General features: G+C 40.4%; 7 protein-coding genes and 1 pseudogene across 9 annotated transcripts; 4 read left to right on the top strand and 4 right to left on the bottom strand.

Annotated features, from left to right (window-relative positions):
* The first annotated feature begins 33,313 nt into the window (after positions 1–33,313).
* LOC139452847 (trace amine-associated receptor 5-like) lies at positions 33,314–34,811 on the top strand. Its single transcript, XM_071234481.1, has one exon. The coding sequence runs from the start codon at positions 33,632–33,634 to the stop codon at positions 34,748–34,750; it is 1,119 nt and encodes a 372-aa protein (XP_071090582.1). The 5' UTR covers positions 33,314–33,631; the 3' UTR covers positions 34,751–34,811.
* A 4,333-nt stretch (positions 34,812–39,144) lies between these two features.
* Positions 39,145–46,475, top strand: LOC139451836 (uncharacterized; annotated as a pseudogene).
* A 2,006-nt stretch (positions 46,476–48,481) lies between these two features.
* LOC139451835 (probable basic-leucine zipper transcription factor S) lies at positions 48,482–49,237 on the bottom strand. The gene is made up of 2 exons (XM_071233135.1): positions 49,197–49,237; positions 48,482–49,022 (listed from the first exon to the last, which is right to left on the bottom strand). The coding sequence occupies exons 1-2, from the start codon at positions 49,235–49,237 to the stop codon at positions 48,482–48,484; spliced, it is 582 nt and encodes a 193-aa protein (XP_071089236.1).
* Positions 49,238–49,462: 225 nt separating this feature from the next.
* LOC139452070 (alpha-(1,3)-fucosyltransferase C-like) lies at positions 49,463–51,176 on the bottom strand. Its single transcript, XM_071233380.1, has 2 exons — positions 50,040–51,176; positions 49,463–49,504 (listed from the first exon to the last, which is right to left on the bottom strand). The coding sequence occupies exons 1-2, from the start codon at positions 51,174–51,176 to the stop codon at positions 49,463–49,465; spliced, it is 1,179 nt and encodes a 392-aa protein (XP_071089481.1).
* Positions 51,177–58,263: 7,087 nt separating this feature from the next.
* LOC139452329 (pseudouridylate synthase 1 homolog) lies at positions 58,264–80,840 on the top strand. 2 transcript variants are annotated; one of them, XM_071233765.1, is made up of 18 exons: positions 58,264–58,394; positions 59,346–59,456; positions 60,625–60,720; positions 61,710–61,801; positions 62,680–62,773; positions 63,856–63,926; positions 64,693–64,760; positions 66,681–66,781; positions 67,303–67,330; positions 69,715–69,793; positions 70,278–70,323; positions 71,441–71,534; positions 72,263–72,333; positions 74,587–74,631; positions 76,190–76,264; positions 77,057–77,127; positions 78,186–78,297; positions 79,199–80,840. In XM_071233765.1, the coding sequence occupies exons 2-18, from the start codon at positions 59,373–59,375 to the stop codon at positions 79,493–79,495; spliced, it is 1,524 nt and encodes a 507-aa protein (XP_071089866.1). In that variant the 5' UTR covers positions 58,264–58,394; positions 59,346–59,372; the 3' UTR covers positions 79,496–80,840. The 2 variants fall into 2 exon arrangements, with proteins under 2 accessions (XP_071089866.1, XP_071089865.1); XM_071233764.1 differs by having other exon boundaries at positions 61,707–61,801.
* Positions 80,841–82,137: 1,297 nt separating this feature from the next.
* LOC139452057 (C-terminal-binding protein-like) lies at positions 82,138–119,305 on the bottom strand. Of its 2 annotated transcripts, none has more exons than XM_071233357.1 (11): positions 119,033–119,305; positions 101,783–101,890; positions 97,365–97,527; positions 96,359–96,516; positions 92,336–92,480; positions 90,333–90,539; positions 89,520–89,618; positions 88,720–88,857; positions 86,225–86,353; positions 85,458–85,637; positions 82,138–84,496 (listed from the first exon to the last, which is right to left on the bottom strand). In XM_071233357.1, exons 3-11 carry the CDS (start codon positions 97,420–97,422, stop codon positions 84,264–84,266), a joined length of 1,347 nt encoding a protein of 448 aa, XP_071089458.1. In that variant the 5' UTR covers positions 97,423–97,527; positions 101,783–101,890; positions 119,033–119,305; the 3' UTR covers positions 82,138–84,263. The 2 variants fall into 2 exon arrangements, with proteins under 2 accessions (XP_071089458.1, XP_071089459.1); XM_071233358.1 differs by having other exon boundaries at positions 88,732–88,857.
* Positions 119,306–119,503: 198 nt separating this feature from the next.
* On the top strand, positions 119,504–138,540 carry LOC139452473 (E3 ubiquitin-protein transferase MAEA-like). The gene is made up of 9 exons (XM_071233964.1): positions 119,504–119,542; positions 121,184–121,369; positions 124,610–124,813; positions 125,215–125,337; positions 126,451–126,527; positions 129,127–129,235; positions 129,488–129,621; positions 132,740–132,935; positions 134,548–138,540. The coding sequence occupies exons 1-9, from the start codon at positions 119,504–119,506 to the stop codon at positions 134,647–134,649; spliced, it is 1,170 nt and encodes a 389-aa protein (XP_071090065.1). The 3' UTR covers positions 134,650–138,540.
* A 2,301-nt stretch (positions 138,541–140,841) lies between these two features.
* Positions 140,842–141,540, bottom strand: LOC139452645 (gem-associated protein 6-like). Its single transcript, XM_071234182.1, has one exon. The coding sequence runs from the start codon at positions 141,378–141,380 to the stop codon at positions 140,859–140,861; it is 522 nt and encodes a 173-aa protein (XP_071090283.1). The 5' UTR covers positions 141,381–141,540; the 3' UTR covers positions 140,842–140,858.
* Positions 141,541–144,179: the final 2,639 nt, after the last annotated feature.

Below are 144,179 nucleotides of genomic sequence, written 5' to 3'. Positions count from 1 at the left end.
CTTCGCAGGCATTCGTCATCACTCGCCCCTTCCCGTAACCTGTAGGAAGACTCGTCCCCCCTACCGATGGATGTCATGTGCGAAAATACGACAAACCAATCAGAATGCGCGTATGACTTCAAGTTCTTCGGTCAAAGAATCCCTCAAGAATATTTTTGTACTTTCTATATGTCTTGCATCTAAAAATATACCAAAGATACAGTTAAATGTGCATTCGTGACCAACTCGTGTTATTCTCGGACAAGCCGAATGGCGACTGGTGCCCCTCTCGTGGCCATTTTTGCGACCGGGTTCCGTCTTAGCGCAAACGGGCATCCCTAAAACAATTGTCAACTCGTTGCGTAATCGTCCACACATTTTCCCAATATATTATATATATTTCAGATGTAATTTAAAGCACATCGGGACGTGCGGAATTATACAGTATGATTGAACACATTTAACTGTGTCTTTGGTATATTTAAAGATGCAAGACATATGTAAAATCAAAAATTATTTCCGAGGGATTCTTTGACGAAGAATTTGAAATCATTCGCGCATTCTGATTAGTTTGTCGTATTTTCGCATATAACATTCATCGATAGGGGGGCGAGTCTTCTTGTAGGTTACGGAAAGGGGCGAGTGGTGACGAATGCACGAAATGGTCATGAATGGAGTCGCTATTCGGCTTGTCCAGAAATAACACGAATTGGTCATGAATGGAGTCGCTATTCGGCTTGTCCAGGAATAACACGAGTTGGTCATGAATGGAGTCGCTATTCGGCTTGTCCAGGAATAACACGAATTGGTCATGAATGGAGTCGCTATTCGGCTTGTCCAGGAATAACACGAATTGGTCATGAATGGAGTCGCTATTCGGCTTGTCCAGGAATAACACGAGCTGGTCATGAATGGAGTCGCTATTCGGCTTGTCCAGGAATAACACGAATTGGTCATGAATGGAGTCGCTATTCGGCTTGTCCCGGAATAACACGAGTTGGTCATGAATGGAGTCGCTATTCGGCTTGTCCAGGAATAACACGATTTGGTCATGAATGGAGTCGCTATTCGGCTTGTCCCGGAATAACACGAGTTGGTCATGAATGGTTCCCAGGAGGAGAGTAGCAGACGAACCTACGCGCGGGCGTACAACACGTCTAATACACAAACTACCAGCTACATGTATTTACCTGTTGGGCAAATGTATCAGGTTTATCATTGTTGTCTCGTATTTTGTTCTTACATTGCATCAAATGTACATTAGGAAGTTTGAAAAGCAGTGGGTATGCACGATTCTCACAATAAGGCGACGTTTTCTGTAGAATCCATCACTAAAACTGATAAACATAGCTTATATCATACCTAGACCCTTGTGTACACTAATGATTACTTTGAACGGTTATCCCTTTAGCACAATGCAAATGGCAACTCTGTGTCTATGAAAGTGACAATTCGCTATTTATTCTCTGGTAGGATCATGTCGAATTCCGTCTTACGGGGCTGAGTGTTTGTTTGGCTTGTCAGAATGTAGCAGGATGCTATTCTCAGTATCTTGGGATTGTTCTTTCAAGGAATGTTAAACATGCAATTGTTTAGGGAAAATCGTAATACAAATAATTGAACAATCCAAACAAAGCAGTAAAGGTGTGTCCCTTGAAACTTCTGCTGGCGTTTTGCAACTTATGTTATTATTGTACGCAGACGATAGTGTAATATTTTCGGAAAATCCTATTGTCTTACAAAATAGTCTGAAAGTCTTCGTAAAATACTGTGAAGAATGGAAACGGAAGGTTAATCTAAAGAAAACAAAGATAGTAATCTTTGGTTCTGGCACCTCCTAAAGAAGGAAACTTTAAATTTGGAAATAAAATAACCGAAATAACAGACTGTTATACATATTTAGGAATTGCTTACAATAAAACAGATCTTTGACACAAGCCGTCAAAAGGTTAAGAGAACAATCTTTAGAAGCCTCGTTTGATCTATTATCCAAAGCCAGAAATGTGTGTCTCCCCACAGAATGTTTACTGATAGCTTTTGACCAATGTATGGTTGCGAGCTGCAGGCTTTCAGTGACCTCACTTGCGTTGAAAGAGTTCATAAAATGTTTCTAAAGTATATACTCCATTTAAGAAAAAGTACTTCATCATACATATTGTATGGTGAGACTGGTAGAACCACTTTAACAGAATCAAGAAGAGAATGGTTGCATTCTGGTACAAAACTGTATCCTGTACGCATAATAACAAGCTTACCGTAATGATCTATACCACACTTTACCAGATGTACATCACAAACAATTACCATTCTAAATGGATCAAGTGCATCAAGGATATATTGGATTGTTGTGGTTTAAGCTTTGTATGGTTAAATCAAAGTGTTGGCAACAGACAGTGGTTGTTGTCCAATGTAGAAAGTAGCAGTTTGTACAGGGATGACACAACGACCAAACTATGACATCAAGATGACATATATATATATATATATATATATATATATATATATATATATATATATATATATATATATATATATATATATATATATATATATATATATATGTATGTATATATGCACGATTATATACAGATGGGTTAGCAAGCGGTCCCTTCAAGACAAGGTATAACAACCACACAAAATCATTCAGAATTGAGAAATATGAAAAAGAGACAGAACTCTCCAAGCACATCTGGAAGTTAAAAAGAAACAAAAACCACTACAAAATCAAATGGGACATAATCAAGAAATCAAACACCAACAAAAGAGACTCAGGGAGTTGCAAAATGATGTAAGGAAAGTGTATCCAAGTCTGTATTTATGCTCTACTTTGTATTGAGCACTCTCTTCTGCAATTGGGTCATACTTGTGTGTATATATATAAACAATATAAACTTGTTACCAGTATTCCAGCTATATGCTATAAACTAACTGCGAACAGGAGCTCCCATAGTAGGAACTGCATGTTCCCACTGAGAAAGAGAAGATCGATTCTCTCATTTGATACGTAGAAAGCCAAAAGTGATGTAGGCTTCAGACGTTGTATATCTTGGTTAAAACAAACGAGCACGGGGATAGTGCTGACAAGCAGTTAATCATGATCAGGACGAACCTGTGATTCGAACCCACACTCATCGGATAATGGCTGTGCATCATCGCAACTGTGCCCAGCGAATTGCGCCAAATTAGACAGCTTGGCAAAACGTGCCCTTAGGACCCCATCGATAAAACGTCCTCTTCCGTATTGCATTGATAATTAACAGAAATTGATTATTTCCTAATTAACACCTGGTCTATTCATGGGTTGGTTAGGGGCACGGGTAGCCCAGTCGTCTAAAGCGCCGCGACTCGCTGTGCAGAGTTGCGTCCCTTTGGCACGCCAGAAACCTATGATTGTGGGTTCTAATCCTGGTTCGCCCCGATTATGTTTCTAGGTTTGTCAGCATCATACCCGTGCTCGTGGGTTTCACCAAAGTGGTAAACGTCTGAGACCTGCATCACTTCGGGCTTACCTCCCACATTAAGCTGACACGCCGTGATATGACTGGAATAATGTTAAAAGCGGCGTTAAACCCAACTCACTCACTCATGGGCTACTTTGTTTTTCAAGCCACTTGGGGAAAAAATACACCAGGTATGTGTGTGTAGGGGCGCAGAACAGACCAGAGGCAGCCTTGAGCCGACTTGCAATTAATATGATTAAACAAGCCCGTGTTTCTCGGTGTGTGAGTGTGTTTGGCTCATCGTTATCTTAATGAGTTACCTTCACTCATATAGTGACTTTGACGGACATCGTACATGTCATTCACACATTCCGGCCAGGAATCGAAGTCAGGCCGACTTATAAGCGACCTTATTAACGGCGCCTGGTGGGTGCGTGAGTGAACGGGATTTACGCCGAGGGCAGAAATGTTTTTTTCTCAACATCGATACTCGAACTCGGAACTTCACCGTGAGTTCATAGTTATATGTCACTTGGCAACCCAACATCCTAGTTATATTGTCTACATCCCAAGTTTACGTTGTGTAGCGGTGGGGTTTACATGGCCACAAAGAGAAGGGTATTGTATGTGTTTTTGCACTATATCACGCTGGGCAAATAATCATTGACCTAAATCGGAAAAGTAAATATAGTTAAGTACTGCTTCTCGGCTCAGTTCAATCCCATAAGTCATCTCGGCCAGCCTACACTAGTTTCAATCATTCACGTGACAAACACATTTCACAGCACAACCTGACAGCAGTCGTGGCCATTTCCAAACCCCTTGACAAACCAGGTGATCGAATCGTCCGACCTCTACAGGAAGGCGATGAGTACCAAACTAATACCCAACTCCTGCATGTAAAATACTTAAATACTTTTCAAACCCGAAACCCGTATAAGTCAACCTTGGCTGACCAATGTCATCTTAACCTATTTACGTCACGCAGTTGACTAATTTTAGCTAATGTTTACCTATTTATGTCATACGGTTGACCAATGTTAGCTCACCTCAACCTATTTACGTCATACGGTTGACCAGTGTTAGCTCATCTAAACCTATTTACGTCATACGGTTGACAAATGTCAGCACATCTTAACCTATTCACGTCATACGGTTGACCAGTGTCAGCACATCTAAACCTATTTACGTCATACGGTTGACCAATGTTAGCTCATGTTAACCTATTGACGTCATACGGTTTACCAGCTTCAGCACATCTTAACCTATTTACGTCATACGGTTGACCAGTGTTAGCTCATGTTAACCTATTTACGTCATACGGTTGACCAATGTTAGCTCATGTTAGCCTATTTACGTCATTCGGTTGACAAATATCAGCACATCTTTACAGATCTACGTCATACGGTTGACCAAAGTTGCCCAAACTTACTGAACCCCTGGGGTGCCGTACTCTGATTAGCAGCCTTCAAGTGACTTAATCGTTAACTTATAAATTAGTTTAATTAAATTGCATTGATTCAGTCATGGTTAAAAACATTTTAGTGAATATAATTAACTTGGTACTGATGTATTCTGATATGCACCAGGAAAGGTTAACTTTCAATTAATGATAAAAATACTTTAGAATCAATAATGCAACTTAAAAAGTGATTTTGCCTCCCTGTTTGATGTTCTACGCGTTACTTTGAACATTCTTGTCGGTGTACATGCATTCAATAGAACAAAATATTTTTTATGCGTTTTATTTCGGGAACTGCCCAAAGTTACCCTTGATTAACACTGGTTAACTCAGGTTGAATCTAGTAAACGCTGGTTGCCAGAATTGTGGTTATCCCGGTTCACTCAGGCTATTCAAGTTTTAATTACGGAACGCACGTAGTGTTTTTCGATCTCAAAGTTTCATGCACGACTCCTTGCAGCGTATGTATATGCTATATGAGTCGTTGAGGAGCATGGGTGGGGGGTTTCGTCTGAATTGTGTCTCGAGCGGAAATTAATGCAACATCATCACAATTACTGCCGATGACTGGCACAACTCCTGCAGTTTTATTGCTGAAGCAGCCATCGAAAGACAATCGCATACAGCTCCAATTAGCAATAATAGCTGAGTCAACCCAATAAAGTCATATTGCCGGAAATGATCACTCCTACCGGATGTTATGTAGTCATTGTCTCGACACTCGATAGAACATCGTTGGTTGGAGATCCTGAACCAGTTCTGGCAAATACAATTTGGTTCGTTTTCAGTGAGTTAGTAGATGCTGAACGCCACAGTCAGCAATATTGAATGATCGAGTTTGTACCAGACGAACCAGTGACTGATATTATGAGCAACGGCCCAGAATAGTTTGCAATTGGTGGCGTGTTTGTTTTTTTAGTGTACACGTGCTGTTATAATGACCTTGAATTTGTCAAGGGATCAGCACAGTGTCTCAAGTCTTACCTAGAAGTTTCTCACACTAGACATCATTGGCCTAATAAAACATCAAATTGCGCAGCGCACGAAAAACACCGGTAACCCGTTTTAACTTATGCTAAATTATAAGGGGATTCCCTTCAGTAGGCCTGGCAAAAAGTATTTAGGTACACTATAAAACGATCCGCTCATGCTTAACTAAAGTTTTATGAGGCTTTATCTTAAATTTTGTTTTAAAAATATGAACATGTGTGACCTGTAGTGTATTTACAGAGTACTAGATCATTTTTGTCTTTAAACAATATATCACGTGACTAACCACGAGTCCGGGTTGTCCTGTGTTACCAGGGCTTCAGCAACCCATGCTCGCCGTAAGGGGCGACTAACGGGATCAAGTGGTCAGGCTCGCTAACTTCGTTGATGCATGTCATCGTATCTCAGTTGTGTGGATCGATGCTCATGATGTCTATCACTGGATTGTCTGGTCCTGACTCGATTATTTACAGACCGCGGTAATACAGTTGAAATATTCCTGAGTGCGGCGGTAAACAACAAACAAACAAACAAATGTTGGTCCCCAATAACATATGCTTGTTGTAAGGATATGTTAGTCAAGGTCTGCTCTGACCGATGGCCTGTTCTTGTTTTCTAATTGAGTTCAGTTTACACTTTCATTCACTCACTCTACCTTGTGGGGGCTTGAAGTAGACCGTGGAGCCAATCTGAATCAGAACAGGCTCCACAATTGTAACGCGTTACCACAGGGACCAACAGAAAGTACGCAGTCTTTTGAAGACGTTTGTGAAATGGCTTGGTAATCTAGCGAGAATATTTTGGGCTTTGAGGCGATTGGTACTTTTACGGGATAGACGAAATTTCTCGCGTGGAGACTTGTGCTGCAAGGCTTACTTTAGTTTTCAGAAAGAATCTTACCGAAAATAGATCTTCATTTGTCCCTTATAGCCTCTGGGCTCAAGTTCAAACAAGTAACAATCATATTTATTACCAGGATTTATTTGAATTATTGTTTTGGAAATCTGACACAAAACTAATTCTGGAATCAACTATTATCTATTTTAAATCTACATTTTACTCGCAGGCAACTATAAATGGTAATAGAGGCGCTGTGAAGAATTGCGGATGGGACTGATTTTGATCCTTGGTACGTCAGAACCATACTGGTGCTCCTGGGTGATACGACCTGCGTCACTTCCGGTGTCTCTCCTCTATTCAGCGGACACACTTTGATATAACTGGAGACTACCTCCGTGGTCTAGATCGTCGGCTAGGAGAGCGGAATGTCGGTGCCGTGGTTCGATTCCAAAAGACGTCATAAGATGGTACTGGTTGTTACCCATGTCTAGTGCTCGGCAAACGGACAAAACAAGAATTGATCAGTATACAGTGTATGAATGGGGAATCAATGTTAAAATGCGTCAGGAATGGCTAGCACTATGCAACCGGCATTAGCGCGGACTCGTACAAGCAACACACACGCACGCACGCACGCACGCACGCACACGCGTTCATGTTGACAGTGTTTTGGCGACACCCTTGTTTTAGTGTTCGTGCTGTGGACAAGAATCTTGCTCGATAGCCATTGCGATATTCCCAGGTCGAAATCTGAAACCACTTCCAAAGCAAGAATGGGCCAGAGCAAACATAACCTTCTTCTGGGAAATCCCCAGTGACAATGTACATGGACTCACATCTGTCGCCATGGAAACGTGCAACTCGCGAACTTTTGGTAACATGAACCCGTGTGCAGATTTCACCTGAACACAACCCCAGTTTGACACGCAAGACATGCACCTAGCAATCAATGGCTGGCCGAACATGGGCCCCACGGGAAATTGGACTGGATCTGCTATCTTCACAATTATTTAACACTTCTGTTAAGATCCCATCCTGTTCGGATACAACTGATACCCATTACTGAAACCTGAAGCCACTCATCTACTTACTCAAATGACCAGAAGGACTCGGGCAGAGTGTCTGTTTTTACAGCCAGCACTACCACGGCGCTCTGCAAACAGCCCAGTCTGGATCAATAAAATAGTGAGTGAAAGCATGAGCGACGATCTACTGCGTGTGCGTATGCGCGTGGGTGTGCGTGTGCGTGTGCGTGTGCGTGTGCGTGTGCGTGTGCGCATAATGAACTGGTATTACAATATCATAACTATAACCATAATTTTAATGATATATAATATGACACTACCAATGAACAAGAATTGACAAATAACAAAGTGCACCTCTCTTTCTCCAAAAGGCTGCATCTGAGCTTGAATCCTTACATGGAGTCCTTTTTTTATATATAGTGGAACACCGTTAATGCAGACGATAACGCTCCACGTGGAATCGCCCGGATATCATACAAAATGGCTGCTAGGAGGCGATGAAACACAACAGCCAATCATAATCAGAGATGAATAATCATGATCAGGGTTATTGATTCTAAAGTATCATATCAATATCTGAATTTCATTCACGCTTGTCAAAATACATATACTATCAATGTATACTATCAATGACATAGGCCTAAGAAACGTCACCTCAAATATTTTTTCAACCAAAGTCTAAATACTTAAACGCAATTTAGTCCTATCACTGACATGCGCAAAATGCACGAGCTAGGTGTGAAAATGACCTTATTGCCCAGAAAAAGACATAACCCTTGTATAAATACCAATATGCAAATCTGGTATAAAACGGGCGCAAAAATGTTCTTTACCATTGGCTCATACAGTTGCCAAAAGTGGTCATGCCTCGATTAACATTGGAACAGAGAGAAAGGGCAATGGGAATGTTGGAGATGAGAGGCCCAGGCCCATGTTGCTGGGGTAAGGGGCTGTTCGAGAAGGACGATACTGAGCTGTAGTCGGCCGGTTTAGGCAACCAGGTCAGACAGGCATAGACAGGCCTAGGAGCGGTAGACCCAGAGTTACCTCCTCTTAGGAAGACCGCCATATACGGCTGCTTCACCTTAGCAACAGACACCTCACAGTAACGTCATGGGGAGGACATGCTCTTGGTCATCCCATCAGCAGGGAGACCGTGTCCAGACGACTTCGTCACCATGGTCTGAGAGCCTACCGACCGTTCAAGGGCATGACGATGGCAGGGTACGTGTTTATCGGCGGCCAGGGGTACGGACGGCACGTTGTTGCGTGCAGGAAATTGAACCATTCGGTGGTGGCAGCGTGATGGTCGGGTGGATTTGTGGAGACATGAAGACGGATCTGGTTGTTATTGATGGCAATCGTACCGCTGCACGCTACATCAATGAAGTGTTAACGCCAGCTCTACTGCCATTTCTTCAACGTCACCCGAAAACGTTATTCCAGCAAGATAACGCTACGCCTCATACAGCCCGCATTACCAGAACATTTTTCCACGCCAACAACGTGAACCTTCTTCCTTGGCCGGCAGGATCTCCTGACATGTCTCCAGTAGAACATCTGTGGGACCACCTGGGACGACAGATTAGGCAACGTCAGCCATGTCCAGAAACAAGAGTGGCGTTAGCACAGGCATTACAGGTAGAATGGCGTCTGATCCCTGAGCACGCCATTAGACGACTAACTTTCTCTGCTCGGTGTCGTGTCAGAGCCTGTATAGAAGCTGGGGAAGGACACACCCGATATAGACTGGATAGTTGTTTTAACTAACATTTTGAAAGTGGCAGCTCATTTTTATTGGTGGTCGAATATTCTTTAACCTTCTACACAAAACGTGTCGATAAAATGAGATTCTTGGATTTGTCAGTGTTTATGCAAACATGTTGTAAATTTACCGTGTTTTAAAATACACTGTCACTGTTAAAAAATGTAGCTTTGTAAATATACGAGGTGACGTTTCTTATGTCCTTGAGTTTAGTTAATTATATCAATTTTATTAATTGTTTGTATTCATGACTGAATCACTAAATGAAGCCAATAAGCCTTCACGATGACGTCATCTAGAGTACCGTTCCCGAGGGGTTCAGTATACACGGGCAACTTTGTTTAACCGTATGATGTATATAGGTTAACATGTGTTATTTAGTTTTTAATCGGACGCAGACACTGTGGATTGGATTTCACAGCTGATACAACTATAAGATTTTGAAGACAGTTTGCGGGTACTATGTAAGTACTTTCTCAAGCAGTAGTTGGGTAAAGTTATTGCAGTTTTTTCCTGCTAATTATCGCTTTCAAGTAGAGATCGGGCAATGGACATGGATGTGTAATTTTTTGGTCTAATCCAATTTGCAAGTGTTTACTTTCTTTTGCCCGGCACTTTTATTAAGTTTTGTGAAAGACGTAACAGAACCAGATTTTTCATATGTTTCATAGCAGTCATCCACGCACATTAGGTAAGATAAACGAGCTGTGTAGCATTATTATCTGAAACTAAAAGACTTCTTTGTAAGTCTCCCTGTTTTTTATTATCATTATTTACTTTCATGTTTGTTTGTGTGTTTGTTGTTTAAGGACGCATTCTATTTAAATGTATTGCTTTCCTGTCGCCAAGCTCTGTCACATGCTCTTAGGGCGCTGAGTCGCCACGCCGAAGGCCCGGTTTGGATTCTCTACATGGGTACAATGACCCCCGTCGTGATATTGCTGGAATATTGCTAAAAGCGGCGTAAAACCACACTCACTCACATGCTGTGTCGATGCTTGGAGACGGCATGAGAGCAAATAAGTAAGGCCGAACACAGGAGTAACTCGGGTTAAAGAGTGAGCGAATGTTGTTTTACGCTACAATTAGCAATGTTCAAGCTGCACCACGACCGCCTGTAAATATATATAAGCCCAAGCCTGCAACAGTAATCGCGTAAAAAACGTGATCGCATAAGAATGTTTGTAAAAAGATTATTTTGCAACAAAATATGACGATTAATAGCCATGCACATTGTCATCAGTCCCCAGTAGTCGCCCCTTAGAACAACCATTGGCGTCGGGGATCCACGGGGTGCCAGTGTAACCTATACCAGAGGTCACATTGACATGCCCACACATCAAGAACGCTGCCACCCTCATGCCCACGGTGACCTTCACTCGGTGTTTTTCACACTTGCTATCAGCTCTTTAAGGAGATTAATCTGTGAGGGTTCAAATGGGAGAGAAATATGGTTAGTAATCGGGTCAAATTTCCAAAAAGTATTTATGTCTGGTATGCTGGAGTACATCAATGGCGATGACGTAAGATATAAACGCCCAAGGCCCATCCAGCGGAAGTGTTGACAGCTGCGATAGAGGAGGGTATAGGGAAATGTGTTACGGGGTAACACGTGACCAAGGGGAAATTTTACTTGAACATGTAGATTACATTTTATTTTTAGTGAAAACAGGAAAATTCAATTTTCCTTCAATGTTCTCTCGTCTGTCTCTTGTTAAAATATTCACCTTCTAAATTAAAGGCGTTATTTTATTGTTTTTATTTTGTCCTTTACAAAATGTTCCCCTGAACCAAAGGATCGATGATCGATATAAGAATGAAAAGAAGCCTATAACAATGTTTTCAATATCGGTCTTTTCTGTATATAGTTTGTGTAGTTCAATCAAAAAAAGGAAATGTAGAATATGTTTTTATTGTTAATAGTGGCAAGTTTTAGAACTGTAAAATTTAGGGCGAGCTTGGTCCAATAAAGCGTGTACCCATATTTGCACAAAACTCATAACGAAAGTTTTAATATGTATGAATTCCTAATTTTATATATAACAGAGAGACAAATGACAAAATAAATAAACATGTTTATGCTTCCATCAACATTTGAAGTTATAATTAAAGGGAGCAGGGAGCTTTAGTTTACAGATGTGTTTGGATACGATGACATGCATTCAACCAACTCGACTCTTACGACTAGCATACGTTGTTGGGGACCTATATTCGTATCCATATATCGTATACACCGGTCTTAGTTTAAAGGGGGACACGGGTGGCCCAGGCGTCCAAGGCGCCGCGATTCGCTGTGCAGAGTTGCGTCCCTTGGGCACGCCAGAAACCTATGATTGTGGGTTCTAATCCTGGTTCGCCCCGATTATGTTTCTAGGTTTGTCAGCACCATACCCGTGCTCGTGGGTTTCACCGAAGTGGTAAACATCTGAGACCTGCATCACTTCGGGCTTACCTCCCACATTAAGCTGACACGCCGTGATATAACTGGAATAATGTTAAAAGCGGCGTTAAACCCAACTCACTCACTCACTCACTCTCCTAGTTTAAACAGATGGCGCTTGACAATAATTAGGACATCTGCCAAAACATATTCAAAACTACGAGTAACTCATTTCTTTCGACCAAGCGAAAAATGATATATAAAACACACACACAAAACTAACAGGTTTCAAAATCAACCAAACGGATTAACTGCATGTGTTTGTAGTAAACAAATGATTAAGTTACACCTCATCTTTCGACCTAGGTTTTAGGATGTTTTCATAACTGTTGTTGTTAACAGATCCGTCTTGAAGAAATACGACTGGCGTTAGATTTGTGATTTTATTCACACCTGTAAAATATTGGGTCAGTTTTAACAAAAGTAGAAGGCAACTAATAATAAAGCCGAACCACCCTTTCAACAGTTGTTTCCTACTTTGGCTGCCATCAGATGACGACTCACGCTCTTCCCTGTCGATGTTATTGGAAAACGGGCCAGACAGCTATTTAATTCATATCAGGAAGTTCGTGTTCTCTTGCAACCTAAACTGAAAAGTAGGATACTGCCAGAACAGAGATGTCTAGCCCGTGATATCCAAACGTTTACAGTTAAGATTAGAATTTATCAACCGCACACACAAAAAACATGTTATCAGAAAAAACCCTTTAAAACCTCGTGTACGCTGATACGTCGTGATTTAACTTGAAAGCTTCCGAAAATGGCTAAATTATTATATATTGTAGCGCTGGTCATCAATCACTCGCTAATTCACATGAAAGGGAGTTTGTTCAATATAGTACAAACACACAACTGACGTTTACAGATCTACGTAAAAAATGTTGCCGCCCTTGCGTGTTCGTTTCATCTCATATGTCACACACGCTGTGACTGTCGGCCGCGCGGTTTTATCAGCAACAAACACGCCGTGTGGCCTTATTCTACACGACGGTTTACATGTGATCATATCTGCTCAGATTAAAGTCCTTCTGGGGATGTTTTTCAAATAACAGGTGGATTGATCATTTATAAGTTTGATGAATTACTAAAATGTAATTAACGCTTGTGACAACTTCTCTATTGCTACAGATAGCGTCGTTTTGATGGGTTTCTAACATCGATGTAAAGCAAGCAATCCAATTATGATAATTTATGCTTTACTTCGCGGATCTGTTCAACTGGTTAACTTAAGATAAACGCTAACATCATCACATGTGCTTGAGTACGTAACCTGCGGAAATTTCTTTTCGATCTTCGGCGGTTTTTTCCTTATTTAGAAAATAATATACTCATCATTGAAAAGTCTAGACGGTTTCCGGGTTTCAAATGCAATTTGGCAACGTGTTTCGAGCCGGCAAATCCTTGTTTTAGCCCCTTAATGCCGAGCCGCAGGCAAGGTAACAACAAGTATCATCTTTTAACATCTTTTGGTATGACGCAGCCGGAATCGAACCCCAAACCACTAGACAATAGAGGCCGTCTCAAGGATTGTAGGGATATACTTGTTTAAACTGACATGTTTTAACTTGGCAGTGCTCATCGAACCATTGAATTAATTGCTGAATACTGTCAATGGTGTAATCATGGTTTTACCTATTTAGGAGGGCATGAAACATAGACTGTATCTAAACATTGTTATACCAGATTTCAAGGATACTCTAATCTATGTCATATATGCAGTTTACAAGCTAGAAAATACATGAAAACGATGACCATATTTACACATCGTTGTATAGAATATATATTTTTACCAACAGTCTAATGTTTAAGGGGTCGATGGAGTAGGCTAGTGGTAGCCTAGTGGTTACAGCGTTCGCTCGTCACGCCGAAGGCGCGGGTTCGTTTCTCACATGGTTACAATATGTGAAGCCCATTTCTGGTGTCCCCCGCCGTGATATTTCTGGAATGTTCCTGAAAGCGGCGTAAAACCATGCTTACTCATTCACTCACTCAATGGTTATGGTATTGTTCAAGGAGCACTACCTGTTGAAACACTGATGTTGTGGGTTCAAGCCCAAATTACCTCCAAAAACTGTTTCGCTTTCTGAAATGATTAACACAAAGCCTCCATTAAGCTGACATTGATCACGTGAAAAAAGCACATGGGGCACACAGGGGAAGAGACTCATGGTGACACAGTCGAGAGACATGATCAATTTAGACTGTACCCAGATGATACTAGTATTATTGTAGCTTGAAATATATGCATAATCGAGCAAAGCTACGTTTTGATTGTTTGTTTGTTGTTTAACGCCGCACTCAGCAATATTCCAGCTATATGACGGCGGTCTGTAAATAATCGAGTCTGGACCGATGACATGCATTCACCAAGTCAGCGAGCCCAGAGACCATATAATATTATATGGTCTCTGGCGAGCCTGACCACCCGATCCCGTTAGTCGCCGCAAAGCTACGTGATATATTATAAGGTAATATTACTATTGATTCATTTTTGATAATTTAGATTGCTTCAATCAACGTGTAGACAGAGACAAACTGTCTATTTTCCAAAATTTGGGGAAACAGCTGACTCTTCAGTTTGTAGAGATATGTTTGGTGTTCACGGTGCGCACTTGCCAGCAATGAATGCATTGGCGCCAAGTTGAAGGTCACCCCCTGTACTTCCGTTTAGGGTTACGGCTGGTCAGCTCATATAATTCTAAATGAATTAACGTGAGAAACCTGACAGAGTAGTCTGCTGCTACTAGATTTTATTGTGCATTGCCGTGTCGTGTCAATAAACGACTAAAGAACTGTTGTAAATGCTGACATATATGCTGCGCGTATCTTTCGAAAAACCAGTTCAGTCCCTTTGGCGCTTTAGTGGAGTCGTGTATTGACTCGGATAGACACGACCGTGGTCTTCAATGTGTAAAAATATATATGAAATTATCATTGAAGTAGACTTGCTTAATTAAACGACGCTGGTAAACCAGTTTCATTGACATGTTCCATTTTATACTGGGTGTGTAGGCGGTGGACGCAACCGCTTGTGTTGCAGTGTTATTAATGGCCCGTTGAGACGCATCACCGACAGACAAGTGGCCTCTCCAGACATGGCCATTAAGGCAGGCCTGATACTACGGTAATGTTGTCAGGAGCTTATCAGTGGATTGAGGATGTCGAGTTTCGGCACCAGATTTACTTATACACGTGATCCCTGGTGGTTGGCGGGCCTTTCTGTTATCATTATATGTATGTAGTATGTGTGGTGAGATTCAGGGACCGTTCATCTATCACAGGGTGTATGTAGTATGTGTGGTGAGATTCAGGGACCGTTCATCTATCACAGGGTGTATGTAGTATGTGTGGTGAGATTCAGGGACCGTTCATCTATCACAGGGTGTATGTAGTATGTGTGGTGAGATTCGGGGACCGTTCATCTATCACAGGGTGTATGTAGTATGTGTGGTGAGATACAGGGACCGTTCATCTATCACAGGGTGTATGTAGTATGCGTGGTGGGATTCAAGGGGCGATCATTTATTACTGCATGGGTGTTTGTAGTATGTGTGGTGAGATTCAGGGACCGTTCATCTATCACAGGGTGTATGTAGTATGTGTGGTGAGATTCAAGGGGCGATCATTTATCACTGCATGGGTGTATGTAGTATGAGTGGTGAGATTCAAGGGGCGCTCATTTATCACTGGGTGTATGTAGGATGTGTGGTGAGATTTAGGGACCGTTCATTTATCACTGCATTGGTGTATGTAGTATGTGTGGTGAGATTCAAGGGGCGCTCATTTATCACTGGGTGTATGTAGTATGTGTGGTGAGATTTAGGGACCGTTCATTTATCACTGCATTGGTGTATGTAGTATGCGTGGTGAGATTCAAGGGGCGCTCATTTATCACTGGGCGTATGTAGTATGTGTGGTGAGATTCAGGGACCGTTCATTTATCACAGGGTGTATGTAGTATGTGTGGTGATATTCAGAGACCGCTCATTTATAACTGCATTGGTGTATGTAGTATGCGTGGTGAGATTCAAGGGGCGATCATTTATCACTGCATTGGTGCTTGTAGTATGCGTGGTGAGATTCAAGGGGCGCTCATTTATCACTGGGTGTATGTAGTCTGCGTGGTGATATTTAGGGACCGATAATTTAACACTGGGAGTTTGTACCATATGGGATGAGATTCAGGGGCCGATAATGTATCACTGGTTGTTTATCAGTATGTGTGTGTGTATAGTATATGTGGCGAGATTCAGGGGCCGATCATTTATCAGTAGGTGTGTAAGTGTGCGGTTAGATTCAGGTATCGATCATTATCAGGGGCGGTCGGGTAGCCTAGTGTTTAAAGCGTTCGCTTGTCACGCCGAAGACCCGGGTTCGATTCCCGACATGGGTACAATGAGTGAAGTCCATTTCTGGTGTTCCCCGCCGTGATATTGCCGAAATATTGTTAAAAGCGACGTAAAACAATACCCACCCACTCACTCATTATCATTAGGTGTATGTAGAATTTGTTGTGAGATTCAGGGACCGTTCATTATCGTTAGGTGTATGTAGTATGTGTGGTGAGATTCGGGGACCGTTCATTATCAATAGGTGTCCGTAGCATATGAAAGGTTCAGGGGTCTATCATTTATCGAAATAGATGTCCCTTTTGTGTGGGTGTGAATGAGGTTAAAGCAACACTCGTAATATATTCCCACAGTGAGCTTCACTCACTCACTCACTCACTCACTCTCGCTTCGTGTGACAAACGAACGCTGCAACCACTTTGCTATCTACCGTCTCCACACTATAGAAATCCTTACTCCAAAAGCACAATATTTCCGCGTATATAACTTCATGCGCTCATTCCACAGAGAGCAAAGGTGACGGCGCTCTACAACCGTCTCGTTCTCCGGCTGTATTGATTTGCTCGCTACAGTTCGCTCAGGAGGAAGGGTACCGGCTCGTCCCGGGGAACTGTTGTTCCCAATCAGCTGGACATGGTGTGTACGCCATTCGTAATTAGCCCAACCTGATAAGGAAGACGCCACGTGCAACACTACACCTGTAACTGAAGGTAAGACATATATCGCTCGTTACTGGTTTATCTAATTTGTGAGTTGATTCACGTGTTTGTTTGTTGTTAGGGTTACAGGAAATTATGTACGTAGACACAGAACTTCTTCTGATTTGTTTGATTGCAGGTAAGACAGATGTATTTCTCTATGTCTGACGTGTGTATATTTCTGATGAGTTTATTCAGGTGTTATGTTTACTGTTATTTCAATCATGTACATATCCACAATGGAACGTGTGACTTGTCGACTGCAGCTGTCAACTTCATTTCTCGTACTGGCTTGTGAAAATAATGTGTTTCGTACTAGCTTGTGAATACTAGATGTTTCGTACTGGCTTGTGTATATTAGGTGTTTAGTACTGGCATGTGTATACTAGGTGTTTAGTACTGGCTTGTGTATACTAGATGTTTAGTACTGGCATGTGTATACGAGGTGTTTAGTACTGGCTTGTGTATACTAGGTGTTTAGTACTGGCTTGTGTATACTAGGTGTTTAGTACTGGCTTGTGTATACTAGGTGTTTAGTACTGACATGTGTATACTAGGTGTTTAGTACTGGCATGTGTATACTAGGTGCCACGTACTGGCTTGTGTATACTAGGTGTTTAGTACTGGCTTGTGTATACTAGATGTTTCGTACTGGCTTGTGTATATTAGGTGTTTAGTACTGGCTTGTGTATACTAGATGTTTCGTACTGGCTTGTGTATACTAGGTGTTTAGTACTGGCATGTGTATACTAGGTGTTTAGTACTTGCATGTGTATATTAGGTGTTTAGTACTGGCTTGTGTATACTAGATGTTTCGTACTGGCTTGTGTATATTAGGTGTTTAGTACTGGCATGTGTATACTAGATGTTTCGTACTGGCTTGTGTATACTAGGTGTTTAGTACTGGCATGTGTATACTAGGTGTTTAGTACTGGCTTGTGTATACTAAGTGTTTAGTACTGGCTTGTGTATACTAGGTGTTTAGTACTGGCTTGTGTATACTAGATGTTTCGTACTGGCTTGTGTATACTAGGTGTTTAGTACTGGCTTGTGTATACTAGGTGTTTAGTACTGTCATGTGTATACTAGGTGTTTAGTACTGGCATGTGTATACTAGGTGTTTAGTACTGGCTTGTGTATACTAGATGTTTCGTACTGGCTTGTGTATACTAGGTGTTTAGTACTGGCTTGTATATACTAGGTGTTTAGTACTGGCTTGTGTATACTAGGTGTTTAGTACTGGCTTGTGTATACTAGGTGTTTAGTACTGGCTTGTGTATACTAGGTGCTTAGTACTGGCTTGTGTATACTAGATGTTTAGTACTGGCTTGTGTATACTAGGTGTTTAGTACTGGCATGTGTATACTTGGTGTTTAGTACTGGCTTGTGTATACTAGGTGTTTAGTACTGGCTTGTGTATACTAGGTGTTTAGTACTGGCTTGTGTATACTAGCTGTTTAGTACTGGCATGTGTATACTAGGTGTTTAGTACTGGCATGTGTATACTTGGTGTTTAGTACTGGCTTGTGTATACTAGGTGTCACGTACTGGCTTGTGTGTTCTCGGTGTCTCGTACTGGCTTGTGTGTTCTCGGTGTCTCGTACTGGCTTGTGTGTTCTAGGTGCCTCGTACTGGCTTGTGTGTTCTCGGTGTCTCGTACTGGCTTGTGTGTTCTCGGTGTCTCGTACTGGCTTGTGTGTTCTCGGTGTCTCGTACAGGCTTGTGTGTACTCGGTGTCTTGTACTGGCTTGTGTATCGTGGTGTCTCGTGCTGGCTTGTGTGTACTCGGTGCCTCGTACTGGCTTGTGTATCGTGGTGTCTCGTGCTGGCTTGTGTGTACTCGGTGCCTCGTACTGGCTTGTGTATCGTGGTGTCTCGTACTGGCTTGTGTGTACTCGGTGTCTCGTACTGGCTTGTGTGTACTCGGTGTATGGTCCTGGCTTGTGTGTACTCGGTGTATCGTACTGGCTTGTGTATCACGGTGTCTCGTACTGGCATGTGTATCATTATGTCTCGTACTGGCATGTGTATACCCAGTGTGTCGTACTGGCTTGTGTGTACTCGGTGTCTCGTACTGGCTTGTGTGTACAAGGTGTATCGTACTGGCTTGTGTGTGCTAGGTGTCTCGTACTGGCTTGTGTAACACGGTGTCTCGTACTGGCTTGTGTATCATTGTGTCTCGTACTGGCTTGTGTGTACTCGGTGTATCGTACTAGCTTGTGTATACTAGGTGTCTCGTATTTGCTTGTGTATCACGGTGTCTCGTACTGGCATGTGTATCATTGTGTCTCGTACTGGCATGTGTATACCCGGTGTGTCGTACTGGCTTGTGTGTACTCGGTGTATCGTACTGGCGTGTGTGTACTCGGTGTATCGTACTGGCTTTTGTGTACACGGTGTCTCGTACTGGCTTGTGTATCACGGTGTATCGTACTGGCTTGTGTGTACTAGGTGTTTCGTGCTGGCGTGTGTATACTCAGTGTCTTGTACTGGTTTGTGATTCAAGGTGTATCGTATTGGCTTGTGTGTACTCGGTGTGTAGTACTGGCTTGTGTGTACATGGTGTCTCGTACTGGCTTGTGTGTAATCGTTGTCTCGTACTGGCTTGTTTGTACACGTTGTATTGTACTAACTTGTGTATACTAGGTGTCTCGTACTGGCTTGTGTATCCCGGTGTCTCATACTAGCCCGTGTGTACTCGATGTATCGTACTGAGGTGTGCATACTAGGTGTATCGTACTGAGTGATGTGTACTCGGTGTCTCGTACTGGCTTGTGTGTACCCGGTGTCTCGTACTGGCTTGTTTATATTTTGGAAGAGTCTATTCAGGTGTTTCTCTTGTTTGGTTGGCATGAAAATATTTACGCACAAATTTACGCATGGTTTGATTAAGTGCAAGGGGGGCTTCTTAGTACGTGCACCCGCCATTCCGGACGAGCTGTTAGGGAGGTTTATATCGATTGACGTCACTTAATACCAAAGACTCATTTATCCGGAAATTTGTTTAACGGATAATTTCACTTGGGGCGGTAATTGCAAGAATATCGTGGGGTCCACTGTTTCATTGTGCTGTTGCACAACAAGTACAAAGCCAAATGTTACAAAGAATCTCAGGCACGGCTGCCATCCGTACGCTCCGTTGAGACTCGAGGGTAAAACAGGCCCCCAGTATTCTATGCATGATCTAAGATGGAATGGGTGGTCCGGCTCGGCTAATTGGGTGATTGCTTGCTATCGTTCCCCGACGGCGTGGAACGATGCTCATAATATCAACCACTGGATATAACGGGGCCTAGAACAACAAAAGCAAACCCCAAACAAAGCCAAACCTCGAATTTGGACATTTCATAACGGGATAAGGATGTGGTGTATGGTTGCTACTTTTCAACAGCATGAATCGATCGTTTGGTAATACCGAACCAATGGTAAGGAGATTTACACATCGATAGACACTTCTTCCCCTGTAATACATTAAACCTTGTTTAAGCGGACGTCTCGTTAAACGGAACTCACCGATAGACACTTCTTCCCCTGTAATACATTAAACCTTGTTTAAGCGGACGTCTCGATAAACGAGACTCACCGATAGACACTTCCTCCCCTGTAATACATTAAACCTTGTTTAAGCGGACGTATCGATAAACAAGACTCACCGATAGACACTTCCTACCCTGTAATACATTAAACCTTGTTTAAGCGGACACCTCGATAAACAAGACTCACCGATAGACATTTCCTTCCCTGTAATACATTAAACCTTGTTTAAGCGGACATCTCGATAGACGAGACTGTATCATTCGGTCTAAATTATTATTAAAAGACCTGTCACATCTGCATCTTCTATATTTGCGTATGCGTAACAAGGCGCTGAAACAGTCACTTATTATTAATGATTCTAGGAAACTTTTATAAAGGTGACATTCAGATTTTCAAGAAGCAAATGGCAACAGCGTAAATCACACGGCTGAGGAGGTTTCGAAAATGAAATTCAATCAATATTTTCCCCACGAGGCTTGACAGTTCACCGTTCGGAATGACGTCAGTTGATTTCAGATTAACGATGAGGACATTGTGACGTCATTGGATTGATCTGTAGCCTGTCTGTATATTGCATATATACATATCTTATCATTGAACTCCAATAACTCCAATTAGCCAAACCTCATTAATGTTGACTTTGTAAATGTTGGTGCCTGACTGTCTGATAGTGATTGAAAATAAGACCACGAGGTTGTTGATTAGGGAGGGACTGTTTGATACAAAGGGGCTTGTCTCTGGCTTATAGAACGGATCAATTAATTTGTTCCAGAAAAACACTGGAAATGCTCATTTTGCCTTGGGGGTTGGGGGGGTGGGGGGGGTGGGTGGTGTTAACAGAACAATATTCACTGGATCTCCCGAAGAGACTTCAGGATATTCACTTGTCTAAGTCATATGACGCCATCTACACGTAAGGATATACACGTGCGACTCATATGTCGTCATGTTAAACGTCAGGAAAAACACGTGTCTGAGTCGTATTAAACGAAAGGATATGCACGTGTCCGTGTTATATGTCGCCATGTTTGTTTGTTTGTTGTTGGACGCTGCTCTCAGCAATATTCCAGCTATATGACAGCGGTCTGTAAATAATAGAGTCAGACAATCCAGTGATTTATATCATGAGCATCGAGCCACGCAAATGGGATACGATAACATGTATCAACCAAGTCAGCGTGCCTGACCACCCCATCTCGTTTGTCGCCTCTTACGACAAGCATAGTCGCCTTTTACGGCAAGCATGGGCTAAAGACCTATTCTATCTCGGATCGTCACAATGTAGAGGTTAGGATTTATCATATTCTTCAATGTGAAAGACTGAGTTTTCTGAAGTTGGGAAAAATGATATTTTCATTGCAGTGACCATAATACTTGATATTTCATTGCAGTGAACATAATACCTGATATTTCACTGAAGTGAACATAACGCCTTAACGGAACTATTGTCATATTAGAGTAACCTCCCCGCAAATAATCTCCCTTTATTATAAGTGTAGTCAGTACACAAACTGTTGACATCATTTTTACTTTAGTTCCACATTGACAAGGTAAAATAATGACAAACGGTCAGTTATATCGGATCTTAATTGCCGTTTGTTATTATTCGTTATAAACAGTCAAATTCTCATTTAACTCGTCAATAGAGACTTCTCGTGTCGCAAAGCGCCATTTTTGTTATTTTTCCAGCGTGTATTCTTTCGCTTCGAAAAGCGGTCTCATGTCTGTCTCGTGTCGTTCTAAATCGTACGTTGACAGTCAGTACCGCGTGACATTTAGGTTGTTCGTTGAAGATTAGACACATCGGAAATATTTATCAGCTCGTGGAAGTCTCAACGTCATAGCGGGCACCGGTAATGTGACGTCATATTGCTGACCTTCAAACAACAGTAGGAATACGTCTGCGCGTGCCTTGTGACGTATTTTATTCCTTCGGGTATCTCCAGTATAAGACCAGTCGTACTTTCTCTTTTGTGACACAATTTAATAAAAAAACAAAGATTAAAATATAATTTAGTGTTGCTGATAACTATGTGGATCCATTGAGGGTTTTTAAAGACGTAGAAGCAAATGTCAATGATTGCTATTTTCTTGTTAAATTTATTTGCTTATGACGTCAGTCTATATTGTCTATATACATCGAGAAAGGTCGTATGACTCATCGTAGAAAAGTGGGATAAATATTTGATCAACATGTATTTAAAGGACATCCTGTGTACACATCTTTACGTGTTTCTAGTTATCGTAGGAACTGTGAAGATCCGGGGTGGAATAAGTCTTCAGCAACCCATGCTTAAGGTGACTATGCTTGTCGCAAGAGGCGACTCATGGGATCGGGTGGTCAGGCTCGCTGACTTGGTTGATGCATATCATCGATCCCAATTGCGTGGATCGATGTTCATGATGTCTATCACGGGATTATCTGGTTCAGACTCGATTATTTACAGACCGCTGTCATGTAGCTGGAATAATGCTGAATGCGGCGTTAAACAACAAACAAACAACAACAATTTTAAGCCGTATTATGGCGATCATTTTAGTTGTCCCTGGAACGCGGAAACCAGTAAGCATCAAACACAACATTGAATACGAAATTACCCCAGCGAACCAGGCTGGAGTACGATCTCCCCTTCTGCTTACCATTTCAGTCGATGACGGGTACGGAGTGGGGGCCTGGCCTACTGTCAAATGGACCGCCTCCGTGGTCTAGTGGTAGAGCGTCCGCCAAATTTCACCTCACCTCACCTCACCTCACCTCACCTCACCTCACCTCACCTACCGTTAAATGCTGAGGGGACCTTTTAGTATTCTTTTGGGGAGGGGAGGTGAGATGTTTGCTTTGGTCACTACTTCAAGACAAATATTTATTTTATGAGAATAGAGGAACCAAAACGAATGCTATTCATAGTTTGCAGGGAACACTTGTTTTGGTTAAATCTGAAACAAAATAGTTGTTCCAACATTCCCGTGAACAATGATTTGTATATTTGTATATAATGTCGATACCTACTTACTACGATGATAGGTTTATATATACATTCGAACCTCGTTGTCTCGAGGGAAAAAGTACGAGTTATCCGAACATCCAGTTCGACAGACCCGAGAATAAATTATTATAAATATAGAAGGAATTAGCAGGGACCGGTAGGTGAGTTCGACACAACCGGGAATTCGACACACCCAAGTTCTACTCAATAGGTTCATTTATTTTTCATAGTTATTTCAGTGGTGAATAATTCTCTCACGACGCTTTGTGTGGTATATACGCAATTTCTTTCACCTACGCTGTGTGACAATAGTATATGAACTATATATAAACATTAGCTGGTCTGCAGTATGAATTGCATGTAGAATATAATATTTACATCCTGCTTATGTTAAGACGTTATTAAACTCTCAGATAAACATGTTTCAAGTCCGAGTTTAATCCCAACAATCGTGATTATTACAGGACCTTGCATATTAAAACGGCTTTACTGCATTTTTCTCATGAAAATGTCATTTCTTAACGTGAAAACAAACTCTTAATTGTGGTCCCTTGTGACGAGAAGTCAATAGCGTGGTGAGTGAGTGAGTGAGTGAAAACTCCCGACAACCCATCTTATCCAGATAAGTATTTTGCTATTTTGTTTAGGCTTATGCTTGCGTTCGTGTTGGATAATTATAGAAATGTCAAGTGTCTAGCGAAACGAAATTGTCCATTAATATTAATGTAGAAAGTATCGAATATTATGTGAACTTTGTTTTGCGTGCGCTCGTACCTATATTAAATATCGAAGATACGCAACTATAATACACCGACTATGCCTTTTGAAAATAGATGCATCAAGTATGTAGCCACATGGCCATTTTCACTGTAAAATATACTTCATGGCTCTCCGCAAACACACACACACACACACACACACACACACACACACACACACACAAACACACACACACAAACACACATATATATATATGTGTGTGTATATATTTTTATATATGTATATATATTCATGAGTGATGGAGGGGGCTCACAGATAGATCTCGTTTCACCCTTGTCTCACGTTCAACTAGATGCAGCATTTGCCGAGTGTGTGCGTGGATATCTCTCCCAGGGAAACTGTGGAGTTGTAGGGCGCCTTATGATTCATGAGACTTGGTAAACCAATTATCAAAATGCACAAAAAGAGGATATGTTAAAAGTAATTCGGGCAAGTGAATCAAATAAAAAGTCATTTCAAGGATATGTTAGGATTAAAAAAGATGTTCTAAATTGAGAATTCAAAGGGCTAATGGCCACATCGCCTACTGACCTTACTGAGTGTTTATTACTCGTTAGCATTTAAACTCAGTAAACAAAGTAATTGAGATGACCAAGTATGATGTTGTGAAAATGTTGCGATGTCATTGCGCCCTCTAGAACGTGATGTATCTTTAACATGAGCATTTTATGTACATACCGATCAAAAATTGTTTTAACGTAATTTCAAAAAGTGTTACTTCAGCGTTTCCATAAGTTCATATAAAGCTCAACCAGATGAATTGTTGTTTACGTTAGCCAATACTGCCAACTCCACTGGAGTGAGTGAGAGCTGGTTTACGCCGCAGTCAGCAGTATTTCAGCTATACAAAGACTGCCTGTTAATAATCGACGCAGGGTGCTGTATTCAATGTTCAACTATATACATGAGTGAGTATGGTCTGACGCAGCTTTTAGCAATAATCCCCCATATCTCAGTGGATACATGTGTGGAATTGAACCCAGGCCTCCGGCGTGTCGAGCGAACGCATTAACCACTACCCTGCCTCACCGCCTCCTCACTGAATCAACTGGCATGCGTTGATTGGTCCATCGAGGAGCCTCATCCATCATTCATGGTTATGTATACACGTTGTCCTGCACGTTTGTGGAGAACCATGGCGCATTCTTTACATCCAGAAAGTACCGATGGTTCTACATAATATATATTATACTGGTCGACTCCACGCCGACCAGTACTTGTTTTATTCCCTTAATACCGAGCGCCAGGCAAAATAACAACAAGTACCATCTCTTGACGTATTTTGGCATGACGCGGCCAGGGGGTCGAACCACCGATCTTCCGTTCTCCAGGCAAACGCTCTATCCACTGCACCACGTTATAGTCTGTTATAAGATGAAAAGTGATGGCCCAAACTAGATCCCTGATACATACATGACTCCTAGGGTGACCAAGAGCCCCCTTTTCCCTATAAATGGATAATTTTGAAAACTCTTTAGTTAAAATCAGAGGATAGACATTTTTTCTCACAACTGGATTGCTATCCGTCAAAGCATAAAGGCCCTATTTGTCAGTTAACTTGTTCCTGATGATAAAATTAACTCCTACACACACAAAAAAACGGAAACAGATTCAGCAGATGCTTTAGTTGCTGTAACCGTTTACCGTTATGTCGAACGGAGATGAAATCGTTTACTGTTATCTTGAATAAGGATTAAACCGTTTTCCGTTATCTTGAATAAGGGTGAAATGTCATGCCGTTCATAGACAAAGAAAGTATGTGATCTAAAGTAGCTTCGTTGCACAGGAATGAAAGAGAGCAGTGAAAGGTCGTGTCTCTCTCTAACATGTGAAAGACCAGGGATGCACATCTAAGAGAAATGCCATACTCTACACTCAACAACGCTGCGCAGTTTAGTTGACGTTGGGGATGATGAACGACTCCACGGTATTGATTAGATCTTCTACAATCTAACTCTCTCTCAACTTTTGCTTTAATGGCATCTCACGTTAACTTGGCTAATTTGTCAATTCCGAAAAGAACTCAACAACATTCAGAAAAAAAACAATAACCGCACGTTCCCTTTGTGGCTAACAAAAATAATAACACGTGCCCTAAACACTTTGTAAACAATGTAGATAGAAAACAGTCGTTAGCAGAGTGGTTAATGCGTTAGCTCGTTACGCCGAAGGCCTTAGTTCGATTCCCCACATGGGTACAATGTGAGAAGCCCATTGCAGGTATCCGCGCCGTGATATTGCTAAGCTGTAACGTGTTTCACTCAAGGGCTATACCATGAGGTGAGGTGAAATGGGGTTTAACGTCGCGTCAAGATTATTGCATTTATATAGCGACGTGCATGTACGTGTGTGTGTTTATGTGGCTGCTTGTACTAGTCAGGACTGATGCCGATTTACAGTGCGAGCTCACTGAGATACCATGCAGCAGTTTAACATGAATACCCCACTCAGACACAGTATACTGACTCCGAGCCGACCAGTCCTTGTTTTAGCCCCTTAATGCCGAGCGCCAGACAGGGTAACAACAAGTACCATCTTTAAACGTCTTTTGGTATGACGCGGTCGGGGATCGAACCGCGGACCTTCCGCTCTCCGGGCGGACGCTCTACCACTAGACCACGGAGGCTGTCCGGCTATACCATGAGGAGAGTGGGGTAGCTGAAAGGTTAACAGTTGGCTCGTCATGCCAAACACTCGGGTTTTATTTACATCCAGCGTGAAAGTGCGATGTTCCCATCAAAATTTCCTAGTCGAAGGGTTAAACAAAATGAAACTCAGTCGTTTTAGAAAGCTGACAAGCTCTACGCCGTGAGGAATCTTATCGGAGTAAAAGATCTGATTTCAATGCGGTTGAAGCCCTTCACATACAGATTGCCCTTTTATGTGTGATGAATCTATTCAGACAGACGGTTATCTTTTGTTTAACTGCCGATATCCTCTTACCGTACAGGACAATAAACGTCCACTTTTGAACCGTGTTCCCTTATCAATGAGAACTAAAATATCAATATGAAAATAAAATAAGTTTTTTTGTGGCTCTGTGTACAACGGGATCATAATAACAAGCAATTTATGTGAACGACAGCCCCTAGAAATATATATTAAATTTTATAAAAAAGATAACTTTATTTCTGGGACTAAATGTCGACATGTCGGTGCTGATACGTGCCTCCTAAGCAGGACAGTCTCTCTGTGGCCGTGCTCGAGTCGACCTCTATGAAACATTTAGTATTTACATGTTACTATGGCGACTACTCTGTTTATTGCATTACACCGAACAATATTTCTTTCGTGAAATAAACATTGTTCTCGAATAAAGAACATATCGCCCGAATACAACTTGCATCTCAAGTGGATGTGCCCATTTGGGTTCGTTAGAGTGAATGTGAGTGAGTATGGTTTTACGCCGCTTTTAGCAATATTCCAGCAATATCAAGGCGGGGGACACCAGAAATGGGCTTCACACATTGTACCCATGTCGGGAATCGAACCCGGGTCTTCGGCGTGACGAGCGAACGCTTTAACCACTAGGCTACCCGACCGCCCCGGGTTCGGTAGAAGCTACACGATAATGAAAATGAATTAGCTCTACTGGGTTTATAGCATTGCTTGCAGAACATAGACTAATACTTAGTCTATGAAAGCGTTTCTTTCAGATAATTGTAATTCATATTTTTCAAAAGAACCTTTCCTGCTCTGTTGTTAATGTGGAATCAAGGAAACTAGAGACTTACTTCAGTAAAATACATGATAGTTCCACAGTCATGGCACAGGACCAGCGTGGACATTACGCCGAACAATATATATTTCGCGGAGTATCTCCCGAATACAACCGTTATCTCAAGTCGATATGCCCAATTCGGTTCGGTAGAACTAAGAATAAGATACATGTTTATGAAAAATGAATTAGCTCCAAGGTAAACGGATTTTGCTGTATCTGTTTCAGATATGGAAAGGGCGAACCAGACATGTTGGTAACACTGACCCAATCAGTTGGGTTGAGTTTACTTAAACTTAACACGATATCGATAAATCAGGAAACGGCTTTCATCAATGTTTAATGATGGCCCCAATTGCAATCGACTTGGTTTTGTTTTAGTTTTACGATAACCTGGGGTTTGTAGTCTAGGAAATGACTGGTCGCACCCAGAAAATGAAGTGGACCTACGAGCATTTTATCGTTTTCTTTCTTTTTGCCTACCACTGTCTTGTCTCTCTTTTGAGTCTTTTCTCTTACGAGCGTTTTAAGACTATTACGTATACGATCCAGATAACCTTTGAGCAGTGTGTTATTGTATGCTAGACATGATGTCTTTGCTCCATACACAATCACAAATAACAAAATGTAGCCCCAACCAAGTATATGTTATAAGTGGTAATGGATGCTTCTTTCTCTACCTCTCTCCTCTATCTCTCCCTCCTCTCTCTCTATCTCTCTCTACCTCTACCCTCTCTCTCTCGACTTCTCTCACCCTTTCCTCTCTCTTTTTATCTCTCTACCTCTTTCCCCTTCTCTAACTCTACCTCTCCATCTATCTCCCCTCTCTTTATCTCTCTCTCCGCTCTCTCTACCTCTCCCACCCCACCCCACCCTCTCTCTCTACCTCTCCCCTCTCTCTATCTACCTCTCTCCCCCTCTCTCTCTACCTCTCTCCTCTATCTCTGCCTCCTCTCTCACTATCTCTGTCTATCTCTCTAACCCCTCTCTGACTATCTCTCTCTACATTTGCCCCCTCTCTATCTACCTCTCCCCTCTCTCTATCTACCTCTCTCCTCTATCTATCTACCTCTCCCTCTACCTCTCCCCTCTCTCTATCTACCTCTCTCCTCTATCTCTGCCTCCTCTCTCACTATCTCTCTCCTCTCTCTCTACCTCTCCCCTCTCTGCCTCTACCTCTCCCTCCTCTACCTCTCCCTTCTCTCTGTGTGTATCTCTCACTATCTCTCTCTTCTCTCTCTCTCTACCTCTCCCCTCTCTGTCTCTACCTCTCCCTTCTCTCTGTGTGTATCTCTCACTATCTCTCTGCTCTCCCTCCTCAACCTCTCCCTTCTCTCTGTGCGTATCTCTCACTATCTCTCTCATCTCTCTCTCTACCTATCCACCCTCTACCTCTCCCTTATTTCTCACTGTGTATCTCTCACTATATCTCCTCTCTCTACCTCTCCCTCCTCTATCTCTCCCTTCTCTCTCTCTCTCTTCATCTCATTATCTCTCTCCCTTTTCCTCTTTCTATTGCTCTCTCTCTCTCTCTCTCTCTCTCTCTCTCTCTCTCTTCTCTCTGTGTGTATCTCCCTCTCTACCTATCTCTCCTCTCCCCCTCTTCTCTCTCTCTCTAGTCTCTCTAAGTCTCGCTAGATGCATGTACATATAAAGTCTCTCTCTTCATGGCAGTAGCTATATAGCCTAACTGAATAACATAAACGCAGTGTGATCGCACTGCGCCCACAATCAATATGCACTGTTACATAAGATTGGCTGTTCTCGTTATTGAATTACCTCCTCTGGAATCGATATTGCAACTGTTTCTAGAACAGTCGATTTTTATCGGTAAACCGAGCCAGGTCAGGACATTTAATAGATTCAAAGCGATTTAAACAGTTAGACAATGTAATCTGAAGTATCAAGCACGGTTTCTGTTTTGCTTCATACACAGAGACCAGCGATCGTATCGATCAGATATCTTTATTGTTTATGTTAGATCTTTCTTAGTAAGGAGTAAAACGCAGACATGCCGAAATTAATAGTTGAGTACGATGTTGTCAAATTGTTTGTGTTTAGTGTTTATATTTTCAAATATTTCTATTACAGATTATGAACTGAGAAAAGCAACCCTTATGGAACCAACTGCTAATGCTCTCATGAAACTAATCGAAAACTGTCTGCGCGGACCTCAGAGGAAACAACCGTTAAGAGGCCAATGGCGCGGACGTCAATGAAAGCAATCTGCGCAGAGCTGACCTGAACATGTTGCCGTTGATAAAGTAAAACCGAAGATGTTATGCTTATATTTATCAATATTTATTCTGACTCTATTGTCCCTGTGGAATATCAAGGAACCATATGAAGGTATTCTTCATGTTTAACAGAACTGGATTGTATAAACAGCTCGTTTCTCCAATATTTGATTATTGTTTTGGAAGGTACCATTCCACTGATGTGACACCAAATGACACGGAACAGAAGCAATAACCTAATTTGTCTTGTTGATTAGCCTTATTTCAAGTTTATCAAGACAATACAAGGTCGTTATAAGTGCCTCATATGGAAATACTCAAACAGGCTATGATTAGCAATCAGTTCTAATGGCTGCAGTGATAACTATGTTTAAAACAACTGGAATTGACAAATCATATGTGGAAACCAATATCTTCTTTCTGAATTTGTAAACAGCTAATGGTTTACATGTATTCAGGAAATGTCCAGATCTTCGACACTTCAGATAGAGAAAAACTACATGAAACGGCAATATCAATTCTACTTGCCAAATAATTTTGGATTCGAAAGGCGGAAAGGACCCAGTTTAAGTGTACGTTCGAAGAATGGTAATGACTGACTGGTATGCTGAAACCATCTGTGGTACTACGTATGCAATCAATTCAAGTTTAACATCTAAGCAGATAGGAGTGTGAAATGAGAACGGAATAGATTTCTCGATAGTATCGATCGAACAACGTGTTATATGATACTACAGATTATGGATTAATCGATAAAAGCGGACTCGGGATTTCCGGTTCCAAAGTGAACCCGTCAATGACAATCTCTAATTTGGGAGAATTATGCAATTGATCCGATTCCTTCGTTGTTAACAGAAAAAGTAGTTTAGAATCACTTTGTTCCATTAACGATATTTCCGAAAGAAAGTTCTTCATCATTAACGGTCAATCTATCTCAGCGCTTCTAATATAATCGATTTCATCCTTCTAATCAGGGTGTTGGGTAATTCAGAAATGACAGTGACAATGCGTTAGTTCGGGATGAGATACCTGCGATTTCATCCGTGAAATGGATTCTTTTGATTCGAGATGTAAACATGTGTCGATTTAGACACCTTGAGTGTCTTGGCCTCTGGCATTGTTAACATGTCAGATATTTTACAACCTCAATCCAAACATCGATATACATACAAATGACGGGGAATAAACAACAACGGAACACGTGAAAAACACGCTCATGTGATGGACATTTCAATGTGTTATCTCTACCTCAAACCACCACATAGTTTGAGCTCCTCATCCATAGCCAAAAGCTACTACATCTAACCAGGACGTAAATGCTGATTACATGGTGTGCGTTATGATGGATGGGTTATTTCCCGATTTCCCTAATTAGAGCATATCATATGCAGTATGAAAGAGTATGCTGGGGAGTTAGTGTTTATAATTTGTATATCATTAATAATTAAGACGCGGCACCGTTTACCGTATACTTACAACCTGCTCGGGAGTTTTGAAGCAATTCTTACGAATGTCATTTCTAGGCATGCAAGGAAAATGTGAACGTTGTGAAAAGACCCAGCATTTTGACACTGACACATTCAGGATTCATTACCGTTGGGGTATTCTGGATTAACGCGATCGCAAGAAGTTGAAAGACCAGTTCAATATAATATGAGCTTGTGGTCTCCAAAGAAAAAAGTTGAATTTGTTCGGAGGATTGTTTCCAGAAGGAATAACAGCCAATGTCTGCATTAAGAGAATAATCTGCGATTCGGGCTCTGTGCGTTTCTTCTGTCATTACATTGGAATTGCATCACCAGTCCATCAAAAGTGTTCAAAGGTGATCAAAAGTGATCAAAAGTGTTCCAAAGGGATCTCACTGAGCAGGATTACGTGGAACAGTGGAACTTTACTACATTTTTTTCATGTGGAATAATTCAGCATTTTGTGAGACGAAGGACGTCAAGAGAGTTTACAATAGAATAACATCTAGAGGCTTTTAAGTGGAAATTTATCCCCAGTTATTTTGTGAATATCTTATAAAGTGAAAGTAAACCAACAGCTATTGAAGGAGAAGGAAATCAGTTCATTTAGTGAAAGCTTATCACCAGCTTTTAAAGCAACTAAACGTACAATATCTTGCTTTCAAAGAAAAGCTAAATCTTCTGCTTTGAAAGTGGGACTATTTGAATAATGACAATAATTTTACAGGTTCTCAAGTGCAATTGAAAATGTGTTGCTGGCATGCTGTTTATATATGGAGCCTGACACCTCAATCCATCACCTTGCTGCAACCAGGATATGTCTCAAACATTCCTCTTGAATAACAGTACCACCAATAACACTCAAAGTGGGGAATATGATCACCGTTAGTGCATATTAAAAATATATCACCCATTTCTCTACGTCATAGCTGACCTGAATAGTATCAACCATGCACTGAAAGTTGAGCTCGGAAACCAATACTGATAACGGACTATTGTTGGAACATTCCCGTATGAGCAATCTTATCCATCGACCATTTCTCACCTCAAAAGCACTGACCAGTCAGTTTGATTACAGCTGATCCACACGTGGTAAACCCTAACGGGATAACAGTACAGCATCTTGTGTGGGATATACTATATGGAGGTATCCAAATAGCCATTGAGCATTCGTGAGCGCAGCTGGACAGCAATTGGAAGCACGTGTGTGGTGCCATTAACAGTGTGTATGGTGTAATAAGTCTATTTCCGTGTACTCCTGGAAAGGATGTTAAATGTTATGAAGTGTCAGCTTTGGACATGTGATAACCGGGTTATCTTTGAGTTGATCTGATGTGTTTCGTACGATTTCCCGGCAACCATACCATATATTGTTCTCTTGCACTTGTGAGGACGTAACCATCAGCTTTGAACATGCATTTTATTGCTGATTGTGTGCTATTGGATCATTTACTTGGAGAAAATATTACAACGTGCAGTGATTTCTTGGAGCGTAAATAGTCACCAAGTGATTCAGAAGGAAAGACAGCGACACCTGGTGGCGACAGATGGTCGTCAAGGAAGGTAGGTCACTTTAAGTGATCAAAAGACTAATCGAAAATTGTGTTTGTTGTGCTAACAGTCCCTATGATTGATTGCTTCAACGAAGGACATTTGCCTGAAGAGATATGACGTCAGTTGTTAACGTCAATTCCTGTGGATTTGTAACGATTCTACTCGCGCTAATACAATACTCCGATTAATTAGAAGGACTCTTTCGTTGACGGCATATCTTCATATCTGGATTTATCAGATGCGCCGTCATGTTGTGAGGGTGTGATCACGTTTTCTGTGACGTCACAAAAACAAACTCTGATGTCTTTGTTGCCCTAGGGTAAAGTCTAATCAGGAAGTAGTGTGCCAGAGCTTCATTTTCCGAATGTTTTCCATATCGTATTCACAAACACATCAACATGTGATTTCACTAATAATCAACATGAACAATAGTTTAGACTTAGGGAACAAATCGGGAACTATTTCGGACGACGCATGTGCAAGAATTCTCTTGGAGGGCCCTCCTCCAGCAACGAGATTCCAGCTTGAAGCGAGGATAGTTATATGCACATTGATGGTTCTAATTACGCTGGTTGCCATCTTGGATAACAGCCTCGTTATCATGATCGTCTGCTTCAACAGGTCGCGTAGAACAAAAACAAATATTTTGGTTTTCTCCCTTGCGGTCGCAGACCTTTTAATAGCGCTTGGACCAATGCCGCTTAGCACATACTTAATGTATACAAGCCTTACGTGGCACATTGGCGACTTCGTGTGTTTATTGTTGAATTCGTTTGATGTCTACCTGTGTACATTATCAATATTCCACGTGTCATTCATGGCGATAGACCGATGTTTAAGTGTAAGTTACCCATTCTTCTACGAACGAGTTGGAAAGAAAAGCGTCATATTAATGCTAATGACGTCATGGATCGCTCCCATCGGCTTTTCCTTCCTACCAATCATGAGTGAGCTTTATCGAATCGGATTGGAGGACTGGTACGCATGCGCATTGCCCTTAGGCTCAACCATGGGTCACTGTACTTTTTTCGCCAACAAAACATATTCACTTGCAACTTTCATGACATTTGTAATTTGCCTCATTATAATCATGGTGTGTTATCTCAAGATTTTCTACGAGGCTAGAAAACAAGCTGTTCAGATCAGAACTCTGTCGGTGAGCGACAACGGCACCAGCGGAAAGAGTGTTAAGCAGGAACTGAAAGCTGCCAAAACCATTGGAATCATCCTGGTAGCGTTCAGCGTATGTTGGCTCCCGTCGGAAATTGTCACCGTGGCCAATCCATTCCTGGGCTACAAAATATCAGACAAGGTGTATGGACTGGTCGTGTGGCTAGGCTATGTCAATTCAATGCTGAATCCTTTAATATATTACTTCTCGAACCGATCGTACAAGGAGTCTGCAAAAATGTTGTTGTTAAGACTACGGGCTCGACATATACCTAGTGACGCGTTGTCCATGGCGAATATAAGACACAGATAACATGTATATCATAAGACGCCGCAATTCGTTGAACCGAGTTGGGTCCCTGGGCACGCCAGAATCCTATGATCGTTGGTTCGAATCCCCGTTCGTCCCGAATATGTTTCTAGGTTTGTCAGCACCAAGTCCGTGCCTGTGGGTTTTAACAAAGTGGTAAACGCTTAAGACCTGCATCACTGCGGGCTATCCTCTCACATCAAGCTGACACGCCGTGGTATTACTGAAATACTGTTCAAAGCAGCGTTAAACCTAACTCACTCACTCACTCACTCACTCACTCACTCACTCGGATCTTGCAGGAGGACTGTGTGTCACATCATTTGCCCATTTTCAGGCATTTCTATCGTTTTTAAGCATTTGTCATTTGATATTCTGAAAAAACCCAAAGAATTTCCTAAAACTGAAAGAAAATATGTTTTCCTCAGGTGTTTGTCGCAACCATAAATGTATATTGAACATGTTGGATGTCTTGAAAATATTATATTAAATCTAATACATATATATATATATATGTACCTTTGAGTCATGTATCATTGATGTCTGAGTCCAGCCCAACAACCTTGACTGTATATATTTGAAATAAGAGTATGATAATTCGTTCAGATAACGCAGTGGTGGCAAACATACTTGTCTTAAATTTGCGGGCGTCTGCGATTATTTAATGCTGGCTAATTTATTTGGAACGGGGTAGCCCCGTTCTCTCGTCACGCCGAAGCCCCAGGTACAATGTGTGAAGGCCATTTCTGGTGTCCCCCGTCGTGATATTGCAGGAATATTGCGTAAAAAATACTCACTCTCTCATTTGGAACAGAGGGAGACAGTCGGAATTTTAAATGTTACAATTCTCGGCAAAAAGCTCGAGGGAAACCAAACGTACATCCACGAAAGAGCAATCTCCAATGAAAGGATAGGATTCTATTCCGGATAATACTTCAGAATTCCGGATTGATTCCACTTCCGTAACAGATTCGAGTGATTTCTCCGACTGTAACCATGTTATGTTATCTCATTTCTCTATAAGTTTACATAATGATCCATAGTTGCGTCAGTTTTACTTGCACAAAATGCACCCTCAAAATGAAATAGTGATTTCAAACGTTCTTTTACTTATTTATATCAATTCGCAATCAAGAAGTAAAACGTCTGTTCCACGCTGCAACTTTATCTCAAAATGATTGAAATTACAACGGGCAACAATTTGAAAAATGGAATTGATAAACAAAAGTTACAAACGTTAACGAAACGCTACTAGCCTGAAAAGAGTCGCCGAACATTTCAAACATAAGGTCCAAAACACATCTGTGATACCCGTATCAAACACATTACGACCGAATAACCATTTGGTTTCTTTTTCTTTTTGGCCACAATCCTACATGGTTGTAAACTTTCTTTTGCCCGCAGTTTATTGGAATGAAACTTCCGGAGAACCATATGGACTCGATTTACGATTGAATAACACTACTTAGACAAACCCTTCTTTAGGACACGGCGGTTGGTTAGCACGATGGTGTTTGCCAGACTTCCCAATGATGGTCGGGGTTCAGTTCCCCTTCTTCTTCCAGCTCGGCATGAGGTGGGTGGCCCGATGGATGCGAGTACCGGTTAATTGTAGGTTGAAATACTAGATACTCCCCGATAATGAACATTGGATTGTTTGAGTATGTATCTCAGAATTATTATGTCCGTGTGTGTCTGTGTACGTGGGACTCAATCACTGGGTTGTCTGGTCCAGACTCGTTTATATACCGACTACCGTCATATAGCTGGAATATTGTTGAGTGCGGCGTTAAACAACAAACAAAAAACAAACATGGAAGAGAATCTCTATTTGTCAATTGATCAAGGGCGATAGCTGAAACCAACTTTACAGAACTCTCCTGTTACCGACACACAAGACCACACCTAGATACATTGGGTAATTAACTTCTGTCTGAAACATGCAATACTGTCCCGTGTGTGTTGAAGCAGGTATTCGTGACTTTTCCGAATCATTCCGGTGCAACACGAATGATCTCGCAGCATTCGTCATCACTCGTCTCTTTCCGTAACCTACAAAAATCTATCGTCGCCACTCCCATCATTCCGTAACCTTCTAGAAAACGTCACATGATAGGAGTGACACACGAAGGCGGCGTGTCCCGGAATGGCACGAGTTGGTTACGAATGCTTCTTGCAGGTTACGAACAGATACGAGTGGTGACGAATGGAAGCAGTGAGATATAGGCTGGGCGTTGTGAACAGTGCTCTCGGAATCACCATCTGTGAGTGAGTATGCTTTTACGCCGCTAATAGCAATATTCCATCCACATCACGGCAGGGGACAGCAAGAATAGACTTCTCACATTGTACCCAAACCCAGGCGTGCGGCGTAAGGAACGAATGATATAACCATTGACTGCCTCCGTGGTGTGGTGGATAGAGCGTCGGCCCGGAGAACGGAAGGTCGGTGGTTCGATCACCTGGAGGCGTCATACCAAAATAAGTTAAAGTATGGTCTAAATACCAAAATAAGTTAAAGTATGGTACTTGTTGTTACCCTGCCTGACACTTCGGGGATAAAGGGGATAAAACAAGGACTGGTCGGCTCTGCTAAATATCAGTGGGATAGCACAATAAAACCGGCATTAGTCCGGACACACACACACACACACACACACACACACACACACACACACACACACACACACAAACAAACAAACACACACGTAGTTATATAAGTGCAATGATCACCAACGCGACCTATTTAACCATTGGTCTAGCTCGTGCTCGGGAGTAGAATAATTAGTAGACCTTCAGCACCTTAAAAGGTGCCCTATGGGGTTGCTGTTGGGTGGGTGAAGCTGGCTGGCTACGCAAACAGGGCAAATACATTAGACATTCCCAACACACCAGCTCATGAGAGTCTTAAAACGCTTCCTACGGGTTAAATCTTAAATATTTTATAGCTATCCTTGTAACTACTACTACTACTACTACTACTACTACTACTACTACTACTAATAATAATAATAATGATGATTCTGTACTGCTGGACGGTACAGAATTGAGTGTCAACCAAACTAAGTGCCATATCAAATCGGCCCAGACTCAGTTTTTCAAAGAGAGGCTGTCTGAACGACCACTGCATCGAGTTTATGTGCATTGTGTTGAGAAGTCAAGCAACCATGCAGAGTCCTTCGCTTGGATGAAGTCAGCCGGTCCGAAAAGTGAAACAGAAGGCGTTCTGTTGGCTGCTCAGGACCAGTCACTTCCCACTCGAAACCGTCAATGTGTTATTTTGCATTATAATGTAAACACGAAATGTAGATTGTGCAATGAATTAAATGAGACTGTCCAACACATTGTCAGTGGATGCCCAGCTTTAGCAAAAACACAGTATCATTTTATTACCGTCTACGCAATGCTTGTGGTTTTGAAACAGAGGTCCGTCCATGGTACGACCAAGAAAATGTAGAGGGCGTCATGGAAAATGATAAATACAAAATTCTTTGGAATAGGCCAATATACAGCCTCAGATCTATCCAGGCCAACAAACCTGATCTTCTCCTTTTTGATAAGCCCAATGAAATCATTTATATCATTGAATTTTCTGTCTCTTTTGACACTAATGTGATTGATAAGATTCAGGAAAAACATGGCAAATATGCAGACCTCGCTTTCGAAACGTCAGACTTTGCATCTCAAGTGACAGGTTGTCCGACTCCAAATTGTTCTCGGTGCCTTAGGTTTGGAACCCGGGTTTGCAGCCAGGAGGGGCGGTCGGGTAGCCTTGTGGTTTAACTGTTCGTCACGCCGAAGACCCGGGTTCGATTGCCAACATGGGAACAATGTGTAAAGACCATTTCTGGTGTCCCCGGTCGTGATACTGCTGGAATATTGCTAAAAGCGGCGTAAAAGACTACTCACTCACTGTTTCCAGGAATACAGCCCTTCTGACATCCGGGTGGTAATGCAGAAGGTTGCAGTGAGTGTTGGGTGAGTCTTCACATTCTCCGAAAAGTTCTAGGTGGGTTTGACTTGGCAGCGCCTTCTGGGAGAAGTCCCATTCGCTGTCTGGGCTGCAGTCCACACAAGCCAATTAGAGGTCGATGCTCAAATGACAAAATGGCTGTGGAATCCTACCTTTCATGTGAATGAATATTTCCTTCACATGTTAATACCCTTCCCTGTTCTACCTAATCAATCTCTGTTCACCTTGTGTGAAATAGGACCAATCATTTTAGCAGTTAATTATATAGATGATGCGAAAAAGTATTCTTACCAGTCAGGTTGCTTTACGCTTTCAACAGCCAATCAATATTGAATCAAGTTATTTCAAGATATGACTGTCCATTCAACCGCCTTTCACCAGAAAAACCAGTTCTGAAAACTTTTGTGTGTGCGAACGTGTCATCATGGCAACAATTATGACAGGTAGGCTCGTACTGTTTTATTTCAAGTTTTCTCCATTCAGTCAACACTACGCTACTGTCATTCATATCGATGACAAGGAAGTTAACTGTGCTGAACAATATTAAATGTACAGCAAAGCGGTGATAATTGGAGACTGGGACACAGCCGAGCGGATTTTAAAATCTTCATCACCCACAGAGCAGAAACGATTGGGTAAACATGTAAATCAGTTTAACCAATGGAAGTGGGACAGTGTATGCTGTGATGTGGTGTGAAAAGTATCTCTGGCCAAATATCGTCAGTCTGCTCACTTAAAAGACATTCTGATTTACTCTTTTCCTAGAATTCTCGTAGTTGCTAGTCCTTATGATAAACTTTAGGGCGTTAGACTATCTCTTCATGACCTGAGCATTGTATTTCCGTCAAAAATGGTGAGGAGAGAATTTATTAGAGAAAATATTAACGGAAGTCAGGGAACAATTTTATTCTATTTCAAAAAGTGTGACAGATGACAGAGCCACTATCTACACATGGAGCTATGTAATGCGAGCAGCTGATCTCCTCAATAACAGGGGTTGTACAACCCCCCATGGTTTAAAGACAGACACCAACGTGTGCAAGCTGCGATAACCAGATTTCACTATGATGTGAAAGCAACCAAGCGGGTTATTGTCAAGCAAAATACGCTACAGAAGGTTTTGATGGATGAAGTTGAAGCTGTTTGTGCGATGAAGTTGAAGCTGTTTGTGCGATGAAGTTGAGGCTGTTTGTGCGATGAAGTTGAAGCTGTTTGTGCGATGAAGTATACTGAATCCTTGCTGGCATCATGAAACGTAAAATCATGAAATGTCTCAGTGTTGAATTATGCTTTGGTTGGTTGTTTGACGGAGGAGAACAAGCTCACACATGTCGCAATTTGTCTGAACAAGACAAAGTCAGACATGCCATTATCGTTTCCTAAAATAACGACAATGGAATGGAAAGTATACGTTCCGGAAGTTTATCCAGTATTTTGAAAATCGAACGAGGAAGACATTCCAACCTATACTAAAGAAAGGTCATCGTAGATCAAACATAATACCCGTCGTAGCGTGCCCTCTTCAAAGCAGTACTCCCAAGGTAGACGTGACATCATACAATAGTGGTAAGAGCCGAGGCTGCTCAGAAGAGAACTATGGAGACAAAATTGTCACAACTAAGACAGTACGACGAGCTAGCAATTTTAAAGCTATCCAGTTCGCGAACATCCCAGCAGTCGGTAAACGGGGCACGTTTGTTGATCCATAACGTCTGTGCTGACTGAGAAAGACGTTAGGGGAACGTTACCATCGAGTTAAGACGTATTTAAGATGCCACCTTATCTCAAATATCCAAGATATTCAATAAACTGTTAGCATAGAGACCAGGGGTTTTGTCATTTACTTAAAAAGTAAAAATTATTTAATCTGCTTGCACATGCTAATGTTGTCTAATGACGACTGTGAGGTAAGCTGTGAGGGGAATCACCTTAAGACATGGGTGACAAGTCCACCTGTCTGTCACGGAATGTGTTTGCAACTAGTGTACGCCCAAAACTAAAAAGACACGCAAATGTATACAGAAAGGAAATACCATGGAGAAGACCCAACAAAGACAAGTGTAGTCAACCCGAGGACAACCTCGGGAACTTGTGTTTTGCGAATGTCTAAGGTATTGGCCCATGTGTTTGCTTAGCGAGCCAAACAACGAATGCGAGGGTGAACGAGTAGAGTTTTACGCCGTTTGAACAATATTCCAGCAATACCACGGCAGGGGACGCCAAAAAGGGCTTCATACATCGTCTGTATGATCGGAGTGGAATCTGGGTCTTCAGTGTGACGAGCGAATGCTTTAACCTCTGGGTGTCCCAAAACGCCCACAGTAGTTTCAAGCGATACTCTTATTTACAAATATAACTTTTTTTCGCGTCCAGTTTTAGAATCTGGACATATTTCGAATTCTACACTCCGGAGAGAAAGAAACGAACGTAAAATGTCTATGGCGACTATAATAAATCTTGATAAGAGCATTCTCAAATGTAAACAAAAAGCAAATAGCTTATGCCTATGACAAACAACGTACAGTTTGCACTATCGGAAGGTTCTAAGATCCTAAGGTCCTGTGTAGTCCCCTTTTATTTATACATTTGAAACAAATTAAAATAAGAGGTATCTACTCACCAGTGGGACATTAAATTTCAAAACGCAGTAGCTTTATCTCCGCTACAGAAATCACTTTACGTTTAACAATGACATGGCACCTCTGTTGGTGATTGAGTGAGTATGGTTTATGCCGCTTTAAACAATATTCCAGCAATATCAGGGTGGGGAACACCCAAAAATGGATTTCACACACTGTACCCCCATGTCGGTATCGAACCTGGGCATTCGACGTGACGAGCGAACGCTTTAACCACTAGGCTACCCGACCTACCCCCCCCCCCCCCCCCCCCCCCCGCCCCCCGCTGTTAGAGAGAGACGAGTAATATTTGACTGCAATAGTTCAGTCATATAGCGACGTTAACATGTACATATTTGTTTCCATGCCAAAGGTAAAACATCTGTGAAAAAAACAGAGGATTAAGACTTTCTGTTTGTTGATATTTCTCCTGAAATGCGGGACGTTTTATGTACCTTTCAAACACAAGGATGCATAGCAAACGAGCCCTCAGATACCTTTACAAATTAAACATATGTGTCAAACATCACATTTTGTTTCACTCAGCTTTTTGAGGTCACATCATAATCAACTTCATTCACTACCACAGTTAATCGTGGACGGGACTCTGTACTTTACTAAGAAAGTGTTATCCCAAATATAACATTTGTTACATTTGACCATTTTCTAAATGGCATTCAGACAGCGGCAGCCTTTCGCTATACAAACAGTGCTTTTTCTAACCCCTATTTAGTTAAGACAGCGGCAGTTTTTCACTACACAAACAGTGCTTTTCTAACCCCTATTTAGTTCAGACAGCGGCAGCCTTTCGCTATACAAACAGTGCTTTCACTAACCCCTATCTAGTTCAGACAGCAGCAGCCTTTCGCTATACAAACAGTGCTTTTCTAACCCCTATTTAGTTCAGACAGCGGCAGCCTTTCGCTATACAAACAGTGTTTTTTCTAACCCCTATTTAGTTATGACAGCGGCAGTTTTTCGCTATACAAACACTGCTTTTTCTAACCCCTATTTAGTTCAGACAGCGGCAGCCTTTCCCTATACAAACAGTGCTTTTTCTAACCCCTATTTAGTTATGACAGCGGCAGTTTTTCGCTACACAAACAGTGCTTTCACTAACCCCTATTTAGTTCAGACAGCGGCAGCCTTTCGCTATACAAACAGTGCTTTTTCTAACCCCTATTTAGTTCAGACAGCGGCAGTTTTTCGCTCCACAAACAGTGCTTTCACTAACCCCTATTTAGTTCAGACAGCGGCAGTTTTTCGCTATACAAACAGTGCTTTTCTAACCCCTATTTAGTTCAGACCGCGGCAGCCTTTCGCTATACAAACAGTGTTTTTTCTAACCCCTATTTAGTTCAGACAGCGGCAGCCTTTCGCTATACAAACACTGCTTTTTCTAACCCCTATTTAGTTCAGACAGCGGCAGCCTTTCCCTATACAAACAGTGCTTTTTCTAACCCCTATTTAGTTCAGACAGCGGCAGCCTTTCGCTATACAAACAGTGCTTTTTCTAACCCCTATTTAGTTCAGACAGCGGCAGTATTTCGCTACACAAACAGTGCTTTTCTAACCCCTATTTAGTTCAGACAGCGGCAGCCTTTCGCTATACAAACAGTGCTTTTTCTAACCCCTATTTAGTTCAGACAGCGGCAGTTTTTCGCTACACAAACAGTGTTTTTTCTAACCCCTATTTAGTTCAGACAGCGGCAGTTTTTCGCTATACAAACAGTGCTTTTATAACCCCTATTTAGTTCAGACAGCGGCAGCCTTTCGCTATATAAACAGTGCTTTTTCTAACCCCTATTTGATTAAGACAGCGGCAGCCTTTCGCTATATAAACAGTGCTTTCACTAACCCCGATCTAGTTCAGACAGCGGCAGTTTTTCGCTATACAATTAGTGCTTTTCCAACCCATATTTAGTTCAGACAACGGCAGCCTTTCGCTATACAAACAGTGCTTTTTCTAACCCCTATTTAGTTCAGACAGCGGCAGTTTTTCGCTACACAAACAGTGTTTTTTCTAACCCCTATTTAGTTCAGACAGCGGCAGTTTTTCGCTATACAAACAGTGCTTTTATAACCCCTATTTAGTTCAGACAGCGGCAGCCTTTCGCTAAAAAACAGTGCTTTTTCTAACCCCTATTTGATTAAGACAGCGGCAGCCTTTCGCTATATAAACAGTGCTTTCACTAACCCCGATCTAGTTCAGACAGCGGCAGTTTTTCGCTATACAATTAGTGCTTTTCCAACCCATATTTAGTTCAGACAGCGGCAGCCTTTCGCTATACAAACAGTGCCTTTTCTAACCCCTATTTAGTTCAGACACCGGCAGCCTTTCGCTATACAAACAGTGCTTTTTCTAACACCTATTTACTTAAGACAGCGGCAGTCTTTCGCTATACAAACCCTGCAACCTTGAATTATAATCCTGAATTTTATTGCTATGGTATAAACTAGTGTATTGACGATGGTTTGATCTCTTTTCTCTTCTCTTTTCATAGTTGACATGGCTAAGAGAAAGCTTTGCGCAACCTGTGATGAATCGTTTTCTGCTGCCAATTACAGCAGACATATCAAACTGTGTACAACCAACCTCGATAAAGAGCCTGAAAATGAAAAACCCAAACGTACGAAGAAGAATTCTCTGCTGTTGAGGAAGTAGATGAAGAAATTGATGAAGAGGAAGAAGTCTACCTTGACGAAGAAGAGATCAAAGACCTTCTTCGGAGCTTTCAACCACGAGAGGCAAAATGTCCACAAGCAGCAGATGATCCTAGTAACAACACGACTTTTTTAAGACTGCTTGTATTTTGGTCGTGTTTATTTCTCTGTCTTTGGCAGTCAGTATATTACATATCGACGAGTGCTATAACTGTCCTTCTCCGGTTCATTCATGGACTGCTCACCGTTGCTGCCACGCATTATGAAGCCCTTTCAGTAGTCCTTCCTCTGTTCCCTACCAGCGGTTATCTATTGCAAAAGCTTTTGAAGTTTGACAAGAATAACTTTGTACATTATGTTGTCTGCCCGTCTTGCAATATTATTTATGCATATGCAGACTGTGTTATGGTCTTTGAAGGCCAGAAAAAAAAGAACGAAGAGTCTCATTCCATATAAATCTTATTATTACAAGCCATTAAGAGATTCCATTCGTGACCTAATATCACGATCTGGCTTTGTAGCCAAATGTGAACTATGGCGATCTCGAAGTTCGTCACCTGACACGTTGTCAGATGTCTACGATGGTCAGATTTGGAAGAACTTTAGTGAGAATTTCCTCACCACAAGAGATAATTATGGCCTAATGCTGAACCTTGACTGGTTTCAACACTTTAAACATGTGAAATATTCTGTTGGTGTATTATATATGGTCGTTTTAAACCTGCCACGCGAAGAACGTTTCAAACGTGAAAACATTATTCTGGTCGGTGTTATTCCCCATATGAAGAAAGAGCCGCCCACAAATACATTTGTTCAACCACTAGTTGATGAACTCATTGACGCTTGGAGCGCTGGGTTTACTTGCCAAGGTAGAACAGTTCGTTTGGCCTTAATGTGTGTAGGTTGTGATGTACCTGCGTGTCGAAAACTTTGTGGATTTCTCGGGCATGCTGCTATCAAAGGTTGTTCGCGGTGTTCTAAAACCTTTCCTGGTGATTTCGGAAAACGTGACTACAGTGGTTTTAATAGGGACGAGTGGCAACCTAGGACACACGAGAACCACATTGCCCAAGTTAGACAGATATCTTCCAGTACAACAAAATCAGAACGTGAGAGGCTAGAACGTTTGTATGGCACACGGTATTCAGTTCTATCTGAGCTATCATATTTTGACATCATCCGCATGTCGGTGATCGATCCCATGCATAATCTTTTTATGGGAACTGCGAAACACATGTTGCATGTATGGAAAGAAAATGGCGTATTAGCTGATAAGGACTTTGAATTAATTCAGACCAAAATCGATGTTGCAGAATGCCCAAGTGATATTGGCAGAATGCCACGTGAAATTGCATCTGGGTTTGCAGGTTTTACGGCTGACCAATTCAAGAACTGGACTCTCCTCTTTTCTATATACGCTTTGAAAGGCATTATACCTGATGAAGACTTGGAATGTTGGCGTTACTTTGTGCTAGCTTGTCGATATCTGTGTTGTCGTGTAGTTACGAAAAGGGATGTCAAGATTGCAGATGCATTTCTGTTGCGCTTCTGTACCTCTGTTGAACTCCTTTATGGAAAAGAAAAGATCACGCCGAACATGCATCTGCATGGCCACATGATAGAATGTATCTTTGACTTTGGACCAGTCTATTCATTTTGGCTATTCAGCTTTGAACGCTGCAATGGAATGATGGGGAACATTCCCACAAACAATAAGAATATTGAACTTCAGCTTAATCGGCGATTTGTATGCCACTCTCATCTGCTTGGCTTGACACTTTCAGACGATTTCCAGCTTGCTGAAACACTTCAACCAGTATTTGCTGAGCTTGTTTCTGGTTCAAAGGTTGGAACGCTAGGCACAACCAACAACGCTGTTACAAACCTATGGAGATTGTCCTCGCGTCTTTTAGATTCTGGACCGTGTTGGTCTGACATTCAAAAGTATTCCTTCAATAAATACAAACTGCGTGGTATCACGATTGAAGAAGGCATTTATCTCAAACAAATGTATTTAAAATTGTATACTTCCTCTCAAATTTCCATGATGCCGTCATACAAAGACTTGAAAACTGTTCACCTAGGACACACGCTGTTTGGTTCAGCACGGGCATCAATCTCTTCGTCCAATATACTAGCGTATTGGTCAGACAATTATGGCAACATTGACTGGAGTATATCTCCACGACCCGGCAAAGTGCTCCGCTACATCCACCACAGCGTAGAACTCTCAGGGGAGCTCAAACCACATCTACTTGCTGAAGTGAGATGGTACCGGGAACTTCCCGATGAATTGAAGTACCACTGTGGTAAACCAGTCGAAGCCTGGCATCCGACAATGCATATTGACAATGGTCCAGCATCGTTCATGCCAATTCAACGTATCAAGTGCAAATTCGTAAAGTTACTCGGAAAATGTAAAAAGAAAGATGTGATGTTTGTGTTGCCAAGAGACAGATATGTAATGGTTTAAATGCAATGTCTCTTAAATGCTCTTTAATTGTACATTATAAATTGCTTAATCCGAAAATGTGATATTTTTAGATTGTATATATTCATATTTTCCGGTTTAATTATATATCCATTTTACCGTCAATGTTTAAAACTACTTTCAACTACTTGTATGTATAGATCATAAACAGCTGGCGTACGCATTTTATATTGATCAAACTGTTATTAAGATCTGTACAAATGTTCTATTTCTTATGTAAAACATAACGAAATACAAATTATTTCATAACATCATATAGTTGTCATAATGAAAATAGTATTAAAGCATTATTGTCACATGCAATAATAATACCGTTCGGTATCATTAGTAAACTTTGCAAGAGGTGAAGAAATTCAATGAAGCAGTGGTAAAATCTAACCATATATACAAAATTGTATAGTTTTGGAAATACCAAGTATACAAAATTGTATATTTTGGAAATACCAAATATGCAAAATTGTATATTTTGTATATTTTGTATATTTTGTATATATGAGTATTTTTTCTTGTGTGTGTGTTCATATACAGTTAATTGATTTACCCGCAACACCAACTGCCTGTCGCTATAGTCCATTAAGATGTATATTGAATGGCTGCTACATTCAGATGATCTGTTCCTGCTGATGTCATGTTTCAGTGCCTCAGTTGTTGAGTCTGTTTCAGCTGAATGGCCTTTCCTGCGAGCTGTATTATTCTTGCAGATCGTGTGACATCATCACTTACAACATGGAATTTGTCTAAACAAATATAATAGTCAAAGTCAAAGATATTTATTGCATGTAAGGCTTCCGGCCCTTATACAAAAGAGTTACAAATAAATAGTTTACATATTTGGATATATACTCAATTTAACAATTTGTTTCTGAGGGAAATTGCATGTTTAACATATATAGCCAGTTTTATTTAGACAGCATCATCTTTTGAAGAAAGAAGAGAAATAAAAGCAGGTACTGGATAAGCGTCCTGGTATAAACTTGTTTCTTAGATCACAAAAATAAGGACATACAAAAGCATAATGAATTTCATTTTCTATAGCTGAAAGACATCTTGGGCACAGCCTCTTCGACTTTTCAGTGGACATTTTTCTTCCTTCATTTATCATGAGATCTAACAATCCGAGCCTAAATTGAATAAATGGACGTCGAGGGTTCTTGGTGTTAATGTAGATAAGTATGTTTCTGGTTGAATGAGACTCTTAAAGTTCTATACAAGTCTAGAACTGTTTTTGAACTGTTTTCTAGAGTGGAATGCCATTCCTGATAAAACATATTTTATAGATTGTTCACGAAATTGTTTCAAAAAGAGTTTAACATCACCAACTGCTTAGTTTATCCATACAAATCGTAGCTATGTGAAAACAAAAGGATTCTAATATGCAATGCCCATGTCGTCTAAAGGTACAAGCATATGATAAACAAGTTCGGGGATTCGGCGTTCATGCATTCCAGGAATATTAAACCAGTATTTCAAGCATCTAATTTGGGAGTTGATATATAACTAGTATCTGCCACACTCGCCACAGACCATACAATTGGGTGTTGATGGACCAACGGATAGGATTTTTTTTACAGGCTAAAAGATGTAGCTTTCCGAGACTATCGTATCGCTGAAATCCCCATACTTCTGATCCATATAACAAGATTGGTTGGATTTGGGCATGAAATAATTCAAAAAATATATTCGGTGTAAAAGCTCCTACTTTCTGCGAGACAGACATTACATTGATTAAGGCCTTCTTCGCACATGATACATGTATATACGTACTGGTGAGCCAACGTTGAAACCAGTGGTTGCGAGACGAACTGGGAACCTGTCTCTTCGTAGATGACAAAGGTTAATGCTTTATTGACATTTACCCTGTAGGACGACTTATGCAAATATAACAGACAGAGTAGTACCGACTCTGTAGGAATCAGAATATTGATGGTGGAGTTGATGTTGATTTAGGTTTTGATGATGATGATGATGATGATTATTATGATGTTGAATTAGGTTTTTGAATTGACAGTGGCGTTGATGGTATGATGGACGGTGGCGTTGATGACGGTGTTGGTGTTGATGATGTTAATGAGGATGATGTTGATGAATGTGTTGGTGTTGATGAGGTCGATGATGTTGATGAGTGTGTTGGTGTTGATGAGGTAGATGATGTTGATGAGTGGGTTGGTGTTGGTGAGTGTTATGATGTTGATGAGTGTGTTGGTGTTGATGAGGTCGATGATGTTGATGAGTGTGATGATGTTGATGAGTGGGTTGGTGTTGATGAGGTCATTGATGTTGATGAGGTCGTTGATGTTGATGAGTGTGTTGGTGTTGATGATGTTGATGCGTGTGTTGGTGTTGATGAGGTAGATGATGTTGATGAGTGTGTTGTTGTTGATGATGTTAATGAGGTCGTTGATATTGATGAGTGTGTTGGTGTTGATGAGGTCGATGATGTTGATGAGTGTGATGATGTTGATGAGTGTGTTGGTGTTGATGAGGTCGTTGATGTTGATGAGGTCGTTGATGTTGATGAGTGTGTTGGTGCTGATGATATTGATGAGTGTTTTGTTTGTTTGATGCGTAACGCCGCACTTAGCAGTATTCCAGCTATATGACGGCGGTCTGTAAAATAATCGTGTCTGGACCAGACAATCTAGTGATTGACATCATGAGCTTCGATCAACCAAGTCAGCGAGCCTGACCACCCGCAAGGGTTACTCAAGATCTATTCTACTCCGGACCTTCACGGGTCTGCTCATGGGTCTGTTGGTGTTGATGATGTTGATGAGTGTGTGTTGTTGTTGTCGATAAAAATGTTGGTTTTGATGAAACAATTCTAGTTAAGAATAAATAGATCAAAGTACATATGTTTTGTTGTCGAAACTCGTGGACAAAGTTATCACTGTGTAGCGTAATCAGTACGAATGTCCCCCTGGAGACCGCTATTGCACCGTTTGTCCGAGGGTCCTCCCTCGGGGCACCGGCTATACGCCCAGCAGTCTGAACGGGTTGAACAACCTGAAATACTGAAGTCAACCCATATTTAAATGTTGGTGCATCACTATCAAATATAATATATCACTATTTACATTAACTTATTAACTTCATTTTATGCACATATTCTAAGGGCTAGGTGACTTCATTGTCTTTGTGCTCTTGCTTGTGTTTGAACTCACTTATAAAAAGATGAGGTGAGGTGAGATGGGTTGGGTTTAACGTCGCGTCCAAGATGATTGCACTTACATAGCGACGTGCATACACGTGTGTGTGTGTGTGGCTGCCTTTACTAATACGAACTGATGCCGATTTATAGTGCTAGCACACTGAGATACCATGCAGCAGTTTAACATGAATACCCCACTCAGACACAGTATACTGACTCCGAGCCGACCAGTCCTTGTTTTAGCCCCTTAATGCCGAGCGTCAGACAGGGTGACAACAAGTACCATCTTTTAACGTCTTTTGGTATGACGCGGCCGAGGATCGAACCCCGGACCTTCCGTTCTACCACTAGACCACGGAGGCGGTCTATATAAAGAAGAAAAGAGGCTCGGTACTTACTGAAAACTCCTGACACTGTGGAAGGTCATTTGTCGCCCACCCGTGCAGGTTGCTGTACACTTGGGACGGTGTAGTCCGATCATGCAGAGCTCCACACAGGGAACAAAAATAGGACTCCAAATCAAAACAGTGCTCGTTAAACTCCTGATTGCACGGGGGCAGTTCATACTCCCTCATCCAATCAAAATAACTGTTGTATAACGTTCTGTTCGCAGCGACCTTGATCATATATGTCGCTAGTGCTGATAGGTTAGTGAAATCTCTGACGTTGATATATGAGCGCGGAAGTACCAAGGACTCGTAATCAGCGCCACCATAAACAATAGGGATCTGTCGCCTCCTCAGCGCCAACCAATACTTCTCCGTCACGTAATCTCGACAGTGGCTGTTCTCAAATGAAAGTACAAACTTGTATTCCGTTAACTTCTTAAAACACTCTTTATCAGACTTATCACACACCAATTCCCCACATCGACCATACGTATCCACATCGACATGTTTCTTCAGTTCATGCACAACCTTGTATCGATGAACTGGATCATCGCAATTACTAGCTGCCCAAAACGCCATTTTGGATTTTTCTGCGAATATATCTATTGACAGTTCTTTGTCTCTTCGAGGCCTTTTCAGAGCATACCCATATACCATGGGTACAGTTGAATCCGTCCTGTACCAGGTTGTCCAATTGAAAAGACCATTAAACTGTTTGAGACTTTGTCGTATGTTTGGTAAAGCTTCCATATTGAAAATCACCCAGATCTGACCCGTCCGTCTAATCGAAGGCAGCTCATCAATGTCCCCTGAGTGAAATAGCAGCACATCGCTTGTGACGAGGCGTGTTCGATCAGTTGTCAGTTCACATCTGTTTGGGTAATACTTTGGACAGCTGGGTATGTTTAAATTTGGCAGTGTCCATGTGTTGTTATTGAAAAGTGAAGTCCAAAGAAGTATGGTTTTATGCGAGGCGTTTGGAACTTTTTCCGAGTTGAAAATATGAATATATTCGTTGTCAGTTATTTCTGACACTGAAAATATTTCCAGAAATACAACGAATGTGATTAGGCACGCGCCACATACTCTCAGGCGGGTGTTTAGAGTTATTCTTGAATATCTTATTATCCTTTTCATATCGCTCATTTAGTGACGACACACTGTCATAAGTGATTTGGACTTTTACGTCATAACTTTCGCTCATAATCCCGCTGCCCTGAAAAAATAAAACAGAATATCATATTTCACAGTTGCAAGATTTCTAAACACGGGGAATGCAATAGATTATCGTTTTGTAAAAGGCGGACCTACATCGATCAGAAGGGCTAGCAGTGCCGTTTTGTCCTTCGTATTCCCATCAACAAATTTCTCTATGAATTTTATCTCAAGACCAGACAAATACACGGACTAGAACTTGGGTTTAAGGGTTAGCGATCCAATCAAGGGACCATGCAAGAGGCATCCGGACCTCAGCCGCAGCTTTGAGTCGCGTGCCCTAACCGTGCCTGGATCCGCTGGTCGTAGGTTCAAATCAAATTTTATCGTGTCCGCTTCATGAACCACCTCGTTGGTTTAACCAAACTGGTGCGATATTTATGTATAGGTAAAAGATTATTTTCTTGCTGGTTTCTGCACGACAAAAGAATTTATTCTTGGGGAAACTTCTACAATCTCGTTAAGATTACATATTTCACTCCTCCACAGGGAGTCTTAGTACCATTCGTCACCACTCGACCTTTTCCGTAACCTGCAAATAGAGCCACCCACTCTTGTCCCGCAATATCACGATTTGCTGACGAACGTCTCGGAGTGAGCAAGGCATTCAAATCAGCATATCTGATATCTGTATCTCGAGAACGAAGTCAAACGACAAGTTCCGAAAGTAGAGATAGCGGCACCATTATGTTGTTGTGGATATTTCATACATTCTGACCCGTGCGATCGAAGGTACATTTGTGCCTTTGTGGCTTTCATTTGTACAAATCGAAATTTCCGAATCGATGGGATAAATAAACGAAGCCGACTCGTATTAGAAAGCTGCAAAGAATCCACGCATGATAGCTCACTCAGGGTTTACCTCACGCGGCCGTCTACAGGGATGTCCCCAGATATTCACGCAAAGAGGTACCACATCGAAGTCAAAATCCGAATTTAATGAGATTAAAACTCTGACGTCATGTTCGAGGTTCAATCGAACAGTAACGACGCTGACGGGCTGACGGAATTCACTGGACTTCGGACTCAAGTCCACTTCTGTATCAAGTGACTCGGTCAAATAACGGTATCTCACGTGCCAATACCCAGACTGAGACGCGGGGGCAACACTGACACTGACTGCTCACGGTATGACATTGATGGGCCTGTTTACCTTGCGTGATGTATGGACTATTTGACTAGCCATTACAGTTGTAGATATATTGTCGACAGGTTGTAATTGAACGTTTGCCAGTGCTTTTTGCGCTATCGTTCTCGTACACGAGACCGACCATTTGATATTCTGTGGGGGTGGGGATGGGGATATAGGGGTGGGGGTGGGGGGTGGCAGGGATTTTTAATCGAGATGAGAAATTTGTTCAGCTTAGGCTACAATACCAGATATTTTTCTTTTTAAAACTATCACACCTTGCAACAATGTATTTTTTGTGGCAGTCAATTTCTTTTGTTTTCAACAGTCATAAGCATATTTTTTTGTTTGGTGGTCGGTCCCAAACACCATCCTTATGCACGTTGGTTTCAGCAAAGTGTAGATATCGTACACCGGATCGTTGCTATGTATGGCTCAAATATTGATTATTTATTCTATATTAATCCGCATTACTTGGGGCTTTACTCACACACGAAGCAGACATACCGTGTTGGACTGGTCAACCGACACTGGAGCCAGTGCAGTCTCTCAGTTAATTGACCACCATGAGCTTCTGCCATTGAACGGTCCAATGTTCGGCGACAGACTCGCCCGGATACCGGGGTTTCCGGTATAACAGGGTCCTACGTTATGAAGGTTTTTTATCTTCCCGAGCCAAGGAAGTTAACTGACTGTAAAAGTCCAGTTTCTACTTGGCTTTTAAAATCAGCTAATTCCCTTACCTCGGGAAGATGGAAACATTGTTTTAACGCACCCTTATAGCATTTCTCGATAGCTTGGATCAAATTGAAAAATGTTTTCCATCCCAATATAATTCTTGAAATGATTATATTGTATCATTAACATTAGTGAATAAAATTTCTTTGATTGCCCAACCGTTCATCTCAGAAACATCTGCTTCATCGTATCACCATCTAAGTCTTTTACTATAAACGACGTGTTTCACAACAACGACAACTACGACAAAAATCATTAGGAAGTGTTGTACATACCTTGGTTTAAAAGTCAATTGACATCGCCGTTGGTGGACACCTTATTCTTGAAATCGTTTAAAGAGAATCACACTGACGGTGTGACGGCGTCTTTCGTCCACATAACATGTTTATAATCAGGCAACGAAATACACACATCATGCTTTCTCTTATGGAGACGTAAGTGTGTGCAAACCTCGAGTCCTTTCAATACCGCGACCCAGATTAAACAGTCAATGACCAGTCGCGATCATGGGCGGGGTCAGCGGAGCACTCAATGGAGGAAATAGGGGAAGCTTTATAATCACCATGTGGTTTCGAAACACCTGTAAAGGTCGTCGTCATGGCGAGGGGTTGCGAAATATGTATTTGCATACGGATATTGCCGATACGTTGTTAAAGGGGTGTTATAAGTATGGTGTTGGTGGTGGTGTTTATTGTTATGCTTTATAAGGACGAACTGTCTCAATAGTTAAATACGGTTTCACATGTCATCGGGTACATGTCAACATATTTCACCGATATACCTTTAGAAGTTGGACATGTTTTCAACGTTGAAACACGACCACCAATAACACACTGTTTTCTGTTATTTATATTCCTCTAGCACCCGTATTAAAGAAATCACAAAATTCCCACCACACCCGATCCCCACCCCCGTGTGAAAAACTGATATATCCTTGCATTGTACCACGAGAGTCCAAGAGGCAGGCTGTCAGAGCGTGTGTACCGTACAGTGCCCCCACACGACAACAGCTGTGTTCGACAAAAGCGCAAGCCCGTAGGCCCGTGGCAGGTAGATGTCGCTTCGGGCTCGTAATTTCAAATTTGTGTGGCGGCTTATGGCCTGCAGAAACAATGTGGACTTATTTGTCACAATAAGCTGCATTTTTTAAAAAATGAGGGACAGAAGAGTTTGGTTAGGGCCTGCAGCTTATAAAGTCTGTGGGACCCCATGGCAGCCAGGCAATTGTTTTTATTTCAAACACTGGACAATAGACTGCAATCCACAAACCTTGATGCGAAAGTCCACATTTTTCAGTCACTCATCGGCGGTTTAAGAAAAACAAAATCGGGATCGCGGGTATCTGATTCAAACTTTGTTGCCATGCAATGAAACCTTTATAATGATTAATTATATGTTTAATATATAATTACATCGATTATAACTCTGGTTTGCCTCAGTCATAAATTCACTAAGTGCTATGACTTGAGTATATTTCTTTATTGACATACAGACAGAGCTGAACCAATTCATCAATATATTTAAAAATCGTTTCATTTGTTTTATTTTAGTAACTGGCTGACTCTCTCACTAAATGAAACAAAGACTGACTAAATCTCGATACAGTGGCCCAGTCGTCTAAGGCGCCGCGATTCGCTGTGCAGAATTGTGATCTTTAGACACGCCTTTTGGGTTCGAATCCCGTATGTTTCTAGGTTTGTCAGCACTATACCCGTGTTCGTGGGTTTCACCGAAGCGCTAATGGTCTGAGACCTGCATCACTTCGGGCTTTCCTCCCACATTAAGCTGACACGCCGTGATATAACTGGATTACTGTTAAAGGCGGCGTTAAACCCAACTCACTCACTCATGGGAGTGGGTGGAGTTGTCTAAAAACAAATGTCCCAGAAAAGTCTTGAAAATGTCTAATTCTCCAGACAACACCCCCACCCCCACCCCCACTCCGCCGAATATCAAATGGTAGGTCCCTGAGACGTGTGGTTGTGTGTACAGATGCCTTGTGATGCTAAATATGCCGCCCTTAGAATGAGCTCGCAGTGGCTACCCTCAATGTAATGTACTTGTCCAGTCATGTGTCCGTAGTGTCCACACACGACCCTTCGTCCCGCCCAAACCTAGCGTGTTTGACACTCTCCTAGTGATCTTCAGGTTACTTCGTCGTGTCAACGTGTAAACATCACGTGTGGTCTACACACCCGGGATCTATTTAGCTTCCGATTGATTGAAATTTGGACCCGTTTCTTCTTCATCACATGCACAAGATGTTTTCTCCTGTTGCCTGTGCGATTTGATTCATATCCTGAGGAAGGCGTATTCTTCCACCCTGTAACCTGTTAACTCCTGGCTTGGTGAAGCTCACGGGCATTAGCGTGGCTCTTGCAGAGCACGGTGAATATAGGCGACATAATATTGTTCAAAGCAGTGTTTTACACCCAGCTCACTCACTCACTCACTAAAACACCCCAGTACCGTTCTCCGACTCAGGAGGCACTGAGTTGCGCCCCTTAGCCATGCCAGAATCTGGCAGGTCATTTCCGCACTCGGACTCAAGAGGCACGGGTGACACACACTTGCCTCCCTTTGTACTACCAGGATCCTGCAACGTATTCTCCAACCTCAACTCTACCCGCAAGATCCCATCTGACAACCTGATCTTTTTTATGTAGCTATGGCATGTTTTGTTTGTTTGTATATTTGTATGTATATTGTTTAATGCCGCACTCAACGATATTCCAGCTATATGACGGCGGTCTGTAAATAATCGAGCCTAGACCAGACAATCTAGTGATTGACATCATGAGCATCGATCTACGCAATTGGGATACGATGACATGCATTAACCAAGTCCGTGTGCCTGACCACCCGATCCCTTAAGTCGCCTCTTACGACAAGCATGGGTTGCTGAAGACCTATTTTAAACCGGATCTTCACGGGGCTGTGGCATGTAATGGATCTTGAACATGTTCACAAGTGGTCCATATGTCAAATGAATGTACACACAAGTATCTAGAAATTGTTGACTCTCTCCTTGATCAACGCCGCTCTCTAGAGTAGATGTACACGTGAAGGTCTGGGGTAGAATATAAGTCTTCAGCAATCCATGCCTGCCGTAAATGGCGACTATGCTTGTCGTGAGAGGGTAACGGGATTGGGTGGGCAGGCTCGCTGACTTGGGTGATGCATATCACCGTATCCCAATTGCTACTCCAGAGTAGATGTGTAATAAAGAATAAACGATCTTAAGAAGAGATGGTGGGCTCTGTTATCAGTGATAAGCTGTGTGACGACTCTCTCAGAAAACTCTCATCGTCGTGTCAAAGAATACATGTATGTCTGAACCGTTACAGCAAAAGCTGCGTGACCTTGACCTGTTATCAAGAGATCAACAAGCTGTACTCGTTATTATTGTTCGCTTCCTTTGCGTTAACTCGTCACGCCGAAGACCCGGGTTCGATTCCCGACATGGTTACAATGTGTGAAGCCCATTTCTGGTGTCCCCCGCCGTGATATTGCTGGAATATTGCTAAAAGCGGCGTAAAACCGAACTCACTCACTCGTTTCCTTTGTATTCTTATTCAGTTTTGTATTTTTAAACTCACTGCGTACCTACCCACAAGCGTGCGACTGGTCGTCAAGAACATTCTCAAGCACGCCTAACAGCCCCTTCAACCCGAACATTGCCTGGTTATCAGTGCAATCCGTTGCCCTTATCTCGACCGCACGACATGTCAATATCACGGGACAGTTAGTCAGTGAATGTTATCAGCTTCGCGGCTGCCTGTAAACAATCGAGTCTTGACCAAGAAAACCGTTTTTTTACCGTGATTATATATCAACTACAATGATTACTACATTGTTAGTTACTTTTAAATTCTTCATAAAACTGCAGCTGTGCTGTTGATTGTAGTATGTACCAATCTCATTATATAGATCTCTTAATCCTGGACATAGCCCTTAGTTTTAATGAGATGTTAATAGTCCTAGTTTCGTTATCGGTAATATGGTTGTTTTCACTTTTGGGGGAATTGTTGATATTTTTTGGAGCGTTTAAAGAATAAATATAGAAACATAATTGTTCCCAAACTTGTATGCATTCGGAAACCCAGGTCGATGAAAAATATATTTCAGTATTTTTATATGAATACTTCTCAAGCGTCCAGTTTCCAGGAGGCAAGGCAGTAAACAGACGATAAACGTCCAGTTTCCAGGAGGCAAGGCAGTCAACAGACGATAAACGCCCAGTTTCCAGGAGGCAAAACACACCTTACTTGTCTGGAAACTCACATTTTATCATTTATTTCTCTCTATCGGTTGGTGATTATCATAACTGCTTAGAGACAAAACGTGTGTATTTGGCCAAGAGTTACTAATTACAAGGCCTAGAACCAGTCCGACAGTAGGAGCCGTGTCGTGGAGGATAGTCCCCCTTTAAAACTAAGAAATGTCAGAAATTCATAATCGATTTTGTGTTAGTTAATACAAGTTAATCGATAGTCCCTTTGGTACGAAATTAGTCAGCCGCTGGGAATGTTCACTTATATTTATACATGCACATGCGATAACTTTTAACTCAAAAGGCCATAGTCCATAGTCAATTGATTGTGATCTAGACACACCCGTTTACTGTCGTTGGAAGACCCTGCTTTACTGATAAAAAACATCATATGCCTCGCATTGTAGAAACAACATAAAGTGCCTTTTTCTTGACGACAATATAATTAGTTATTATTATTTTTGTTGTTGTTGTTGTGTTGGTGTTTTTATTATTATTGTTGTTGTTGTTGATGGTGGTGTTTTTATTATTATTGTTGTTGTTGGTGGTGAGGGTGGAGTTTTTTATATTATTATTATCATTATTATTATTCTCATTATTATCATTAGTAGTATACAACAAATAATGGTGCTCCTTTATAAATAAAAACATACCGATCTCAAACCATTCCCTGGAAATAAAATAATTGCTCCCGGTAAGTATATTTTTAACGAAGGTCATAAATATTTGTATTGTTAAGATCATCACGTTCTATATTTATGAATGATGAATATAGTGAGACGAATTAAAATCGACAATTTGGTTTCAAATAGTTTCAGTTTCCGATTTTACAATGTACCGAATATTTGCAAAGGGCAGATAACTCCCAAGATCCAACATGGCGACATGCAGTGTACACATGGCTGTGTAAATAATACTTTCGGTAACTCAACGCGAAGTTTTCAACTTATTGGAACTGATTTCAAGCAGTAGTGTCAGTGAGTGTTACAATACAAGTGCCCAACACAAGGTTTGTTAATTTTTGTAAATGCCAATTTATGTTTAGTGACGTTCAAAATATTTTAAAGCATAGACTCTTGCTAAAAGTAAAACATTAACTGTGAACATTTCATCATGCTGCGTCAGCCCGCTTGTGCTTCACCGACGGTAGCCTCGAAATCGTATGCTATGTACTACTCTGCTTATATTATCTGATACGTCCCGATCGCTGTGATACGCAACACAGTTGGTAACCTCCTATTAGAGATTCTGTTAAAGGGTCCATCAAAACACTTAACTCCTACACATTTACCATTCGTTTACTGGTAAGCGACCAGTTAACAGAGGACTAATTATCATCCAACCCTGGTATAGTGCGCACATGATTGAGCTCGTTTTACTTTTGCTTGTTTTCAAATCTGTACTGGAGTACACAATGTAATCTTGTAATTACACTGTGTAGTTATAACAAGTGTTCATTGTATATCTGGACTGATGTTTGTAACGTATTTCATAATTTTATTAAAAATTCCTTTTAATATTGTTATAATAAATATTGGCGAAATTGTGTGTGAAGAGATTGGAAGATCACACAACTCACCATTAGCATCAACAGCAATCACAGGCAGATTACCGCTATCAGCTGCACCGAAGTGCTATGCTTAGGGTTATTGTTTTTTTAGATATATTTAGTTAAAGCTGCAACTAAAATAACATGATACTGGAATATTGTACTGACCAAGTTTCTTATCACCCGTTCGTTTACCAGAATTCACTGAAGGGGTATGGTGTAATTTGTTTCTGCACATAATATTCGAAAAACATTTTTTTATCGGTAATATCATGTATAAGGAATTTAAAAAAATGGTTTATTCTAGCCGTTGGAAAGCATAATGCATATTTTTTATTCCTAATATGTTCCTTATCTCTTTGTCTTATAATGTCAGAATTATGTGATAATATCATTTATATGATTTGACAGGAGGGGCTTCAGGAAAAGCAGATACGGATGCTTCGACGTCTCTCAGCTTCTCTAGCTAGAATTATCAAGAAGACAACAAATATGGCAGAGGCACTGGACCTTAGTAAACATGTGGGTATCCCAGTATATTATTATGTATAAGATACACAAAGAACATTGAAGAATGAAGCATGGTTAATTTCATGATAAAACATTGTTCTATCATGACATCATTTCTGGAGATACAAACATACATGACGTAAATGGGATGACGTTATTTTTAAGAGGGAAATGTCTTAGTTGTTCCCCATAGATGTAGCTGGGCAACGCAGATAAATGCAATGGCCGAATGGTCGCATTCAAATATGGGCAAGATATCATGGCAATCTGTATTGGAGAAACAACAACAGCTAATCGCTGTGACAATTGTGAGACTATCCGGGAGATACTAAACTTATCTTCCTTGTTTATAAGATGGACTTATCGTTCATTGCCGGGATCAAATTGTTTTCATGGAGTCAATATTTAGATATGGGTAAGAATCTTGGACTTTTTCTAACACCCTTGAAGAAACTGTACATCATGTACATGCTGTTGATATCTCATGTATAAAATAAACGAATAGACTCTTGTTTGTTGTTTATCGTACAATAAAATACTGTCGGGAGAATAAACCAACTTGGCGCTGTCCCCTCATGGTTTATTCTTCCTCCAGTCTTTTCTTGGACAATAAACAATGAGCAAGAGTCGTTTATTTCTTAAATACATTATGATTTGTATAAAACTTGACAGTCAGTCATTTTATCGTGTAGATTGTCATAAATTAATGTTCTTATCATTCCCTCCATGATGGACAATAAGAGGGAAACTTGAAGTGATTCAGTGCCAGTATTCCTGTGTCACAGAGTAATGCCACAGGGCAGCACATGGTACTGTGCACAGGTCACAACTCAGGTGAAGTTAGGCAACGATGGTCGCAGAGAGTCCTTGGATGGCTGACCATGTTCGGCTGCTTGGCTCCTGAGAGTTTCGAGGACTATGGTCCTGACTTTGTTCAAAATGTGCCTCTTTTCACCCAGCAGTGAATGGGTACCCAGGAGGATGAGATGGCAATGTGGTTGTTAACGTCGTACCGCCTCACGGGCAGCATGGTACTTCCTAGGGAGCTGAGAATAATGGTTGAGTGCTCACTGATCCAGTGACCGGGGTAATAATAATGTACTTAGTGAATGGAATTTGACGCTTACACTCCTCTACAGTATTCAGCCCATCATGACACATGTCCACTACTATTTCCCAGGCTTCCCCAGAGCTAGGTATGGAGAAGAGGCCGTTGGAGAAGGACGAGAAAGATGCCCCTGACGAACAACCTGCACAGAAGAAAGTCAAACAAGAGGTTTGTTTAGCTCAGTCATCTCCCCGAGGCAAGGGGGTTAACAGTTTCCACCCTTGCAGAACTAGGCTGCAATTATGGAGTAATATTTTGGCTGGACTAACAAGTCTATGCATAGTCCAATCAAAATCCTGTAACAGACTTCGGTTGATTGCAGGATTTGCAAAGCATGTGTACCGTAAACTTAAGAGTCAACAGATATTTTCCAAATCTTTTCATGTTTTTAATCACCTGTTTTGGTGCACTTTGCAAAGTAAAACTCATTTTATTACAATATAGATCTTGATTATCGATCAGATCTTCTTCACTGGGCACCTACATTTTGTTTGAAGCAATGCAAGAGGTATGAGAGGTGGAATCTGATTGGTCTATAGGAGGGACATAAATCGTAATAGCCACTGGAGGCACTATGAGTATGATCAAACCCTATTTCAGCAAAGGCAGAAACTTTTACAGTCAGTTAACTTCCTTGCCTTGGGAAGATGAGCTCAGTGGGTGTTTAATATTCTAAATATAATACTTTAGGGTCAGTTCATTATATCAAGTAAGGTTTTAATCCTAGTTACCCTGTCAGCATTAAGGGGATAAAACATGGACTGGTCGACATGGAATCAGTGTCCGGAGTAGGGTGTCCATGATACATAGCAGCATGGTATTTCAGCACCTTAACATGTTAAACAAAGGCTTGTTTGTTAGTATTTTTTTTATTGTATTACAAAATAAGATAATATCTCTGCACTGCAATTATGCTAAAATATTCACTGTGCTTATATGGCAGGTTTTTAACAGGTCATTGAATTGTCAGTGGAAAAAGGGATTTTCATGAAATGTCTGTGCCTTTGACAGGCATTTCTTAGAAGTAGACAGTTTGGCCCTCGCTCTATGAAGGTTCAAACTCCAATGAACTCACACAAAGGGAAAGTAAGTTCTTGAATAATGAAGTTGTTATCCGTAAACTGTTGTCCACTTTGACCCCTGTGGTGTTTCAGCAGCAGGTTGCCCCCATGCAGGGTCGGGCAGACAGGAAGAGGAAGGTGGCCATCTTGCTGGCCTACTGTGGTAAAGGATACTATGGCATTCAAAGGTATGAACTGGCCCGATAATAGTTACCATGGTTACGTTTGAAATGAGTTAAAACACTACTGTGGAAGCCCTAACAGTGAAAATTGCTGGATGTCATGTTGTGTGTGGTAATCTGCTCATGATATCAACCACTGGATTTTTACTAATATGACCCTGATTTGACTATTTACCATGTTTACAGACTACTGAAATAGGTCGAATATTGCTGACTGTGGCATAAGGCAACATTCACCCACTCATCCTTTTTAACTTAAGTTATAATCCTTGGTCAGCAGTCAGGCTCGCTAACTTGGTTGATTGTGTGTCATCATACCCTAATGACATGAATTGTTGTTCACTATATCAGTGTCTGGAATGTCTGATCCAGACTCGGTTATTTACAGACCACGTCATATATCTCAAATATTGCTGAGTGTAGCATTAAACAAAGACCAGATAAACAGTGTCACAGCAGACATATAGTAATTGTGTGAATAACTTTGGCTTTACCCTGAACTATTATGATATACATGGCATATAAACTCTTATTAATATTGCAGGGTCAAGTTTGGTGTAGACATCCTCATTTTGTTAATTCAAGGACTGGGGCGGTCAGGTAGCCTAGTGGTTAAAGCGTTCGCTCATCACGCCGAATCCCGGGGTTCGATTCCTGACATGGGTACAATGTGTGAAGCCCATTTCTGGTGTCCCCCGCCGTGATATTGCTGGAATATTGCTAAAAGCGATGTAAAAGGTTACTCACTCACTCACTGTTGCCAGGACATGACTAAATGACATAACTACAAGCATTGTGTTACATTTTCTATCCTTTCTGCATTCCCACAGAGACAATATGACAGTTAAGTTCCAGATCTAACTATCTCTATCATGTTTTAACAGAAACAAAGGATTTGACACCATCGAGGAGGAATTGCTGAAAGCGCTACTCAAGAACGAGCTCATTCCACAGGAACATTTTGACTGTCCTCAGAAGGTGAGGTGGACGTCCGTGGCAGTATAGGGGAGATTACTCCAGTATCCCTGTAGGGTTTTAGGGGCAACCTAGGGGAGACCACTCTTGCCTCACTGTTTGGTTTCAGGGCAAACTAGGGGAGATCACTCCTGTATCTCCTTAAGGTAACCCTACTAGTGTTTCAGGGCAGACAGTTGTAATCCATTCCTTTCTTCCAGTTTGGTTTCAGGGCAGACTATGGTTGCCTACACCAGTCTACTAATGTGTCACGGCCAAAATATGGACGTCCACTCCAGTCTCCACAGTGGGATTTCAGAACTAACTAGGGGAAACCACTCTTGTCTCGCAGTTTGATTTCAGGTCAGACAAACAAAGATCACTCCTGTCTCCCTATAGGGTTTCAGGGCAGACAGTGGGAAACCATTCCATCCTTCATATTTGGTTTCTGGGCACACTAGGGGAGACTACTCCTGTCTCTCTGTGGTGTATCAGGGCCATAATATGGACGCCAACACCTGTCTCCCAGTGTGGTTTGAGAGCGAACTAGCGTAGTACTAATCTTATCTCAGTGGGGTTTATGGTAGAATAGGGAGAGACTGTGCCAATCTCCTCATTAGTTTTCAAGGCTAGATAAGGGAGACAACTCCTGTCTCCCTGAGGGGTTCCGGAGCAGAATAGTGTAGGTCCTTCCTGTCTCCCTGTCTTTTAGAAACTTAGGGACATGAGTCTCTTTTTATCTGAAAAAAGTAGATAATAAATTATGTATTGGAGTCAATAACAAGGGTCCTTTGACAACAGTTTTAGTGTGTTTCACTTCTGTTACTGTTCCCCATGGCATCCTGGGTTAGATTATCTTCCCTGTAACCTGTGCATGCCATAAGTGATCAAATGGTCTGTGGTGGTCAGACTCTGTGACTTGGTTGATTGTGTGTCATAGTACCCCGACAGAATGAGTCATTGCTCATGATATTGACCATTGGTTAATTCAGGCTCAACTATTTACAGTCCGTTGTGATAAAGCTGGAATATTGCTGACTGCAGCGTTAAGCAACAAATAAACCATTAATGATGTTGTTTTGATTCGTCCCCTGTCTGTCTTACAGATGTCCTTCCAGCGAGCAGCCCGAACTGACAAGGGTGTCTCAGCCGTGGGAAATGTGGTGTCACTGAAGATATGTAGCTCGACTTTCATTCCCAATGTTCCTTGCATTCAGTGAAAACTGTGCCTTGAGCCAAGCTTGTCATATGTAGGTCCTTGTGATATTATTGCAAAAGTCCGATCTGAGGACACTTCCCCTAAGAGGTCATGTTGGTGAACCCTGAGTTTACCTTTGACCGTCCTATCTCAATGAAGGATGCACAGGTTCTTGAGCCAATCAGCTTCTAAATATACTGGCTTCATTTTTGTACCTCCTCAACGTGGATTGGCTGGTCAGAGAGATCACCTGACTCGACCTCCAGTGGAGGTGCCCTCAAATCTTCACGCATAGAGGTATCGCAAAATTGGAATCAAAACCTGTGTCTTTGGCGGAGAAGCAAACGGTTTAACCACTGGGCTACCATGACAAGCCCTGAGTTACAGGATCTTGGTTTATGTGTATTCCAATATTAGCAAGACATTTGTAGCTGTACACTAAGCCTGATTCCAATTCTGTTTGGGTTTTATGTTCCAGGCGGACCCAGGTTAGAATGGGTCTGCAGCACTTTATGGCTTGTCATGATAGGCAACTACATGGGCTTTGGTGGTCAGACTCGGTAACTTGGTTGACGTGTCATCGTACCCGACGCTCATTATATCACCCACTGGTTTGTCTGGTCATGTGATATACCTGGGTTATGGCTGACTGCAGTGCACAACAAACAAACAAACACAGTTTAACAATTAATTTCTGTTATATTTTCAAGATGATATGTTGACCTTGGTATTTTCTTTTTCACATGTTGCTCAATCAGGACACTTTAGTGGACAACATCAATGCAAGCTTGCCACCACAAATCAGAGTTATTGGTGAGTGAGACAGTCAGGAGTTGGACAAACCACAGTCTGGTTTACACATATACAAGTAGTGTGTAAGCTTGACCTGCAGATAATGGTTTACACAAACACAAGTAGTGTATAAGCATGACCTGCAGATAATGGTTTACACATACACAAGTAGTGTGTAAGCTTGACCTGCAGATAATGGTTTACACATATACAAATAGTGTATAAGCATGACCTGCAGATAATGGTTTACACATATACAAGTAGTGTATAAGCATGACCTGCAGATTATGGTTTACACATATACAAGTAGTGTATAAGCATGACCTGCAGATAATGGTTTACACATACACAAGTAGTGTATAAACATGACCTGCAGATTATGGTTTACACATATACAAGTAGTGTATAAGCATGACCTGCAGATTATGGTTTACACATATACAAGTAGTGTATAAGCATGACCTGCAGATTATGGTTTACACATACACAAATAGTGTATAAACATGACCTGCAGATTATGGTTTACACATACACAAGTAGTGTATAAGCATGACCTGCAGATAATGGTTTACACATACACAAGTAGTGTATAAGCATGACCTGCAGATTATGGTTTACACATATACAAGTAGTGTATAAGCATGACCTGCAGATTATGGTTTACACATATACAAGTAGTGTATAAGCATGACCTGCAGATAATGGTTTACACATACACAAGTAGTGTATAAGCATGACCTGCAGATAATGGTTTACACATACACAAGTAGTGTATAAGCATGACCTGCAGCTTATGGTTTACACATATACAAGTAGTGTATAAGCATGACCTGCAGATAATGGTTTACACATACACAAGTAGTGTATAAGCATGACCTGCAGATAATGGTTTACACATACACAAGTAGTGTATAAGCATGACCTGCAGATAATGTATCTCAACATTACATGGCAAGTTGTTTCTGTAAACATGGTTCATTGATATGTTTGTGAAATCTTTTGGTTGATAGGGAAATAAAAACAAAAATAAACATGAAATTTCAGATTTTCTTTCCCACAATTTTTCAAGTCATGAATATGTTGAGCAGTGCGTTTAAAGTCAGTTTGTCTTATTGTAACCATATTGAATGCAAATATATTTTGGGTACCCAGTAGATGTTTATGTTTTCAGGTTATTTTTTTCACTTTATATTTTTTAAGGGTTGGAAGATCGTAAGCCAATTTAAAGTCAGGTCTTAATATGAAAATGTATTGGTACTTTTCCATAGCACCAGGTGTGAGACCATCTCATTAAAATCAGATCTCAGTTCTCGCTATCGCTAAACATAGATCTGGGACATCCAATTACGGGTCACGTCAGAACGACCTTTCATCCAACCAATCAGAGAGTCGCTCACCAGATCATGAAAGTGACAGTCAGAATGTGTTTTCTAATCATGCAACTTCGAAATATTTAACAGAGGGTATTCTGAACGACAGTTACGGGTTTTATGATTATATCCATACAATCTAGACCATCTATATGCCATTCCAGAATGTTATCAATATCTTGTCAGTCATTTCATTGGTCGGTCAAAGTTCACGAAAGGTCGTTCTGACGTGACCCGTAATGGGATGTCCTCAGATCTTTGTTTTGCGGTAGCGAGGAACTAAGATCTGATTTTACTGAGATTGGGTGTGAGACAGAATGATGTCACGCTGGCATGACATCATGATAGGAGGAATGATGGTAAATGCTTATATGATGGTTGAATTGCTTTAAAAAAACAAAGGCAAAACAGGCAATAATGCCCCGTAAGCATGGATTGTTGCTCTTTGCTTTCAGTGACTGGTTGCCTGGTCCAAACTTGAATATTTTTATGCTCCCATGACAGCTGAAATATTGGTGACTACATCAATAAACAGAATTCACTCTCTCAGTGAATGTTTAAATATTTTCAGCCTACAGGAGAGCGACGAAAGCCTTCAACAGTAAGAACCAGTGTGGTGGCCGAACATACGCCTACATGACGCCAACGTACGCTTTTGCGCCGCTCAAGAAGGTGGGTTGTAATGATGGCAGCTCACTGCCAAGTGACTGGGACTGGTCATTGATTATGTGACACAGTTCTATGTTTTGTCACGATGATAAAGATTTAGGGGGATGAAAAATGTTACAGGTATTTTCAAGAGTCCAATACTGTACCAGACACACTCATCATTCTAATCACTGTCATATGTTACCATGACAACTCTGTAATTAGCTAAAACATTACACTACTTACAACCCAGAGGACAACATTCAATATGTGTAAAACAGTTATCTCCCTTATATTAGGATCTATTCTATCTGAAATAGGAAATGGATGTGCCAACAGACTCCAAACTGTGTATTAGGTCAATATGGCAGTAGTAACCATGGCAACATCATATCTTAACATCCAGATCCAAGAATCTGTGATAATGGTATGAATAGCAATACACTTTGATAATGTCAAGTAATCAATTCTGTTTTAAATCTATTAATCTAGAAATAATCTTGATAATAAAAGAAAGTCTGTAATGATATTTCTGTATTTTTCAGTTCATAACAGCAGAATATAGAATCACAGGTAAGACAAGACATGCATCATAAGAAGTGAGTTGTGTGTCCAGGCATCATGCCTGAAGAATAGGTGGCCAGTACCAATGCTTGACATTGAGTCATACAAACAGTAACATGGGATTGTTCTAATGTGTGATCTCACTCAGTGTCGCTGTACCCCGGGTAGAACCAATCTCATTTACCAGTTAATCAGATCTTGGACTTGGGCTTTAAAAAATGAAAGCATTGGTTCTTAGGCAATGACTTTTGAAAATATAGTGAGGGAGGGTGGTGGTTTTTGGTTTTTGTTGCAATCTAGTATGTAACCAAATAAACAGTTGTGTACCATCAAACTGGGAAAGGGCCTCCCTACGTAAACAAGCAAGCAAACTCCTATTGCCGCCATTACCTTAACACAAGATGTGCAGTAAAGCAGTGCGCATGTAAAGGGAAGTAACTGCGTGCTATATTGGATCGCATTGTTTTTAAGTATTAGGATTTTGTTTAAATTTTTTTTTTAAAGGAAATAAAAATGAAACATACGGCAGAATTTCTGATAATGCAGGTGGTGCCTAAGAATCATGACTATTATTATTTTTTGCCTTGGATACGATACCTCTCTGTGTGAAGATCTGAGGACACATTCGTAGGTGGTTGCCTCAGTGGAAATTTCAAGTCAGTCATCAGTGTTGACTCTAAATTCTCAGTACGAGTGAGCGATGCATTTAGACCAAGATGTCTGATTTCTGTATCTTGAAACACGAACTGGAACTACTAGTCCTGTATTCAGATATTAAGGCCATACCATTATATTGTGGGTTCTTTATACACAGACGCTACAGCATGGCATGGCATCTACATGTGACCCGTAATGGCATGTCCTCAGGTCTTTGTTTAGCCATAGCAGGAGCTAAGATTTCATTTTGATGAGATTGGCGTTTGCCTAGTTTTGGAGTGGGCGATAGCTTCCCAGTTGTCCAAGGGGATACGACTTCGTATGCAGAGTTATGGCCCTTTAGCCGCAATGCGAGGCCACAACCAGGCTGTTGCTGTGATTCAATTGAGTGAGTGAGTGAGTTTGGTTTTACGCCGCTTTTAGCAATATTCCAGCAATATCACAGCGGGGGGACACCAGAAATGGGCTTCATACATTGTACCCATGTCGGGAATCGAACCCGGGTCTTCGGCGTGACGAGCGAACGCTTTAACCACTAGGCTACCCGACCGCCCCTCTGTGATTCAATGAATGATGATGCATGACCTTATGAAAACCCTCCCTCCATCTGATTTTAATGAGTTTGGGCCATAGGTTTGTGTGTAACGTTTAGCATACCGGAAGCAGCATATAAATCATAAGTTGAAGTGGTGCTTTGGTTGAAATGTAATGTACTGTCCGACATGATTGCTTCACCAAACATTAGACACGCTGAGTAGTAAAAGACTATAACATTGGCATTGGTGTGAAGTAATTTGACTTGAAATGTAGAAACATTGGGAGAGTAATGATCACACTTCAGATCGTGTGAGGTGAAATTGGGTTTAATCTTGTGTTCAAGGTTTTTTCACACTTGTGTGTGGCTGTTTATACTAGTCTGGACTGGTTTTATAGTGCTAGCCCACTGAGATACCATGCTGCAGTTGTATGTCATGGATACCCCAGTCATGCTTGTTATACTATCTGGGGGCACGGGTTGTCCAGTCATCTCATTTCGCTGTGCAGAGTTGCGTCCCTTGGGCACGCCAGAAACCTATGATTGTTGGTTCGAATCCCGGTTCGGCCCGATTATGTTTCTAGGTTTGTCAGCACCATGCCCGTGCTCGTGGGTTTCACCGAAGTGGTAAACGTCGGAGACCTGCATCACTTCGATATAACTGGAATACTGTTAAAAGCAGCGTTAACCCAACTCACTCACTCACTCACTGTTATACTATCTCTGAGGACTGATCAGTCATTGTTTGTGCTATCTTGGTAAATCTAGCACACCACACACTTGTCAATAAAAATCTTTAAAACTTTATTGGCAAGTGTTTATAAATTTGATATCAAAAGACAAGAAGGTGGGATTCTTTTCATTATCCAAAATCAACGTTTGCTATTTTGCGACAGTAATAACCTGTGTCTTGAGTGAAGAAGGTACAGCTGAACAGCTTCAGTGACAGAGAGATTAGTGATGTCATTCGATTGTGATGTCATGGTCACTGATGACATCACAATCGCCTGAAAAGCATTGATACACACTTTTATTGTTGTGATATCTCTTAGGAGATGTTGCTTGATCTCATCCAAGCGATATCTCCCGTGTAGAGGTCAGTTTTGGATGATAAATACATACAGAACTCAAATACTGTTCAAACCAAGGTCACTTACTTTAGACAGAGGAAAATGGTTGATTCACTAATTGTTTGTTTCAGAGGATATTATCACAGAGGTCAACAGAATTCTTGCTATGTACAAGGGAACTCACAACTTCCACAACTTCACCTCCGGCATGTAAGTCTGTAAGCTGTGTACCAAAACATATTAATTTGTCCCCAGCGAGTTGTGAGAGGGGACTATCAGGATCCCATGGGGATTCTGAGCTAAGCTAGCAGTCCCCAGCAACCTATCCTGGTTGTAAGATCATTATATCAGTCCCTGGATAATCTGGCATAGACATAATTAGCAGGCCTCGGTCTAGTAGCTGGAATATATCTGAGTATAGCATTGAACAACAAGCAAATATACAACCGAAGAAACAGCTTCCTAAGAGGAGCTTAGATAATTTCTCAGTTGTTTTCTATTTTGACCAGACAAACATGTTTTCTCAATATGCCAAGAGCCAGGAGAATTATTTTTGTTAAAATTGATTTAATGTTAATTTACTATCAAACAGTATTTTCATACATCTACCTGTATAAATCTTTTTGAATTGTGCAAAATTTAGTGTTCCAGCTTTGTCATCACATTTCATAAATTGTTATGTAATTTGTTCCAGAAAACCTGATGATCCTAGCGCCAAGAGATATATCATTAGTTTTGAGGTACTAGTATCGTTCCTTACTGTACTTACGTAGAGGGGAATGTCCGAATAACTCTCCATTCCTAAAAAATAATGGAGCAGAGGCGCCGCAGGAATGGAGAGTTATGAGGATATTCCCCCTGTTTTTACTCATTCCTACTTTTACACTTTGACAAAATATTCTGTTGTGGAAAATATTTGAAAAATAAACCAGAACTCTTTGTAGATTGTATTTATACTGCGTGAGTCAACTTGCGTGATGCACGAGGAATAAGTTCTCTGGCGCTTTTGCACGTGCACCAAGCTCCGTCACGAGCTGACATTTACAATGTATGGTACACGGCTCTTCATAATTTCGTTGTGTCCTGAACTAGTATTTATCAATTGCTTGTCAATTCATGCTGACGGGAATAATAGGAAATATAGAGTCCCGAACAAGGATATATATATTACCTGATTTGTTTTTCTCGTCAAAGGTTTATCTAATTGCAATAAATATAACCTGTAGGTAACCTGCTCTAACACGGAATATATACTACCTTTTAAGCATTATGCAAAATGATGAAAATATTTAATAGTTAAATTTCACACATACCTTCATGTGCCGCCGTAGCTGAGGTTGATAATAACACATCCTCAAATCCAACAATACAGGTTTGAACCCAGCTGGCGACACGTTTTTACAGAAAAAAATGAAAATATTATCTTTTTCAATAAAGGTTAAAAAATAGTCCCATCTATTCCAAGTGGAAATTAATTCAAATGTTGGGAGTGGGTAAAGTGTAGACTGTTCCTTATGTGGGTACAACATGTGAAGCCCTTTCTGTAGTCCCCTGCTGTGATATTGAGGGAATGTTGCTGAGAGTGGGGTAAAACCAGAAGCACTCTGTCTACATTTAACTTAGATAAAATGCTAGATCCCAAATTGCCCGATGTGCTATGGATGTGTTTATATTTTTGTAAGAACCAATCTCGCATGTAAACAAGCAAACTAAATTAAATTTGATGCAAGTACGTTTTGTGAAGGGATACGTGAATGTTGCATGGATTCCTGATTAGAACCCCCTTTACTACCTTACTAATGAAACGTATCAGGTGTGCAGTGTCACCATGATTAGTATTCTTCTCTCACCTTCCAGTGTGGCCAGCCGTTTGTAACAGATGGCACCGAGTTTGTTGTCCTGAGGGTCAAAGGGCAGAGCTTCATGCTTCATCATATACGGAAGATGATCGGTGAGTAGACCGTGATCACATTGACACACGTAGGCCGTGATTACATCCACTTGAGTAGACCATGATCACATTGACTGGAGCAGATCGTTATCACATTGACAGGAGTAGACACTGATCACATTGACTGGAGTAGACCGTGATCACATCCGCTTCAGTAGACCGTGATCACATCCACTTGAGTAGATCGTGATCACATTCAGTTTAGTTGACAGTGATCACATTGACTGGAGTAGACCGTGATCACATCAACTGGAGTAGACTGTGATCACATCGACTTCAGTAGACCATGATCACATCCGTTTGAGTAAACCATGATCACATTGACTGGAGTAGACCATGATCACATTCAGTTAATTATACACTGATCACATCCACTTTTCACTTAGTTGGTGTTATTATGGGACATGTATATCATTTATCAATGGTTACAGCTAAAAACTGTTTGGTTTGGTTGTCTTCTTTTCCCAAACCACTAACATGTAAAAATGTGTTGCCTCCCCTAGATGTACCAGGATCCTGTGATCGTGGTTTTGATTCACAGATTTTCCCTCGCTATGATTCTTGATTGGTCAGCACAATACCAAACTCACAAGTTTCACCCAAGTGGTAAAGAGATACTACCAGTGTCGTGTCCGACTTTTTCCCACATTTAACTGACATGCAGTGATATAACTGATATACCATTTGAAAGCAGAGTTAACAAAAACTCACTCACTCACTCACTTCAGGACTGATGATAGCCATTGTGAAAGGCTACTGTGGCGAGGAGGTGATGGAGAAAGCATGGCAGCCGGACAAGGTGGGTCAACATGGCGATCTGTGGCACTCGTATTGCTCCAGGGACTCTAGCCAATGGTCACTCACATTTCACCAAAATACTAGCCAAAAGTCACTTATATTTTACCACAGATACCAGCCAATAGTTAGCATCAGCCATAAAATAACTCACATAAGATATTTCTTTAATGTAGAATTCCAGTTAAGACTAAGTGTTCAGTACCTAAAATATGTCATGTGAATAATACACTTAGTTTATAGCTTAGGCTAAAGAAAAGGAAAGAATTGGTTCTCAGACAATGGCTTTTGAAAAAATATAGTGCAGGTGGGCAGTGTTTGTTTTTTTTCTTAGTTGTTCAAACTAGTATGTAACCTGGGAAAGAGCCTCCCTACATAAATGTTTTCCTTGATGAGTAAATTATGGGATTACAGTATTTGACTGCCATTGGATTTGGAATATTCAAGGATTTTTATTTTTGTTTTAAAAAAAAATGGAAATAAAAACGAAACGTGCAGTGAACTATATGATGATGGGGATGGTGCCTAAGAACCAGGACTATAATATTTTTAGCCTTATTGCTGACATTGTTGTGCTGTGACTGCAGTAGAGTTAGTTAGACCATGTCTGGTGGTGTGACTGCAGTAGACTTAGTTAGACCATGTCTGGTGGTGTGACTGCAGTAGAGTTAGTTCGACCATGTCTGGTGGTGTGACTGCAGTAGACTTAGTTAGACCATGTCTGGTGATGTGACTGCAGTAGAGTTAGTTTGACCATGTCTGGTGGTGTGACTGCAGTAGAGTTAGTTTGACCATGTCTGGTGGTGTGACTGCAGTAGAGTTAGTTTGACCATGTCTGGTGGTGTGACTGCAGTAGAGTTAGTTTGACCATGTCTGGTGGTGTGACTGCAGTAGACTTAGTTAGACCATGTCTGGTGGTGTGACTGCAGTAGAGTTAGTTTGACCATGTCTGGTGGTGTGACTGCAGTAGACTTAGTTAGACCATGTCTGGTGATGTGACTGCAATAGAGTTAGTTTGACCATGTCTGGTGGTGTGACTGCAATAGAGTTAGTTTGACCATGTCTGGTGGTGTGACTGCAGTAGAGTTAGTTAGACCATGTCTGGTGGTGTGACTGCAGTAGAGTTAGTTAGACCATGTCTGGTGGTGTGACTGCAGTAGAGTTAGTTAGACCATGTCTGGTGGTGTGACTGCAGTAGAGTTAGTTAGACCATGTCTGGTGGTGTGACTGCAGTAGAGTTAGTTTGACCATGTCTGGTGGTGTGACTGCAGTAGAGTTAGTTAGACCATGTCTGGTGGTGTGACTGCAGTAGAGTTAGTTTGACCATGTCTGGTGGTGTGACTGCAGTAGAGTTAGTTAGACCATGTCTGGTGGTGTGACTGCAGTAGAGTTAGTTAGACCATGTCTGGTGGTGTGACTGCAGTAGACTTAGTTAGACCATGTCTGGTGGTGTGACTGCAGTAGAGTTAGTTTGACCATGTCTGGTGGTGTGACTGCAGTAGAGTTAGTTAGACCATGTCTGGTGGTGTGACTGCAGTAGAGTTAGTTAGACCATGTCTGGTGGTGTGACTGCAGTAGAGTTAGTTTGACCATGTCTGGTGGTGTGACTGCAGTAGAGTTAGTTAGACCATGTCTGGTGGTGTGACTGCAGTAGAGTTAGTTAGACCATGTCTGGTGGTGTGACTGCAATAGAGTTAGTTAGACCATGTCTGGTGATGTGACTGCAGTAGACTTAGTTCGACCATGTCTGGTGGTGTGACTGCAGTAGAGTTAGTTAGACCATGTCTGGTGGTGTGACTGCAATAGAGTTAGTTAGACCATGTCTGGTGGTGTGACTGCAGTAGAGTTAGTTCGACCATGTCTGGTGGTGTGACTGCAGTAGAGTTAGTTAGACCATGTCTGGTGGTGTGACTGCAGTAGAGTTAGTTAGACCATGTCTGGTGGTGTGACTGCAGTAGAGTTAGTTAGACCATGTCTGGTGGTGTGACTGCAGTAGAGTTAGTTAGACCATGTCTGGTGGTGTGACTGCAGTAGACTTAGTTTGACCATGTCTGGTGGTGTGACTGCAGTAGAGTTAGTTTGACCATGTCTGGTGGTGTGACTGCAATAGAGTTAGTTTGACCATGTCTGGTGCTGTGACTGCAATAGAGTTAGTTAGACCATATCTGGTGGTGTGACTGCAATAGAGTTAGTTTGACCATGTCTGGTGGTGTGACTGCAATAGAGTTAGTTTGACCATGTCTGGTGGTGCTTTCAGGTTGATGTACCGAAGGCCCCGGGAGTTGGTCTCATGCTGGAGCAGGTATGTTTTTACAGGATATGTCGACTCCAAAACATTGATAAGTTGAAAAACATAAGAAACACTATATATTTTATTCCAGCTATTGTGCAAGCCTATGAGTTGATCACAAATAACTTGGCAATGACCCCATGGCAGTACATCAATTACAGGTGAAGATATGGGTTAGAATTGGTCTTCAGGGATTGGGTGGTCAGACTCACTGACTTGCTTGATGCACGTCATCATATTCCAATTATGTAGATTGATGCTCATGATATCAATCCCTCGATTGTCTGGTCCAGACAGGATTATTTATGGACTGCCATGATATAGCTGGAATATTGCTAAGTGCTGGATTAAACAAACAAACATGCTTGTTAAAGTATTCGTAGATGTAATAAGAGTGAAAACAACTCCGAATCATTTAGTTTTACTTCGTTTTGATACCAAATACACCAGTCGTGAAGAGACACATGGTTATCAATTTAAGAAGCCAGTGGGTATTAGAAAGCTCCAGGCCCTTGAAGATCTGGGGTAGAATAGGTCTTCAGCAACCCCTGTTTGCCATAAAAGGCAACTAAGCTTATCGTAAGAGGCGACTAACGGGATCGGGTGGTCAGGCTCGCTGACTTGGTTGATGCATGTCATTGCATCCGAATTGTGTGGATGCTCATGATGTCAATCACTTGACTGTCTGGTCCATGCTCGATTATTTACAGACCGCAGAGTTAAACAACAAACAAACAAACACCAGTTAGGTCAACTTTCAACTTTCAAAGCAATCTGCTGAATCCCCCCTAAAAAATGTGAAATGTCTTCTGATAAAGATGTTTCCCCAAACAATCCGTAAACCTAGAAAATATATTTCTTGCCAAATCTATTGGAAGTCTTGTACGAATCCATTTGAGCTGCTCGTTACTGCCTCCATGGTGTAGTGGATCAAGCATCTGGCCGGAGAGCAGGTCAGTAGATTGATCACCCTTTAAAAGAAGATACTTGTTCCTGGGATAAAACAAGGACTGGTTGGCTCGGAGTCAGTTATACTGTACCTGAGTGGGGTATTCATGTTAGACTGCGGCATGGTATCTCAGTGGGCTAGCATTATAAAACTAGCACTAGTTTATCTATCATATGAGTGAAATAGTCTTGAACACAGCAATAAACATCATAAAGCTCATTTCACTTTGCCTCTTTTGGGGGGGGGGTGGGGGTGGGGGTGGGGGTGGGGGGCATGGGTGGCCCAGTCGTCTAAGGCGCCGCGATTCGCTGTGCAGAGTTGCGTCCCTTGGGCACGCCGGAAACCTATGATTGTGGGTTCGAATCCCGGTTCGCCCCATTTATGTTTCTAGGTTTGTCAGCACCATACCCGTGCTCGTGGGTTTCACCGAAGTGGTAAACGTCTGAGACCTGCATCACTTCGGGCTTTCCTCCCACATTAAGCTGGCACACCATGATATAAGTGGAATACTCTTAAAAGCGGCGTTAAACCCAACTCACTCACTCACTCTTTTAGGGCAGTTTGGATGCTCCTTGTCACTTGTCTCATCTGCATAATCAAATTTGATCCTTTCTCTAATAGCTCCATTATGACGGCTACAACAAGAGGTTTGGCAAAGATGGAATGCACGAAGCGCTGGACTGGTCAGAATACGAGGTACAGTAACACCACTGGGAAGGCAAAAGGTGTGATAGTGTGGGTGACCTCACCATTTAGCCAAGTGTGAGTTAGGCGTGCAGAGTTACCTCCCATGGTCATATCAGACCAGTGTGGCCCTGATAATGAGCCATTCTTAGCACAGTGATCTCTGCAACCTCCCGGAATCCCAGATTTCCCCTCATTTTGATTCTTGGTATGTCGGCACCATGCCCGTACGTGCGGGTTTCACCCAAGAGGTAACATCTACAGCTTGACTCTCATCAGGCTTTCCTCCCACATTAAGCTGACTCACCACGATATAACTGGAATACTGTTCAAAGCGGCATTTAACCCAACTCACTCACTCTGAAAGTGATATGTTGTAGAGTGATATGTTCAGCAAAACAGAGGACCAGTGAAGATCCGGGTAGAGAAGATGTCTTCAGCAACCCATGCTTGCCGTAAGAGGCGACTATGCTTATCATAAGAGGCGACTAACAGGATTGGGTTGTCAGTCTCGCTGACTTGGTTGATGCATGTCATTGCATGGATTGATGCGCATGATGTCAATCACTGAATGTTTTGGTCCAGACTCAATTATTTACAGACTGCTGCGTTAAACAACAAACAAACAAAAAGGGATAAGCTGAGTGAGTACATAGGTGGATCTAGAAAAACAAATATAGTATGCTGTAGGCAGTAAAATTATCTGTTAGAGGATTTTGATATTTTGGACCCCTTTTTAAAATGCTGGATCCGCCCTTAGAGTAGGTTGTGTCTTGATTGATCTAAACTGTTTTTCTTCCACAGGACGTGCTGGAAAATTTCAAAAAGGAGCATATTCTCTCCCACATAGTCAAGTCTGAGAAAGAGGAAAGTGTGTATCCTTTGTAAGTTCTGTGGTCAGGCTTCACCATGAGGCGCAGGAATCTCCTCTAAAGGCATCATCAGTACTTCAAGAGTCTGAATACCATCCCTCCGTCGCCTGTGAATACGTATGGCTGCAGTAGTACTTCACGGGTCTGAATACCGTCCCTCGGTCACCTGTGGATACATATGGCTGCAGTAGTACTTCACAGGTCTGAATACCGTCCCTCCGTCACCTGTGAATACGTACGGCTGCAGTAGTACTTCAAGGGTCTGAATACCGTCCCTCCGTCACCTGTGAATACGTACGGCTGCAGTAGTACTTCAAGGGTCTGAATACTGTCCCTCCGTCACCTGTGAATGTGTACGGCTGCAGTAGTACTTCAAGGGTCTGAATACCGTCCCTCCGTCGCCTGTGAATACGTGTGGCTGCAGTAGTACTTCAAGGGTCTGATTACTGTCCCTCCGTCACCTGTGAATACATATGGCTGCAGTAGTACTTCACGGGTCTGAATACTGTCCCTCCGTCACCTGTGAATACGTATGGCTGCAGTAGTACTGTCCCTCCGTCACCTGTGAATACGTACGGCTGCAGTAGTACTTCAAGGGTCTGAATACCCCCCCTCCGTCACCTGTGAATACGTACGGCTGCAGTAGTACTTCATGGGTCTGAATACCGCCCCTCCGTCACCTGTGAATACGTATTACTGATTTCAAAATCAGGGCCTGCAACGAGCTAGCCTTTGATATATTTCATCATATCAGGAGTCTGTTATATATGCAACTTCGCTAAAAACAATGTTTCCCTGAGTTCAAGACAGTGGGTGGGCAGTACATGATTTCAGTTGTAATCAAGAAGGCATGCAGCATGTGTAGGATGTGAGTGGCTTTTATGAGATTTAAAACCCTCATTTGACAGATATCTCCAGACTATTTATAGCGTCATTTGCACTTTGTGTTGACCTTGACCTCCACAATTAGCCATATCTCGAGTCACCCCGGCCCAGATAGTTCAACTATTTTTTTATATGCTTTGTAGCTTTACCCAAACCTTGTTGACCTTGACCTCTAGTATGTTGAAGTGGCTCGGGACGATGCACTTCCACAAGTTTGACATAAAGGAAGAGGAAGTGCCTCGGTGGAAAATGTTCAAAATCTATGGTGATCTTTCAAAGGAAAAAGGGGTGAGTGGGTAACATAAACCTGGCATTGATGCACATTGATTAGGTCAAGGTGATCAGTTCACCTATTACAAATAATGCATGGATGAATCAGCAAACAAATCATGATCGTCTGTCTGTCATCTTCGCACACAATAAATGGTTAAAATGTTGAAGATATGTGGTGTAATGCATGATAGAGACAATCCCGTAAGTATTTTCAGATAGTTCGCCTTTGCAAGTAGGGTTCCATCTTCCCGAGGCAACGAAGGTATCTGACTGTAAAAGTCCAGTTTCCACCCTTGCCGAACTAGGCCTGAATTTCTGGGTTCGATCGTAGCGCCACCAGTGTTATGTCCTTTCTATGTCCCTCCTGTTGACCAATCAGATTCCACCTCATATCACTTGAATTTGCTTCAAACAAAATGGTGGTGCCCAGTCAAGACGATATGATCGATAATCAAGATTTATATTGTAATAAAACGGGTCTTACTAAGCGAAATGCATCAACTCACATGAGCACCTTGACTAATCACATGAACAAATTTGAAAAATATCTTTTTGACGCCAAGTTGACGATTTACATGCTTTGCAAATCCTACTATCAACCAAAACCTGCATGGCAGTTTACAAATCGGATGTTGATTGCGTTATGCGATTTTGAATGGACTATGCAGACTTGTTATCAAAATATAACTCCATTATTCCAGCCTAGTTCAGCAGTGGTGGAAACTGGACTTTTATAGTCAGTTCTGCCTTGGGAAGATGGTAGGGTTCATTTGTAATATACACACCTGCCAGTTGTGCGTGATACTGTTGCCCTAAGATGCAATTTTTTTAAGAACATTGAGGTGAGTACGACAGCCTTACGTGTTAGTCTAGTAAAACACTCTTGCCTGCAGTTATCTAAGTTCTATGTCTAAAGGGCAAGAAAAAAGATGGTACCGAAGACTCGTCCGATTCCGCAGACTTGACCGACAGTGGAACAACATTGAACAAGGACAACACAGTAGCAGCTGGGGATGCTACAGTCGTCACGGAGGACAAATCAGAGATGATCATGTCAGGTGAAACCAAAACTCAGGATCCAAAATCAGAGGAGACAACATCAGATGCCAAAGGTGAGGAGTCAGGTGTCAAATCTGGTACAGTGACAGACTCCAACTCCAAGAACTGTGGTGAAAAAGTAGACACCAGTCCAGGCAGCGTCGTCCAGAGCTGATGATTCAAGCCGCGGGGAAAGAAGCAGGCTTGGGGTTGAATATGCATCATTGAGGTCATGTTAATAAGGGGTGGTCAGGTAGCCTAGTGGTTATAGCGTGCGCTCCTCGAGCTGAAGACCCGGGTTTGATTCCCGACATGGGTACAATGTGTGAAGCCCATTTCTGGTGTACCCCGCCGTGATATTGCTGGAATATTGCTAAAAGCGGCGTTAAACCACACTCACTCACGTTAATTAGAGGGCAGAATGTGAGCACCATCCTCGATTATCCAGGGATATATCTTCATTCTATGATGATTAATACCCTAGATCCATTTGCCATCAAGTCTTCTGAAAATGACATCAATCTCTCATCACTAACTTCTCTTGGGAGTGTTATTTGATTGGATGGCTGTTTTGGACGTCTTGTTATTCACATCATGCTTAAGGCAGAACTATGGATCTAGGGTATATGCAGTAGAGATATAATATCCATGCATCAAGGATGCTTGAACCAACTCCCACTTACACGGCTTTATATACTCACCACTAAAAGAAACACGAACTATACCAAAATGTATGTTTAGATGTTTCCAATGTGTACCACTTGATGACAAAACTAATCTCTTGAAAATGAGCTGTTCTTCATATATATACCAACTTGTATGGTATTCATGTTTCTTTTGGCGGTGAGTATAGAAAGTACCGTTTAGGTCAAAAGAAGTTATTTGCAATAAATGAACTTTTTAATCGCTTCATATTTATTACACCCCATGAAACATTTGGTGGCTGTTTGTGTTAAGATACCTTAATATAACAAAATTTCAAGATATGATTTAATTATATTTCATCTTGTCAGCTAAATGTATGAATCTTCTAAAAATACCATACCGTATTCGACATAATAAGCGCCCAGTGATATTTGCCACTATATTGGCTAGTGAACAATCCCAATTAGCACCCCTTCCGATTGATCAATGTACACAAGACTTATTTATTCGTGTATTATACTCGTACTGGTATGTTATATGGGCGATTAAATTCTGGAAAATATATCTCGTGTAAAATATGCACCGACTTTTCTTTTGTATCATTTCGGGCTGTCAGCTTAAACCACAAAATTTTACAATCTTTCAACTTTACCAAAATTATATTCTAATAAGAGCACCCTGGGCGCTTAATATGTTGAATACGGTACATCCTTTTTCAAACTTTTTTTTTTTAAATTAAGAATTATTTCCCCGCCAAGTGCAACTATTTGGAGGATGTATATCATGTGGATGGATATGAGAAGCTGAAGTATTTGTGCAATGAGGGACCATGGAGTCCAACATTATCTGTATATATGTCATTGTAATAAAACATCCTAAAGAGAGCGCCATGTGTTTGAAAACAGCTTCCAGACTCAGCTCCAACATCTTGTAGGATGTGGGAAACTCCAGCAATGACAGGGGAATCTGACGAGGGGGTAGTCGACCACTCGCACAGCCGGGTACCTTCACGTACCCGTGTAGGATGTGGGAAACTCCAGCAATGACGGGGGAATCTGACGAGGGGGTAGTCGACCACTCGCACAGCCGGGTACCTTCACGTACCCGTGTAGGATGTGGGAAACTCCAGCAATGACAGGGGAATCTGACGAGGGGGTAGTCGACCACTCGCACAGCCGGGTACCTTCACGTACCCATGTAGGATGTGGGAAACTCCAGCAATGACGGGGGAATCTGACGAGGGGGTAGTCGACCACTCGCACAGCCAGGTACCTTCACGTACCCGTGTAGGATGTGGGAAACTCCAGCAATGACAGGGGAATCTGACGAGGGGGTAGTCGACCACTCGCACAGCCGGGTACCTTCACGTACCTGTGTAGACGGATGGCACCTACTCATTGATCCACCAAGCACGAGGGTTGGATCCCACCCTCTTAATGCAGGATCTAATAGTACCATGTTCTCAGATTTAGAAGTTAGTTTCATAAACAGACCAGAGGTTACCTAAAACTAGCCAGATCAGTTTATAGCAAAACTGTCTAAAATATAACTTTTTGTAAATTGATACGTATGGATGTGCCTACCCATGTGAGTGAACCATAACACCCCTAAAGACCTATCTGTTTGTTTCGGAAGATTGTTCTAAGCATGACATACATATTTCCATTTGAAGACCGCACACATTTATTCCTACCAGAAGAATGTCTGAAGATATCATGTCTCAGCTGAGTTTGTACCTTACCCATTGTGTTAGGATACGGGACACAGAGCCATCTTTATCCCCACCTACAATATTTCAACAGTATGTCACACCTCAATCCATTTGCAACACACTGCCTAAAAAACGCAATTTGAATGCCATTCTTGGAGACTATTTCTTTCACAAGACACAGCCCACAATCATTTCTAATTTGTAAGGGGCATTTCTTGGCACACAAAGGCAGCCTGCCTAGTCACTCAGAGATCAACAAAGAAATAGACCAATTTGTAGAAAATTTTATTGTCTTTATTCATAAAATTATATTGGAAGATCAGATCAGATATACTGGCATTTTCCGAATTTTATCTACATTTGTTTCTAGTCTACAGCTACTGAGATAGGTCTATAAGCTTAATGAATCGTAGACAATGCAATTAAGCATTATACTGACATGGGACAACAAACTCTCGAGAAAAAAAACACAGCTTTATTTTCCTAAGTTATTTGCATTTGCTGGAAGCTGTTGGACAATCCAAATTCAACCAACAAAATGCATACAAATTTCAAAAAATAATTTCCCCATTTTGATGCAGGAGTTTCAAAATTCATTAACTGCATTAAAAAAATACTAACACTTTGTAAAAAATTCTCATACTTCAATTTAATTTCCATTTATTTTTTTTCTAATGTAAACATAAAATACATGGACACAGGCACGTGTTGATCAGGAAATATGAACGGTTCAATCCTAGGGTTTCCGAAAATACTACAAGGAATTAGAGGAACTAAAAATATGCCAATGGAATTAATTCTTCAAGAAAATGTGTCCCAGGTTTAAAGTAAGACAAGCACATACAGCCGCTACGAGGGGTGGCCGCCAGGAGCAGCGCCCTCTATGCATAGTCCTCATCTTCCATGAATACTTACAAAACATTATCAAACATTTCAATTTCAACAAAACATATCAAGCACCGACCGCAGTTACTGTTTTGAAAGTTGTATAAAAGAAAACATGCATGTCGGTTGTATTAAAGATGACGAGAGAGAAAAACAGTGTCTATCCATGTAGACATCCAGTAGAACTGCACACAAAGTAATTGGTCAATAAGGATGAGGATGAATCGAATGCACCATTGCCTGAGCGTCTCCACGTTATCATCCCAACCGCTTTTACATCGTGTTGAGCGTCCACCTTATTCCTACACCACATCCCGGCACAAACCTCTCTCAGAGCAGAATGATCTAAGTACATCAAGTGAATGTAGGTCCTTCGAGTGGGGAAGTGTCGCCACAAAGCAATCAATGCTGATTGTCAGAAAGCTTTTTGGATTAAAAGCCATGTGGGAAATCGCCAGTGCTAATGGATGAACATAATTATGATTGAATAATGAAATACATTGCAAAATGCAGTAATAATGTTTCTTTCTCACAGATGCTAAAATCTCTCCCATTATGAAGTGAAGAAATGCAACAAATGAAGTTACGTCTGTCAAAAATACTGCCTTCCTCTGTTTCAAATCTGTAAGAAAGCTTGGTAATGACCATATATCAAAAAATAATTGTATTCAAGTGAACAAGTTCATTTGCAGAAGTTCATCTGAATCCATCTTTGATCCGACCTCCACAAAGATGAAATCACCTTTGATATATGCAAAGTTACTACTACACCTGCGTCGACACTACACACGTTCAGGTAGGTGGAAATTTGGGTGAACATACGAGAAGTGCAAAGTTGCTATCTTTGGCTTAAAAACTTTCTTTGACAAAATGCGAGTAAAAATTCATGATGATGAAATCCTGAACACCTACCCACCATCATGGCGTCCTCATTACACAGACAAGATACATAAGTAGTGACCATGCTACACCTCAATTGTAATATCTTAAAATACAAAATCTAGCCATCCTTGAAGGAAGGTGTTTGCTGTCGATATTACTTATGTATAATGTCTGACCTAAGCTGCTTTGCACATGAAATGACACCTAGAAGCCAACTGGCTTGAAACCTTGGAGGCCACGATCATGAAAATATTCCATGTCCAATACACTCAACACAATTTTTCGGACGTGATTCTTGACGACAATACGAAGCTTCACACTCTGGTCTTCTAGACAGGTCGTTTCCAAACCTTTGAAGCAACTACACACAAATCCTACATGATTTTATCAATTAGATTTTAAAATCAGTTAAGTTGTCAAATTGCCTTTTGTTTAAACAGACACAAATCTCTACATTCTAAAGTTTCGGGTAGAAAAGACAATTGCTCTTAGCAACTCTAGGAGTCTGGTTTTGCACGTGGCTGAGATTGCGTCTGTTGCCATGGTAACACAATGGCCACCATTCTTCGCTCCTCTGAATTGTTCAATTTCAGTTCCTGCACCATCAGCTCTCTCAAGACGCAGTAATGATCTCGGCTGCTTCTCTCATCTCAAATTCCCTCATTTGTCAGGGCCTGATCCAAGAATAAAAGTAACAGCATAACCTATTTCCTTTTGAGCTCAACTTCTGAAAATCCAGCTTGGTTGTTCCACAAATGAACCCTTCCTGGTGCGGTCAAGCACTTTAGTTTAGTTTACAGCACAATTTGTAAAAATAGGGTTAATGGACGACCTCGGAGCTTTCTGCTTTGGCCATGTGATTGCCTGCTTCAGCCAGAGTGCTGTGAGCAGTCGTGTGGGCGGTACTTAGTGGGACGACGGAGTGGGTGTCGGTTGTCGAGTGGACACCCATGGCTGCAGCGGCGGCAGCTGGGTTAAATGCAGGGTAGCCAGCACCGTTCATACTGTCAGGGTAACCGGTGGGGGGGAAAGGGTAGCGGACACTACCAGGATCTGAAACCAAACAAAGGTTATTGTAATAACATCATACTGGGTTAAGTAACCGCTTTGTCATAAGAGGCAACTAACAGGATCAGATGGTCAGCCTTGCCGACTTGGTTGATACATGTCATCATATATCCAATTGACGTAGATCGATGCTCATGAAGTCAATTATTGATTGGATTGTCTGGTCCAGACGTGATTATTTACAGACCACTGTCATAGAGCTGAAATATTGCAGAGTGCGGCAAGCTAACAAAACCAACCGCATGTGTCCTTTATGCAAATGAGCTGAGAGTGCACGTAAGAAAGTCACATGGGTGAGTATGTTGAGTATGTTCTTACACAGCTTTCAGCAATATTCCAGCAATATCACGGTGAGGGACACCAGAAAAGGGCTTCACACATTGTAGCATGTGGGGAATCCAACTCAGATCTTCGACCTGACACTAGGCTACCCAACCGCCCCTCACTACAATCAATCTAATAATAGACACACAAAGTAGCATGCACAGTGAATGTCACTGTCAATGTTCGATCTTCTTTACTCCAGTTTTGTTTTAAACAAAAAGTCAGTGTCATACAAGATCATATGATCCTTATTCAGTTGCCTCTCATGAGTTGAGGTGAGGTAAAATGGGGTTTAAAATGACGTGACATGACATACGTGTGCATTCGCTTTAACATGAATAATCCACTCAGACACAGCATACCAACTCTTGTACCAGTACTTGTATTAGCCCCTTGTGCCAAGAGCCAGGCAGGGAAACAACAAGTAACATCTTTTAACATTGTCTGCTATGACGCAGCTGGGTATCCAACCCCGGGCCTTCCTCTCTCCAGGTGGACACTAGACCATGGAGGCGGTCGTTGTGTCACATGACAGTTCACAGAACCTATTGTGGTTACACTGGGAAGGACTCACTCTAACAGTCACGCTACTTTCAAGGTGTCTGGGGTGGGGAAGACTCACTGGGTGTGGGTGTGAAATACTCCTTGTTTACACAGTTCCTTAAGCTATCCGGTATTCGACCTAGGATAGCTCTCCTGATCTCGCCCGCTGCCATCTCCCTGAGCTCGGTCACACTTTGTTCGCTGTAGAATGAAGCGTGGGGAGTGCAGATGAGGTTCGGGGCATCCTTCAGAGGGCCACCTGGGGACAAAGGGGGGTAACTCTGTCAGATTCAACATGGTGGCAATGGAAGCATATTGGTAAAACAAACCTTAGTTAGCGTTCATCGTGCACTCTAGCTGCTGAAAAGGATGCAGAGAGAAGTTTCCCAACAAAACAAAACCTACTCAAGTGTAAAACAGCCAATTTGTTCATATGACTGGTCAATCTGTTGTGGCTGGTTGGTATTGCAACACACAGCCTTCCAATTGTGGGTGTCCTCTAACTTTCTTGATAAAAATAATGTCATATCTTGTATGTCACAATATCATGTGGCCTGGTAGGTGTCCCATATGAGTTAATGCTGCTTTGAATAGAATACTACTGAACAGAAGTTAAAGAACGTCCTATTTTTCCATGAGTGACTAAAGTTAATCTGTCATGGTCGCAAAACATGATCAAAACTTGATGTTAAGAAGTGCTCAGATCATGCAGTTTCAGATCAGCTCCTATGTCCATATTCTTTCTTAACACCAAATTGTGTTGTTTTTTTAATCCAAGGGGTAAAACTTTTATCTACAAACCGAACAATTCATTTAACAGAAGTAAACCAAATCCCTTCAACTCACTTAGGGAATTTAACGGTTCATTTTCATGAACATCAAGTGCACATGCACGTATCCTCCCATCCTTCAATGCCGAGGCTAGAGCATGCTCGTCTACAAGTCCTCCGCGAGCTGTGTTGATGAGAAATGCACCTGCAACATACCAAAGTCACACAATATACCACCTGCTGAATCCCAGACACACTATACAGTTAAACACCATGTACATCACACAATATACCACCTGCTGAATCCCAGACACACTATACAGTTAAACACCATGTACAAATACCATCTGGAAAATACTACAGTGCACACTTACAGTCATACTAACAATCAATTCCTCAAACTTGAAAGGTTTCTCGGTGCTAGAACAAAACTCTTTTTTAGAAGTTTTCCATGATACCATTATCACAAAGCCAATGGATTAGAACTGGTTTGTTTGTTTGTTTGTTGTTTAACGCCGCACTCAGCAATATTCCAGCTATGTGACGGCAGTCTGTAAAATAATTGAGTCTGGACCAGGCAATCCAGTGATTGACATCATGAGCATGGATACACACAATTGGGATCGATGACATGTATCAACCAAGTCAGCGAGCCTGACCACCCGATCCCGTTAGTCGCCTTTACGACAAGCATAGTCACATTTTGAGGCAAGTATGGGTTGCTGAAGACCTATTCTAATCTTCACGGGTCAGAATTGGTGTGCAAGATTCTGCCACCAACACTGGATATAGCAAGGGGGCCAACCATCAGCAGATTATGTTCATGTTGACCAGTGATGAGTGAGTGAGTGAGTGAGTGAGTGGGTGGGTGAGTGAGTGAGTGAGTGAGTGAGTGAGTGAGTGAGTGAGTGAGTGAGTGAGTGAGTGAGTGAGTGAGTAAGTGAGTGAGTGGGTGCCACTTTTAAAAGTATTTCAGCTAAATGTTGGATGAAAGCCTGAATTGATGCAAATCTCAAGAGTTTTACCACTTCAGTGAAAACCACAAGCACTGACAAACACATATTCTAACTTGTGTCATATTTGGCAAAATGGACAGAAAATCAAATTAAGTAGTTCTGGGTATTTAGCCATGAGATAATCAAACACAAGGATGTTGTATGGGTTTGAATCTCATTCGATGTGTTTTGGAGATGCACGTGCCCAAAAACACATCTTTTCTGATCCCAAGTTGATTCTGCGTTTACAATAATGTGTTTCAGTATATGTGCACAAAGTTGTTATACAACTGGATTTTGTTTCATTTTTTGATCAAGCAACTCAAAAATAATTGGGTACTTGAGACTGATTTTGCGTATTTTACACAAATACGAGCAGATCTGGAGCACTGCCCTGTATGTCTGTAACCCCGCAATTTGTCTACTGAGGAAGCATTCTAAAGTGTCTTCGTTGCTTTCCCAACAGTGCCAATTTTCTCTTGGCACTGAAGGTGAAAATAGGATTGCCATATAACCAATATTGGCTAGTTATAGGGCATATTTCACAAAAGCGGAAGATAAAATTCAATATGTAACCCAGATTGTCATCTTCAAAATGTTCTCAAAACAAATAGAAACAAAACTTTGCCAGAACAAAACAATGACTAATAATCGATTTCAATGTGACTTTTGACTCTTAAACTGTCAGAAATTTAATCAATATTGCAAAATTTCGAAAATTAAGAGAAATAATCTGATTTTGGTTCCCAGGCAACATAAAGCAACGCAATAAAAGTATTAAAGTATTATTTGTGATTATTATTTTTTTTTAATGTAAAGTTCATGATCACAGCTCTAATTTCGTGAAGTTGCCTGGTAACCAAATGTCATATTTTGTTCAATCTAGATCAGCAGAGTTTGATATTTTTTATAAAATTTCCACACAAAAATGACAATGGGTAGCACTACAGATATACCCCGCCTGGCTTTGAGTTACTGCTTATCGGCCCACAGAGAAAAGACCATTGCGGCATTTGGATCTTTTTCTCCAAAGACAGGTAAGCTGTAGATCCGAGCCAGTGGTGGCATTATCTATGAGGCCAGTTGATAAATATTCTTGTTTTACATGACCATTTTTAAACATGGGTTGGACAGATGTGGAAGTTTGGTTTTTTTAAATGTTTTTTATATTTTAAGAGGATGTTAATTTTTATATTTCTTCAGATTACAAACATCTTAAGTTAACCAGCTTCTAATGTACTACGTGACCTCAATGGCCAGGTTCCATGCAACTCGAAATGACTAGAGATGACCGAGAGCAATGGTAAATAACACCTCGAAAATTACACACTATGAAGAAAATGGGTGGGCAACAAAAAAGTCAGAATCCATTGCAAAAATTATAAACTGACACACTACTAATATAATGGGTTTGCAAAAACAGTCAGAATCCAGTGTAAAAACAATACTTGAGTTTTTAAATCACATCCAAAAATATGAGGGTAAGGCCATTTATGGGGTAAGTCATGTGAAACAAGACATTTATTTGAACTCGCCTTGATCCCTGAGTTTTATGTTGTAATAACGGTTTAGATACCTTCATACTTACCAGGCCTCATTTGTTTTATGGTATAGTCGTTAATCAGGTGATGGTTGTGTTCATTGAGGTTGCAGTGTAGTGATACGCAGTCACTTTGGAAAAGTAGTTCCTGCAATGTGTATACACGCGTAATGCCTGCAAGAAAACAAGAGCACCATAGTAACACAACATTTATTTCATTTCTGGAATATTAAGTTTTTCCTGATCTCCCATCACAAAAATGAGTGCGTGTGAGTTTGGTTTAACGCAGCTTTGAACAGTATTCCAGTTATATCACGGCGTGTCAGCTTAATGTGGGAGGAAAGGATACAGGTCTCTGACGTTACCATTTGGTGAAACCCACGAGAATGGTAAGGTGCTAACAAGCCTAGAAACATAATTTGGCCGACCTGGGATTTGAACCCATGATTGTAGGTTTCTGGTGTGCCAAGGAGTTGCAACTCGCTTTTGACAACTGGGCCATCCATGCCCCTTCACCCCATCATGAAAATGATCCGACACATTAAACAGTTTTTTAGTTGTATCATGGCGTGTCAGCTTAATTGGAAAAACAGTGCGACATTTTTGTTATCAAACTCGGAGAATGTCATTTCACCAAAGCTAAATAATAAGCAGTTGTAATAAATGATTATAAATGTGGCGCTGGCACTAAATAGTTGTAAAATCCATGTAATTTCACATGACTCATGTGGAGAATCAAACCCAGGTCTGTGACAAGCAAACACTAAGCTACCAAATCCCTTGCACCTCATCTAAAAAGTCAACAATCTATCATCCTTCCTTTTCAGGTTTCTTACCCAGGGATTTTTCTATACCATCTGCGAGGTAGGGGTCATAGAAAATAACGTTAAACCCAAACACTTTGGCTCGTATTGCAACCGCAGTTCCAACTCGACCTGAAACATTAATTCATGCTGTCAAAAGGCTGGAAACTCACACCTGGTTTGTCAGACATTGTCAATACACAAGGGCAACTTGAAACTAAAACAACTATACTTTTTCCTCAGAACATGCATATGAAATAGATCAGGATAAAAACACCAACAGCAGCATCAGCATCCGCGCTTGTGCACATCTTCCACACATGATGAAGCATGAACCATGTATGTCCTCACTGGACCTTATTGCCAACAATCATTTTCTAGCAGTCTCAACACAAGGAGACAAGTGTTGACAATTTCATTAACATTAAATCTACTTACCATGGTAGAAATTAACTTAAGAAGTAAAATAATGTGATAATGTCGTCAAAGCTAGTGTCAATATCTATCTCTAGATTATCAGTGCTTGATACTCATTAGGCTGGACTGTTAGGCAACATTATTTATTATATGAGCTCACAGACTTTTTGTGTTAAAAACTAACCTGGGGGGGGGGGGGGGGGGGGGGGGGAAGAGAGAGAGAGAGAGAGAGAGTAGATAAAATGTTGCAATTTCTGAAGACTGAGGGGCGAATCAATAAACTGAGACATGAAAAAATGTGGCCTAACTACTGCATCTCGATTGGTGAATGTTTCCTCATTATTTTAACACTCAGTTATTATTATAAGTCTAGAACAAGGTTGTCAATATCAGCTGAGTCAGGCTAGGACCAACACAACAATTTCTTACCGAGACCCACAATTCCTAGTGTGTCGCCACGGATACGTGCTGAACCCTGGGCTGCATCCCGTAACTGTTCAGGGCCATTTATTTTCTTGCCCTCTTTGACCATATTAGCGAGCCAGTAAGTCCGTCTGTATAAGTTCAGTATTAAACACATAGTAGAATCTGCTACCTCCTCCACACCATAGCCCGGCACGTTGCACACGGCAATACCTGCAACAGTGGAAGATGGTTAGATGTCTCAGATGGACTTGGGATCCTGCATCAACGTCAAGACTAACCAGTAACCCTGCAGAGACTATGCAGGCCTGTACATGAAAGTCATCTTAGCGCAATATTATCTCCCATACATCAACTTCTGATGATCATAGCTTAAAGATCGCTTTGTGGATCTCTGCCCACAGGATACTGACAGAACAACACTTGTCAAGGATTTATCTGGATCTATCTATCTATTCTAGTCCAGAGGACTCTCAGTAATAACTTTGGGAGGTCCAAGGCACAAACATATGGAGACAGTTGGCATGATTCCCTTAATTTCCAAGACCTTAACAGGTACAGTGAAACCCATGAGCATGGGTATGGTGCTGACAAACCTATGATCAAGATGGGTATGGTGCTGACAAACCTATGATCAAGATGGGTATGGTGCTGACAAACCTATGATCAAGATGGGTATGGTGCTGACAAACCTATGATCAAGATGGGTATGGTGCTGACAAACCTATGATCAAGATGGGTATGGTGCTGACAAACCTATGATCATGATCAGAGCCAATCTGCGACTTGCAACTATGACACCTCAACTAGTCAATACTGCATGACTCGTGACCACCTCGATTCTCCAACACTATCAGTACAATTGCTTGTTTTGTTTAACGCCGCACTCAGCAATATTCAAGCTGTATACTGGCGGTCTGTAACAAATCAAGTCTGGACCAGACAATCCAGTGATTGATATCATGAGCATCAATTCACACAATTGGGATTGATGACATGCATCAAACAAGTCAGCGAACCTGACCACCCTATCCCTTCGGTCGCCTCTTACGACAAGCAAAATTGCCTTTTACGGCAAGCATGGGTTGCTGAAGAGCTATTCTACCCCTTATCAGTACAACACAAATGAAAGTTCTGTCTTCAGTTGGTCATGGGGACCCAAATTTCCAACCTTGATTTCTCGTTGGCATACTGAACACTTCTGACTTACTGAATTGCTAAAGAACAGTTTCGCCTGTTTGTCCAGTGAGATAATATGGCATTTGCTCTACCTTACACTACACAATATTCTTCACACACGTGAATTTTGGCAAAATCATTTAATTTTTTTCACATGAATTCTATTATTGAAAATTTCACAAAAGCCAACCTTTTTCTTCATAAAAAGGTACAAATCATGAACCAACACTGTCAAAACAATAAAATAATATCTTCAACAGCTTGCTGTCAGTTTGTATAGTTCAAACTTATTTTGCCTGGGAAGCCACTTTTCCCAACCATAAGAACACAATATCTTCTCACAGATTTTTACAGCATGAAAATCAATTTTTAATAAGAATTTAAGCTGTTAATCTTGATATCTTGAACAGAAATTATTTTGGCTATTTCATTAATGGACACAAACTCCTTGTTAGCCTAGTCATACTTGCCAAGGAAACCTTCAAACCCATAAAGATTGAAGTTGATAATGATAATACTTCAGTGGAATATTCTGGTTGTGAGAGGCTCAAGAAATGTCAGAGTGTGGAGCAACCATAGACATTAGCATAGATGACTGTTAAAATCAGCAACTTATTGATTTCTGAAAGAAAAGTTCAACACGACATCTGCGATCAACTTAAGCTATCAAAATTCACATTTACGACACACACAATGGCACTAACAGGGAAAACACATACATAATGAGTGACTATCTAAAAAACATGAATCCACTAAAATTGATAACAGCTGTAATGACATAAATATTTTATAACTAAAACCTGATGGAAAGAAAAATCAATTCATCATACCCATTTCTCCAGCAGCCTTGACATCTATATTATCGTAACCACTTCCAATTCGCACTATCACACGTAAACTTTTGAATTTTTCAAGATCCTCTTTAGTGAGTGTGATGGTGTGCCACATCAACGCCCCCACTGCTTCGTTTAGTACCTGCAACACAGACAGAAACATGAACGACAACCTAAAACATGGCACAGTATGGTTTTAGGTCGCTTTGATGTTTGTTTTTTAACTCCCCACTCGGCAACATTCCAGCTATATGAATGCAATCTGTAAATAATCTGTAAACAATCTAGTGATTGAATTATAAACTTCGAACTATGCAATTGGAATACGATGACACGCATCAATAGTGTCAAAAAGTAACATTTGTAATCCACTGGTCTGTATGGAAACACAGCAAAACCCTTAAAAAGGTCAACTATATACTTGTCCTTATGCAGTGTTCTGCCCCCCCCCCCAAAAAAAACCTGAAAAGTGGGATCAGGGTCCCCTTCAGCATACATAGTGGGGTCATTCTCTAGACTTCTGGGGCCATGCTGACAGATCATACAAAACTTAAAACCTGACATTTGTGCAGGTTATTGATGGAGAACCACCGTCCACTAGTAACATTGGCGATACACAGCATGTTTCGCATGGCATCTTTCTCAGATATTGCAACAATGTTCGATGTCATATAAGTAGTCTCAACAGTTTGGTTGTGATCACTGCCATTAGCCTGTCTCTTAAGTACTTGTTCTCAAATTAGTGAGTGAGTGAGTGAGTATGGTTTTACGCCAGTTTTAGCAATATTCCAGCAATATCACGGCGGGGGACACCAGAAATGGGCTTCACACATTGTACCCATGTCGGGAATCGAACCCGGGTCTTCGGCGTGACGAGCGAACGCTTTAACCACTAGGCTACCCGACCGCCCTGTGCTCAATTTAGAATTCTTTGAATTTGTCATCTCAAAGATTATACATGAGTTATACAAATCTGACATGTTGTATTTCTGAGGTCACAAGGTCACTGAGCCAGGTTCCTTAGAAAATTTCCCTCTTTCTCAGTCAACATGGTCACTGTCAGGGGCGCCATGTGACGCTTTCTGTGTTTTGGTAACATTTCATGAGGCTTGCTGTTGTGCGATAGCGGGGTCATTTGAAGCAGAAACATCTTTGGCTTTATCAGAAGAGGGATTAGGCTGTAACAACGAAAAACTTAAAATGGATCTCTCAACCTTTTTTGGAATGTCTGCTTTCGGGTTTCGCTGTTCTATCATGAAAAGAGCCAATGAAAATCATCTATATAGCTTCTTTAATTGCAAAAATGTGAAAGTTCAATTCTGATTTCAGCCAATGAAAGGCGCTGATAGTAAAATGAGACTCATAAGGAAACAAAAGTCAAAACGTTTACATTCAATAATTGAAACAGCAGTCCGAGTATGTAAAACAAATTCTAAACAGTCTGCGACCTCCATAGTTACATCCACATGAATGTGCCTGATGTCCCACTGAGCGGAAACATCATGTGCCAACCTCTGCTGAACACTGCTCATGATATCTCAATATTGGGCAGTTTGGCAAGGACTTACAGGACTGGTGCCAACGCTCTTTCGCTGATCAACCAAGTCAGCTAGCCTGATCACCCGATCCCATTAGTCATGTCTTACGGCAAGCATGAATGGGTTGCTGAAGACCAATCCTAACCCCGATCTTAATACCTCCTTGATCACTATTTCAGTTATATCAGATTTGTACAGACTTGTCCTCAACTAACTGAAGGCTTTTCAAGGTGCTTGTAGTCAAATTCAAGGCAAATGATATCCTGGATTGCAATCACATTTATTAGGGTAGAACACCCGTAAACCATACAATCAAAGATCATTTATGAAGTGTAAATAACTTATCGTTCAACATTATTCCATTCATTTGAGCATATTCACAAGCACATTTGTACTTCATATATATAATTCAAGGCCTTTTCAAGGGATGTATATTTTCAAATGCCGACAAACTCTAAACTTCAAGGCCTTTTCAAACCCTGTGTGCACCCAGTAAATCAGTATTTCTAAAACTACATCAGCTTGATTTGGTAGAAAAGCCAAAGTAATGCAGGTCTTAGATGTTTACCACTTCAATGAACCCACGAGCCCGGGTATGGTGCTGACAAATCCAGAAACAATCAGGAACAATCTGGGATTCGAACCCAGGATCATAGTTGTTTTTTATGGCCTGACACCATGAAGCAATTAATTTCTACACATCGATTCTTAATACTTAAAAAAACGATTCTTAATACTTAAAAACAATGTACTTTCAACAAAATGAATATTTTTTTAGCAACATATTTCAGTGATGAATACTTTATAAATAGGTAACCAAACATTAACATTTCAAATTAATTTATACATTAGAATACAAAACAATAACATATAACAGTCAGATGGTTGCAAAAGTTTACTGGTATTTACACCTATTAAACTGAATCCTTCACCTAAAGCTGCTCACTTAATAAACCATGGACCTTCTAATATATTCCCAACTTGTGTGTTGCCATGGTGGCTTTTTTTAATTATTCAACAGTTTTTTTACAACATCAATTAACGACAATCTCTCATAATGAATATGATTTTAGAAAAAAGAGAAAATGTCTTAAGGTTGCCATGGTTTCAGAAAAAGAAGTCTTTTAAACAACATCTGCCATCAGAATTGTTGACATTGTGGCCCCCAGCAAATGTCATTAAATCCCCAGGCTTGAACAAAATTGTCAAGTCATGCAGCAGTAGAAACTAACTGTTTTAGTTCATTAGTCCTTATAATCAGAACATATAGTAGAATCCTTAAAAATGGCCAATTTCTACTAGAACTTATCATACCTTAACTATTGGGCAGTTTGCCAAGGACTGCAGGACTAGTGTCAATTTCTAACCATGAGTCATGGCATTATAGTAATAACTAATGTTATTGCTTAGCAGGGATGATTTTTATTCCACTGGTGTTTAATGTTCAGTTTTACTTTTTAGCAACGAATGAAAATTACAATACCCCTGATTCTTAAATCAGAACAAAACATGCTTTCCCAATTTATCTGCAAAGGCATCCTAGACACACAAAAAATCCCTGGATACGAACATTTTTTATTACTTGGCTTAAAGATTGATTTTATTCCAAAAACAAAAGGTTAGACATCGAAAATAAACTGCATATCTGAATGAAATGTAATCAGCTAATGAAAGAATAGCCAGGAGTGTAACATTAAACCAACTTTGAAAAACATAATGAAAAAAAATGCTTGGAGTTTTTCAATGCAAGAGTTACTTCCCTTCCCACATCAATCCATTCTTAATTTTTCATTGCAGAAATTTGATTTGTGCTCTTCTTGAAATTATTTTATATATGTGAAATGTTTGGTTGACATAGCAATAAAAAGAAAACAACCTACTCCCTCATGTCTATAGATATGCATCTAGTCACTATATGTAGGGGCAATGTGAGATGCAGAAACATGAGAATCGTTTACAACTGGATACCTTGAAGCAGGCATTTACCTAGACCTGTTCAGAGAAGCATATTCAGCCCTAAGTCTAGAGCAAGTGTCACTAAACATTCCCAAATTGGAACTAAAACTTGTCAAATTATTGATAAAATATATATTATTAATAACTAATTTTATCGCTTTGTAGAGATAAGCTGTATTTCACAGATAAGAGTGCCAATAGGAATCAGCTTTAATGCTAAGTTTTTTATTATTGCAGTGAATGCAATCTCAAAATACAATGTTAAAATACCTCTTAATATAAGAAAGAAAGAACTCCCACTTTTGACCAAAATAACATTTTTCCACAATTTGAATGCCAGAGGCACTTAGAATAAGATAAATCCCTGTTTGATTCCAAAGTTATGATCAAGAGAATTTGTCCTAAGTTTGCGCTAAGAGATGTAGCTAATGACGCTATTGTTGTGAATTAGTCCCGGGTATATATATTATAAAACCGAAGATATAATACCCCAGATTAAAGAGGATGGCATTATGGTGACACCTACCTTTTCATGTATTTCTGTTGTAGATTGGGCATCACAAAAGGCGACGGTAGCGACGTCTTTGAGGATGGGCATCTCAATGGAACAGTCTCGACCGTCCAGGAGAGCTACCAAGGGACGGGGATGCATCGGCCCGTTAGGGATTGGTCCACGGATCGACACTGGAATAACAGGGGCAAATGTGAGTCAGCTGTGGCTAACAATATAATACAGTATTTCACTCATATCGAGGCATGAGAACTTATTGTGAGGAAGAAAAGTCATGATCATCCATATACTGATAATACTAGAGGGTAAAAACACGAAAATAGGGCTAGGGCTTCGAGTCAGAAGCTAGGTCAAGGATACGCAGTGTGAATGGATTTATCTTTTCTTGGCTTAGTTTACAGAGACAGCATTATTCAGATAAGACTGATTGACATGCTTGTGTCATAGAAGTATTGCAGTAGTCCCAACACATCCTGAGGTGATAAAATAGTTCATGCATCCACATGATGTTTACGAGGTGTTTTATGACAACTTGAATGAAAGGCAGAAAGTCATGACAGATGTAGGTGTGCAAATGACAGCTGGGGTGAGTGAGTACGGCTTTATGACGCTTTCAGCAGTATTCCATCAGTATCATGCGGGGACACCAGAAATAGGCTTCACACATTTATCCGTGTGGGGAATTGAACCCGGATCTTCATCATGACGAGCAAATGCTTTAACCACTAGGCTACCCCACAGCAACGCCAATGACAGCTGAATGTCATAACAAAATGATAATATTCTCGTATATCAGACACACGCTATAGCTTCTCAGATTACAAAACAATCTTTAGACTGCTGGTCTGAGACTAGTGACATTCAAGAAGGGCTAGTACCATTTCCTTGTGAACTACCACTTTAGGAGGATGGCAACTCGGTAGCAGATCTTTTTTTTTTTTACGGACTAGTGAAAATTAAACTACATTTCCAGCCCAGGCATAGTGTGTCAAGTCTAACCCTGGTACAGGGATCTACTCACTGGTGGGAGTGTCTATTCGTGGCTTCTTGATCGGCTGTACCGGCCGCCTTTTATCCATGAGCTGGATAGGGACACCTTGATTAAAGTGTATATCCCACGATGCCTCCTGACCGCGAATTCTGCTAGGTGGGCTGGTACCGAATGGAAAAATGGTTGTCTAAATCTGAAAAGAAAAAGAAAATATTAAAAGAAAACTGCAAATCTCCCGAATCAACTTATTTGTGACAAAAACCATCCAGAGAAACCCTGTCTATCCAGCTTATTCCCAGTCAAATTGTACAACAGATCTTGATAAACGAATCATGGATACAGTACAATGCCCTTTGTATTTATGAACTTCAAACCTTCCCTACAGCATCAATCTAAAAGGCGTTTTTTGACCCAATATGGTGTGGAGCAAGCACCAGCCTCATTTAAATCAGATTCCTAACGATATGGTACCTCACTACATGAAGATCTGATAACCCCTCCATCACATGACAGTTCTTATCAGCCAATCAGTGGAGGCTTCTAAATCTTCTGTACCAGGAATCCCAACATTCAGATCAGTAAATCTGATCTCAAAAACAAATATAAATAAGTAAGTTACAAGTGCCGAAAAAACACACCTCCATTTTATTTTGGATATTTTATAACCCCTGTCATCTTTGTGCACCGGTTCCGAATGCAAATGATAGAGGTCAATCAATCAAAATGTGCATATCTTATACATCTTGTTGTTTCTCAGCGTTCTATCCAAAAGGGATAACTGTGTAGTGTGTGGGATGTTGATTGTTAAAGTAAACATTTCTAAATCAAACTGGTACAGAAATAAAATTGATCTGTTTAAGACAGCTGACATTTAATTGCCACGACCTTCTATGGAGGGGTCGTCAGACCACGCAGCCAGGTATCTGAATACAAGACACTTTACTTTGTATGGATTGCAACTTCTTACATTCTTTGTCACGATGTTTCAGAGCTAAGTTTAAGTACTTTTAATGAAAATGACCGTGCAACACTACACAAAATCAAGCGTGTAATTTCTCATTTCATGTGTGCTTTGGGCACGCGGCACAAGTAATATTGAGCCCTGTAGTCCATCTATAAACACTAAGATCTATAAAGCTACAATTCACCAGTGCTTAAGAATGAAAGTCAAAGGGCCCTTGTCATAACCCTAATGTTTGAAGAGTCAATTTATGGGGTCCCTCAATTCCAATATTATAGGAGTGATCTTCAAGGACCCCAGGACCCCCTAATTTGGAACAGTCATAATAATAACAATTTGTGGTGTGCAGTTTTCCAGTATCTGTTGTGTGAAACAGTCAGGAAGAGTAATATCCGGAATGCAATTGCTGTCTAGCGTACCATTGATTGTAGGGGTAAAACGATACATCGGTGAAGCGTGAGTTCGTGTGACGATACAATACATGATACGTTTTTTTCTGTATCAATACAAGACTATTCACTTGGTAAACTAAATTACTTACTATTCATCAAAGGACCCCCAGCATCTGTCAAACATCACAAAATGTGTTGTAAACAGTGCTATCAAGTTCACTCCTAGAAACAGCCAATACTAACATGTGCCTAGAGGGAACTTTTTCTTTTGAAACTGCTAAGAAATATGAATAGTGAAAAAGTTTCCAAGCAACTTGATGTAAATATACATATCCCCCCCCCCCCCCCCCCCCCCCCCCCCCGGCAGTTGCAACATATAGTACAACCAATAAAGTAAATGACCAATCCCTTAATCATATTCATAACTGTTTTTTGTGTGTATATTTTACAGCTAAGTTCAGCACAAGCAGATCACCAAAGTCCATCAATATTTTCAACTTCATCCAACTACATGTACCTTGAATCAGCTCTTCCAAGGTCAAACTCTCTTCAATACGTAACTAACTTCCCATGCTTTTCACTTTAACACTTAGATGCTCAGCAGACAAAAGGACTCCTCTTACAAGCACTCATGACTGCCAGCTCTTTTTTAAAGTGTTTATCTTATTCAATCTTATTAAAAATTCTGTCTTTTAAAGGCTTTCTCAGTTTGCAAGTAGTAGAAATGACAATCTGATTAAGAGGATATTAATTTCAGGAGTACTTAAAAATGACTAATGCCATTTATTATAAATACAAGTAGGATCAAATATTAAATAATCTATTGTCAATATTTCAAAAGCTGCAATTTTTAACCTTATCCTTATTACTAATTAACCAATGCATTGAATTACTGTTTTCTAACTGTTACCATGGTTACTGTCAAATTTATTTCAGATAAATTAACAATATTGCACTTTAAACTCTTAATCTAAGGATTCTATCAGTCTTTTACCATATGCAAAATTGGCACCAGTATATCACGGTGTGTCAGCTTGATGTGGAAGTAAACTCTTTCAACAAGCCGGAGCCACATCAAAATAGCACATAATTTTCGGAACCCCAGTCATATCATTCGTTCATTAAATCTATCACATTTCATAACATCTGAAATCTGTATTTCATTTCAAGTTATCCAATTTTATTGATAAATTAAAAAAGTATTTTACTATTTTCTGCAATGTCATTGAAAATAAAATTCTCTGACACACTTCTGAACAACAGAACCAGAATCAACATGTCAAAGAGTAAAATAAAGATGTTTCAAGCAAATCTTTAAATATATTATATAAAGTAAGAACTAAAATCAACAAAAATATATCTAAAAGTCGTCAAACTTACATCAAAGTTATTATTTTCATTGTTTCATGTGATCGCGTGTAATGTAAGTCAAATGACATCTCGGCTTTAGATGCGTTGATTTCCCGGCTCGGACACAATGTTTAATGCAAAATATGTGCATGAGAAATCTGTCACAGCTCGTAACCTATCATGATACATCCTCGAAGTTCCATATTTTTAATATAGATTGCGATTTCCAGCTTGAAACGTTCAGAATAACACAATAACCAAAACATTTTGTCAAAATCTGAAATTTGTTATACACGAGGACAGCACCATTGGTGTAATTTGATTGGTTGCCTTAGGTCACGTGCTTAAATTTGACCAATCACGACCTTGAAGCAGATTTTTCGACAAGAGTGTCATTAGAAACCAATTTTTATCCAATAAAATTGCATGTAACAGCTATGAAAAGTCTCCAGTGGGATTGACTCATTTAGGGGATGCCATAAGCTTTCTAATGGTACCTGACACTGAAGCCATTGACGCATATTTTTCATACGAAGCTTCATAAACGGAGCTATTTCCTCATCTTACTGAGCAGACTGCCTCTGTTGTCAGGAAATTGATGACAGATCCTATTTTAAATTCTATCTAAAATATTTTTCTGATCACATAAACAATGAAAATTGAAAAAGAAATAGGTAAATGGATATCATGAAATCTTATATTTGCCGCAAATCTTGTAATTTTTCATATTACTCTGTACACCATGAATGTGTTAGCTGGAATTTTTAAAACTTAAAACCAACTTAATTAAATACATTATTTAAGTAATGTGATAAAAATAACATTCATATGTATAAACAGTAGGATTAAACCTTTCAAATGGTGTTTAGCATGTAGTAGCTACTATGTTTTAAAAGCTGATAATTTCCTTGGTAAATATAGGCTTCTCTATCACCCCAGTCTCCGAACTCGGTGTCACAGCAGCAAAAGCTTCTGGTTGACAGGTGTTGAAAGAGTTAACCGAAATGCAGGTCTAAGATGTGATGTGATGCCGGTCTCAGACGTTTACAAATCTGGTGAAACCCACAAGCATGGGTATGTTACTGAGGAACCTAGAAACATTATCAAGATGAACTGGGATTCGAACCCATGACAACAGGTTTCTGGCATGACCAAGGGACACAACTCTACACAGCGAAAACTGCGTCACCTTAGCTGACCCGCCTTGCCTGCGCTGTTGCATTACAGCCTTGAATTTAATGTGACTTGTTTGCAATTTTAACGATATGTCTGTTCATGTTTTATTTCATCTTACACTCGGCATAATTCCAGCTGTTTCACAATAATCAACTTCAGACAGGACTTCCAAACTAAGTGCCCTTGGGAGTTTTTTTAAAACTTTTATTGCTCAAGTTGGTCAGTGAAATACAAGCTGCTTGTACAAAGATACAACACTAGTTATTACTGGGTAACATGAATTGAGAAATTTGTCATTTTGATTTTGGATTATCGGCCTCTAAGCAGGTCAACATAAATCATGTATTAGGTCCAATGTTCCACACCATAGGTTTACAGGGACCTGCAATTACGGTTACACCGTCTGCCCATACTTTTTTAGCTTTATTAGCTGGGAAACATCTTCATGGTACAACGACATGCAATCAAGCAAGTCACCTGGTCCACACCAGGCCACACTATACATTATGTCTCTTATTCTGCAGTATCAAAGCAGTCTCTACAATACAAGCATTTCAATGAAAACTCACCTCGTCAGGGGAGACAACTCAGGTGGTTATTCAACAGTGGCGTCAGGACAGTAGTGTCCCGATCACCAGGTCAAATTTTCTCAAATGGAACGACAACATCCTGAATACCTGAAACCAAAATCAGACACTTTGAGTACATTGTTATAAAGCTCCAAAGGGAAAAAAGTTTTACCCAATGTTCGAAATAATTCAAATTATTATTATAAATGAAAACGGTACTTGTCAATCTGACCTTACATACCATATTCGACGTAATAAGCACCTACGGTGCTCTCAAAATTAGAAATAGGGGCTCTTATTAGAATATTACTTTGGTGAAGAAAAACAGAGTTGAAAGATAGATTTTGTGGTTTATGCTGACAGCCTGAAATGTTTATATACGACCAATAGATTTTTCCAGAATTTAATTGCCCATAATTAAGGGTGCATATAACACACGAGTATGTATCATACGCGAATAAATAAGTCTTGTGTACACTGATCAATCAGAAGGGGTGCTAATTGGGACTGTTCACTTGCCGATATATTAACAAATATCACCGTGGGCACATATTAGAGCGGGGCGCTTATTACGTCGAATACAGTATGTGAGGCCAGATTGACAAGTACGGTTTTCACCATAACAACACCCCACGAGGCATAGAAAATTAAAACCATTAACAAGGTTAATATATTTTCAGATAGAGCAGTTGTGAAAAATACAGTTCAAACATCGACAGTTTTACTTTAAAGGTTAGAGTACTCATGGAAATGAAAAAAACCCTGTTTTGCTGGATTTAATATTCGACACAAAGCATTACGTAGATGTAAATACGAAATAACAAAACAACTGGAAAAGTACTAGTCTGGATTTACTATTTTTATCTCAGTGCTCAATACAAAATGTACTTTACAGGAGGTAATTTGTAGGCACTTTCAACATTCAAAAATAAAACTAAGTTCAAATTGACATGGCAGAAACAGGCTATGGGCACTATGCAAATTAGCCTCGAAAAAAGTTATCAAAACAACAATAAAAATAACAGCTATGTTTATTTACATAATAATAATGACATGTAAGTTTTTTGAGAAAGTAATATGTTACTTTTACGTACTGATATTTTGACGATGATTCAATTTCCCACAATGCCACTCACAAATCACTAACACTCACAAATCACATGCATGTGGGTTTCAAGCACCTGTTTTCACCTGTCGTCAAGGTGTCATGGGTCATGGACATTCACCTTGATCTACTATCACCTGGTAATGCTCAGTTTCACAATAGTCTGTTTTGTTCATATTTCTACACACTTTTACGTGTAAAAAGACATAAAAACCTTTGATACGCTGTTTTTGTGCCAAGGCCCAATTAGTACTAATTGAGTTGTTTGAATATTTATATATTTTGTATATTAACTGCATTGATTTAAAATCTGAGATAGAAAAAACAGTATTTCAGCACTATTACCACAAATCAGGATAATGCTAACCCTGAAACCAATTAGTGCTGGTGCAGAGAAGCTAAAACCCGTGAACATCCGGGTTACAATAGGTCTTCAGAATTCATTGCTTTTTGTAGGAGCTGACTTTGCTGGTCGTAAGAGGCGACTAACAGGATTGGGTGGTTAGACTTGCTGACTCGGTTGATGCAGGTCATAGTATCAAAATTGCATGGATCGATGCACGTCAATCAGTGGATTGTCAGGTCCAGATTTGATTATTTACAGATCGCCATCATAGAGCTGGAATATTGCTGAGTGCGGTGTTAAACAAACAAGCAAGCAAGCAGAGGAACTTCAGATCATATTTGGGAAAATCTTGATTTGAACCTGGCACTGATGGAATATGCAATACCTGAATAATATGCAGAAGAGTTCCTGCCCTAGCTAGACAACTAGATGATGGCTTCTGGAATAGTATTATTATTCCCTAATCACCAACTGTATGATAACAGAAGATAACAAACATTTTAGGAGGTAACTTCTATAGTCTATAAAACGATGAAGGTGAATGGAACACGATATTTAGGGTTTCATCTTGGATTCCAATTTAAATGCAGAGGCAAGTTGGGAACATAAAAATGTTCAAACAAAGGAAATGATATACTCAACAGAAAATGCTCCGGGTCATTTTAGCACAAGAGATTAAAGAAAATGATTTCACAAATTAAAACCAAACCAAGGATAATCAAGCAAAACTAAGATACGATATATATCTAGCAACGTGAAATTGAAAATATAGATGACACTGTGTGACAAACTACCAAAATGTGTGCTGGACAAAAACTCAGAAGAAAAATTCAAATATGGACTCTAGCACACACAGGAAAGAATTGAGGCTTCCCGCTTCCTGTATGTGCAAGAGCATTGGGCAGCGGGACACTATTATCTGCTCAACTGATTATGGATGGCTGAAGGTAAAGAGGACTTCTGTTGAAAATCTAAAGATTTATATATGGTGACGACGGCCAATAAACAGGATTTATGGAAATTGGAAGCAGTGTAATAGAGGAACAATATTCACAGGAATTATTTATTCCACAAATTGAAACCACTGAGGAATAATTTTTGGCCAGATCTGCATCTAATAACCTGAAAAATTAACGCGAGAAATTCATGTTTCTATAAATCCTGGTTAGTTACTGATAAGGAAGTTCACTGGGCCAGATGAGACAATGACATTGCAGAGGATGTGCAGTACAAAGTACATAGCCGTATATATTTCCTACTTCCAAACAAGCAGGATATAGAAATCTGAGCGAGTGAACGATGTAGGGATCAGAACAGGAGTGATAGTGTCATACTGGCAAATAAAACAAGTGTCAGCATTTTGTACTTCCCAAGAATGTTGTATTGATCAGTATGACAAACACAAGCATTTCATAATCTCTATGTTTGACAGAGTCAAATGGCATACATCCAGATTTTATGATGAATGATCCGTCTGTCTCGCATTTAAGTAATTGGATCTAATGCTTTTTTTAACATTTGTCATATCGCCATGCTGCAGTGGCAAGCTAATTAATTGAATTTGTAACTGACTGCTTAGAAACAAAGAATTAATCATTTGTGCAAAAGCAATTTCCTCAAAATATGAGACCTTGCAGTGGCGAGTGAGGTGGATTATAACCCACTATAAACAGTATTTCTGTTATATCACAGCGTGTCAGGTTGATATGGAGGAAAACCTGAACTGAGCCAAGTCCAAGACATTACTACATATTTCTTATCACTTTGATGAAACCATTCACACAGGACTTGCACTGAATCTCACGAATCATAACAAGGGCAATTCTGTTATTCAAACCCAAGATCTAAGAAGTCTGGCAAGACAAAGAGTCGCAATGCTTTTCAGAGAATTCCAGTGCCTTAGACACACGTTTGATAACGCGGCCATCTGTGCACCTTCTGAAGAAGTGGTCTCACATATGGGTCAGGATGCTAACAATGGCAACAGGATGTCATCAATGACATCTGCATTACAACTACAAGTTGCAGCTCAGGTGAAGTCATTGTGACATATGTGCTTTGTATGAATTTATCATTTCTCAGTATTAAACTGCTTTGGAAATTGGCACTAGTCCTGTAGTCCTTACCAAACTGCCCAATAGTAAAGGTATCCTAAGGACTAGTAAAAATTGGCCCATTTTAAGGGTTTTGCTATATGTGAGCATTATAAGGACTAGTGGACAAAAGCTGTTATTTTCTAACCCTGTTAAATCAATTATCAATTAAGAAACCAATCCCGAACAATGCCTAACATGGCCTAAAGAGTATATTCAAGCAACATCCCAACAGTGTAGATGGCCCCCAGAACTAATCTGGATCTCACCACATCATTTAAACCTTCCAACAAAAGCCACGCCATCAACACCGAGAACACATTTAAAAATTACAGCTCTAAATGATAAAACCAATATGGAGTCAGATCGATAGCTTGATGAACAAGTAAAGCACAGCAAAAATATTGAACAAAATTGCACAATCACTGAACAGGCAACTTAGATTGGTCAGGGAGTGGGCAAAAAGCTGTATAACTGCAAGGATTGTGCTGTTCCCCCCTTGTGTGTGTGTCGTATTGATCAGGTAAAGATTTAAATCAATAATTCACAAGAAAATTATAAAGTATAGAATATCACTTGGAACTGGTAGAAGCAGAGGAATAAGAAGATATTAATGGGCTCGAGATTAGAAACAGGTTCATCTCCATGGATTTGAAAACTTGGAAGTTGTTTTTTTAATCTATTATTGATGTAGCCAAATACAAGACAGCTCCCATTCCACTCAACAAGGCACAAAGCTAAGATATTAGGGGATCATGATACATTTATGTCGTGTATCGATACACATCACAAACTAGTCACGATGTGATACATTTAGCCATGCCCACATTGCAGCATTTTTGCATGAAATTCTCCATGTTGCCTGTGGTGCAGCTAATAAGAGATTGTTGCCGTCAAGACAGTGTTAAACTCGCATGACGGTTACAATTAGGTTTGTGTGGATAGCTTTATGCCATCAGATGCAGCATGTTGTATCGTGACATGCGGTAACTTAAAGCTAAGCTACGTAGTCATCAGCATGATATAACAGCACATTGCAAATGTTACTTTTTTTTAATATCGACAGAGACAAAATGTGAAATGGATACACAGATAGACACGTCATGTATTGTATCAGGAATAAATTTGAGAGGCACTGACAACACACTCAGGGTTTTATGCTACACAGAAAAGTGCATCCATTACACGCAAATGTATAGCATGGGTGCATAATAAAATTTATATTGCGGCCAAAGGAATGCATAATACTATTCATTGTGTAATTAAAGTAATTATTAAATCTTACAATACAGTACACTACACTGTTTAGGGATGAGAATGGATATTTTCCTTTTCAGCTGAAACTCTTTTTCAAAAGAGCTGGGTCCATAATTTGGGGTTGTTAAACAGATTTGTGGTCACTAAAATATGTGGAAATTCGCAGAAGGTTCTCACCCCTGACTATTTAGTAATGCTCAGAAACCTCATATTATCTGTGAGGCACCATGAAATTAGCATTTGGAGTCCCCTGAACATCTAGTTTTGTAGGTCGAGGTCAAGGTAAAACCCTGCACTTAGCAACATCCACAAGAAAACTCACTAACAGGACATGATGAGTGAGTGAGTGAGTGAGTGAGTGAGTATGGTTATACCAAGCTTTTAGCAATATTCCAGCATTTTGACGGAAAGGGCGTCAGAAATGGGTTTCACACATTGTACCTATGTGGGTAACTGAAGCCGGGTCTACAGCTTAACTATCTAACGCTTTAACCACCGCCCTACCACACGAGAATGAATTTTATGGACCCAACAGAATCGATAGTGCCCCTCCTGCTAATATTGACACTCTATGGGCTACGGAAACTGGAAACGTGTGATAGCACGTGTATCAATCCACAGTCCAGATACGATAGTCTCCAGTTCACAGATACTGCAAAACGCTCAAGATAAACTTGACTACACAGAGTTCAAAACAAAGCATGAAAGTGATGCAGTATGAGTTTGTAAAATGGTGCTATATAGAAATATGCCAAATCAGTCTACAATTCTGAATGAGTGAGTGAGCGAGTTGGGTTTGACTCATCGCAAGTAATCGGCAATAAATCTAACCATCAAACACCAAACATAAAGACCATAAAATACTTATTTGCTACAAAACATTTTTTTCTAATATTTCATCTATGGTAGAGTTTCTTTTTTTTATTATTAAAATCATGTTTAGTAAAGCACAGTCACCAGTTAACTGTCACTATGTTGTCAACGCCAAAGCAAACAACCAGTCTGTTAATCAGTCAATATTCTCTAGTATATTCCATCACTTAATCACCATCTTAAGTATCCATGATGCCCATTGCAGCTTCAAAACTGAAAATTCCTGAAAGAATTAGCTTCTATCAGGATATCAACACAGGGTTTTCTATTCAAATAGTACCTGCTAATCTGAGACAAGTAAACTTTAGAAGGACCGGCAACATTTCCACGTGGACTACCACTTTTACCATGAGGTAGATGGCAGCTCAGTAGCAGATAATCTTTGCAGACTAGTGAAAAAAGTTATTTTCTACCTAAGAAATATAATCTGCCCAAATATTCAGGAAAAGAACTACAGGACGACCAGGATTAGAAGCTCGAAGTTCCATCCTGTTATAATGTTTTAAATTAAAAAAACTCACTCACCTTGGTTATGTGAATAACAAGAGATAGATATTTAACAACATGACAACAACAGTAACAAGCCCTGGGTTTCATAACTGTTCATTTTCTAGGACGTCCTAAAGCATGGAAAGATTTTTTCAAATTTGGCATTGACATAGAGGAATGTCCTTCCAGAAATGATGTCATGACATGTCCTGTCATCGTAAAAATCACTGCAAGTCTTAAATTACTTCCTTCTGCCTTTAGTAATAGTCAAGATATCACAGTATGGGATACCAACATAAACTACACACAGCCTACCCATTTGGGATCTAACTCTGGGCTTAAGTGTGACAACACTCCAACCGCTCAGCTGCTACCCATCCTTTATGCAAATTGGTCAAAAAGAATCTGAAGACAATTAACCAGGCCTCCATTTAAGGATGTACGGTACTACACGCCAGCAAAATTGATTAATAACTGCAATTCCCCCGAAACAGTAAATGCAGATGATATATCCTACAGACTATGTGGAAGTCCTTCCTACTGTCGTGACAATAGGTCGCGGACTGAGAATGTGAGAATCTGACCTAATAAGCCTGATAAAGGGCAGCCTACTCATAAGCAAGTGGCATAGTGATGTGGATGTCTCATGTCTGTAGCCCCGAGCAGTGGCTCGCATCAGGTCCCCAGCTGTTGTCATAACGCCATCACTGTCTATAAAATATTAATCACGTTTCCTGTATGGTTCAGTTGCATGTGACAGCATCACAGAAACAACATATTGTCACGCAAGGTGTGGCATATTCGCCATTAGTTGATTTTTTAACATGCTTGACCTGGACCTTCACCACTTGTTTGCGATAACATTTAACTATGTCATGAACAGGCCTCGAAATTGAACGTGACATACATGTTGATGCCCTATTTTAAAGAATTTGATTTTCAGTAAGGACTTATCAAGTTTCTAATGATGAACTAGACAGAGGGTTTTAAGGCATCCCCTTAAAAGTAACTCCCTTATTATTCACTGCATGACACAAACCGAGGTGCTGTGAGGTTTTCCGCTATAGTTACAAACAGTATTACCACACATGCCACCTTTGAAAACTTTTGGCATTATTCAACCCTGAACTACAAAGAGTTAAACACAGACACACTGCTCTGAATAAAAAACGTAAGAACATGATTCATTGTCTGACATTGCTGAAATTGTATATTTATTTGAAACAATATCCTAGTTGTCGGCATCAGTGATACACAAGGTTTTGCTGGCCTTCAAATTCTGATAACCCCAAAACTAAATAAACGACAACTTAGGGAACTGTGATAAGAGCAACAAGGTAATATTTTCATATCCAGAAGTTTCAGTCATAACCTTGAGTAATCTGTCCTGGGCTAAAAGTATGCTTTGGATAAGTTGAATTTATTTTCTTTCCCAAAGGTTTCAGGCAGTTATTGGGGACATTAACTTGCTGATGCAGCTGTCAGTGTCGTCACTAACTGCTCTAAAGCCTGGCCCTGGTAAGTTTCTGTCGCCACTCAGCTTAAAACAGTCCATATAAACAGTCAAATCAGATGAAGATGCTGCCTAAAGCCAATTTAGGGCCATTAGGCTGATTCAGTAATTTTGCCTCTGACTACACCAGAGTACTTGTGCAAGCGTGCAAGGGCAATTTTTTCACACATCTTAACTCCATAGCTTGCCCACTTCCAGTATATAAGGCATCATTTTTAATCATTTTGTTTATAGTGAGTGAGTATGGTTTATGCCGCTTTTAGCAATATTCCAGCACTATCACAGCGGGGGGCCCCAGAAATGGGCTTCACACATTGTACCCACATTTTGTTTACAGGTATATTTTTACAAACAAGAATGGTCAATATATTCTAACAACATTTACTAATCATCAACACATTATCAGACAGGTTAAAAAATTGAGGTTTCAAAATCCAAGGGTTACTTCCTTTTTAACATTGGTGTTTATTACCTATGAGTGCAAACATATCAGGGGTTCATAAAAATCATATGTGTCCTAGAGTCATATCACATCACGAGACAACAGCGTATTGTTTCCGTCATCTGGACGAAATTGTTGATGCCATTCAGATCTTATTGTGACGTAAGGTCAGAATGACATCACAACTAAAACGATGCCATAGCTTAAGATTCTTGACGTCATTTGACAAAGTGTGGGTCCACTGATGTTGTGACTTGCTGTCCTTACAGGAAAACACTAAAATTTGCCTCTGTATGCTGACATCTTCGGTAATGAATAGAACACTCACATAATAAAATTAATATCCTCTACTGAATTTTTATCATTACAAAATAAGTTGCCACTCCTGGCTGGAAGACAAAAGAATTCAAATAAATTACTGTATTCAACATGTGACATTCATGGACAAGTATTTAAAATACAACACCAATTAAACCCAAAACTGGAAAAAGAGATTCACAGATATACGTTAATATTTCAGAGGAAAACGCATTTGTGTCATATTTGAGTAATCATGAGAATCATTTACAACTCAGATTGTGTCCATTACAAGCGATTCCCCTATCAAGGAAAGCCAAACCAGACTCGATACATCATCACTGCCAGGTAATTCTACATGTGGACATTGATGGGTCAAGAAAAGGACCTTAGCAATGCACTGGATAACCCTTTGATTAGTTTGGTCAATATCTAGAGCTCTCAAATCAGTTGTAATTGTGTTATTTCTACTCATGATCTAATGAAATTACATAACTCTTTCGTATAAAGCCAGTTAGCAGCTCACTTCAGGCCGATATGAAGAAACTGAGTCAATCTGCAAAGATGTTGTATTAAATACACCGACAGAAATGTATTTGTCCCCAAGGACTTACAGGGATGTTTGAGTAAGCTCCAGATAAGCTGTTTATTTGCGTAAAATATGCAAAACATATCACCGTAACCCAGCAGAAGAAGCTAACATTTATAGTCCACTAGTCTTCATAATGATAGCACATAGCAAAACCCTAAAAAAAGGCAATTTCAACTAGTCCTTGTGATACCTTAACTATTTGGCAGTTTGGCAAGGACTATAGGACTAGTGACAGTTTCTAACACTGCATTACTCCATTAAATTTTAATTTGTGTATAAATAAACATGATAATTTATTTTTTTAAAACGTGTAAAACACTACTTAATTTCCCAATGTATCCTTTTCAACTTGTGTCTATGCAAGACGTTACAGATATGTATTTACTAATTTAGAGCAGGCATCCCCTATACAAGAACCTGCTTATTGTAAATTAGACATGAAAATCAGATTTGAAAAACATGGTACACACTTGGGGCAGCACACAAACAAATGCAAATTAGAAGCCACCTATTATAATACACATTCACGTATTAATACCCAGCAGACCCAACCCAAGGGAGTAAAACTATACTGTGTACCCAAAGTAAACTATCCATACCCATTGTGAATGATAACGTGTGTGTCAACACTCCACGGCTCAAAAATTATCTGAAAGCCCCGGGCAAAAACTTTGGAATTTATCTGTGCCAACTAACTGAACTTTGTGAATGTCATTTCATCATGACCTAGAGTACACTTTCCGTTCCATTTAAATGGACAATCCATTTCTGAATCCATTGATTATTTTGTGACTCCCACGATGAATTCAGTGTGTCCATATATTTATCCTTGTCCATGTGTTTGTCTTGTTTACTTCAAGGCATAAGAACATTCATCACCGGCTTCATGAAACAGGATTTCAGACAGCTTTATAATCCTTAATGACAATTATCTAAAATGTCAACTATTTGTTTCTGTGGTAAAAACAGATAAAAATGCAGCCTGTGCCAAAACTGAGTCCACAAGCAACAACATGAACCTTAGGATCTTTTTCTGTAAACTTTAGTTTTATCATAAGCACTACTATTAGCCAAGCACTACTATTAGCCAAGCTTACTAGACCGAACAGAGTGTACATTCAGACTCAGGCATCAGACTATTTAGAATGTGCTGTCAACAGTTGCTATATGGTGAAAATGTCCTCATGCAATATCTCCATCAAAATCACGACATAATAAACATTGTCACAAGGTGTTCTCACTAAAACAAATAGAATCTCTGACAGAGAGAACCTGTTTTAATGATGCCAATGGCACTCACAGAATGAAAACTTGGCCATATTAAAAAAAAAATCATTATATATATTACCCTGATTCAGCTAACCACCCACACCTTATGTATACATACCCAAATGCTATAAATCCATATATGCAACACCACATAACCATGATAACAAGTCCATGACTTTAGCCATTAGCCCACGAGCACACTAGCAAAATGTCCTTCAGTCTAGTAAACTCAACTATTAATTGACCATATATTAACAGTACAATTTACTGAAATAGGTGCAAAAAGACAAAATCAAGAACCAGATGTTTTGTGCACAGACTATGTAACATTTATCTTCATGATGTGGCACAAAGGGTCTTCATTAAAACCGATATACCATGAATCACCTGATATGACCTGCGATTAGAAGGAAACTGTCATATCAGAATTATAAATTGATTACACTCATGACAGGTTGGTTGGTCTGTCTGTTGTTTTACGCCGCACTCAGCAATATTCCAGCTATATGACGGAGGTCTGTAAATAATTGAGTCTGGACCAGACAATCCAGTTATTGATATCATGAGCATCAATCCACGCAATTGGGATTGATGACATGCTTCAACAAAGTCAGCGAGCCTGGCCACCCAATCCTGTTAGTCGTCTCTTACGACAAGCATAGTCGCCTCTTATGACAAGCATGGGTTGCTGAAGACCTAGTCTACCCTGGATCTTCACGGGGTGAGACAAGCATGGGTTGCTGAGGACCTATTCTACCCCGGATCTTCAGGGGTTCATGACACAAGTACACACACGACTAAAGTCAGACAAAATCTGATCAGAGGTTTGGGGCAAATTCATCACTATGGGACATGACCCACCCTTGAATTATGATCCGGTAAGTGAACCTACACTATCCTGCTAGCCTGAGGCTAGTAGAAACTCATTAGGACTAGCAAGCTGCTGTTGGAAACTACTCAAGTTGACATGACATTTTTCACTGCCTTCCTTCAAAACACTTTACATGAAGCATATGTATGTTCAAGGCTCCTATTAAGTTACCATCACACCTTCAATGCACACGTCTGAGAGTCAAAGAGACTATAACCTACACTTTAGAAATCAAGAATACACAGATGCACAGTGAAAATCAGGAATTTTGCATCAAATGGGAATGTGGAGAACTTTTAGCCAAACTCTAAACACTACCTTGAAAACGTGTGTCAATTGACACTACACAAACAGTGATATCATTCACATTGTAAAATTACACCTATTATGACATGCGCACTAAAAGATGACAGGCGTAGAAATTGACAGGATTAACACATCAACTTAAATGTTGCACTCAAAACAAAAACAATTAACTTCTCACAAACATATGCCTTAAAGTTAGTATGATTGCAATGTAGATATCAGGACTCAGTTTCAAAAAGCATATTGCAAAAATCCAACTATTGAAAGTCCTGTATTTTAGCACAGACTTGGTCGTACATCTACAATCACTTTGTGACACAGGTCCCTCGGTTTCACTTAAGATTTCAAAATGAAAAACAATCTTGTGCAAAATTGGGATAGTTTGAAAAGTTATTGAGAGAGAAAACCTAAATTAGGATATTTTGAAATTCTAATTTCAGATTTTCTTCTGACATCTGATCATAAGCATATACACCTAGAAAAATAGTGGACTGGTAATTATTTTTGTTGGGTCATATAAGATCCAGAAAATAATCAGAAACTATTCACCGATACACCTGTGCCTTACTAAAATCTTAATCTCAATATCAATGTGTGATACTTCACAGTGTAGCAGTAACTATCATTTCATAATTTGTTGTTACTATCTGGTCTTCAAATAGATCAACATTTAGGCTTTATTACGGTACTTAAACTACTCTCATTTAAGTGCATTTATCTAAAAAAGAAATATGACTATCTAACATCACAGACTGATTAAAAATAATTATATACCTTTGGATTTCCTCAGTTGTTTCAAAACAAGATTAGTCCTAATTTCAAAATAGGGCTGTGAGCCATTTTTAAAAAACCTTGTCAGAGAAGTACTGTAGGGGTAGCAGTGACTGCCATATATTTACATGTGAGCTCCTTGTTTTGTCACGGAGTGCCACTGTTTCATTTGTTTGTTGGGTGTTTACCACACACTCAGCAATATTTCATCACAAGATATGTTCCTTTTTCATTTTAGGAGCGTGGATTCTACAACCACCCATACCCTCAATCTGTGCTGTCATAAAGAGACATTGATTGACCCTTGAGCCAATTAATGATAATTAACCAGAACAGTATGTTTCTCACCTAGTCACTCATCTCACAACATGCAGCTGCAGTAGATTATTGCATAATGTATGCCAGCAGTCAGTCCAAGTATCATAAAACACTCAGCCATGTGCCTAGTGGAATGTAGCGCGTGTGCATGTGACACAGATTCAGAGTCTACAGCATGTCACGTCATCCTTGTAGTGCCATTTCAAGACTACAAGAAGATATCGCAATTTCAAGCCAATCTGTTTTGCAATCACTTGTAAACCATGCGTCCAAATGAGGACAATCCTGATTATTTCCTTGTCTGTCACAGGTAGGGCTTCATTTGCACTTTTCCAAAATCACCAATAAGTACAATCGATGCTTTATCTATTTATACACATATCAGTGAATAATTTAAATACAGAAATGTCTCAACAAAATAAAAGTACCAAAATGTGAACATTACTGAACAATAAACGCAATTGAAGAAATAGTATGTTTCCTCACAGCATAGTGAACTCAATTTGTGACGTAAACACTGTTTGAAATAAAGTCAACTGCCATGCTGCCATCAGGACCCACATACTTTAGAACATGCAGGCCCTGTTTAAACTCTTTAGGCCTTCAATTAAAAAAACTGCAGCTTACTGGGACAAATAAATCAACACCTAAGTTTACTGCAGGTCTTAAGACCCTACAAATTAGAAACTACATGCCAAACGCGAATCTACTTGTCACAGGCCAGCGCTTATTTTGAACATGATGTAAATGGCAATTGTCACATTTCCATTGTTGAAAGAAAGAGGAGTATATTTCCATCCTTTAACCCTACTAATACTCATGCCTGCTAGAGTGCAAATGGAGGGACAGACTTGTGCAATCAAGTGTGTAATATTGGAGGTAATTTCCTCCTACAAGACCATATATGGAGCCTTTGTATATAGAGGCTCTGTCTCCGATGTATTTTGCTTTTAGCCTTTGAAACTGACAGACAGGACAAAGTGCAAATAACCTTATTAATGTGCCCCTTTTGATGTTTTGAATAAAATATTTGAATTAACGATGTTACAGTGCATTCAAATCTGCAAAGTTGTATATACCCATGCAGCGTTATAAACTGGCACAAGCCCTTTAGTCCTTGTCAAACTGCCCAATAGTTAAGGTATCATAAGGACTAGTAGAAAATTGTCCTTTTAATGGGGGGCTGAATCAGTCAGAGACTTGCACTTTAAGACCCGAGTGGTTAGTTGGTTTGTTGTTTAACGCCGCACTCAGCAATATTCCATGTATATGACGACAGTCTGTAAATAATCGAGTCTGGACCAGACATTCCCGTAATTGATATCATGAGCATCAATCCATGCAATTGGGATCGATGACATGCATCATCCAAGCCAGCGAGCCATGATCACACAATCCCGTTAGTCGGCTTTTATGACAAGCATAGTCACAAGACAAGCATGGGTTGCTGAAGACCTATTCTAACCCATATCTTCATGAGCGAGTGCCCCTGACTATCCCGGGAAAAGAACTTCAGTTGGCACCTTAAATTTGGGTTTGCCGGCTTGTCTGACACACATTGGTTTAGGCCTATGTTCACACAAGTTTACCCAAACAGTTGATCATGATGCGATACATATAGATCTTACGACAGAGTATTATGATATGCAATAGGGGTGTCATGTTACTCACATATCTCTACATATCGTAAAGCTTGAATCACAAAACTCAAACTTCCCTATATTTGTACCACATTCTCCAAGTTTTACTTTATATTTTGTGGAAATATAGATTTTTAATGAGATGTAGTCATCATGCTGGGTCATTGCAAAACAGTCAATATTACTTTGTGAAACCAATACAGAACACAAACATGAATCGATATGAGGCGTACTGCGTCGCCAGGTGTAAATCTGACATGCATCAATTTACCAGTGTGTCATGATTTTGGGGCAGTTTGGCAAGGACCACAGGGCTGGTGCCAATTTCAATTGCTGCTGATAGATTGGACATCATGGTCTCAGTGTGTCATGTCATCCCAAGCAATAACCGGGGAAAGTGACAAAACATTAGCCAAGAAAAACATTTATTGTGGTAATTGTAACACACGCCACTATAATAACAGGTATGTAACACTCACCACTATAATAACAACAAATATGTAACACTCGCCACTATAATAATGAATATTCAACACTTGCCACTATAATAACAAATATTTAAACACTCGCCACTATAATAATGAATATTCAACACTTGCCACTATAATAACAAATATTTAAACACTCGCCACTATAATAATGAGTATGTAACATTTGCCACTATAATAACGAGTATGTAACATTTACCACTATTATAACGAGTATGTAACACTCACCACTATAATAATGAATATTCAACACTTGCCACTATAATAACAAATATTTAAACACTCGTCACTCTTTACCTACAAATAAAATGGGGATATCAATACAAATATAATCATCACAATAATGATTATCTCTAAGGTGTTTTTAGACCAATATACATCCAAAAGTCTTGAGATAAATGATAAAAATTCACAAAATTGCACCGACCAATTTGTGTTGCTATCTACAAGAAAGACATCCAGGTAAGGATTCACTATTTGCATTTCATGCCTGTCCCAAAATCTAATCTAAATGAGTGTATCCTAACTTGTCACAAGACATTATATTCATAATGCACCGATTATGCACAAAATGCACTAGACCATGGTTTCGGAAACGTGTCTTAACTACTAAACCAGCTGGTTCACAAGTGTTTTTAATACTTAGCTTTCCCTTTTTGCACTGATAACAATACATAAACAGCTCCTAATAAAAAATGATAACACCTTCAAAAAAATAATTTCTTACACAATATTCTTTTTTGCTCAACATGTCCTTTAACTTCAAATCCAAAAGCGTTCCATACAGACCTAAAACATCAGCGGTGGAAACTAACATTTTTTGTCCACCAGTCCTTACAATGATAACATATAGCAAACCCTAAAGAATGGCAAATTTCTAGTAGTCCTCATGATACCGGTACTTTAACTATTGGGCAGTTTGGCAAGGACTACAGGACTAGTGCCAATTTCTGATGCTGAAAACGTGTTTGACAAGTTTCCATAATATATGTTGTATTTTTTTCAACAATGGTACTAGATACATTATGGATACCAAAAACACCTCTGATTACATATACCTAGAATTGATTACCTAAACATGCTGAGTGTGGCACTACACAAAAACAAACAAACTGGAAATGAATTTAGGACCCACAATGGGTATATCATCCATATTGCAGTTTCTTAAACAAAATGACACAGAACAGTTTTTGCTTCATAAATAAAGTGCATAAACCACCAATGGTTCTTTGTCTTAACAAAAATAACCTAAACTGTATACATCTGTCACCCGACAAACAACAAAAGCGATCATGATGATACATGACATGTGTAAGCAATTAGAATTTAGAGGTCACATCGGCAAAATATTTTACAACTTCCAAATGGTGAAAAGAATTAATGCATTTAACAATATCAATCAATGCTCTTTGTGCAACTGTTTTTTCAATGGTATGCAAAACAAGTAAAGGATTAAGGTAACCAAGTAAATGCTTGACATTTGCTCAATTGCTATGAAATGTTCAGCATAAGAAATCCAATTAATCCCACTATTACAGAGAATAGGATATAATCATGACTTAGAAACTTAAGAAAGGGTGAGATTTTTAACGAGTCAAGCATATCAAATTCAGTCAAGCTAAAGAAATCATTCACCAATATTGATTTCATTTGCCAAATTAACATAATCACAATCTATTTCTGACACAGAATAACATCCTATGAAAGTTTAAAATCAATAAATATATGGGTCAATATTGGCATTAAACTTAATCCATTTGAAGACAAAATGTACCCTTTCAGGAAGAGTAATTTTATTCACCGGATTGTTGGGCACTGATTAATTTGCAAGTCTCCCAGTTGGCTGTGACACTTTATCAAAGTGTTAATTTATTATGCTTACACAGAGGCTGATTAATGCGATCATTGTTGTCAATACAAAAAACACCTGGACTACTTCAGGGACACAACCCACATATATATACGGGGGAAATGTTCAATGCTAGGAAACACCTGAAATGTGTTTCACAATTCCAACAAAATTGTGCAAATATTCATATATGTGGCCTTATTTGCCTGTCTACGAAACTATTTGACACTAGGAAGGAGCAAAACAAAGGGAGGAAGTACGGTCCGTCATCAAGCCTAGGCGAAATCGACACCCCTCTGCTGGGGGTCATTTGCATAAAATGCACCGACATGGATGTCCCATGGTGCAGTCTGCAAATAGTCAAAACTGGGATATTTTGAACACACGCGCCTGTCAGCTATGCGCCACATCTCGGCAGATGGAGGAATCACGACAGCCTCCTTCAACAAACATTGAGGAATCAATAATTGTCGATTGCCGAGAGAAAAAAATTGCACTGAAGCGTACAAATCATAAACGGACTTAGCGAGTCCATGCTCCCCGACAAGCAATGACCTAATTTTGTGCCAACTTGGCTGTTTCACAACTGAAAAGTTAAGAGTAAAATTACAGCACAAATGCAATCTGCTTGATCGATCTGCTGACTAATTTAATTCACGTATTATCTGATTTACACATCAAACTGCGACATAATGTTCGCCATTGGGTCAGCGCGACTCGATTAAACTCACCTTTCGGATCAAGACAAAGGCTCGCAATGTCCGCCACAGGCCTAGTCCGTCCTGTGAACACGATTCAATCACTCCGTGCGATATCCACAGTCACCTCCTGGGTAAACCGGGATGGTGCTCAGGGTGTTAGGACTTCAATTATTCGAAAAATCGTAATTATTATCGACAATTTCTGGAATTGAGTGGCTTTCTTCTCGAGTGTTGAAAAACTTTCAGTGGTCAGTAGTCCTGCCGCTAAATGGCGCGTGCTCTCGCTAAATCTCGCATCATCAGTCAGTGTGCCGCGAGATCTGGCTCTTCGGGGTTTTCCGGAATTGGCATGGTAATTTACGATTTAACTTAAGAGATATTTGTTTTGGACAAAATCAAATATTTATGCATCAAATAAAAACAATATCACCATAAACGTTTTACTTTTTAAAAAAAAAAGCCAAAATACATTTGTTTCATGCATTTCCGGGTCAAACAATCATGGCGGACGTGAAGTCTTTGGAACATCCAACATTGAAGGTGCGATTGTTTTCAGACGATATCTGCAATAGTTTGTTTTAATTCACCACAAATCAGATTACAAAATAATTGCTTCTTTCTGTTTTGAAACATACTAACCTTTACACTGTTATTTCTGGATATTAAGACGAAAATTATTGTCTCGACTCATTACTGATGTGACGTGACCCAACTAAAAACGAAGCCAGACCCTCACGACACATCGACAGTGTCAACCTCAGATGTAATTCAACGTTTAACGGGGATGGGTGAAGGTCATCATTTGACAACTTTCAAACGTTCCACAAATCCAAAATCATTTGGAAACATTTGATATCGACCATAGACATTCTTTCACGTTTTTTACGTTTTCATTTTTTCAATGACACTTATTTTCAAACCAGTTTATATGCCTTCGATCAAGTCATAATCAAGGGGGAATCTCTCACTCAGAGACAAAATGGTCAAAGACAACTTCACAAAATATAGCCATTACATATTTCAGGGAAGCTAGGAAGAGTACTATAATCTAGAAAACTTCACACAGAGATTCGTTCACAAGCACATTCACAAATATTAGCTGAACCCAACAGTAATCAAGTATCCTTTTGTCATGTGTTGTGGTCTCCCCTTTCCCCTTTATCAAAGTAATTGGTTGAGATTGGTTAAAACAACATGGGAGCTCTGCTGGAATAACAACCTCCAACACGTCCTAGCAAACAGACTGATATCAATTTGGGACAATGTTAGTTGAAAGTCTGCATGCATTGTATATTTACTTAAAAATTACCAACCAGGTTAGTGGCTTATGTTTTATTTTTGTTTCAGAGAAAGGTACTGTCAAACTTATTATCAGTTTCAAATTAACTGATTCACTTACATCTCTGAAATAATCACAAATGTATTTAAGATAAACTTCTTACATCTGTCTTCATCTGTCTTAGATCTCGGTTCTGTGATGAGTCAATCAGGCACCATCTTGTTACTGTCACATGATTTCGAACCCCTCCATTAGAGTCAAGTTTAAAATAGATGCACATGGGCAGTCACATAACATTACAGGAAGTTTTCAAACATCAGCCGATACATAACTGGTACATACAATTGTTCCAATGCAAAATTATCATCCGATCAAGTTTGATTAAAATGTACATTTGTGAAAAAGGTTTGCGGTATCTTTTCATTATTTTTTGAATTTCTTTCCTTGTGTAGCAAAATTTGCAACATAAATTCAATGGCAAGTGGCGAACACTTTGATGTCTTCAGTGGCCTTTGATGTTTCTACTTTGATTACGTCATAAAGCGTGTGGTCACAAATTGTTAAGGAGCTAAAAAAATGATGCGGCAAAAAAAATGTGCATTGCAGATACCTTTATTTTTATGCAAACTAATTGCAAATTATGGCTGTATATGCAAATGAAATCTAAGGTGGCAATATTAACAGCACTGAAGTAAGTATTGTAGGTCATTAAGGTAAACTCCCCACTTGTGCCATACTGCACATGTGACTGTGCGTCTGACTGCCAAAATGGACAGTTTCCTGCATATGGTTTTGATTTGTTTACCAGTTTAAGATAGGTTTACCATGGCAGTGATATTTTGTTTACTTTTCTATTAAGATTAAATGATTTTATGACCTTTTCATGTATTAATGTTATACAGGTTCCATATGAAGTACTGAACAAAAAGTTTCGCACAGCACAAAAAAATATTGACCGTGAGGTCTCTCACATACAAGGTGCGGGCAACGAACTTGAGAAATGTCTGCAGGAAAGTAGTGTCTCAGTGGGTGATGTCTCAAGAGTCCTTGACAACATGGTGGAAAAACTAACATTTCTCAAGAGGAAGGTAAGTTTTTTGTCAGTTAGGGAATATGTTTGTATAAAGCATTAATTTGTTCTGGTGATGGAAAGCCTGGTAAATATACTGACAGTTTATTTATATTTATTTGATCTGAATGAATCTTGTGGTCAATCTGTTACCATAAATCTTCAGTGAAAGAAAAAGGTTTTATTTTGGTTCCTAAGTTTGAGGGTTGATTGATAAGTTCTAAGCCTCACATTGAAGAAATTACGAAAGAGTGAAATGATTTGTTGTGGACATTACACTATGTCATAGATGTATGTACACAAAGACTGAGTCAAGTGAGCAAGTTGTGTGATGTGACATTTGGAAAATGGACAAAATTGAGGAAGGTGCAATTTGAGAGTATAAAGTTAAAAAACATCTAAATTTAAGAAAATAACAGTAGAAAATCCTGATTTTAAACAGAATAATTATATTTTTTTCCCTTTTGTCTGCCAAGGGCACTTAGTTTAGAATCATAGATATGTCCTCGTATATAACAGTCGCAGATTATGTAGAGTAGAAAACCACATCCAGGGAATCTAGTGGTTAAAGCGTTTGCTTGGCTCGGGTTTGATATTTCTCATATTTTCTCATTTCTGGTGTCACCCGCCATGATATTTCTGGAATATTGCAAAAATCATCGTAAAACCATACTCAGTCACTGTACCAATCGTTGTCATTTCTGTGTTATTAGTCAGTAGTCCCCTATGGGGATTCCTGGTTAGAATTGGTCCCCAGCAACCTATGCTGGTCGTAAGAGGTGACTAAATGGATCGGGTGGTCAAACTCTATGACATGGTTGATTGTGTGTCATCGTACCCCAATGGTATGGATCGTTACACACGATATCAATCACTGCATTGTCTGGTCCACACTTGATTATTTGCAGGCCGATGTCATGTGTCTGGAATATTTCTGAGTCTGTATAAGAACAAACAAATAAACAAACAGTGGTCATTATCACTACCCATTTGTACTTCATCTGTGTTGTTTCCAGGACAGTACTGATCCACATCACCCTGCTTGTTGTTCGAGTTGAATATTGAGGATCAGGCAGTTGCAATGTGGGACTCAGCTGATTGTGTGTCATTATGATGCCCCTACAGTGTAGATTATTACTCATGCATTTAATAACTGGTTGACCTGGCCTTACTTTGTTACTTACAGGCTACAATGATACACCTTGATTATTCAAGGTTTGTACAGGCTTGAAAAGGCCTTGAATTTTAAGCCCTTTTTGAAAAGCCTTGATGATTAGTGTCAAGCCTGAAAATCCTTAAAAATCACCAAATTAACTTGAAAAGCCTTGAACTCTATAAAATGACACATACCCGGTACTTGTTTATGAAAGTACTGGTATTAAAATTTATGAGTTCATTTATTTTATTTTTTGGTTGTTAAAATAAATCTTTTTTGGAAAATTTGTGATGTTCATACTGCTTCTTAAGTTTTGCGACTGATATATAGTATTCTGGATTTAAAACAAATATTGACAGACTAAGGCAAATAAGCCAACTAAAAAAGGCCTTGAAAATGACAGGTGAAACCATTGAAAAGGCCTTGAATTTTAGTATTCCACATCTGTATGAACCTTGATAATGCACACTGCAACATAAAACAGCTTTCATTCATCATTGTCCCAAATAAGGCATGATAGTCAGTAGGTCCTTATCATGACTGTCATTAACCTAATGACATAATATACTATGCTAATAAAGTAAGGGATAGTTGGATATGGTATTGGCAAATGGAAATAATATGATTATTCATATTTGCTAGGGGGTAGGCAATCAGATCTAATGAGTTCTAATGGTTTGTGTGATGAGATGGTGGCACACAAGGTCATTATGGAGGGCGGGGTCAAATTCCAAATTGCATGTTGCAGCCAACGTCACTTGTATCAGATCAGGGATTGATCCAGGATTCTAAACTAAGTGCCCATGGAAGGCAAATTGGGAAAAATCATTATTTTGTTCAAATTGGGATTTTTGAAAGTTTTTATTTTCCTTAATTCTGAGCTATTTTAACATTGCATTCAGTGTGGTAATGTAAAGCTAAGCATTAATTCCTCTTCCACTTTATTGGTCCTGAATTGTGAATTTCTTCATTCCAATTTGGGAAGTTGTACTGAGATTTGCTACCGACTTGGTGCTGAATATCGGTGTTTGAGGCGATCTAGATACATCCCTGTGGTTAAAACCACCTCTGCTGGCCAGACATGCACGAATTCTTCGAGGCATCCTTCTGACGAGTCGACCAATGTCAGCTTGACTCATGTGTTCCACTCATCAGTGAGAGCAACACCGAGTTCATTGAGAGTGATGGGTAGCTTTTGACGTTGACGTACATGTCTGCCAATGACATCCAGTAAGTGTTTTATGGAAGAAAGGTCAGGAATGAGTGCTGGCCCTGGCACAACATGGATGTTTTGCTCTTGGAATAATTCAGTCACAATCCTGGCATGATGAGAACATGCTTTATCATCCTGAAAGATGAAACATTGCCTAACAGTTTGTGCAAATGGCACCAAGAGTGGTACAGTGATGTCCCTATAGTATTGCCATGGACAATATGGAGCGCAGTTCGGCCAGTCTGTGATACCACTCCATGCCATTATGGACCCACCTCCCAAACTGTCATGCTGTAAGATGTTAGCATCCATGAAATGCTCCTTAGGATGTCTCGAAACACGATTTCTTATTTGTCCTTGGGTGTCCAGAGCGATGCTGATCATCGACATTATATGATTGTTGGTATCAGGCCCCCAATCTTCTGATGACAGATTGTGAAACATGAAGTGGTAGGGCAACACTATTCTAATGTGTGCCTGCAACATGCCTATGACATGTAAATGTTCAGCACGTTGCAAATGTCTCATGATCAATGCTGTGACTTCCTCAAGTGTCTTTATGTGTTTGGTTCCAAGAAAACAATATGCGTCTGCTCACAACCAAATCATGGAGTAGAATCCCTGGTTCACCCTGATTAGAATTCTTGTTTTTTTAACACTGCATCTGTGCTCGGGGGTTTCATGACAAGATATCACTGAAATATTGTTCAAAGTAGCATTAAATTCAGGTCACTCACTCATCCATTGAAAAAGCTCACTCATTCACCCATATTCACTCACTCACTCACTCACTCACTCACTCACTCACTCACTCACTCACTCACTCACTCACTCACTCACTCACTCACTCACTCACTCACTCACTCACTGCAAACGATGTATGATCGTAGGCTGATGAAAGTATCCAGGATGAGTTGGAAGCTGCGAGGGTCATCAAGCGCCGTGTGGAGCACCTGAAAGAGGCCGAGAATCTCCCTGAGGAGGCGCGTCCACTATGGCAGAAGAAGCGCCTGGATCGCATGTTGGTGGAGTTCTTCCTGCGGGCAGGGTACTATAACACAGCTCTGAAGTTGGCGCGGCATTCGGAGATAGAGGTACATTTTGATTTGTTGCTTTGTCAAAGTTCATGTTCACAGATATGTTAATCTGGCTCCTAGTTCATCTGATTTTTTTTGTTATAATATTTAGCAGTCTGCAACAAAATCTTTGAGTGCTCTTGTCCTGAACTTTTCTCTTATGTATCAGCAGTTATTGGCTGAGATAACTGGACCAAACCGAATTTACCAAAAGAAATATCTTTTTAACCTTGATTTCTTTAGATTTTGTACCTTCACTTCCGCATTGTGACATTGTAAACACAAAAATTCCAAGTTCTCTGACCTAAGCATAAATTGGATTTCACATATGTTGGAGAAAAATATTACCACAGTCATACTGGTGCTCTATTTTTGTAAATGTGCTTGAGCTTTCATGAAAGTCACATGTATCTTTGCAGGACTTGACAAACATAGAACTGTTCCTGACCTCAAAGGAAGTTGAGGAATCGCTGATGAGACACGAGACTGGGCCCTGTCTAGCTTGGTGCTACGACAACAAGTCCAAACTACGAAAGATGAAGGTTATTTTTTCATAATTTGTATGCATCATAGTTTATGTTAGAAAGTGACATAGATTGGGACGATTGTACAAACACCACCAGATCTCATTTTCTTGTACATCCTAATATCCTACTTTGAAGCAATAACTCTGTATTAAGATCTCATGTGAACTTTAATCCACCCAATCATAATGAAGGATGTGTGGGTTTGTTGAGTGGATCAGACATCACTTTTCTAAAATACTTCATTTCTTTACCACTTTTGTAGCTTACTTTGGGTATCAGGATCAACAAAACCTCATTGAAATCAGATCTTTTACTTGAATGTAATACCTCTACGTCAAGATCTGGGGACACTTCCACAAGAGGTTGTGTCAGAGTAACTTTCTAATCGGCCAATGAATGTCAAGGCTTCTAAACGCTTAATATGAGTGAAGCATTCAAACCATCACAAATGATTTCTGTCTCTCAAAAACGAATTAAAATGACAACTAGAAAGTACCATTAGCATTATATTGTGGATATTTCCTACATCCTGTCATTTCTGAGAGCAATGGCATCTACACCTAAAAAAGAGTACCATCGAAAGCATATTTGTGTTCTATGTGGGTTTTCATTTGTACAAGTGGAAATGTCCAACACCTGATTGGATAATCCACGTATCCTTCCTTTAACTTGGGCAGTCAGAGTTTTCCCTGAGGATGTCACTGGAACAGGTCAGGTGGACCTTGAGCAAAACTTGACTGTCCAAACTCACAAAACTGCCACCGAGCATTAATTCACCTTGATAGTACACCCTATTGAGATTACAAAATGTGTAACATATCCGCAACAATATATTAGCGTGGCTTATTATTATTCCCCGCCACAAAGTGGAAGGGAAGAAAACAATTAATTGGTGCTAAATGCCATTCAAAGACTTGAAAGTTACAATACCTCTGAATTTAAGAAACTAAGAACTAAATTTGAACAAAGTAACAATTTTTTCCTAATTGCCAGCAAGGGGCACTTAGTTTAGACTCTCAGATAAATCCCCGCATTAGCAATTCCTTTCTCATATTTCTCGCATGAAAGGAAGAAAACCAAGACCACATGGCAGCAGCAGCATCTTCATCACTTGTCATTTGGTTTCAGAGTACCCTAGAGTTCAAAGTTCGCAGACAGGAGTTTATTGAGTTGGTTCGCAGTGATAAGAGACTGGAGGCTGTCAAGTAAGTCAAGCACCATGATCATAAAGGGTTGAATTTTTAGCAAAGTCCGGCAGATCCATAAAAAGCAAATAAAGATAGGTATGCCCTCAGTGTGATATTAGCCGAATCATCCCAAAAGCAGCATAAAAACCCATCTCACTCACTAACTTCGGCTGATTCCGAGATTGAGTCTGAGAAACACTTCCTGTGTTGTACTTCATGCTGCTGCAGCTCAGTGGATGCGGTCATGTGATATGATGAGATGTCGACACTGCTAGTAGGCGGAAGTATGTTACCATGGTTCATATGTCATTCATTGCTATGGCTGCAGGATGGTGGTGGAAGTAGCGTCATTACTGAAGCTAAACATTTGTGACAAAGTTTTTTTAAGCATCAATGTGGTTTACTATGGCTATTGAACTTAAATATGGTTTACCCTAAACATACATACTTAATGAACACTGTTACCTCCCTTCTAGCTTGCTTAACCATGTCAGTGCTAACACTGTAACTGCCCTTCTGTCATAGTTAACCATGTCAGTGCTAACACTGTAACTGCCCTTCTGTCATAGTTAACCATGTCAGTGCTAACACTGTAACTGCCCTTCTGTCATAGTTAACCATGTCAGTGCTAACACTGTAACTGCCCTTCTGTCATAGTTAACCATGTCAGTGCTAACACTGTAACTGCCCTTCTGTCATAGTTAACCATGTCAGTGCTAACACTGTAACTGCCCTTCTGTCATAGTTAACCATGTCAGTGCTAACACTGTAACTGCCCTTCTGTCATAGTTAACCATGTCAGTGCTAACACTGTAACTGCCCTTCTGTCATAGTTAACCATGTCAGTGCTAACACTGTAATGCCCTTCTGTCATAGTTAACCATCTCTGACAGAAGGGACGTTACAGTGTTAGCACTGATATGGTTAAGTACCTCTTAAGTAGTTAAGATCAGTTTTCACACCGTTTCCTCCCTTCTGTCATAGTTAACCATTTCAATGATAACAGTTTTGTCCCTTCTTTCACAGCTAACCATATCAGTGCTAACACTGTTTCCCCCAATCTGTCATTGTTAACCATCTCAATGCTAACGCTGTTACCTCCCTTATTCATAGTCAACATCTCAATGCTGATACTATACACCCTTCTTCCACAGTTAACCTTAAAGCTAACACTGTTACCGCCAGTCTGTCATGATTAACCATATCAGTGCTAACAGTGTTACCTCCCTTCTGTCACAGTTATGCCTTCATACACTTACATCGATGCTCGTGATATCTATCACTGGATTGTCTGGTCCAGACTTGATTATTTACAGACTGCCGTCATATAGCTGGAATATTGCTGTGTTCGGCGTTAAATAGCAAACAAACAAATCATACACATACAACCACGATGAATACACATGTGAATCACAAACTTGCTTCCCCAAAATCTAAGGTGGATGTTCCTGTGGTAAAATCAGCGATGTTAGGAATTAGAAGCACCACACGTGACAGTGGCCCTGGGAGTTGGCTGCAATAGCAACAATAGAAATTACCGTAGTAAGCGCCCCGCTCTAATAGGCACCCACGGCGATATTTGCTAATATATTGGCTAGTGAACAATCCCAATTAGCACCCCTTCTGATTGATCAATGTACAAAAGACTTACTTATTCACATATAATCCGCACTCATGTGTTATATGTATCCATAATATGGGCAATTAAACTCTGGAAAACATTTCAGGATCTCAGCATAAACCACGTAATTTATCTTTCAACTGTTTTTTTTTCCACCCAAATAATAATCTAATAAGAGACCCCTATTTTTAATTTTATGAGCGCCCGGGGCGCTTATTACGTCGAATATGGTAACTATTTTAGCCCACTAGTCCTTATAATGATAACATATAGCAAAACCCTTAAAAAGGTCAAATTTCTACTCGTCCTTAGGATACCTTAACCATTTGGCAGTTTAGCAAGGACTACAGGACTAGTGCCAATTTCTAATGCTGAATAGTGTTTGAATGTAGGGTGAGGTGAGGTGAAATGGGGTTTGACATGGCGTCCAAGATTATTCACCTATATAGCAACGTGCATGCACGTGTGTGTGGCTGCTTGTACTAGTTCAGACTCATGCGGATTTATGGTGCTAGCCCACTGAGATACCATGCCGCAGTTTAACATGAATACCCTACTCAGACACAGTATACTGACTCCGAGCCGACAAGTCCTTGTTTTAGCCCCTTAAATGCCGAGCATCAGGCAGGGTAACAGTAAGTACCATCTTTTAACGTCTTCCCGGAATGACGCGGCAGGGGATCGAACACTGGACCTTCAGCACTCTGGGCGGACGCTCTACAAGTAGACCACAGAGGCGGTCTTTGAATGTAGGGACCCTTAGTGATTGAACGTTTAACATTAACATAGGGTTATTTCTAGGATCCATTGGCATGGACAAGTTCCAACAGATTGGGTGAAGTTGTTGCCACTGAACAAAATAGTTGCTGGTAGGCATGCTGCCTGCAAGGGTAGCAACCAGATTTCGTCTGTGGAGGTTTGATTTGCCCAAATCAATAGCAATGAAGTATCTTGTTGAATCTCCATCCTGACATGTTGAATGTTCCGTATGTGCAGACATGCAAGGAAATACCTGAGTGGCGTCGAGGACGACCAGATCCCAGCGGTGCAGAAGGTCATGGCACTCCTGGCATTCCCCAGTGATACACAGATAGCTCCTTATAAGGTATGGCACCTGGGGGAATGATGGAATATTTTGTTGATCTGTCTAGTAGAAACAGTTATCTGTAAGAATGTCTGAAATTCATTGACCCATGCTTTTCGTATGCTTGTCTATGCTGTGGTGTTGCAGGACTAGTCAGTGAGTGAGTGAGTGTATGCATTGGTGTTGCAGGACTAGTCAGTGAGTGAGTGAGTGTATGCTGTGGTGTTGCAGGACTAGTCATTGAGTGAGTGAGTGTATTCTGTGGTGTTGCAGGAGCTGCTTGATGTGAGCCGGTGGCAGGAGCTTGTCCAGCAGTTCCGGGAGGAGAACTTCAAGTTGCACCAGCTCAACTGTACGTCTGTCTTCACCGCCGCCATCCAGGCCGGACTGTCTTCACTCAAAACACCGTATCCTTTACTGACCCACCTCACATTGGTGCGAATACTGTGGACATTACCTGTGACACTGAGGTGAGGTGCCCGTATAGCGGGCCAGAAACCTGTGACACTGAGGTGCGGTGTGCCCGTATGGCGGGCCAGAAACCTGTGACACTGAGGTGAGGTGCCCGTATAGCGAGCCAGAAACCTGTGACACTGAGGTGCGCCTGCATGGCGGGCCAGAAACCTGTGACACTGAGGTGCGGTGTGCCCGTATGGCGAGCCAGAAACCTGTGACACTGAGGTGCGCCTGTATGGCAGGCCAGAAACCTGTGACACTGAGGTGCGCCTGTATGGCAGGCCAGAAACCTGTGACACTGAGGTGCACCCGTATAGCGAGCCAGAAACCTGTGACACTGAGGTGCGGTGTGCCCGTATAACGAGCCAGAAACCTGTGACACTGAGGCTTGCCTGTATGGCGGGCCAGAAACCTGTGTCACTGAGGTGCACCCGTATGGCGAGCCAGAAACCTGTGACACTTAGGTGTGCCCGTATGGCGAGCCAGAAACCTGTGACACTTAGGTGTGCCCGTATGGCGGGCCAGAAACCTGTGACACTGAGGTGTGCCCGTATAGCGGGCCAAAAACCTGTGACACTGAGGTGCGGTGTGCCCGTATAGCGAGCCAGAAACCTGTGACACTGAGGTGCGGTGTGCCCGTATAGCGAGCCAGAAACCTGTGACACTGAGGTGCGGTGTGCCTGTATAGCGAGCCAGAAACCTGTGACACTGAGGTGCGGTGTGCCCGTATAGCGATGGCAGAAACCTGTGACACTGAGGTGAGGTGTGCCTGTATAGCAGGCAAGAAACCTGTGACACTGAGGTGAGGTGTACCTGTATAGCGGGCCAGAAACCTGTGACACTGAGGTGAGGTGTGCCTGTATAGCAGGCAAGAAACCTGTGACACTGAGGTGAGGTGTGCCCGTATAGCGGGCCAGAAACCTGTGACACTGAGGTGTGCCTGTATGGGGAGCCAGAAACCTGTGACACTGAGGTGCACCCGTATGGCGGGCCAGAAACCTGTGACACTGAGGTACACCCGTATGGCGGGCCAGAAACCTGTGACACAGAGGCGTGCCCGTATGGCGAGCCAGAAACCTGTGACACAGAGGTGCGGTGTGCCCGTATAGCGAGCCAGAAACCTGTGACACTGAGGTGCACCCGTATGGCGGGGCCAGAAACCTGTGACACAGAGGCGTGCCTGTATGGGGAGCCAGAAACCTGTGATCATGGGTTTGAGTCCAAGTTTCACACTAATTATGTTTCCACGTTTGTCAGCACCATATCAGTGCACGTGGAATAATGATTAAATAAAGTTTATCTTATTTAGGTAGGAAGCCATCTGTAGAAATTCATTGCTTCATATTGTCCAGAACTATGACCTTGGATTCGAATCCCAGACTGTCCCTGATCATGTTTCTATATTTGTCAGCACCATACATGTGCTCATAGCTTCGCCAAAGTGGTAAATGTCTAATACCTGCATCCCACATCAAGCGGACACCTTGTGATATAAGTTAATTACTGTTCAACAGGCCTCAACATTGCAACTAATTTGGTCACCATGGCAATATTTATTTTCAGCTTGCAATCAATATTATTTTAGCTGTCAACACTTGGCTTATGGAAAAATCAAGCCACGACCTGATATTACTAACTGCATAATGCAAAAATACAATTTAAATAACTATTGATCAACTGAACTAAAATTTCATTTTTTGATATCTAATGATCAGCTTGGGAATTGTATGGTAAAAATTAATCGATAATCTTGTCAAGTATTTTCAAAAACGTTACTAACAACAAAGATTGTTACACCGAACAGAGAAATCAGTATAGCTCCAACTAGGCAGATTAGGTATGCCTTAACCGACTATTATCTTGGAAGTTTTCCTCCATAATTTCTCACCTAGCTTCTTGAATTTCACATTGGCTCCGTGAAAACAATGGTTAGGAGCCAATGGCTCCTTATGTAAAAATTAAACTTTGAGGCCATATTCAAGGCAGTGTTACACCAAACTCATTCACTCACTCGCTTTGGCTTGATAAGCAGCCTTGATATGTTTGATTCCATGATAGCAGGTATGAATACATGACTTGTTTGACTCATTGACACCAGGTTTGACTCCATGACAGTTACAAGTGTCTTAGGCTTGGGCACTGTCTTTGTTAAAATACAAGATGGGATGAAATTGTATACAGCAAAGAGTCCACTATTGCAAAACATTTCCCCCCGTTTTACTTTTGCATGCCACGTGGGGAGAAGCACCAACTTGGGATAAACAGTTTGCATCTTCAGCCACTGGCCTGAAGCTGGAGTCTAGTAAACTTCTGTTTGGTCATGTAAGCTCTGATAGAAATTGTCCATTAATAACACTGAATCTCCTGAAAACCATGCTGGACCAGTAGACTCAAAACTTTTTGGCACAGATTGGTGTACTGAGCTTACTTTGCAGGTCCCTTGAAGTACATTTATATCTGAGTGGGGCGGTGGGGTAGCTAGTTCGCTCTCATGCCTAAGACCCTGGTTCGATTCCCTACAATGTCACTCACTCACTCACTCACTCACTCACTCACTCACTCACTCACTAATATCACTGGACTATGGTGGATTCATTTTTTTGACAAATACAGTAAACTTTGTTTGAATATAACAAACTAATTTTTTGGTCACAGTAATTTGTGTATATATGCTGTATATATGCTAATAACAAACTACAATGTATGGTTATTACGAACTAAATGTAGTGATCCTTTTGAGTTCATTATAACCGGGCAGAGTTGCGTTCCTTGGGCATGCCAGAAACCTATCATTGTGGGTTCGAATCCCGGTTCGCCCCGATTATGTTTCTAGGTTTGTCAGCACCATACCCGTGCTCGTGGGTCTCACCGAAGTGATAAACATCTGAGACCTGCATCACTTCGGGCTTTCCTCCTACATTTAAGCTGACACGCCGTGATATAACTGGAATAATGTTAAAAGCGACGTTAAACCCAACTCACTCACTCATTATAACCGTAGTGTAGTGTATGTCAATATGTCAGTTCTACAATACAAGTGCTTCCCAGTGATATCCTTAACGGTCACAGTCACTGTTACAAGTCTACATCAGACAACAAGAACCCCAACTGTCCCGTGTGTTCCAAACACCTGAACGAGCTCGCTAGACCACTGCCGTATGCCCACTGTGCCAACTCCAAACTTATCTGCACAATTACGGGTGGTTCCCTCAACGAGAACAACCCTCCGATGATGCTCCCCAATGGCCATGTTTATGGATACAATGTGAGTAGATTTCTACCTTTGGCTATGAGTTGCTCTTGACATACCGTATTCACTGTACAAAGCATCCTAGGCTGTTAAAAACTTATGTGGAAGTGCTTTTGAAACAAAACGGAATACGTTTAAATCTGATGTCAAATATCAAGCGAGAGAGAACAAACATAGATGGTTAATCAGAAGCTAAGACACTTAAAACTCTGTCAATAAATGTTACCATTTAAGGTGATTTACGATTCTAATTGTATTTTTAGACATTGCTTGCAATATCAAATGTATTCATTTAGGGAAATAAATTATAACTCAATATATGCTTGTAGGATATGTTGTCCCTTCTACACAGCCCTGGTGTTCTTGTAAAAATAAACATGTTAATATATACACAAGGAAATATTTACAAGGCATTTTTGAAGATTATGCATAGCTTGGTCTAAAATTTGGTTTTGTGTGCTTATTAGACCGCGGTGCTTAAAATAGTGAATACTGTTTCAGGGGCAACATGTTTTTTAATGTGAAAATGTGCCACTCCGTTAGGGTCCTGGGCCCCGTACCACAAAGCGATTGCAGTACTAAGACGATCTTACGATAGTTGTAGCGCTAAGATCGCTTTGTGGAACGGGCCCAAGGCAGGTTCTCGAGTGCATGGACTGGCAAGGGGAGATAACTCATCAGTGAATTGTGCTCTCAGACTGTGTTGTGTGTTTAATCAGGAGGGAGTGCTGTGTGGATGTGTGTTTGACTGGAAAAGATACATCCAGATTTTCAGCAATTACTTGTAAATCAGCTGACTATGGCCATGACTACTGGTAATTTTGTACATCTTTTAAAGAATTAAAGAAGAATTTGCATTGTGCGCTCCCTGGGAAGAATGTATGCATCTGTTTTGTCAAATGTTTGGGGAATTCGATGGGCACTATGCTTTATTGGCTGTGTTTGATTTTATAGTGTTGTTTTTTTATTATCCTAAATACATAGAGACATCTAAAAAAACGAGCTAGGAAAAGGGCCCTTATTGGTCCTATGGAAATGTCAAAATTTAAATTTGAATGAAATTCATCAGACTTTTCAAATGACTGACAACTAGCCTTTTTCAATCTTACATGTGTTTTGCAATGCTGATTTTTTAACTTCAAGAGAAATCCATGTTTGGGCAAGTCTGTAAATTCTATACCATGTATTTATACTGTTTTTATCTACAAAGAAAATCAGCATGATCAACTATTTTAAAACACTACCTGAAACCCCTAAATACAGACTATTGCACACATTTTACCCTTAGCTATGCATTTAGTGTTGTTGTAAAACCTAAGCATGCAGTTATTGAAATGAAGAAAGTCTACTTTCATCATGATTTTAAATGGTTTCCCTCAATTCACAAAATTGTGGGCAAAAGTGCCCCCCATGCTTTGTCCTTTCACATTGTGTACGTACGACATTGTCTTGACTTCAGCAGGAATTTGGCACCAAAGATTGGAGCATAGCCTCCCTTTTCAGATTTAAGAATAATTGTTCTGATGATTTTATGGTTTTATAAGTAATGTACTTCTTTTCATCCATATCAAACTCATATGATTAAGATATCTGTTTATGTTTACAAAACATACCTACTTTTTTTCAGTCTCTTGCGACAATGGCTTCTAATAATGATGGCCGGGTTGTCTGCCCACGAACAAGAGAAATCTACAAGCTAGATGATATCGACAAGGTGTTTGTCATGTGATCAGTCTCACACGACGGAGAAAAAGGCACTGCGTGAAAGACGACCATGTGATGTAGATAGATAGATAGATAGTTACTGAAAGTAAGAAAGAGACTGGATTGTGACTGATTTTAGCTTTACATTTACACATAGAACCAAGTAGAACGGTGTAGATACTCGATGTGAGATGTGGACTGATAATGTATGTACAGAACAACACTCCAAGTTTTAAGCTGAGCAGTGAATGGTCAATAAATCATGAGAGTTGATCGTGAGTCGTTGATGTGAGATTACACAAACTGTTCAATGTTGTCTTTGGTTAATAATAGCTTATGAAAGCCGGAATGTGTGGCATTGCAGTCTTGATAAATATGTACTTATTTGTGAAGTTCTTCAGATGTTGTTCCCAATTTCATTAAAATGAAATCCTACTCTGATGCGATACCACTCTGCATGAAGATCTGACTACTCCTCCATAGTAGGTCCGTTAGGAGACCCAGGATTGATTGTTGACTGCCTTGTCTCAAGGAAGGATGCATGGGTTCTTGAGTCAAATGAAAGGCAACTTTCTACACTGATGGTTGTCTCACCACTTTGATTCCAAAATTTTGATCTTGGCAAAAGAAAACTGCCATACATCACAAAATTACCCATAAGGGTACATACATTTGGTGTGAATGCCATCATGCCATGGCGCTCAGAAACAAAAGGATGCATAATATTTTCTCAACAATTTAATAGCTTGACTATATTTTTTAACATTCAAAGCTCAACAGTAATATTCTTGTTAGAGGTACAGAAATCAGACATGCTTCTCACATAGAAGATACATATTCCTTAGATGGTAGGCACTTACATAAAGAAAGCCACCAGATAATATGCTCGAAAGTTCACTATTTTGGGTGTAGATTTTTTTCAGAACTGACCAGTCTATTTTGTTTTCAAGATACAGGTTGTTTGTTTTGTTTAACACCACACTCAGCAATATTCCAGCTATATGATGGCGGTCTATAAATAATCGAGTCTGGAACAGACAATCCAGTGATTTACATCATGAGCATCAATCTACGCAATTGGGATACTATGACATGCATCAACGACAAGCATCATGGCCAGGTACAGCAAGCATGGGTTGCTGAAGACCTATTCTCTAAACGGATCTTCACGGGTCTCTCAAGGCACAGTATTCAGATATGTTGCTCTGTATACTTTACTCATTCATACCCTGAATTCAGAAGCCTTGGCGCTGATTGGCTGATTACCTGATTAGAAAGTACACAGAAGTAACCTGCTATGGAGGTGTCCGCAGATCGTCAGGAGTAAAGATATCGTATCGAAGATCTGATTGTAATGAGATTGATATTGTTCTGGTAAACGTTACATTCAAACTATCCAGCCAGCATTCATTCAGTACTTGTCTTAAACAAGGGGGAAATCAGTTGCAGAATCATTTAAACGTTATTTTTTTGCCATTGGCATCGTCAGTACTTCACAGGTTTATATTCCTTTTCTTCATCACCATGACAACATACAGTGAGTAAGTTGCGGAAGAGTTGCTCTTTTTAACCGACCAATCAAGCCATGGCATGGGAATAATCAAGATAACAATGTCGATGTTGTGGCTTTGTGACCAGCTGCTTCAACACCAGACAATGGTAGGGTTTGCACAAAGTTCGCAGTTGCACTTCATTGACCTGTGTGAGTTGTGCATAGTCTCATTTCATTACTGTCATAGATATGAACATGCCTCACTAGTACACTGCAAGGTTGACGCACATTTTCACAGGTTACGGAGGAGCGTAACATACATGTGAGAAGTGAAACTTTATAGAAAACATGTAGGAATATAAAGCCTGAGTGAACTGCCCCATTTAGAAAACATGTAGGAATAAAAAGCCTGAGTGAACCGCCCCATTTATGATGTAGTGTCAAATGATCTGCAGCCTTTCTGTTTTCATAAGCACTGACACATCGGGAAACAACAACTCTGGGATCCTTTAGGGAATGTTACCCACAACATTTCAAGTAGTTCCTGCAAGGTGACCTCATTTGTATGTTAGGGAATAATTATATATACCGTATTCGACGTAATAAGCGCCCCGCTCTAATAAACGCCCACGGCGATATTTGCTAATATATTGGCTAGTAAACTATCCCAATTAGCACCCCTTCCGTTTGATTAATGTGCACAAGACTTATTTATTCGCGTATAATACGCACTCGTTTTTTGAACACTTTATTATGGGCAATTAAATTTGGGAAAAATATATCTGTCGTACATAAACATTTCAGGCTGTCAGTATAAACCACGAAATTTATCTTCAACTCAACTTTTTTTTTCACCAAAATAATATTCTAATTTTGAGAGCTCCCTGGGCGCTTATTACGTCGAATACGGTAACACTACCCGTTATGTGGTGATTGGGCTGTCATGGCCATGGTTGATCGAAGACATTGACCCCCCAAAATATAGCATGACATAATGTACAGGGGAAGTGTCTGTTTATGTCTGCGGCACGTAGTGTTCTTGTTGGCGAAAGAAGTGTGATTGTCTTGAATATGTGAGATGTCAATATCTGCTGTAACGATGATCGTGACTTTAGTTTTGTCCAAGGCCATGCGGATCCTGGTTCTGTACCTCCCTCTTCTCCATGGATTGGATTAAAAAACATCACAATGTTAGTTAAATTTTGTTTAGGTGGGATATTCCAACTGGTTTTGGGGGCTAAGGGTGGCCCAGTCATGTAAAGCACTGCAAATCATCGTGCAGATTTGTGTTGTTGTGCCAAAGCACTATGATCACATGTTCAAATCCTGGTTTGCCCTGGTGATATTTTTAGGTTTGTCAGCACCATACCTGTGCTCGTGGGTTTCACCAAAGTGGTAATGTCTGACGTGAATAACTTCAGGCTTTCCTCCCACACGCCATGATATACCTGAGACTGTTCAAAGCGGCATTAAACGAACATACTCACTCCAACTGCCTAGAACCTTTAATGACACTTAATTTTAAAGACTCTTTCAAAAGTTATTGTGAGGTGTAGCCTGAGAACTATTACTGTTTCATGTTTCATTTCAATTTGAAATTTATGAGCTCGTGTGGATTTCTTCTCAATGCATTATGTAACAAAGTAAAAAACATTTATCAATTTATTTATGATGGTATGTGCGTAAGTAGGAGTGTTTTTGGCCAGTAAATGGGTAAACATCCTTGATGGTAAATACTTGAAGGGTGATCTGATGGCTGGTTCATTAGTTCTGCTGTAGGTTCCAGACATATGGCCATTGACAAGGGAGTTAACTGACTTTAAAAATCTAGTTTCCACCCTTGCCAAACTTAGTTAAATTATGGATACGGTTCATGAACAACATGGCAACTGTCATGTCAACTGCAGAATTTGCAGAGCATGTGTACCATCAAATCGGCGTCGACAGATGTTTTCCAAAACTAATCTAAAATAAATGCCTGCTCCTTGACCAATAAGAAGCTAATATTTTAATATAAGGTGAGACCAAGCATTTTGCTCTTCTCACCGATGGTCTGGGTTTGATTCCACATTGGTAGAGAATATGAAGCCCTTTTCTGATATCCCCTAACTTGATATTGTTGGAATCTTGCTGAAGCAGCCAACAAATCTACTCTCTCAATCTAATGATGGATGATGATCAAATGTGTTCTGCTTGTGTTTATTGCAAGATTCCCTGTTCAATATTTCCAGGCAGGCTACTTGAATGTGTCTTTCACAGAGATGTTTTAATTCTGTATTGAAGTCTTCAGTTATGTTTCTGTCCAGATCATCAATGTCTATTTTCACCTCCGAACATTCATGCCGATTTGCTTGCATGTATTTGTATGTGTGCTTGGCAAAGACGAACATGTACCATAATATATACTCATTTATAATAAAGCAACACGATGTATATGAATCCTTTTGTTGTCATGTTTTCTGTGAACGTTCCACAATGTTGGGATGAGGTGAGGTGATATGGGGTTTAATGTTGATCATGAACAATATCAAGATTATTGCACTTATAAAGCAATGTACATGCACATCACAAAGTATGTGTCTGTGTGTGCTTGGAAAAGTCTGGGCTAATGCCAAATTTTTACTGCTAGCCCACTTGAAACCCCTCTCAAGTATACTGACTCCAACCGACCAGTCGTTGTTTTATCCCCTTTATGCCAAGCGCCAGGCAGGGTAACAAGTACTATCTTTTGGTATGACGCAGTCCAGGATCGAACTGCCAACCTTCTGCTCTCTGGGCAGACGCTTTCTCCACTAAACCGCAGATGCTGTCCTTGTGGTAAGATGTTGCAATGTTAGACAAAAAACAAACTGATTTTATATAAGAATTAAGGCAGGCAGTGACTAATGGCCTTGATATGCATGTTTCGGGGGTTTCTTCACTGCAGACTGTCTGGAGAAGTTCTACCCGGGAAGCCACTTTTGTCCACACGTTTGTGGCCTTACCAATCTAATTATATATGATACATCTCTGCCTGAAGATCTGAGGAGACCTCTATGGGAGGTTGCATCAGTTGAACTTTCTATTCAAGTTAAGGCATCCAGAGATTCATCAGATTTTTACTTCCCGAAATGTAATATGACCGGTTAGTTCTGAATGCATAAAATACAGTTGTGCTATCATATTGTTGTCTACATTATATTTATTACATCCGGTTGTTTCCGAGCGCCATTGCATCTACACCCAAAGTGTGTACTATCGAGGCTATATTTGTGCAGTTTTCTTTTTACCAAGATCAAAATTTCCAAATCAAAGTGGTAAAGAAATGAAGCGCGATTGTTGAAGAAAGCCAACATCTGATTGGCTCAAAAACCCATGCATCATCCATTCAGAATGGGCAGTGAAAGTTTGCTCAGGGTTCACCTGGGCGACCTTCTATGGAGGTGTCCTCACATCGTCATGCATAAAGGTACTCATTCCAATGAGACATCAGAAATTTATGAGAATGCAGTGAGCAACACAGATTGGCTGATCAGGCTCTGGTTGATTGTGTCATCTTACCCAAATGATGTGGCAAGTTGCTCATAATATCACTGGTTTGTGTGGCCAAGACTTCTATTGTACTGGAAATAGTGAAATAATTAGAATATTGCTTAGAGTATCAATAAGCCATAAAAGAAAGATCTCTAAACTTTTCTGCCTGAAAGTAGTGGCTATTCTCAAATCTCAGTACACAACACATTCAAAGATGTGAAAGTATTTATTCCTCACTGAACATGTATATGATCATCTCATCATTTTGACTGATATCTTGACACAGGATGAACACGATACAATGTGTCTAAACATATACTAAGTTACAGGTCTAAATCTTGCAACACAACAAGGGTATGTTTGATGTTCAGCCTAGAAATTCATGCTAGTCTGTAAGCCCAATACATGTACTACTAAATTGTGCTGAAGACAAGTAAAACTTCAACGATGGTTTTCCTTATTGACTAGTGGCATTTGAGGGTTGTAATTCTGAACCAGTTCTCAATGCTTCAATCTTGCTACAAAGTGGAACTTAACAAAACTGACAGAAAATGTAAACATGGCTAACATGTTTGTTTTGTTCAAGCAGGACCTGCTTCAAACTCCGAGGACTGGTAAAGATTTACACTCATCTCCAGGAATAGTCTTTTAAAAGGCTGATCAGTCGCCTAGAAACATGATATCGCTTTCATTCGACACAGCAGTTCGACACATGTATAAAAGACTAAGTATTGATGGTCGAGCTATCAGGAATTTATCGGACACGACTTCCTGCATCCTATAAACATTAAATTTGATAACTGACAAGTGTCAAGTTAATGTGAGAAAAATGCCTGAAGTGATGCAGGTCTTGGACATTTACCACTGTAGTCAAACCCACCAGCACGGGTATGGTGCACACAAACCTAGAAACATAAGGGACACAACTCTGCACAGCAATTTACAGCACCTGAGACAACAGGGCCAACATTGGCCCCGATCATATCGTGAATTAGGGCCTGTTCTTTACAACAATGTCTGGCCCAGATTGCCAGACGGTTCCCTTTTTAGCAAAAAGAAGACATCATATTACAAGATGAAAAAAATTCCAAGAAATCAATTACCCGATTTTTTCTCTCTAAAATGTTTTTATTATTTATGATCTGTGACTGAAATATTTGATCACAACTTTGGTAAAAATAATTGCAGTACAAGAACGAACATAAGAAGGAATGTATATGCGACATTTATCACCAAGTGTCATGATCTTCAGGCATATTTTTTATCAAACCTTGAATTCTACCAAGCACAATTTCATTTGTACTGCGACAATTTTCAAACCCATATGGTGGCTCAATAAAGAGAGCATCCGCAATTGTCAAAATGTCTCCATCAACAGTGACTGGAATCCGATTTTTTTCCAGCCAGGATTTTAGCAAGAGTTGTCTCCTCTTCATTTCATCAGGGGTCAAGGCTAAGACTGAAGCTGGCTTGAACAGCTGATCAAGTTGGACTCTATATATTTCTGTATTATTGTTGATAACAGTTACCTTAGATACAGTGCTGCCGTTAATAATGTCAATGCTAACGTTGCCATCTTGATCAAACTGAGCCAGGACAATGGTTTCTGAAACTGGGTCTACGGTAAACACCCAACCTGTATGTTCTGTCCCATCCTCAGCCAGAACTGTGACTTGTTTATACACAAACTGCATCCATTCTTCAGGATCCTTGTTATAGATGGCATGTGCCTTGGTATCCCCTTCCATCATTAATCGAACAATTAATCTGAATTTTCAAAGAGCTGAGTGAGAAATATTCTCTATAAATGCCTTCTCAAATGCAGAAAGGCAGTTGTATAAGAAGGCTTCAGTAATGAGGTGTATGAGTAACAGAACTGATGTTCGATGGTCAGAGTAAAAACAGAATGACGATGCTTTAGCAAGAAGGTGTGTCAATGCCCCAATTCAAAGTTGTTCAGCTTCTTGTATTTTTGTAGTAACTCTGTCTTCAGTGTCAGCTGTTTCCGAAGGATATCTATTTTCTTCAATTGTTCGTCTTTGCTTGTCTGGACACCAGAAAGTTTGTCGACACTTTCTCGAGCTTTCTGTAGTTGGTTTTTAAGATCAGTCATCTTTTGATTGACATCATGTGAGTCCTTTTCAATACTGAGGAAGAGAAAATATACATTTATTATGGTGAAATGTTATCAATATGTAGGAATTGAGTTACCTGGCCTGTGACATTCTCCATTAATGAACAAGTTGATTCTGATATCGTCTATCAATGCACTACCTAAAGGGAAATGAAATAAGGCTTTTCCAGTTGAATCATCCATCATAAAATGATTTTATGCACCACAAGATGTCCTGTTTTTCTGGGACTTAGGATTTTCCTAGTATGTTGCTGGCATTATAATAATTAAATAAGCAAATAATTTATTAATTTGACGTTTACACGATATACAGCTTTTCCATTGGACAAGAGGTCGGTCACATGACCGCAAAGTTGATGTTCATACGTTTTTTACGAGACCGTGTCCTTGAAATGACTTAAACACTGATTGACTACTTCCACATTCCCTGGGAATTTCCCTGCACGAAAACATACACAAGCGTTCTTTCTGATCATTTAGAACCTTTAATCTTGGTCTCAGCGTTTCAGTATACATTGAGAAATGTCAGAGGGCTTGACTTCATGATTGTTTATGAATATCCTCACTACAGCCCATCCTAATGAACAAGCAAAGAAATGCACATCCAAACTATCGTAGTATCGACTCGATCCGTGCCTAGGCTGACAGTGACCGTTTCCAACAATCTATGAATTTACCTTAGTGTTTGTTTGAAGCATCTTTAATCATCTTTCAATGATTGGCCAGTTGATCAATTAGGAGATAACCATACCATATGTTTTCAATTTAGAGCTAGGTTACCTGTAGATTTAACCACGCTAAATTGAAATTGGAACGGAAGGCGCAGCGTGAGGTTTCAAATGTTAAATTTAGCGCGGTTAAATCTACAGGTAACCTAGCTTTACATTCAATAAACAGTATGTTTATCTCCATTCTACCATGACTAAATAAAACACAAACTCTTTGGTGTTAGCAAATATACTGAGTGAAGCGGCATGGGTTGAGTCCAGTGTTTTGTGTGGTTTATCAATCCGAATTACGGAATCACTGAACAAATAATGGCGCTGCATATACTCAAGCAGTTTGTTTACACCGTAATACTTCACTCGCAACATATGAAATGCATCGAAAACATATAAGCACGGCAACTTGGTAAGCTAACGTGAGGTGGCCATCCCTAAAGAAAACAAAGCAAGCTTTGCAAGGCTTTCGCTCTACGTCAACAGCACATGTGCCATAAACATTTTAATATTATACGTCACGCAAGAAATACGTTTGTTTGCGAAACGAAAATTGCCCAAATTCCTCAATCGGTGACTTTTTCTGTGGGCATTTTATGAAACCAACTTCATCTTGTTATCTTTAGACTTAAATATTACCTGCGTATTACATCATAGATTGCTGGAAGCAAATTGAGTTCATTTTCTGCATAATTTGCTGCCATTGCTCTGCAAAAACTTTCACAAAGGTTCAACGTGCTCCATTCCCCTTGTTTTATTATCTCCCCTGATCACTTCCGCCTATATTATCCGGACGTATCCCGGAGTTATAAATACCGGACCAAGTGCAAGTTACTAGATGGTTTTCGAAATGCGTTTAAAAATAATTCATAAAATAAGTAGAGGCCTCCTGCTGCCGTTATGTTCACAAGTCCCTGTCTCTCTCGCATCTGTCATTGTATGTAATGCATATATGGGCTAAAATGGAAAACATGTCAAACATTCAACTAACATACCATTATCCATGGCAGATCTACACGTTTTCAAACCTCGTTCACTGAAAGATCGAACAAAACAGAGATGTATGTGATCTCAGTGAATCAATCAACAAAAAGCTTGGGCCAAGCTTACCACTCAGGTATAAATCGACGAGTCGATTTCAGTGTGTAACATTCATTTCATAGGTATGTGTCTATATGAGTGATTGATTCGAATCCCGACCGGAAAATATATTTTCAACACTATCGCTTGAAGTATGTCGGTCAACCAATGTAGGATACAGACTATCAATTAATATAATGATATGTGAAGCAGAATGTAAATATTGTGTATTTTAATTTATGTATTAATTTATAATAACGGTAAATAATTTAGTTAAATACGGTAGCAGCCTCCTAAACTAACCCGAGCACTCTCTACTAATCCCAGGTAAAGTAGTCATGTAAGTTAGCATGGGATTCGCTTGCATTTCTTTGCCTTTAGTTCCCAGGTGCAGGCACAGCTTGGCCAGTGATTGCCCTTCTATTGTTTCTGTAGCAGGTGAACGGATCTGACGTTGCATGGATCTTGGTTTGGGGTGCAAGACGATGGCTTGGTCTTTACGAGCTCTGGGTTTGGATCTCAAGACGATGCCTTGAGAGACCATATGTGTTATATTTAACTCGACTAGTCACAGTTAGCTGCTCATGTCAGTCCGCCCAGTGTAGTGGGTCGGTTAA

Source organism: Haliotis cracherodii, unplaced genomic scaffold (assembly GCF_022045235.1).
Source record: "Haliotis cracherodii isolate W230 unplaced genomic scaffold, xgHalCrac1.p SCAF_9, whole genome shotgun sequence".
In the NCBI taxonomy this organism is placed as follows: domain Eukaryota; kingdom Metazoa; phylum Mollusca; class Gastropoda; order Lepetellida; family Haliotidae; genus Haliotis; species Haliotis cracherodii.
The sequence above is the reverse complement of the archived record's forward strand: the minus strand, read 5'-3'. Positions and strand labels throughout refer to the sequence as shown.

Coding starts and splice junctions, on each gene's coding strand:
- LOC139452473 (XM_071233964.1), top strand. CDS start 119,504: ATGGCGGACGTGAAGTCTTTGGAACATCCAACATTGAAG. Junction 126,528..129,126: donor AAGAGACTGGAGGCTGTCAA/GTAAGTCAAGCA, acceptor CCGTATGTGCAG/ACATGCAAGGAAATACCTGA. Junction 129,622..132,739: donor CTGTCTTCACTCAAAACACC/GTATCCTTTACT, acceptor TAACGGTCACAG/TCACTGTTACAAGTCTACAT.
- LOC139452057 (XM_071233357.1), bottom strand. CDS start 97,422: ATGGATAAAAGGCGGCCGGTACAGCCGATCAAGAAGCCACGAATAGAC. Junction 92,481..96,358: donor CAACAGAAATACATGAAAAG/GTAGGTGTCACC, acceptor TCTGTGTTGCAG/GTACTAAACGAAGCAGTGGG. Junction 89,619..90,332: donor ACTAGGAATTGTGGGTCTCG/GTAAGAAATTGT, acceptor TTAATGTTTCAG/GTCGAGTTGGAACTGCGGTT.
- LOC139452645 (XM_071234182.1), bottom strand. CDS start 141,380: ATGATGGAAGGGGATACCAAGGCACATGCCATCTATAACAAGGATCCT.
- LOC139452847 (XM_071234481.1), top strand. CDS start 33,632: ATGTTTTCCATATCGTATTCACAAACACATCAACATGTGATTTCACTA.
- LOC139452329 (XM_071233764.1), top strand. CDS start 59,373: ATGCTTCGACGTCTCTCAGCTTCTCTAGCTAGAATTATCAAGAAGACA. Junction 63,927..64,692: donor AATGTGGTGTCACTGAAGAT/ATGTAGCTCGAC, acceptor TCTTTTTCACAT/GTTGCTCAATCAGGACACTT. Junction 70,324..71,440: donor GATATATCATTAGTTTTGAG/GTACTAGTATCG, acceptor CTCACCTTCCAG/TGTGGCCAGCCGTTTGTAAC.
- LOC139451835 (XM_071233135.1), bottom strand. CDS start 49,237: ATGAGCAGACCCGTGAAGGTCCGGAGTAGAATAGATCTTGA. Junction 49,023..49,196: donor CGGAGTAGAATAGATCTTGA/GTAACCCTTGCG, acceptor CAATATCATCAG/CACCAACACACTCATCAACA.
- LOC139452070 (XM_071233380.1), bottom strand. CDS start 51,176: ATGAGCGATATGAAAAGGATAATAAGATATTCAAGAATAACTCTAAAC. Junction 49,505..50,039: donor CACAGTGTCAGGAGTTTTCA/GTAAGTACCGAG, acceptor GGTTGACTTCAG/TATTTCAGGTTGTTCAACCC.